We start from the raw sequence: 144,179 nt of genomic DNA on the forward strand, positions 1-144,179 counted from the left end.
ATGTTTTTCCACAGTCATGAATGTCTGGAGAAATATTAGAAATTTGTGTAGCATTTGGAAGAGCTTTTTGTCTTGTGGGACTATGCATATCAGAAAATGTCTAGTATCACTGGCTCCTACCCTCTTCGGTGTATCCAAACACTAAAAACTGCTCCCACATATTTCCACTGCCCACCCAGAACCACTCTTCTTAGCACAACCTTGGGTCAGTGGGAATTGGCTTAGGCACTAGCTCAAGACCCTCCTGACCAAATTTGCTCTCAGCCAGGTCTGATCTACTACCATTTGCCATTGAGACACCATGATTTTTTAATTTAAATTATTGTATAAGATGCCTTAGTTTGAGTTCTCCCAGGGAAGAGACGGATTTGTATATAGGCTGGGAAGAACTCCAAGGAACCATATCTTTGTGGGAGTGGAGCAAGCATGACCTAGCAAGGGAGAAGCTGAACTGAAATGCAGTTGCAGTAGAGGCCACAGTTGATTAAATAGGGAGATAAAGAGCTCCCTATTCTACTCTTCAGAATTATTCTAACATGAGGCAGGTTGGCTGCCACAGGTGGGAATGCAGAGCAACATTTGTGCAAACTAAAGGAGATGCACACTGCTAAATAAACTTTTGACTTTTTCTGGATTTAGATGTTTTGATGATATCATGACAAAGGAAGGTGGAGAAGAATACAGCATTGCAATTCAATTGTGTAGGGCTTGTGGAATAAGATGCATCAGGAAACATTTATAGGCAAAGCCCAGTGAAAAGCTTTACTGTAACTGACCAGTAACGCAACAATTTTCTCTTTCTAAAAATGAATCATTAAATATTATCATCCCCACCTTACAGATGAGACAAGAATCAGACAGGTTCAGTGAATTTTCTTCAAGTTCACACTACTTGTGCATGACTATTTCAATCCTCACCATTCTAAACAACTGTACCATACATTTTCATACTAACAAATGTGCCAACATAACTGGTGAGCATATTAATTTTTAAATATTAAATCCTCACTCTTACTTCTTGTTTTCTCTTGCGCTAAAGCCCCTCAGCACTGGCTCAAGTTCATTATCAATTGATTTCCAATGAAGATAAACAGAAAAACACGAACCTTCCAACATAATAAACAAATGTGCAGACTTCCTATCTCAAACTTAAATCTTTATCTCCAATAAAATTAGTTAATAATAGCAAGGAAAGAGAATAGTGGCAAATATGATTTACTTAAAATGCAAACTTCATCAAAGCTATTGTTTCTCATTTTCTAATCACTGATTTTGTTGTTTCTATAAAAATTTATTTTAGTACTGGCATATACGTGCATCATGAGATAGTTTATGCTCCACCCCTGCCCCCCTGCTTTTGGGGGACTAAATACCTTTAAAAAAGGTGGGGGAACTAAATATATTTTGTTTCAGACAACGAATCCCATGGTGCATTGTTCAGATAAAAAAGTTTCAACAGTAAAGAATTTCCAAAAGTAAATACTCTTCACCTCTGTGCAAGTAAAGAAAGTCAGAAAAACTAGCAGAGTGTTCTTTCAAAGAAAAATTGTTGCAAATGTAGAGATGAGGTGGAACTAGAAGAAACTCTTTTGAGTATGTTTAGGATGAGCAAATGCCTAACTGAAAAAGCCAACAGGCAGGAAAATACAATTATTTAAAAACATTAATTAAATGTAAATGGAAATGAAAAGATCTGGTTAACTATGGGAAACAATTCTCTTAGTTCTTTGAAAACAACCCTTTTTCTCATTAGCCTCATTCAGAGACTATACTTTTCCAAGAGTATGAATCCGTCTGTCTCTCTTACTCTTCCTATCTCCTCTTCCACCCAGTGCTCTCTTCTCATTTGGCTTAGTATGCCTAAAATATTTAGCTGCATCACAGAATTAAGAGAAACAATGAAGTGCCACTTAACTTGGTGGTTCAGGACTTCAAACAACACCATTTGTGTTGGTGTGCTCACTTGTGGCGTATTGGGGAGTGTCTTTGAAAGTGGTTATAACAGAACCTAACCTATAATTTGGTATGGCTACAAGTGGATAAAGTGCTGGTCAGATGAAAACATGGGGCCAACCTGCATTATTTTATTTCCTTTCACAGTGAGGAGGGAAAGGACACTCACATTACCACAAAGGACAGCTGGCACTCAGTAGCACTCAAGTATTAAATGAATCAGCTGCTGACCTTACTGCCTCATGGCTCAATAAGTCAGCTTAGTTAACAGATCTTTCAAAGTGAACATTCCCAATCAGCAACAACAAAGTAAATTTGTGTGTATCTTTCTTGCTTTCCAAAGCGCTTGTGAAAATGAAATTTTTAAAAGTTGGACCAAAAAATGTAAACTGGGTTGAGGGTAACTCACATACACAGGATAATGCAAAATGAGTTTAGATGTAAGATTTAAATCATCATAGGCCATTTCTGTAAGTCTTTTGATGAGTTTGACCATCAATTAGAATGTCAGCCACCTTCTGACACAAGTAACTTGACCAAAAGGTCACATGAATCCACTTAAAATGAAACCTGAAAACCTAACAATTACCATTTTGACAGCATTTTTTAATGGCACTCTCATACAGTTCCTAAAACAGCTAATTGGTGTCATTCACATTTACAGTTACACAAATTAACACTTTCTTCTGAAATAGTTTACCTACCATTCAATGGTTTCTAAGATCACTCCCTAAAATTATTAAAGAGTGTGATTCATTTTGACACAAAATCACATACTGTCTCCTACTTTTACTATCTGACATGTATATTCTTCAAAAGAGAAACACCATATATTGAGGCAGTTCCCCTGCTTTTCATTTGTACTTCAACACACCTAACGAAAGTGCAAGCACACAAATACTGTAAACCCACAATGATTTTCTTGGTCTAGATGCATCTCTTTCCTTCTTGGCACATGTATCTTGAGTTTGTGACAATACCATCATTAAACTCATTCTTTCCATTGAGATGTGACTGATCACTCCACTTGATTCTATCCCAAGCAGGCAATGTCCACGTAACCATTTAATGTGCTGCCTTAGATCACAACCTGTTCAGCCTTTTACCTAGGAGAGCCCTATTGGCAAAAGTACATCAAGTAATGTGAAATCTACTACTGTCCAAAGATGTAGATGGCAAAAAAAAAAAATTCTTTGAAGTCTCATGCTGTATCTTTTGAAGTACATCACTTTGCATTCTATTCTATAATTCATTCATTCAACAATACTAGCTGCTTGCTCCATGACAGGCATTACTAGAGTACACTGTAATGAATACAGAGTTTTTATTTTTAACCTAGTAAAATTTAACTTGGCTCAAGTAGAAAACCTAAACAAAGATTTGCCCAAATCCAAGAAAAAAACAGATAATCCAAGACATGCTAATTATTGCTTCATATACCATTAGTCATGCCATTGCTCATCTTGGGAGTCTGTGTGCTCTGGTTTGAGAAGCTGAATCTTGGTTTAATTCCCAAAATAATGCCAAGAGCAAACTGAATTCCTACATGAAAAGACTTAGAAATGATATTAGAACTAAACAGGTTATATTTATTTTATCACAGGTTTTGCCTATAGTCTGAAATGACAAAAGTGGAAAGCCATTTCAATACCTAGAGGAAATGTATAAAACTGATGCTTAAAAACAACATGAAGGGGAGAGAGAAATCTTTTTTATTTTTTGGCAGTACTAGGGATTGAATTCAGAACCTTACACGTACTAGGTAAGCACTTTACCATTGAGCTACATCCCAAGGCCCGGGAATCATTCTTGATACTGCGAGGTCAAGTCTTCACTGAACACAGTATCACATGGCTCCTAACTGCTGTTTTAGCCCCAGTTAGTCTGCTTCTTCCACGTTCTTATGTATCTTTTAAACAGCTTTCATCAGGAGCTTTTAGGAAAAACAAAACCTCACGTAACAATTTTTGGATCTCTCCCTGCTATTCTGTTCTATTGCTCTGGCATCAAGACTGACTACAAGTTTCCTTAAAAAAGTAATAAATTACCCAATGATAATTTGGCTTTTAATAACAAAAGTCCAAAAGTCAATGTGGGATTGATATAGTTTTGTTTGCAGGTATGTGGCATGGGTCTTTTTTGACAACAGCACAAGTGATTTCCCACTGGATTTGGATTAATCCTCCATGGCTTCAAAGACTGGAAAACTCACATGAAGCCTGGCTCTCCCATAAGGTACCCCTACGTCAATCATTTCAAATTAATACAAAGATAGTCTTACACATATATGGAGATTGATTTGTGTTCCCCTTGCACACAGTATATAACTCTTATAATTCAGACCACTTCAGACTGGCTAATTAGAAAGCAGCAGGGAAACACTAAAACATACAGATGTCACAATTGCAAGACGGTAGTTCAATCAGGAGTATGCATCAGAATCACCTGTAGAACTGGTATGCAATTTCACTGTTTAAAAATGCAGACTGGGACTTACAAAGTCTTACCTGAGAAGTGACCTAAGAATAAACATCTCTTAAAAATACCACAAAATCTGACTCCAATACTACTATTATAATGAAATCCATTTTTTTCCTGCCTATAATATGGGTTCTGGTTTATTAAGACTTAAATTTATTGTGTCAGAAGTATCTAGGATTAATTCTGTATTTGCCTCAGCCTTCTAATACAAATGATAACACTTAGAAACCAAAGAAACAACGATCACAAGCAGAGAAATTCTGAGTTATTCTGATTCTTCATGTATAAACCCTCACATGCCACAGCCTACCCTCAAGTCTTGGTATTATAGGAAGGACTTCTCTTCAATACTAAATACCATTAAATATGTAATCTTCTGCTCATCAATGAGAAGACATGAACATTCTATATTTTAAACTTTAAGGTCAGTTTATTAAGTCAGTGATGAAAGTGATCAGAAGAATATTCTCCTGAAAATTTTTTTTTTTCTTAGAAAAAAAGAAAGGAAAATCAAAACCCTCTCAGCATAGCCACAGATGCTGTGGCAGTCAAATTCTCTGCAGATGGGGACAGTCCATTAGTCTGCTGAGTCACTCCCTGGGTCAGCAGGATTGTAGTCTGGATCATCTTCATCATCCTCCAGCTCCAAGTCATCCATTTCCTGGAACAAAGACTCATCTACCTCCACATTGTTTCCAGCTGCAAAAAGCAAAACAAAATTCCCTCTCAGCTTTATACTCAAAAAATCAAACATAGAACTCACTGGAGTACCAGACAGAAACTTCTCAGTGTATATAGGAGGTGTCACTTACGAAATTCCAAACTACTAGTGAAAATCACATCTTTCTTTGTCAGTAGAGACTCTTAACACTTTAAAAGCAATTTCATTCCTCCAGGTCACAGTTCAAAAATCTCTTGTTGTTATTGTTGTTGTTAAGGGATTATCATAGAATGCATATTTATAATATGGCATGTTATATACTGAAGATATGTTACCCTGGTTATAGTAAGTTAACTATCAATGAGACTTGTACCAGGAATCTCTCTTATACTTGCTAATTAATTGACAGATGGAACTTGACCTTTTCTCTCCACCAGTTTTCCTTGTAACTAATAGTATCACTTCTCAAGATTCCACCTGTCTGAGCCCTACAGTAAGCAATAGCCAGGTTCCCCATTAAACATATCACTCTTCACTTTGTCTGAAGTAGATAAATAAAGGATAGTATAGCTCTATTGAATCCCCACACATTGTAATACCTTCCTTCCCTCTCAGATCCACTCACTGACATTCATTGTAATGAGAATATAAAGAGAACAAGTGTTGTTTCATGCCTATGAGTAGATCAAAAAGAAAAATATAAAATGCTAAGCCCTAGTCAAAGAATAACTGTCTCTGTAGGGTTTCACAGAGCAGATGAAGTCTAAAATATCTTTGTGATATATATGAATGGACCAAGAAGAAAAGATCAGGTGAAAGTAATTCTTCGTAGAAATGTATACAAAGGCAAGAATATGTCGAACTGGAAGGCAAGATTTTTTAGGAAAAATACCAACAGATAAAGCATGGATAAGAGTCAGACGGAGGACAGCATAAGTCAACCTTTTTTTCAAACTAATGGAAACCATGAAAGAATTTCAAAAGAGAGGTTTATGATTAAATATAGGTTTTAGAAATTCCATCTCAGAGGCAGCAACTATAAAACAGATAAAGACATTAGAAGGAGGAACAGATTTGGGGATACAGTTTCAGAAACTACTACAAAAGTCCAAGTGAAAATGATAAAACCTTCAAGTAAGGGAAGGAAAGTGATGAGAAGACATTTTAGAGGCAAAATCAATAGGTATGTTTTGGTAACTTACTGGATATGAAGAGGAATTTGATCCATCACAAAAGGAAAGGAATGAAGGATGAGTGACACTAAAACTTGTTCTGAGAGAATGAGATGAAGCTTTGGAGTTAGTACTTCTCAAAAAAAAAAAAAAAAATAGAGAGAAAGGAACAGGCTTGCTAGGTTTTTACTTATTTTTTTCCCAGACTACAAAAATTAGACAATTAAAAATCTGCTACAGAGAAGGTAATAAGATACATTAAAAAAAAAAAAAAAAAAGCGAGTACCAACAAAAAAGGAATGATTAGCAGTGAGCCCCTTCAAGGTTGCTTTTTAACCTCTATAAACATAACACCTTTACAATTCTAACCTTCTATATCAGAGAAAGCAGAAGCAGTTTGAAAGGACAAAAGCTAGAAGATCCCCACCTAGCAAGATGGAGCTTGCAGAAATTTCACAAAGTACAGAAATCTAGGGTCATGTTAGAGGTGCGAGTGAGTGTAGAGTCCAGTATAAAAATATAAGTAGGCCAGGATTGGGATTCTAGTTCAGTGGCGGAGCATTTGCCTTGCAAGTATGAGGCACTGAGTTCAATCCTCAGCACCACATGAAAATAAGTAAATAAAATAAAGGTATTGTGTCCATCCACAACTAAAAAAAAATTTTAAAAAAATATATAAGTAGGCCATAAGCTCCATGAGGACAGGAAATTGCTTTATACTATTCTCTGCTATAATCTCAGTGTCCAAGTTATACAATAAATATTTATAAGTGTATGGATGGATAATGGATAGATGGAAAACCAAAAGAGGTAAGGGGTAGGAGACAAAGGAGGATAAAGAAAGCAAAGGGGACAAGCTCCATGAGAAACTATGTAAGTTAGTTGTGATACGAGAAATTTGGGGGAAACAGGTCATCTGAGTCACAATGGGCCTGTTTTCTTGTCCCCATAATTGTCTATCCCAATCTTGAGATTGCTTAAATTATCATAAAACTTTTAAATAGTATATTATTGTAGGATTAAAATATTCAGTTCAAATGTATTAATTGATCAAATGTTAGAATTTTTGCTTCAAAATGAATTTTTCATCAGTCTTGGGAGGAAAAATTTACATTGAATTATCACTCTGATCTTTATGGTTAAAATTAAAGACAACATTATACATATATGGAATTCTGATATTATCTTACCATCCTCCAAGAACTGGATATCAGATGTGTCAAGATTATGATCTGTTTCAAATAGCTGTTTCCCTAAAAGACACAAGTATATTTAACTAAAATGGCATAGTATTCATTCACTTTCCCTACGAACATTGAAAAAAAAAAAATGTAACAATTAAGGAAAACAAGTCTGAAAATCCATCTTCTGATAAATTTCAATGAATTATATTAATTCATTCAGTAGCTAGCGGTATATGAAATATATTCACATTAAAATGGAACAAGTGATAAATCTAGTTTATCTAGAGTCCTAGAAAAATGAGATTGCCTCTATATAAAGTTTATTACCTTAAATATTTCTGTATTTCAAGATCTATTATTTGTAATATTTGTACCAGAAATCAGACATAAAAATTCCTCACAGCCAGGCACAGTGAAAGATGCCTGTAATCCCAATTACTTAAGAGACTGAGGCAGAAGGACGACAATCAAGACAGGCCTTGTCATCTTAGTGAGACCCATGTCAAAATAAAAAATGAAAAAGGGCTGGGGACATGGCTCAGTGATAGAAGGTCACTGGAATAAATCCTCAGTACTGGAGGAAAAATTAATTATAAACTATACTTTAAAAAAATAACATCATGTTATTTTCTTTTTTGTCCTAGATGCCTACGAATATTATTGTCTTATAAAAATCTGTTCAAATAATCCTCTTGCTGCACAAGAAAGGATACCAAAATATTTGAGGGTAACAGAAAAAAATACGGGGTAGGGGAGTATCATACCACTTAATTTATTTTTTCCTGCTTGCTCTTCTTCTTTCATCCGTTTCTTTTTAATTTCCAAAAGTTCTGCATCAAACTTGGCCTTCCAACTTAAGAAATTCTCTATTGTAACAGGAGTGCCATGGAATAGTTGCTTAGAAAATAAAAATGACATAACTTAGCAGACTGACATGACAGTTTCACAAATGAAGCCTAACAATATCTTCTAGTTAAATAAGTACAACTTAGAAGAGAAACAATTTATAAGAAAAATTAATGTTTGAAATTTTGAAACATTTAATTTGATTTCTGCCGGTCCTGGCTACTTTCATTGGTTTTGGCAACTTGCTCTGGAAAAGCCCATTTCTTTTTTATTCTTATTACAAAAAACAAAAATAATATACAATGTAGTTACTATATTTACCACTGATATTTACCATTAAGAAGAATGCTGTCAGTTTTAATATGTGTTGAATACATATAAATTTATAAGAATAAATCATAGTTAACTTCGTTTCAGAATTTGAGGTTCTCAGATCATTGTGACAGCGACTTTATCATTCTAAACTCTACATGATAAGTAAAATATTTACATTTCTTGGTTTTACTGGTATGAGCTTTACTTATCTGACTGACTAGAAATCATTACTCATGTTATTCCACCAACCAAATGAGACTTCTAAACTCTTCGAAAAATTTACAAAATGTTTGTTTTTGTAATTTCAAAACAAATAAAAATTTCCAATGTAGAAAAACCTATAGTAATTAACCATATACAACAGATTTAGAGAATAAATGTACCTTTTCTGCTTCTTCTGCTTCTCTTTCTTTTTGTTTCTTTTCTTCCTCTCTTCTAGTTTTTATCTGATCTACTATTTCATTTAATTTTTCTTGCACAGCTGTCACTAGAGTAAAGATCATCACCATACCAAGATTTTCTTCAGCCTATGCAACAAAAAGGTGGTAAAGAACACACTTCTTAGAAAAATAGAAACTAGCCTAGGATAAAATGTTTTAGTGTAATCACTGAAGACATGTTTCTAACATGATTACAATTCAGTTACACCATATATTCATACACTAGAATAAATGAACATGTTAAGAAGTGATTATATATGAGATAATGAGATCTTCCTCTAAAAGATCTATGTCATTTGTCATACCCAACATAAAGCACGTATTTCAGTAAATTGTGTTTAATAATCATATAGGTAGAATTCAGAAAACCTTTTCCTACAGTATGAGTAACAACATTTCTCAAGCATTTCTCAGTATTTTAAATTACCGTTTTGAGTATTAAAAGCTAAAACAACAGAATTTAGACACCAGCTTGAATTTTTAAACTATTACTATAATAAAGACTGTGGGTACTTTTGTGCCCTTTGTAAGGGGCTTCAAGCTAACTCCTGTAATCCTCGTCAATGTGCTGCATCTATGCTAAGCATCCTAAATTTATGAGTAATAAGAGTCTCTCGTGAGTGTGAACCCATACTGAAACTGCCCACTAGAGGGTGACTTAATATCCAACAGTCACTTCAATACTAAATGTTTTCCACAAAACCCATTCCTGGGTTCTCAATCTCAGCAAACCACACCATCCTCTACCCAGTGTGAATATCCTTACCCATTTAAAATCAGTCTCTGTCTCTGTTGTTCTGCCCATTGTTTTCAAGCAACATTGTTAATACCCTATCCCAGGATACCATCATTTTCAGTTTGGAATACAAGAAACTTTAATTGATCTTCTTAAACCTATGACCTCGCCCCCTGACATAACTTCTCTAGACCACTCTACATATACATACATACACGGCTAAACTAATTTATATACTGAAGCAACATAAAACTGATCTAGTCAGTCTCTTGCTTTCCTCAACAGCTTCCCAAACCAATCAGAACCAAGTCCATATTTTTAAACAGTTTAGAAGACCCTTCTAAAGAATGGGGTAACTTTTTAGTTTCATCTCTTGTCACCATGAGCATTGAACTTTAAATTCCACTGAGGCTGTATAAATGGAAGTTCTGGGAAGAATCTCTCACTATCTCTCTGTCTACCTCACCACTCATCCCTCATTCTCAAGCTTGTTCCTTTAACAATCTTAAAACTCTTTGTTAAAACTCTTTCTTAAAACTCTTCCATTCCCTTGATGGCCTGGAAATCTCTTCCTTTAGGTCTCAACTTCCTCTTGGAAGCTTCTCCAATGCTTCAAGTCTATGACCATCCACACAATCCTGAATTTCACCATCATTGCATTGTTCACATAAAATAATGATACCCAGCTTGTCAGACCAAATTTCTCAACAGAGTATAAAATCTATGAGACTAAGGATGGTGTCACTTAACTTAATGCTTGACACATTTCATTAACAAATCTCAGTAGGGTATCTTTTATAAAAATTAAGTATTTCAATAGAACAGCAAAAAATAAATAAATATATCAATGAACAAACATTCATGGAAACTAAACAACTCAGAAATCATACTAGTTCCACATCACTAGTATTAGAAATGCAAATTATAAAAATATACTGTTTTCATCTTATCAACATTTTATTTCTTAATGAAAATATGTAGTATTAGGAAAACTGAGAAACAGATATCTGAATGGCTATCATGAGGTAATAAACTGGTAAAATCAACTTAGCAGTATGAATGAAACTGTTAAACATGCAAACCCTTAGATCTACCAATTTGACTTCTAGAAAGCATCAGACTAGTAAGGTCATCAGTAGTTCATTATTTTCGTTTATTCAACAAACATTTGAGTACCTCCTATGCCAGGCACTAGAGATATAATGGAAGATCTGCTCTAAGGACTTAAAAATAGTTATATAAGAATGGTGAAAGAATTATATATTAAATCAAGCAAAAATGAATATGTGTCTTAAATATACATACAATGAAATTTTATGCAGTTATCAAAAATGAGCGAAGATGTCCACATACATTGTTATGTGAAAAATGAGATGTTATAAAACATTATGGATGGTGTATAAGTGTAAGAAAAAAATCTGGCACTATATCATAAATAATAGATAATTATACCCAACTGGTGGGTTTAAGAGTCATTTTTATTTTCTTCATGAATTTTTTTCCTAATATAAATTTGTTTTTTGATAACTGGATATTAATATTATTTTTTGAGAAAAAGTACAATATTCCCTCAACACATCTTATGTCAGATAAGTATAAAGAAATCAAAACTGCCTTTTTGAAAGGAGAAAATTGGAGTATAAATAATAATATACTAAACACACAAAAAAATTCACTCAGATTCAATAATGAACATTAATGTGGGACAAACTAATATAATCATCCAAGGTCTTCTACAGTGTTTTAAAATTAAATACACTAAGCCAAATTACACTAGAATTACTATAATTTCATGCTGGGAAACAGAATGAATAGGGCCCAACATCAGCAAAAAACTCCTTCCTGACAGACCTTTTTTCATGCCTCATTCTCTAATAGCTCCAGATACTTTTGTTATAAAATCAGCACTCAGAGGACAATGGATTGGTCCTTAGAATATATAAGTCACATCTAAAGTTAAGAGATGTTTTTTGGATAATTCTTAGAAATAAACAAAATTGGGACTTCGGATTTTAAAATGGTAGAGTAAAATCTTTCACTTGTGCCGCATCCCGGCTGGCTGGGCAAAATAACCGGGGGGTAACGAGCAACTTGTGTACGTTGATACAGCAGGAGTGGGAGCCATTTATTGTAGGACAGGAGGGGTATATATACATTCCACACAGCTTATCTTAATTAACATAAACTAGATACAGCAGTCAACCAATAAGGAATCTCCACACTTAATGGCTTGCTATTACTTCACAAACCACTCCCTCTGCAAAATGCCGCGCCATCTTGACTTGTTTACAGACTCTAACACACTTGCCTTCCTTACTGTATCTAAAGAACCCATGAAAACTTTCTACCAAAGCATGATAAGCCCTCACTGTGGACAGCCCATTCTGCCCTAGTCTAGTATGAACTTCCCAATATTCACTTTTTCTTCCATACAAGTTTCTCCTTTTGGAGAGGTCATAAGCCATTATTGGTATTTCTAAGAATAGTGATGAAGAGCCACCCAGGGAGGAAAAAAAAAAAATCGCAGGCCTCTTCCCAGACTGCAGGGTACTAACCTATAATATTAAGTGAGAGGGGGTAGAAGTTTTATTTTTTCCTAAGTTGAAATTCTTGCTGAGCATGGTGGCATATACCTGTAATCCCAGCTACTTGGGAGGCTGATGCAGGAAAAAGACGCAAGAGGGTTACAAGTTTGATACCAGCCTGGGCAACTTAGCAAGACTCTGTCTCAAAATAAAATGTAAAAAGAGCTGGTAGTATAGCTCAGTGGTAGACTACATGCGAAGCAAGCACTCTACCAACTGAGCTATAAAACCAGCCCCCTGGGGTTTGATCCCTAGTAACACACACCCACAGTTTCATTTTTTAGCTACACATGTGACTAGACAATCCAAGGACCAAATTAGAACTGTGTTTATAACTTAAAGAACTTGTTGGGCTTTTTTATTACTTAAAGAGAACAGATAAGTCAGGGGCTGGACTGAGCTTTAAATAGGCACACCTTTTATTACTAGAACTTTAAAGGGACAGTGAGAAACAAAAAATAAAGATGCTTTGAATGCATCTTAAATTTGGTTTGGTAAATGTACTACTTAAATATTTAATGGCATTTTTCTAACTCTTAGATTAATGTATAATATTTAGGGCCAATGAAATAATATCACTACTATAAAACAAAACTATTTCCTTACCTGCAATGCTAATAATTTTAAAATGTCTGTGACATCATTATCTTCTAGGTTTTCCTGGGAGAATATTTCATAAAGGGGAGCTTCATCTGGGTATTTTTCACTGTATGTAAACTTGAGTGTAGTCTGAACAGCTAAGACACAAGAAAGAGTTTGATGTGAATACATTAAAAGTATAGAGACTGGTATTTTTGTTGAATCAGTAATTCATTTACAATGTGTCAATGAAAAGTAGTAATAGATTTTCCCACAATGAAAACTAAGGCTATTAAGATAGAAAATCACTAGTATAAACAATATATATAACAAAAACAATTAAATACCCAAAATAACTTTTTACATATGAAACACATTTACCACCAACTGGCATTTTACTATACTATTTTTCTGAAAAAAAAAAAAAGATGAACAAAAACTACTTTTTTATTTCTTCTTAAATCTTCCCTGAGATAAACAAAAAGCAATGATCATTAGAAATAAAATAAAATTCTATCATAGGCTCATTTTCATCCTCTCTCATAGCCAGATATGGTTATAGCCCTGGAATTTACATTTATATCTGCACAACAATAGCAGGACATTGCTATCTGGTGGCTAAATGACAGTTCTGAACTAGATATTTTGAGAAATTATCTGGAAAACGTTTAACTTGATTCAGCTATACATTCTCATTTGCTCTTTTGACGTGCCATTTTACAGATCTGACTCTTGTGCAGTAATAAAATTCTTAAGGGTATATTAGTGCAAGCTGTCACTCTACAACCCAACTCAGTGAGTTCTCTATTCCACCAGGCAATGTGAAGTTAAGCAGCACTGCTATGCATTTCCTGTTCAAAGTTGTATTAATCAAAACGATCTTCTGTCTAGAATTTTAATCATTAAAAACCTGCCTTTGATGAAGTAATTTCAAATCCATATAGCTCTCCATACAAGGGGTAGGGGGAGGTACCTTAAAATTTTCAGATTTGATATTTGTTTTTAATCTTCATGTATGATGTCAATAAAGAATTTTATGAGTAAATCAACACAAAGGATTGAGTGCTAAGGGTCAGGAAGAAATAATATCAATGTCTCTTGACATTCTTCTTTCTTCCCTTTTTAACACATTTCTAATTTTACTACAAAAATAAAATTTATTTTTATTTTTCCCTAGGTTTTTTAAGGCATCCTTGACAAAATTATTTATATTTAAGATATAAAACATGATGTTTTAAAATACATATGTATTATAAAATGATTATTATGGTCAGGTCAAGTCAATTAACAAAACTATCACCTCCCACAGTTATGATTTTTATTGTATATGTAGTAAGAATATTTAAGATCATAAACTTATTCATCTTGCACTGAACCTAGATAACCTTTGACCAACATCTCTCCCTATTCCCTTAGCCCCAGCATTTAAAAAACCAATTTGTCAAAGAAAAAATTAAAATGGAAATCAAACTATCTGGAAGCCAAATGAAAATGAAAACACAAAACACCAACACTTGTGGGTGGTAGCAAAAGCAGTTTTAAGAGGGAAGTTCACGACAATAAATGCCTCCATAAAAAAGGAAAAAAGTCTCAAACAACCTAACTTTACACATCAAAAGAATCATAAGGGAGAAAAAAAAAGTAAGCTTTGGGGGGCCCGTGCTTGAGCTACTTTAATAGCCTCTACTCAGCCTTGGAGCCAAGGAGATTTTGGTCTGGCAAAGCTGGTGATGACCTCAGTCTTCAATCAGCTAGAGAGGCTGCTCTGTACCTGGGGACTTGGGCGTTACCCACTGGGCTTGGACAGCCCTCCTCCTGCCTTATTTGGTAAAAGAACATTCCACTGAAATCCTTTGAATCCCCATTATATAAATAAAGCAAATGCAGACTCTTCTCTCTCTCTCCTTCCAGTGTGGAAGCAGGATCCCTAAGGTCGCAGAGCCCTTCTACCCTCGCTTTTCAAATTATTTACGTGTCATGTGATTTTTTTTGCGGTATTTCTCAGCCCTAGAACATTTCACACAAGGGAAACCCAAATTTCATAGGCCATGTGGGACACAGGAGAGAAGTATAAGGATTGAGATTAAGAACAAAATCAGCAGAAGGAAAGAAATAATAAAAATCAGAATGGAAATAAATGAAACATGGGCCAGAAAAACATGAGAAAAGATCAATGAAACTTGACTATAAAAAAAAAGACCCAAATAAATGAAAATTGAGACTTTTACAACTGATACCAGGGTGGGTGATGTTTATTTTATGATACAAAGTTTCAGAAAGGGTGAATAAATTCTAGAGATCAAGTATACATCATAGTGACTCTAGTTAATAATGTTTTTTTGTTTTTGTGTTTGAAGTGCTAGGGATAGAACTCAGGTCCTTGCACATGGTAGGAAAGTGCTCTAACACTGAACTCTACCCCAGTCCAATAATAATATATCATATACTTAAAAATTGCAAAAAGATTAATATTAAATGGTATCACCACAAAAATATTTTAATAAATACCTAAAATTCACCATTGTTGGCATATTACTTCTTTCCTCTATAAATGTAGTTTTATATAATTTATTTGTTTCATGATCATTATATTAAGAATATTCTTTAATACATATTTTAAATAATGGTAAATTGAATTACATCCTGTAGGTATATTAAAATGCATTTAGTATTTTTAAGGATTAAATTTTTTAAAAAATAATATTTATTGATTATACTATTAGAAATACCAGACATTCATTACAGAAGACCTAGGAATACAATAAGAGAAAATAAAATCACAAGTAATCTTATCATTGGGAAGAGCTCAAGGTATAATTATTTTTAAAAAAATATCAGAAGTATTTCTAAAAATACACTTTAAAGTATGTTTCCATAGATACATTTACATTTCAAACAAAATTACATAGCCATAACATTATTATTAATTATACTCATAATGCTGTGCATGATTTACTCTTTCATAATATATGCATAAAGATCATCAGGAATCACAAATGCATCCCTCCCAATTCCTTAAATATTAAATATAAACATACTTCCATTATATAAATTGGCCACCATTTATTGGTTAAGATATAAACTACGATTATAATAACATTCTTGTATGCATTTTATTTGTGCATAAAAGTTTCCTCAGAATAAATATTCCATGAGTATCTACTTATCAAGGATACAAATATATTTAAATCTCTAATGAATCAATGAAAATGAATGAATCAGTGGAAACCCAATGGCTTTCCTAAACATGTATACAAGTTTAAACTCACTCCCAGTATCATACTGTTGTCTCCTCATCAGTATTGATAATGTGTTGGATGACATGTTATTTTCACTTTAATTTACCTTTTTAATTACTAGTGAGATTAATTTTTTGAACAATCATTTATAATGTTGCCTCTAGAAATCAGACATCCATTCCATTTGCCTGTTTTTCTACTAGTTGGTTCATTAAAATGAAGTTTTAGAACAAAAATAGTATAAACTAATAATTATTTCAAACAAATTTAAAAAGTATTTCTCAAATCAGGAATGATGAACTGTATAGAAATATTATTACAGAGCTATTATTAGCTCCTAATAAAACTATTGCTTAGAATATGGGAACGATATGCAGGAATTTTTAAATTTTATTTTTCATTTAAGTATACTCTTAAAGAAAACTATCTTTCTGGATTCTTTTATCAATGAGCACTGTCACACCAATTCTGGCACACAAAACTGCATCATATGAACCCACATAATATCACCAACTTCTTTATAAAGAAAAGTTTCAAATAGTGAAGAGCAGAGGGCACAGTATTTACTCTTACTGGGATATATTATAGGCATTTTTTATTGACCTACCTATAAGAGTACATTCGTTATCAATTTAGTAAAAAATAACTATATCCAACATCTTTTTCATTCAGATTTCAAAATATTTCAGTGCTCACCTTATTTTCAAAGGTACAAGACAGATTCAGAGTTATCAAGTGAGACCATTAACAGTTCTTACTTACCAGCCTAACAGGGAAAAAAAAAAATCTTGGGACTAATGCCAATTTATATACCACTTCTGTCAAAGCACTATTTTAACTGAACTAGACTAAAGGTAGAAATGAACTTCAGATGCCATCTCCTTGATGATCCACCAAACTTAAGTGAATTTAATTTTAACTTATTGGTTTTATAGCTGCTTTATTTTAAGAGAGAAAATACAAAGATATGTATATATCCAGTCTCATTTATAATAGCAATGTTATAAATTAACAATCTACAATGTTTAGTATGACAAATAACAATCTACATGTTTAGTATGAAAAATACTAGTCACTCAATGGAATACCATACGATCACTGAAAAACATTTGTATGCAAAGTCTCATTTTAGGCAAAAATCTCCCCCCATTTCTCCATTTGCTATATTGCTAATGTGTCTCTTTTACTTGTAAAATGAAGCATATTGTGCAAGACTATATCTCATCGACTTCCTTTTTTTCTAGGAGTTATGTGTATATAGGAAATACCAATTAGAAACACATCATTCATGTTAGATTCTTAATAGCACCTTAGCACCTTCACACCTGCAATGCCTAGCACAATGGCTGCAGAATCAGTGAAAGTTCTGAGAAAGAAGCTTACAAAAACCACAAGTACTTTTATGACACTTACTTTCATCATTTTCTCCAGCCTCAGATGTCACAGTAATGGTGAAGCTGGGTGGATTTTCTGATAATACTGCAAGAAAATACACACAGATGTTATTATTCTGCTTCCTATGGCAGATTTTCTTCCTTATTAACATTTGATCATTACCCAGGCTTCAAACTGCTTCCTAGCCTATATTTTCATTTCCAGAAATACAGACTGACCAGAATATTGAAATGATAAAACCTATATCAATTTTCTATGTAAATGAGTTTTCTTTAATTTACAAAGAAATATCTATCTTTATGTTTTACCAAATGAAGCATTAAGTAATTTAACTTTTATTACCTACACATGAAAAATTCAACTCCTAAAAACCTCAAACAGAAAGGTAAAGAGTTTGATGATGTTTGGCACCAGACACTGCCCGCTGATATTCATGATATTCACTGACTTTCATACTTCTTGTTCTTTTCCACTTTGTTAAGTGTAATCAAACTTAATCCTTTCACAGATACTTATTAAGCCTCCATCATCTTTCATGGAATTATAAAAGGAATTAGTTTTGAATCAAAACATTTAATTGCTTATAGTTTATTAAATGAGACATGTAAGTCAACATTTACATAAGAAAACTTTATAAATTATTTTACAGCTTCATACCTAACTAAAATTACATCTTTTTATCATCTTTTTCCCCATAAAAATATTATAAAAATTCTAGAGACCTCCTAGATCAATGCCTGGCAGAATTAATAAATATTGGCTTAATGAAAGACGGACTAAACTAATGGAAGAAAAGGAGAGACACAAAGGAACAGATTCAAAACCAGATGAAAACCAAGGAAACTTCAAGCTACAGGGAAGGCTGCTTACGCCTATCAGGAAAGCCTATGTCTTACTTCGTGCCTGGGAAGCACCGGCATCTGCACTGGCAGCAGATCTGCAGACTTTGTGAAATGAAAGAGCAAGGAATCACTCAAGAAATCATTACGGAAACTACTTGGCTTTATCAGAGCGGCCCAAAGCTATCATAAATATATATATATATATATATATATATATATATATATATATATATATATATATAAAATCAACACATTTTTAAGATGGATGTCTTCATATTAATTGCAATGTAAGGTACTTGAAGCAATGGTGAACATCTATAATTACCAAAAAGGTGTTTGGTCAGGAAGATGAAGGATGCATTGAATTCACATTATACTAGATTAGATCTCAATCAGTCCAGCCCATGATGAAAAAGCACTGAAAGCTCATTATAACAAAGTTTACAAAATAACCAATTTTGGCATTTTTATGTCACGAAATATAAACGATGCAACAACTTTAGAAATAAGAGTTCAACTGAATGGCTTTTACTTGTTTCTAGAATTCCATGAAGCTGTTGGTCAGGGATATCCTATACCAGGTGTAACAGCTAACATTCTAAATTTAGCATCACTTTGTGACTGTGCCATGTATTTACATAAAAATCTTTTAATTCTAACAATACAACTGTTACTGTATTTCACTAAATTTAGGATGCCATCAAGTATGAGATACACTTTACCTTATATACCACTAAGAAAGAAAAAGCTACCAATTGAGCTATGACACATAATTCAATCAGTTTGTATTTCAGTAATGTTAAAATGTAAAAAATGTGTCTCAGAAAAGATTAACTATATTATCACTCCAATTTCATAATGTAGAAACTTAGACACAGAGATTTTATATAATTGATCCAAGGCTCTACAACTAGTAAATGGCAGAACTAAACAGATATATAGAGTTTCATTTAGAAAGAAAAATATATATATATTTCTAGCTGAGAAATTCCATTTGAGTTAGGCTGAAAATCATGGGTGGCATGTAGAAATGGAGAAAGGGAACATAGCTGAAGGAACCATGGCAGCAAAATCATAATGATTAGAAAACTTAAGGATCATATAGGGAATAATTATTTTTTTCTGTTTGAAGTATATATATGTAAGCAAAAAACACTAGGGAAAAATACAATTTAAAGTTTAGGCATGATCAATAACAGTTTTTAATAGTGGTTAAAATTTTTTCTCTACACACAGGAGAAAAATCTGGCAATAGTATACAGAATGGAAGGAGGGAAACAAGACTAGATACAGATGAAACTAGGTCACTGATATAACAAATCAGGTAAAGGTAAGAAGGTTCTGAACTAGGTTGTCAGCCATGGGAATGGCAGAAAACAGGGAGGAAGTTAAGATGGTTATCAGATATTGAGTTTGCAGGATGAGGATATGATGCCACTATCATCATAAAAAACAAAACACACACACAAAAAAAACACACACACAAAAATCAAACATGGTATATTTAAAGACAGAGGTACTGTCAAAAAACAAAAAACACACACACAAGAGAACCAGGCCTTAATTCAGATTGGGATCACTTATAAAGAAGCGACAAACTAAATAAGATCATGGAGGAGAAAATGTAATAGAGAGATAAAGGCCAACATTCACTTTTAAAGGGATCCTCAATTTGAAGAACAACTAAGTGGAAGAAAAAAACTGACAAAGATTACAAGAAGCAGCCCCAAGAGGTAGTAACAAAACCAAGAGACAACAATGTTAAACAAATCAAGGGGAAAAGTTTCAGAAAGAGATGGAGGATAATTCTCCCCATCCCATTCTACCAACTGTCTCTCAAGAGTTTTCTAGCAAGCAGATTTTACCACATCATTACCCGCCTATATCAGCAGTTCTCTATCTATATGTGGTGTTGGATCAGTTGTGAAAAAGGGGTGGCATCATACAGCCAACACACTAGAAACTATGCATAACTGAAATATATTTTATTTGTGAAAATACACCAGTTATAAGGATCTGGGTTTGATATGGCAATGTCTACAATGTGTATTACATAGTTTTATAGCTATACAGGGGAAAAATGGACAATGAACTATATTGCCTTATAAGATCATATCTAAATCTCTGACAAGGCCCTCTGTGATTAGACCCTGCTTATTTGTCCAGTCTCATTTTCTATGACTCTCACTTCTCACTTTATATCCCAGAAATACCAAACCACTTGTCCTTTGTATAATCTATTGAGTCCTGGTTCTGCATACACTGTGCCCACTGCTGAAACACTCTTCCCCCAGTCTCACTCACTTGTTAATGGAACTCTTCCATTACTTTTCAGTTTTCCCAAACAATTCAGGCTATCTCTTCTTCCCTAAATTTATATTATGTCTGTTTCCCTAGTAGACTGAGTTCTTTAAAAATGTATATAAATAAATATTTGGTCAATGAGGAAGTCAAACGGCCATGGGTATATGAGCAAGAATATCACTGAACATCAGTGAACCTTGTGAGCCAGACTGAATAGGGAGGCAAGACGGACCAGAAAGAAAACTGAACTACCATTCCATAAGAAATCATGACAAGAAGTTCTAAAAGCATTACAGTGAAAGAACTATAGGGCTACAAAGGTTATGGACAGAAGGAGGAATTTCAGAAGCCAAAATTTTTAGATGGTATTGCCAAGGAATGCCCATGGCCACATGCAACCGAAGGATATAAAAATCAAAATTGTTAGTTGATGAAGGCAATGAATTATAAAGTCACACCATTAAAAGAATCAACAATTAAGATGGTAAATTTCTAGAAAAAAGTATCTTATATTTGTTTAATGGATATAAAGTATTTATACTTACATTATTTCCCATTAAAAAGATATATAGGCTTGAAGAAGTTATACGATTTGTCCAAGGACACTACATCAAGATGTCACTATACAGAAAAAATGGGAATCAGGTACAATAAAGAAAAGGAATATTGGGAAACACTGCTGATAGTCCCCTAATATTGACTCTCCCCTTATTCTCGATATGCCATTTTTAATTGAGCATATTGACCAGTCCCAGAATAAAAGCTGCATTTCCCATTTCTCATGAAATGACTCAGTTTTACTTAACAAGATAAAAACAGAAATGTCCATTGACAGTTTCCAGGAACTCCCTTAAGAAACTGCTGGCTTTCACCCCCGCTTAATTTCTTTATCTGTCCTATTACCTGAAAAGGGAATACTACCATAATTTAGGCCAAGAAGGTGAGAACACACTTTAGGGATGACAAAGAAAAGGATCAAAAGAAGCCTCGGCCCTGAGGAACTTTTGGATTAGTCCTGCCATAAGTCTTATGTGCAAGAGCAATAAACTTTTACTTTCAAAAACTAATGTTATTTAGGGTTTTCCATCACAGCTGAACCAATTTTTAAAATGGGGAAGGGGGTAATATAGTATGTGAAAGTAAGGCAGCAACTAAAAACAGAGATGGAGATCCTGAATTCTGATGAAGGAATACCCCAATCTAATACATTACTGTGAGCTGGGATAAGTATCAGATGCCAGACTTGCACCACTGTGAGTGGATCAAAATAATTTTGGAAAAAAAAAAAGTAAGATTGTTGGGCATAACGGAAGGGTAGGAGAGATGTTAGGTGACATAGAGGCAGATAATGGTGAGATGGAGAGAATTAAGGATTTTGCCAAAAACAGATAACAGGCAGTAGCTAAAAGGTATATTAGCAGAACATACAAATGACCTTAGATTTCCACAAAGAACTAGTAAGCCAATATTAAAATCAGTCCCCTTGGTTGTTAGGGAGTATTTAATCTTTCAAAAGTATGTTTAAGAAAAACTGCTTTTACAAGAGACTCCTGCTCTAAGATATACTAACTGTTAAATGCAGGATTGACAGGGCAAATACAGGATTATGTTCACCTCTTGGCAAGGCAAACAGAATTAAGGGAACCTGGTTTTTGGTTCACTTGATGTCAACCAATTTATTTCAACAAAACTCCCCACATCCAGAGATTTTGATACAGAAATGGAAATAACCAAATTCTACTACCTTAGCAGGACCTTGTCAAGTGAAGCACTACTGAAGGAGAATGTGGTATCAGGAGAGTCCATTTATAATTTTGGAAGACTAGTTGTTAGGAGGGTTGGATCAATGTGCAATCAAGCTACAGAATAGGCAAAAAGAAGAAACTGTATTATGATTTGTTATAATTCACAACAAATGCAACACTGGACCGAAAAGTCTTTGCAAATAGAAAACCTGTTAACTCTGAGGTTAGTATAGGTCTATGCACTAGAACTGTGCCTCTTCAGCATCCACATAAACTCGTGTGTACTTAACAAATGCTGCTTTCTTTAGCTCTCAGCCAGCCATTGGAAGAAAAAAAGAGGGGGTGGGTATCTACTTCCTTCATCAATAGCAAAGAGCATTTACCAAATCTAATAATAACTGTGATTCAAAATGAAGTTAGAAAACTATGAATTAGTTCTTTGACAAACTGACACAAGTAAGCTCTTTTTCTTAAATCTGGCATAAAAATACAAAAGTATGGAAACAAACAAAACAAGGCTATATAAAACAGCAAATCTTACAAGTTCTCAAAATTTCAAAAGATAAAACATGGAAACATTTTATTTCAAAGTCCTCTGCCTTTCCCCTAAGACATTTCATAAAGAACATAATCACAAGACAAAGATCCCTAAGAACTATAAATCAAGACATTTTAATTTATTTATTGCAAAACTTATAGGAATGCTATCAGGAATTAGAGATGTAGACTCAAATGATAACGGTAGAATACTTGAATGCATCAAAGAAATTCATAAATATCATGTATTACCCTGGCTCAGAATTCTCAAGCACTTGTGTATCTGACAAAATTTCTACATACTGAACTATACCAGAGCTGTCATGGCATAATACAATTTGAAATACTTACATAACTATTTTAGAGCTAAAAACATATCACTTTTCTAACTATTTATATGCACATATATAGTAAGAGATACCTTAACACCTCCCAAAAAATGAAAAGAATATCACACCTATGCTGATTTGCCTCTACCTACAGAGTTCATGTCTGTGATACGTCTAAAGTATTGGAAACCATCAAACATCACCATTAAGAATATATCCAACAACTGACCCTGGTATTCCATTTTATTTAGACATTGACATATAAGCAAGGATAGAGAAGGGAGCCAGACTCCATACACACTCACCCAGGTAATGACACTCTCAAACCCCTCTTCACTCATCCCCTTAACATCCTCACAGCACAGTTGTACTGCTGGTGAGAGACAACATGAACAGGACTGGAGCTATACTGGGGTAGCTGACACACTTCTGCCTGTTGGCAAAGCAGAACAAAATTTGCTACCATTGCAAGTAGTGATCAAAGGGTGGAACCAAGAAAAAACTAACCTAAACAATAAAAGGGAGAGGGGTTATAGTTTATGACCTCAAGTAATATATTTTACACTCTGATATCTGACAATCAATGATAGACAGCACTTAAAGGAAAGGATGGGGAATGCCTACTCATTCATAATGGCCTTACCTGGACTTCTCAAATCTGAGAGAAGCTATACTGATAGAATTACCTTATCGCACTTTCAGAATCAACTGAAGCATGACTCAATACGTAAGAATTCTCAATATAGCTAATGAACGTCTCACTAATATTTTATCTTAGCCCAACCAATAAGTAATCTGCTTTCCTTCGTATCTGTTGGAACTGGATCCCAAGCCCCAAAGCCTAGAAGAGGAAAAAGGACAGAGTACCGGACCTAATACTGAGTATCATCCCTGCCACTAACTCGCAGGCGGTACCAAAGCAAGCAAGCCACTTTCCTTTCCTGAGCCTCCGTTATCTTACTTGTAGCAAAAGTCTCAAACTAGATGATGTCTAATATCCGTACCAGCCTATAGCGGAACAGAAATTTGGGCCACATCATTCATGAGGCATTTTGCAGAATGCCAGGGAGAGGAGTTGTGTTTCTTTTTCTTTCTCTTTAAGAAAGAAAGTCGACAAACTCCAGGGATTACGCTATTCTGAACACTGATTCTAGGTTGCTCTAAGAAGAGCACTCGGAATCCCACAATTTTTCAAACACCATCCTATGAAACACACCTTCTATCGAGTTAGGGGTAAGTACGTGAAAACTCAGACCTTTGCGGCTCTGGGAAAACTAATCTCATTCGGAGTATCTTTTAGTGTATTTCACTGAATCTCGGATGGATACAGGTTACACAGAAACCAACGTGCTCCCGACCCAATTCCAGGCCTGACAGTTTCCAGGGACTTCACCAGCGTTTCCCCGCTTTTCAGATCTGAGCGAACAATCGGAGAAGGGGAAACAACCATTGAGTTACTGGCAAGTGGCTGAAAAACTTAGTTTGGCGGGCTGAGTGGCCACGTGGCCTCAAGGTCCCCTCTCCATCCTAGCCAGGGAGACCTAGGCCTGAGGCGGCTCCTGCCCATCCCACTCCACGTCGAGGCAGCTGTGGGCTCGCGGCCCCGAAAATCACCTGTGAAGGAATCGGGGTAGATGGACTCGAGAGCCTCCAGCTCATTGCGTTGCTCCTCGCCGTAATCTGTCATCGTGGCCCTCGCTGCTACCCATGGGTCGCCAGGATCCCCAGACACCACGCAGCAGCTGAAAGCGCGGCCGCGCCGGCTGCGGGGCGGGCGCAGGCGCAGAGTCCCGGGCTGGAAGGAACGCAGTCCAAAGCCAGGCCGGACCTGCAGAGCAACAGCACCGCGTCGCCCTCCGCCTGAGCCCTAGTTCCGCGTTCGACTTATTCGGCCTAGCCAGCGGGGCACTGATTTGCCGCCTGTTCCATGCCTGTACGACATTTGCTGGGATTTTGGAGGCATCTGGTCTGGCATTCACTAAGGACACCTATCGCCGCTGCTGCGCTTTGCAGGGCCTGAGCCTGAGAAGCCCTCAGCGCGGCAACCTCGCTTGATGAGTCGGGGGTGAAGGTGCACTTAACCTTTGGGTCGGGCGCTGTCTCCAGTGGCGGGAGGTGGGGACGTCTGCGAACTGGGGCATTTTACGGTTTCTGATTTACCTGCTGTTGAAGCTAGGCGGACCCCCAGCCTGCTGTTGGTGAGGTTCAGGTCATTTCTGCCCTTCTCCAAGTTCAAGTTCAAGTTACTGGGCTTCCTCAGGAGTTGAGCGAGAGGCACACTGCGGAGGCCCATAAGCGGAGTAGCAGAAGGTCTGCTAATGCGTGGGGCAGGTAGGCTCAGCGCCTTAATAAGTAGAGGTGAATCCAAGGGAGAAATCGACTGGGGTCTGGGGATCTGACCTTTAGGTTCATATGGTTAGGCCTTATTTTTGAATTTGTGGAAGAACTCGGCTTGCATATAATAAAGATGCCTATGATGATGTATTTTTGTGAATTGATGAAGAGGAATGTAGACGTCAGTAACAGTTTTGATATGCAATGTAAAATTTTGCTGTACCTTGAAAAATGTTAAGAACCTTTGACTTGGTAATGTTACTTATGAGAATAACATTGTCAACTCCAAGCGTGCGCAGCAGTCACAAAGAAATTTGTCAGAGAACCATAATGGCAAAAACTAAGAGGATGGGGAAATAAGCGTGGTGTTTTTATGAGAGAAATATTAAATAACCAGGTTTGTGTTTATGTTCCTTTATTATATGATTATGTGTAGCAAAAAATGTGGAAAATGTAAGAAAATACTCCCAACATGTTAACAGATTTTCTCCACATTTATTTTCCTATTGTTTTCTGTATTAAATCTGATTTCACTTACCTCGTAGGGGGAGCACTTTTTAAATAAGAACTCTCTAATGACGAAGGCTCTGAGATTTTCTCTTGTTAAAATGATAATGTCTCATGAACCATAAGGCATCTCGATTTTTTTTTAATTGGGAAATATTGCTTACTTATAACAGAGGAATACTTTATAACAACATACTCAAGAACAATCTCTACCGATTCCGTGTTTTAAATATTCATTTAAGCTTGGGTCAGAGGAATCTTCTGACTATACTGAGAGTTAAATAAAATGTATAAAATAACTTTCCATATATAAAATGTTTCATTTTCTGGATATCCTTAATTCAGAGGAATTACAATTGTCTCTTTTCAGGAAAGAGCTTCGGGGCAAAATCCATTGCAAAGGTCATAAGGTGGGAACCCACATAGCATGTTGGAAGCCAATGTGAAGAAAGCCCAGTGAACTTTGGAGAAGAGGAGGATTATTGCAGATTGTTATAGGATTATTGGATGTTTAAATGAAAGAGTAATGGTTTGATTAAAAATACCACAGTAGTTTCTATGGTGTAAGAGTTCTTAGGGGGGACCACATCTGAAAGTATAGAGAACAGTTATGGCAGTAACCTAAGTAGAAGACAATGGAAATCTGGACCAGAGTGACAGTAATTGAAGTGGTAAAGTAATGATGAAATTCCAAATATATTTTGAAGATAAAACTGTATGATTTGACATGAGTTATAAGAGAAGAGTCATAGTTTGTTTTTGGCTAGAACAACTTAAAAAATGATGTTCTGGTAACCAAAATGACAAGTGACTAAGACAGCATATGTTTGGAAAAAAAGATGAAAATTCATCTTTGAATCATGTATCAAAGAAAAATGCAAAGTAAATTTTTTTCTAATTGATAATGCAAACTAGCTACCAAAATAGGTGAGACGTAGCAAAACAGCCAATTTAATATTTATATTAAAAAAGAAAGTTGCTATTGCCATTTAAGTTTTAATCTAATGAATGGGATGACCATTTTACTATTTTATTAACAAATTTGGTAAGATATCCTTTTCAAACCTGTTACGTATCATTGTAAAACCTCTGTTTTTCCAAATGTTCCAGAGTGGTGTTTTTAATACTAGAGATAGTTTCCTTAGAGAGTTCCAGACCTAGCGTAATCAAAAGAACTGTTTTAGTCAGGTTTTTTGATGTGACCAAAAGACCTGACAAGAACAATTTCAGAGAAGGAAAAGTTTACTTGGGGCTCCTGGTTTCAGAGGTCTTAGTCCACAACTGACTGACTCCATTACTCTGGGCTTGAGTTGAGGCAAAACATTATGGCAGAAGTGTATGGAGAAGGAAAACAGCTTAGGACATGACAATCAGGAAAGAGAGGGAACTCCCCTTAAAAAGGACAAAAACATATATCCCAAAAGCACACCCCCAGTGACCTACTTCCTTTAGCCATTGTCTATATGACTACCACCCAGTTAATCCATTCAGCTGGATTAATGTACTTATTAGGTTAAGGCTCATAACTCAATCATTTTACGTCTAAACTTTTTTGCATTGTCTGACACATGAGCTTTTGGGGGATACCTTATACCTAAACCATAAGAAAAACATGCCCCCAAATATTTACCTTCTCATACCTACCTAGACATCATTAAATTTTTCTTAGTTGATCCCTTAGTTTCATTTGTCAATGAGAAACATTTCACAGAGCACAAGAAGCCCTTATCTGAAAATATGGCAAATTCTCAAGAGGCAAGTTGACCCTTAATTTATAATTAAAGATGGTGTGGAACAAGTATGTTTCAAGCTGTGCAGGTAAGCAAATGGTATAGTGAGAATAACCATCATGGTCTGTGAAGCCAGAAGTGAGAAGCCCATCCTTAAACATTTACAAGCTTTATAGGATCATTTGGATAGCATGAAATGTGTTTGGAAACATAATAAACTAGAAGATACAATGCAACTGTTGTTTATTAGTGATTTGAAAAATATAATATCCCTTGAAGCATTTCTGTTCTCTGTTCTTTTTTATTGCTAAAGAAAAATGTCCCTAAGAGATTAACCTTTTTTTAAAATTGATTTTTTTAAAATAAATGACAGTGGAATGTATTACAATTCTTATTACACATATGGAGCACATTTTTTCCATATCTCTGGTTATATATAAAGTATGTTCACACCAATTCGTGTCTTCATATATGTACTTTAGATAATGATGTCCAACACATTCCACCATCCTTGCTAACCCCCCGCCCCCTCCCTTCCCCTCCCATCCCTCTGCCCTATCTATAATTCATCCATTCCTCCCATGCTCCCACTCCCTACCCCACTATGAATCAGCTTCCTTATATCAGAGAAAACATTTGCCATTTGTTTTTTTGGGATTGGCTAACTTCACTTAGTGTTATCTTCTCAAACGCCATCCATTTACCTGCAAATGTCATGATACTGAGTAATATTCCATTGTGTATATAGGCCACATATTTTTAATCCATTCATCTACTGAAGGGTGTCTAGTTTAGTTCCACAGTTCAGCTGTTGTGAATTGTGCTGCTATAAACATTAATGTGGCCGTGTCCCTGTAGTATGCTGTTTTTAAGTCCTTTGAGTATAGACCAAGGAGAGGGATAGCTGGGTCAAATGGTGGTTCCATTCCCAGTTTTCCAAGGAATCTCCAAACTGCTTTCCATATTGGCTGCATCAATTTGCAGTCCTATCAGCAATGTGTGAGTGTACCTTTTTCCCCACATCCTTGTCAACACTTATTGTTTGTCTTCATAATAGCTGCCATTCTGACTAGAGAGAGATGATATCTGAGTAGTTTTGATTTGCATTTCTCTAATTGCTAGAGATGATAAACATTTTTTCATATATTTCTTGATAGATTGTATATCCTCTTCTGAGAAGTGTCTGTTCAGGTCTTGGCCCATTTAATTGATTGGGTTATTTATTTATTTATTTTGGTGCTTAGCTTCTTTTTGAGTTCTTTCATCACTATACTAGACTTTATACTACAGAGCAATAGTAACAAAAATAACATGGTATTGGCACCAAAACAGACTGGTAGACCAATGGTACAGAATAGAGAACACAGACTAACCCACAAAATTACAATTATTGTATTAGACAAAGGTGCCAAAAACATGCATTGGAGAAAAGATAGCCTCTTCAACAAATGGTGCTGGGAAAACTGGAAATGCATATGCAACAAAGTGAAATTAAACCCCTGTCTCTCACCATACACAAAAACTGAACTTAAAGTGAATCAAGGACCTAGGAATTAAACCAGAGACTCTGTCTAATAGAAGAAAAAGTAGGCCCTAATGTTTATCATCTGGGATTAGGCCCCAACTTCCTTAATAAGACTCCTATAGTGCAAGAATTAAAACCAAGAATCAATAAATGGGATGGATTCAAACTAAAAAGTATTTTTGGTTTGTTTTCTCAGCAAAAGAAACAATCTGTGAGGTGAATAGAGAGCCTACATCTTGGGAATAATTTTTCACCCCTCACACATCAGAGCACTAATTTCTAGGGTATACCTAAGAGAGTAACCTTAATCATTTGGATTCATCTTAGTTTCTTCTGTGGATAATGCAAACTCAATTATCTTTTAATATTATGTCTTTAAATTTTGTTTTGGTGTTTATTTTTGCTTTCCTATGCCTATGAGTTCTCAGTCTTACACTACTCTTAGAAGCTCAGAATTGAGAATTCCTTTTTTAATGTTTAATTTAATTTTCCTACCATTCATGTGGGTAATGTTTCATTTACCCAGGTATCTCAAAGGCTGTTCAGCAGTCATAAATACAAATAACTATGTAAAATTTTGATTGGAGGTGGGAATCTCAGTAATACTTCTAGCCTAACTGATCTCCCCACTTTCACCCTTATCTCACAGTCTACTCTGACTCAATCCAGCAGCCAGAATGATCTTGTTACAGTGTCATGAGGTGAGATTACTCCTTTGCTCATAACTGCACCTCACCCACGTCTCGGGTTAAAGGTCTATATCTTTACAAATGTAGGTCCTGTAGAATCTGGCTCCCTGATGCTCTCCTGCAACACTTCTTTCCTCTCTGACCTTAACCTGTTACTTACACTTCTGCTCCAGCCACACTAACCTATTTGCTGCACTTCAGACATGCAAGATAATCTCTCCAAAGGTCTTTGCACTCACTCTTTCCACTGTCTGGACTAATGTTCCTTCTGTGACCACATAAGCCATCCCCTCGTAGTCTTTCCTCAAAGGCAGAAATTTTATTTGGTGCTATATTTTAGCACATATACCAGTACCTAAAACAAAGTAGTCACTCAGAAAAGTATTTACACTCAGAATGAATAAGCCCAGTGGAGGGGTAATGGTATGATGTTAAGCACTGGACCAGGGATTGTAAAACCAGGTTTTGGATCTTTGCAATTACTTTAACACATGAATTTGGGTAAGGTACCACATCGCTGGGTCTCACCTTCTCCATCTATAAAATGAGGGCTTTGTGTAAGATGATTTAAAAGTTTCTTTGCAGAGGTAAGAGCCAATAATTTCTCAAGATCTTGTTCATTTTGGAGCCAATTGTATGGAATCAAACTTTAAGACCACAGTTAATTTCTTTGACTCAAAGTCTCATAGCTAAAAGGAATAATATTTTATGTGTAATATTTTATCTCCTAGTAGCCTCAGGATAATGCTCTTGAGCCATATATCAGAAGGGGATCTCAATTCTGGGCAAAAACAAAGCAAGGACCACAAGAGTTTTGTGTGAACTATGCTTTCAACATGACCTTGCATGTAAGAACAGGTGAGCAGACAAAAAATAAAATTTGTACATTTTTCTTTTCTTTCACCTAGAACACTTTGGTAATTTTATCTTTGCTATCATCATCATCACCATCATCATCGTTGTATTATTGTTAATCTCTCTCATACACACACACCCTCTTATGCTTTGGATTTAAAAGGGACTAGGTGGGAAGGAGGAAAAATCAAAGGAGCAAAAGAAAATAGGGCTACTGAAATACAAAGCAAATGCCTTAAAATGTATAGAAGAAAAATGAACTTAAGAGTTAAAACAAACATTTAAAGTAATTAATTCTTTGGCTTCCTGTGATAAAAGTGACTCAGGGTCGCCCCTAAGGTATGAAAGATCTACATGGCAAACATTTGGAGGGAAAACCTAGCTTCAGATTTAGTTGCTTTTAGTTGATTTTAAACATCACCAATTTTGGAGATCACACAGCTGAGCAATAGATCATTAGCCTTCCACTAGGTTTGCTATGGATTACATCTCTGATGAACAGGTCGTGATAATGGTTATCTAAGTTACTTTTCAGGGACTTAAAGATCATCTTTGTTGAAGCCATCAACTCTTCACTTGAGCCTGCATGTGTCCAATGGATGACCTTTTGACATCAGGGCCCCCAGAAACTTCATACTCAGATCATTCTAATGCCACTAATTTCTGAACAGACTTCCTATGAAGAGCTATGAAGGCTGATTACACATGTACACATCCCTAATTATCTCATCTCCAATCACCTGTCCACATATCTTAACTATCCTGATTCTTTATGTCATAAATATCCCCAAACCCCATCCTTTGGATGTAGATTTGAGACTTGGGTCTCCTATCTCTATACTTCGCCATCTTGAAAATAAATTATTGCAAAATTCGTTGTTTCAGCAATTGGTGTACTTTACAGTGGGCAAATGGGCCTTGTTAAAAAACCGGGCTCTCAGTCTATTTAAACACTTAGTTAATTAAATTGAAAATATTTTGAAACAATTCATAGGCCTCTGTAAGATATAATAAACTTATTGATGAAGACTTAGAATAAATTATAATAAGGCAAGGTACATAAACATTTGTTTAGTCATTCTGAGAATTCTCCATAGTGTACATTTACCATCTCTTCCTGTTGAGGTTAAAGAACCATCTCTTCATGTTCTTTTTTTATTATTATTTTTTAAGTCGTAGTTGGACACATGCCTTCATTTTATATTTATTTTTATGTGGTGCTGAGGATAGAATCCAGTGCCTCACATATGCAAGGCGAGTGCTCTACCACTGAGCCACAACCCAGCCCTCTTCATGTTCTTTATTTGCAAATGCACTGTTCCTGTCTGATTTCTTATCTCTCATTACTATTTAAAAGAAAAATAGTGGTGTTATTACACATATGCTATGACTTTGTCATTTATATTGAAACAATTATAGTTCTTGCTTCTGCATTATCCTAATATCACATCCCTAACCTAATATCCCTGATCACATCATTACTTATTAAACCCCATCAGGTTTTCTCCTGAATACTGGCTTCCAGTGAGTTTCCCCAAGAATGTTTTCCTGATGAGCACAAATTAAGATCTAACCCAAAGCTTTCTGGTCAGCTAACTTTACCACACACCTTCCAACCATATCTTTAGGCCATAATCATTGCATTCCTAGAATGGAATCTTCTTCAATGTTGACTGCACACTGCCTTCCACATATGGCCCCCAGTAGGCAAGCAGCCTATGGGCAGTGCTAAAGTAAGCAGTTCCATTCCCTTGTAAGGAATGTCCTTGATCAACTGGGGAGCTCAGTGTCAACTGCCACCATCCTGCAGGCTTGGGACATATATGTGGAGAACACCCAGGGCTTGCCTGCACTTGTGGAAGTACAGCCTAGATAGCCAGAAAGGGACTAAAGGAGCCCAAGCAATGCAGAGCCAGTCAAGATGGCTCCAGGCACCTCACCCAGGTGGTTCCCAAAACATTTCAGAGAAGGAACTCAAAGGCCCTGATGGTGAGCAATACTGAATTGCATACTAATTATTATTCTAGCTGTAATAACTTGGATATTTTTCTTGTTTTTGCTTTTTTTTTTTCTGACAACCATATGTATTTTATTTTATTTTTTTTTTAATTTTTTATTGTGGGTTGTTCAAAACATTACAAATTTCTTGACATATCATATTCCACACTTTGATTCAAGTGGGTTATGAACTCCCACCTTCACCCCATACACAGATTGCAGAATCACATCAGTTACACATCCATTGATTTACAAATTGCCATACTAGTGTCTGTTGTGCTCCGCTGCCTTTCCCATCCTCCACCCTCCCCCCTCCCCACCTCTCCCCTCCCCTCCCCTCCTCTCTCTCTACCCCCTCCACTGTATAACCCTGAGGGTCTCCTTCCATTAGGATGCAATTTCCCTTCTCTCTCCCTTTCCCTCCCACCTCTCATCCCTGTTAAATGTTAATCTTCTTCTCCTGCTCTTCGTCCCTACTCTGTTCTTAGTTACTCTCCTTATATCAAAGAAGACATTTAGCATTTGTTTTTTAGGGATTGGCTAGCTTCACTTAGCATAATCTGCTCTAATGCCATCCATTTCCCTGTAAATTCTATGATTTTGTCATTTTTTAATGCAGAGTAATACTCCATTGTGTATAAATGCCACATTTTTTTTATCCATTCGTCTATTGAAGGGCATCTAGGTTGGTTCCACAGTCTTGCTATTGTGAACTGTGCTGCTATGAACATCGATGTAGCAGTGTCCCTGTAGCATGCTCTTTTTAGGTCTTTAGGGAATAGACCAAGAAGGGGAATAGCTGGGTCAAATGGTGGCTCCATTCCCAGCTTTCCAAGAAATCTCCATACTGCTTTCCAAATTGGCTGCACCAATCTGCAGTCCCACCAGCAATGTACAAGTGTACCCTTTTCCCCACATCCTCGCCAGCACTTGTTGTTGTTTGACTTCCTAATGGCTGCCAATCTTACTGGAGTGAGATGGTATCTTAGGGTGGTTTTGATTTGCATTTCTCTGACAGCTAGAGATGTTGAGCATTTTTTCTTGTACTTGTTGATTGACTGTATGTCCTCCTCTGAGAAGTGTCTGTTCAGGTCCTTGGCCCATTTGTTGATTGGGTTGTTTGTTCTCTTATTGTCTAATTTTTTGAGTTCTTTGTATACTCTGGATATTAGGGCTCTATCTGAAGTGTGAGGAGTAAAGATTTGTTCCCAGGGTGTAGGCTCCCTATTTACCTCTCTTATTGTTTCTTTTGCTGAAAAAAAACTTTTTAGTTTGAGTAAGTCCCATTTGTTGATACTGGTTATTAACTTTTGGGCTATGGGTGTCCTATTGAGGAATTTGGAGCCCAAACCCACCGACTGTAGATCGTAGCCAACTTTTTCTTCTATCAGACGGCGCGTCTCTGATTTGATATCAAGCTCCTTGATCCATTTTGAATTCACTTTTGTGCATGGCGAGAGAAAGGGATTCAGTTTCATTTTGTTGCATATGGATTTCCAGTTTTCCCAGCACCATTTGTTGAAGATGCTATCCTTCCTCCATTGCATGCTTTTAGCCCCTTTATCAAATATAAGATAGTTGTAGTTTTGTGGATTGGTTTCTGTGTCCTCTATTCTGTACCATTGGTCCACCCACCTGTTTTGGTACCAGTACCATGCTGTTTTTGTTACTATTGCTCTGTAGTATAGTTTGAAGTCTGGTATCGCTATACCGCCTGATTCACACTTCCTGCTTAGCATTGTTTTTGCTATTCTGGGTCTTTTATTTTTCCATATGAATTTCATGATTGCTTTCTCTATTTCTACAAGAAATGCTGTTGGGATTTTGATTGGCATTGCATTAAACCTATACAGAACTTTTGGTAATATCGCCATTTTGATGATGTTAGTTCTGCCTATCCATGAACAGGGTATATTTTTCCATCTTCTAAGATCTTCTTCTATTTCTCTCTTTAGGGTTCTGTAGTTTTCATTGTATAAGTCTTTCACCTCTTTTGTTAGGTTGATTCCCAAGTATTTTATTTTTTTTGAAGATATTTTGAATGGAGTGGTTGTCCTCATTTCCATTTCAGAGGATTTGTCGCTGATATACAGGAATGCCTTTGATTTATGCGTGTTGATTTTATATCCTGCCACTTTGCTGAATTCATTTATTAGCTCTAATAGTTTCTTTGTAGAGCCTTTTGGGTCTGCTAGGTATAGAATCATATCATCTGCAAATAGTGATAATTTAAGTTCTTCTTTTCCTATTTTTATGCCTTTAATTTCTTTCGTCTGTCTAATTGCTCTGGCCAGTGTTTCGAGAACTATGTTGAACAGAAGTGGAGAGAGAGGGCATCCCTGTCTTGTTCCAGATTTTAGAGGGAATGCCTTCAGTTTTTCTCCATTCAGAATGATGCTAGCCTGAGGCTTAGCATAGATTGCTTTTACAATATTGAGGTATGTTCCTGTTATCCCTAGTTTTTCTAGAGTTTTGAACATAAAGGGATGCTGTACTTTGTCGAATGCTTTTTCCGCATCTATCGAGATGATCATATGGTTCTTATTTTTAAGTCTATTGATATGGTGAATAACATTTATTGATTTCCATATATTGAACCAGCCTTGCATCCCAGGGATGAATCCTACTTGATCATGGTGTACAATTTTTTTGATATGTTTTTGTATCCGATTCGCCAGAATTTTATTGAGGATTTTTGCATCTAGGTTCATTAGAGATATTGGTCTGTAGTTTTCTTTCTTTGAAGTGTCTTTGTCTGGTTTAGGTATCAGGGTGATGTTGGCCTCATAGAATGAATTTGGAAGTTCTCCCTCCTTTTCTATTTCCTGAAGTAGCTTGAAAAGTATTGGTATTAGTTCTTCTTTAAAGGTTTTGTAAAATTCTGCTGTATACCCATCCAGACCTGGGCTTTTCTTAGTTGGTAGTCTTTTTATGGTTTCTTCTATTTCCTCAATTGATATTGGTCTGTTTAGGTTTTCTATATCCTCCTGACTCAATCTGGGCAGATCATATGACTTAAGAAATTTATCTATGCCTTCACTATCTTCTAATTTATTGGAGTATAAGGATTCAAAATAGTTTTTGATTATCTTCTGTATTTCTGAAGTGTCTGTTGTGATATTGCCTTTTTCATCCCATATGCTGGTAATTTGAGTTCTCTCTCTTCTTCTCTTCGCTAGCATTGCTAAGGGTCTGTCGATTTTGTTTATTTTTTCAAAGAACCAACTTTTAGTTTTGTCAATTTTTTCAATTGTTTCTTTTGTTTCGATTTCATTAATTTCAGCTCTGATTTTAATTATTTCTTGCCTTCTACTTCTTTTGCTGTTGTTTTGCTCTTCTTTTTTAAGGATTTTGAGATGAAGTATGAGATCATTTATTTGTTGGTTTTTTTCTTTTTTTAAGGAATGAACTCCAAGCAATGAATTTTCCTCTTAGAACTGCTTTCAATGTGTCCCATAGATTCCGATATGTTGTGTCTGTGTTTTCATTTATCTCTAAGAATTTTTTAATTTCCTTCTTGATGTCTTCTATAACCCATTGATCATTCAGTAACCTATTGTTCATTCTCCAAGTGATGTATGCTTTTTCCTTCCTTCTTTTATCGTTGATTTTCAGTTTCATTCCATTATGATCAGATAAGATGCATGGTATTATCTCTACTCCTTTATATTGTCTAAGAGTTGCCCTGTGACATAATATATGGTCTATTTTTGAGAAGGATCCATGTGCTGCTGAGAAAAAAGTGTAACTGCTTGATGTTGGGTGGTATACTCTATATATGTCAATTAGGTCTAGGTTATTAATAGTGTTATTGAGTTCTATAGTTTCCTTATTCAACTTTTGTTTGGAAGATCTGTCTAGTGGCGAGAGAGGTGTGTTGAAGTCTCCCATGATTATGGTATGGTGGTCTATTAGACTCTTGAACTTGAGAAGAGTTTGTTTGACGAACATAGCTGCACCATTGTTTGGGGCATAAATATTTATGATTGTTATGTCTTGTTGGTGTATGGTTCCCTTAAGCAGTATGTAGTGTCCCTCTTTATCTCTTTTGATTAACTTTGGCTTGAAATCTATTTTATTTGATATGAGTATGGACACTCCTGCTTGTTTCCGAAGTCCATATGAGTGATATGATTTTTCCCAACCTTTCACCTTCAGCCTACGTATGTCTTTTCCTATCAAATGCGTCTCCTGTAGGCAGCATATTGTTGAGTCTTGTTTTGTGATCCATTCTACTAGCCTGTGTCTCTTAATTGGTGAGTTTAAGCCATTAACATTTAGGGTTATTATTGAGATATGGTTTGTTCTTCCAGCCATATTTGTTTATTTTTGTTACTAAACATGGTTTGTTTTCCTCTTTGATTATTCCCCCCCCCTTTACTGTCCTACCTCCCACTGTTGGTTTTCATTGTTATTTTCCATTTCCTCTTCCTGTAATGCTTTGGCGAGGATGTTTTGAAGAGATGGTTTTCTAGCTGCGAATTCTTTAAACTTTTGTTTATTTGGGAAGGTTTTAATTTCATCCTCCATCCTGAAGCTTAATTTCGCTGGATACACAATTCTTGGTTGGAACCCATTTTCTTTCAGTGTTTGAAATATGTTATTCTTCTAGCTTTCAGAGTCTGTGTTGAAAGATCAGCTGTTATCCTGATTGGCTTACCCCTAAATGTAATCTGCTTCCTTTCTCTTGTAGCTTTTAAAATTCTCTCCTTATTCTGTATGTTGGGCATCTTCATTATAATGTGTCTAGGTGTGGATCTCTTATGATTTTGCACATTCGGCGTCCTGTAGGCTTCTAGGATTTGGGATTCTGTCTCATTCTTCAAGTCTGGGAAGTTTTCTTGTATTATTTCATTGAATAGACTGCTCATTCCTTTGGTTTGGAGCTCTGTACCTTCCTGTATCCCAATGACTCTTAAGTTTGGTCTCTTAATGTTATCCCATATTTCTTGGATGTTCTGCTCATGGTTTCTTAACAGTCTTGCTGAGCTGTCTATGTTCTTTTCCAGTTGAAATACTTTGTCTTCATTGTCTGATGTTCTATCTTCTAAGTGTTCTACTCTGCTGGTAGTATTCTCCATTGAGTTTTTAAGTTGGTTTATTGCTTCCTGCATTTCTAGGATTTCTGATTGTTTGTTTTTTATAACCTCTATCTCCCTGTATAGTTGATCCTTTGCTTCCTGGATTTGTTTGCGTAATTCATTGTCGAAGTGATCTTTCATTGTCTGATTTTGCTGTTTAATGTCTTCCTTGATACTCCAGATCATCTGAAGCATGTATATCCTGAATTCTTTATCTGACATTCTATCTGGTGCAGCTGTTACCTCTTCTAAAGTTGCGTTGACCTGCATTGCTTGTGGTCCTTTCTTTCCTTGTCTTTTCATACTGCTTGCGTATCTTTCCTGCAGGTGCGGGCGGCGGCTCTGCTCTCTCCTTATTCCAATTGGGGTGTCGTGACTACCACGCCGGCAGGTCACTGGGCCTGTTCTGGGAGCTGGCGGCGGCTCTGTTCTGCCCCTACTCCAATTGGGGTGACGAGTGTACCACGCTGGCAGGCCACCGGGCCTGATCCGCCGGTCGGTTGCAAGTTTGCCTACCCTGCAGCTGCGGGCGGCGGCTCTACTCTGCCCCTACTCCAAATGGGGTGACGTGTCTGTCGTACCGGCAGGCCACTGGGCCTGTCCCGCTGGTCGGTCGCAGTTCTGCCCACCTTTCGGGCACGGGTGGAGGCTCTGCTCTGCCCCTACTCCAATTGGGGTGTCGTGACTACCCCGCCTGCAGGACGCTGGGCCTGTTCCTGGCACGGGCGGTGACTCTGCTCTGCCACTACTCCAATTAGGGTGGTGTTTGTACCCCGCCAGCAGGCTCCTGGGCCTGATCCGCCGGTCTGTTGTAGGTCTGCCTACCTTGGAGGCGCGGGCGGCGGATCTGCCCTGCCCCTCCTACCACGCCTGCGGACCCCTGGGCCTGATTTGCAGGTTGATCACTGGTCTGCTCACCCTGCGGGCACGGGTGGCGGTTCCGCTCCGCCCCCACTCCAATTGGGGTCACGTGACCACCACACCGGCAGGGCCTGATCCGGGCGTGGGAGAAGGATCTGCTCTGCCCCTACTCCAGTTGGGGTGACATGTGTACCACACTGGCAGGCCACTGGGCCTGACCCACCAGGCTGTCACAGGTCTGTTTACCTTGCAAGCACGAACGGCGGCTCTGCCCTGCCCCTCCTACCACGCCCATGTACCACTGGGTCGCGGGTCTGCCCACCTTGCGGGTGCGGGTGGCGGCTCCGCTCCGCCCCCTCTCCAATTGGGGTCACGCGGTCATCACGCTGGCGAGCCGCTGGGCCTGCTCCGGGCGCTGGCGGCGGCCCGGCTCCTCCCCTCTGGCTCGACGACAAATTGAGGAGACTCGGGTGACTGTGCCTCACCCCCCCTACCAGGAGACCAACTGCTTATGTCACAGCTGGTATTGATGAAGTTCTCTCCTCCGCCGCTTTCTGCAGACATCAGATCTCTGCCATGTTGGTATCCTATGCGAAGGCAGCATTTCATTCCCCTTGCTGGGCAACCAAAGCAACGGGTGAGTCCTGACCGGCCCTCAGCAGGACCTGGACCGAGAAGCAGTTTCCGCGGGCTCCTAGCCCCAGGCCAGGGAAGTTCCGGGAGCCGGAACTCGGCCGCTCCGTGCTCGGTGTAAGCTCCTATAAGTGTAAGCTCCAAGAAGCAGTCCCCGCGGGCTCAGTTCCGGGAGCCGGAATTCGGCTGCTTAGTGCTTGGTGTATGCTCTGATAGGAGCAGGGTCCAAGAAGCAGCCTCCGCAGGCTCCGCAGCCCTGGGCCAGGGCGGTTCCGGGACGGTTCCGGGAGCCGGAACTCGGCCGCCCCGCGCTCGGTGTTCGCTCCGATAAGATCAGGTTCTAAGAAGCACCCAGGTGCTGAACCCTAGCAATCTGTCTGCAAGCCGCAGGCGAATTGCAGCCTGAAATTACCTGTTCTATGGCTGAATGAGCTTGTTTTTGCTTTTATCCTCCACAAAATACAAGCCTTTCCCATAGGATTTCATGGGATCTATTAAGTCATTACTGAATTAAAGATGCTTGTTTTGTAAATGTTTTTCTCAAATTCAAGTTAATCTCAACATGAAAAAATATTAGGCAAAGATTCATCATTAATATGCCAGCTACTCTTGATTTATGAAATTTATACAATCAGTAAAGTGCCACATAGATCCCGATTCCTCTTTTTACAAAATATTGTAGGTTTGGGGAGGGGGGTTTTGTTTTGTTTTTGTTTTTTGCTTTGGCATTTGCTTTCTCACATTTCCAAATGCTGAAATATTATGGAATAACTTATAATATACAGTTTCATTATAGTGTACCACTGACTAGTAACTACAGAAGAAAACTAGATATAGGTCTTTTTATTTATAACTTAAGGTGAAACACCTATACATACAAATAAATTTTATATTCAGCTATTCTTTCTGTACTTTAGAAGACCTTAAATATTAGAACACATTGTATTTTACTTATAAAATATTAGATATATGTGAATATATACATATATTTTAGGAGCAACAGTTGTACCTAGGACAGAGCATCAGCACATATAGAATCTTAGGATGCTCATGCTAGAAATGACCTTGAAAAGGTCTTAATCCAGAGGGTATCATTTGTCCATAGGCTTGTGGATTCATAAGCTACTGTAACATATCAGTATGTGCATTAGGTTTCCTGTCACCAAATAACTACGAACTTAGTGGTTTAAAACATGCAAATTTATTATAGTTCTAGAACAGTTTATGGTTCTTACAGTTCTGACACAGGTCTCAGTAGCCTAAAATACAGGTGTCACCAGGGCTGTGTTCCTTCTGCAAGCAGTTGGAGAGAGTCAACTTCTTTGCCTCTTCATTTCTAGGCGCTACCCACATTCCTTAGCTCATGACCCATTCCATCCTCAAAGCGAGCAGTATTGATTTCTCAAACTGCTTCACTCTAACCCTTCTTAACACTCTTCTGTTGTCACTTTTCCTTCTCCCTGACTCTGATTCTTCCTATACCCTCTTATAAAGACCTTTGTGAGTACACTGGGATAATCTCATCTCAAAATTCTTAACTTGATCACATCTGCAAAGTCTCTTCTTCCATATTACTTTACAAGTTCCAGGAATTAGGATGTAGACATCTTTGAGGGGCCATTGTTTAGCTTGCACAGTGTTGTAAACTCTGAGGTATGTGAGCCTGTGTCTGTGTGTATGCAGTTTTGCTGAATATTTTGTCAAAATAATTTATCAGAATGGCTCCTCAAAGAGATATGTGACTCAAAATACTTAAATCACCCACTTTCACAATTTAATATGCTCTCTTGTTTCATACAAGGGGAAATTAAAATTCCAGGGAGACTGACTCATATAAGATCATAAGAGTAATGGAGACTATGTTTCCCTGAACCTCATTTTGACCCTTCATAACTATGACTGAAAGCATATTCACAGATTATACTGTTGCCCTGCTGAGCCCAGCATAAGAAAGAGTACATGTAAGAACCCAGGGCAGGTATATGGTTCATCTGAAGTTAGTAAAATCAGTGCTACTGACTGTTGAGTAGATAAGGTCTAAAGTTCATGGTCCAGTGAGAGTGGAAAAGTCACTATGGTAAGAAGCACAGTGACTTGAGGTTTAGGCCTTATGTATGCAAGAATACAAGTGGAAAGACAGAGTGAAATGTGCTATGACATTGACTTGTTGGGGTTCAGGGTGGTTTATTGATTGATTGGACTATAGAGAAATCCTCCCAACACTGCAAGGCCCTGGAAAGTTGATAAACCGCTACTTTTGCAACATTATAGCACAGTGCTATGTAGTACTGGGTAAGAAGTCAGCCTGCTGGGGCTAAATTCAGGCTTCATCACTTATAGGTAAATGATCTTGGGCACATTGTTTGATTTCTCTGCATCTCAATTATCTCATTAATAAAATGGAAGAAATTTCTTTATTGGAGTTATGTAAGCTTGGATTCCAATTATGACTCACCATTCACCGGTTATCTAGTAAAGTCATGTAAGTGGGAAAGTATTTCATTTGTATAGGACTTTTAAAACTTTTTCATATTATTTACATTATTTAATGTCATTTCAGCAAGTTATTTTCTGATAAGTGACTCTATTTGCTTCTTTGTTATAAATAGCTACTTTTTATAGTAGCTGGTATATAATGAGCACTCTTAATTATTTTTACTTCTGCAGGTTGAATATCCCTTATGCAAAATGCTTGACACGAAAAGTGTTTCAGACTCCAGACTTCTTTTTGGATTTTGGAATATTTGCACATATTTTACTGGCTTAATATCCCTAATCCATCATGTTGGCTCTCAAAAAATTTAGATTTTGGAGCATTTCAGATTTCTAATTTTGGGATTAAGAATGCTCAACCTGTTAATCCCCATTTACAAATGGATGTGGGTGCAGACAACACTACTAACCACTGGGTGGCAGCAGAGGAAGCCATACTTGAAATCAGTTTTCTTCCTGAAGATTTCTGGTACACTAAGACTAGAGAAGCTTAATCAAATTGGTGCTTAGTTCAAAAAAATAATCTGGCCGATAATTAATTTTGCTTTTCTGGAAATTGCTCTTAGGTTTATCTATTGCTCTTTGATCCAGGGGTCACATTTTATGGATTTTTGCCTCCCCTGCCCCAGCTCAAGCAGCCATCTATCTGCTCCCCTATTCTGCCAGTATCTGTTCTTCCTTGACTAGAGCTAAATTTTGATAGACTCTTTTAGAAGCTAAAATTATGTCTCTACACCTTATGTTTTTGAGTTAGCAAATATCTACATAATCATGAGTTCAGAAGGCCTTTGGTTAGTTGTGGTACGTCAAAGTTTATGGTTTATGTGCTTTCCCTTTGCATAGGTGGTAAAATACACTAGTATTTCTTATTACAAATATAAATGAATATTTTTTAAAGACAGAGTTGGAGATTGAGAACAGAGGGAAGAAACAAGGAGGATGATAGAATTTATAATGCTATATACAATTCAGCTTTGGAAAAGAAAAGAATCTAAATTCAACATACCTAAGCATTGGCTTTATTTAGTTCCTGGGAAAGGGGCAGTTTAGACTGCGGTGGGGAAGTGGAGGAGCTGACAAAGATGAAGTTAAGAAGTCAGCAAGTTTCTATCTGCCAAGCCACAGAATCTGATGTGGTAGCCAAAAGCACTTGGTAGCAAAATATTAGGTAGTATTAGCACATAATTGATTTTAATTATATGTTTCATAATTACACAAATCCACTAAGCTTAAAGGGGAGGAAGTACCATGTTCTAATGGAAAAAATTTACCTAACTGACTGTGGGACAAAAGAATACTCTAGATAAAAACAAAAACAGCAAAACAACTGGGAATTCAAGTCTTTCATTTGAAGTGGATAACATATAATGCACACACAAGGATGTATCCTATGCTTTAAATGTTCATATAGATTCTATGAAGTACTTTGAAGCCATTTAGAAAAAGCAAAGGAAGCCTATTGTCTTTTACCAGAAAGCTATGATGGAAGAGCATGATTAACTTGCTCAAAATATAAACTTCATATGTCATAGTCCAAAAGAGTTTATGAAGAAAGGGCTTCAGAAGCCAATAGAGACAAAGTTTCCTGTTATTAAGGTATATAAGCTACTATTAACCTTCTTTCTGATGATGTATGCTAAAACTTCATACATTGTTTGATTTTGCTCTTAATTGAATATCCTATTGGAGAGTCTTTATTGTGGTATAGTTCCTGCAAACCAATAAACTAATTCTGAGCATGGTATAAAGGGCTGATTTAACTAGCAAGTCCTACTACAGAGAAGTTTCAAAACCTCTCATATAAATAGAGCCATAGAATTTTCAAGCTTGAGGAGAATTTTGAGGATGAAATGGATGAGACTTTCCATATTTGCCATCTTATGTAGCAAAGGGAACTAGAATCCTAATTTCCTTCCATGACACACATATTTTGTTTTTAATGTCTTTCTTGCAATGTACTGAGAATATGGTTAATTGATAAGCTAGAGCAACTTTCCTAGCCCCATGCAAAAAGTACATTAACATTCTTTAAAAGTAGAATGCCCGTATCTGTCTTAGAGAAAGCTCAAAATCAAACTTGGTAATATTTTTCTTCCAGGAGAAGCAATCTGGTCCTACTCACTTCAGAAGGATGTGTACATATTGACCTGTATACCTATAAACATAAATATTAAAGTCATTCAATCTGGAAAAGACCTCGGGAATTTGTTCAGTTCCTTGCCTTCCAGAAGAGAGGGCATCATTATCCTTATTTTACAGGTGAAACAGTGAAAGGCTAAAGAGATGAACTGAGTTGCACAAGGCTAAATTACTAATAAGCAATGATAAGGCAGCACAAGTCATCAGTGCTTACAAAATATGACACTGAACAGCCTTCTGTTGGGGGGAAAGCCTGAAAACATTTTGTTTCCTTAAAAATTCATTTTTACTTGTTTTGTTAAATTGAAGGACCCAGCATTTGACACAAAATAGAATCCTCCATAATTGTATAAAAATAAATTAATAAGAAATTGGTTGAATTTTAGATAATCAAGCTATTTGTTCTCCTTGAAAGTGAATCTTCTAAGTCAAGTTGACCATTGGCAGTTTGGCCCACTGACAGTAAGAGATCATTGTTTTGGCTAAGGAAATGAATAAATGAAAGCCATCAGATTGCTCATTTTAGCCCATGAACCCGTTGCTTCAGTAAACATGAAAAAATCAGACATGAGACACTATACATAAGAAAGAATTATGAACCCCCTGTCTCACTCCTTGGTTTTTATCCAAAATAGCTAAAATTAGCATACTACAGTGATACATGCACACCAATGTTTACAACAGCACAATTCACAGTAGCCAAGTTATGGAACCAGCCCAGGTGCCCATCAACAGATAAATAAAGAAAATGTGGTATATATACACAATGGAGTTTTATTTAGCCACAAAGAAGAATGAAACTATGTCATTTGCTGGTAAAAGGAGGAGACTAGAGAACATGGTTATAAGTGAAATAAACCAGACTCATAAAATCAAAGGACAAATGTTTTCTCTCATATGTGGAAGCTAGCCAGAGAGAGAAAAAAAAGCTCAGAATTAAAAAGAATGTGTGGGGGGACATTTCTCACAAAAATAGAAGGAAAATCAATAGAGTAGATGAAGAGAATCCAGAGGAAGGGAGGTGGGGAGGGCATAGGAATAAGGAAGTACTGGGGGAACAAAATCTACTAAATTTTGTTATGTCCATACATGAACATACTAAAATGAGTCATATATATATATATATATATATATATATATATACTGACAACTATGTGTGTGTGTATATATACACATATGTGTGTATATACCCACATATATATGTACATATATACACGCAATTACAATGTACAAGCTAAAGTAATAATAAGAATAAAAATAATAGGGTGATCAGTAGAGTGAGTAGATGAGGGAGATGGAAGAAGGAAGGGAAAGGGACAGTACTGGGAAATGAGAGTGATCAAATTATCTTGTGTGCATATACAAATATGGCATAATGAATCCCACTACTACGTATAATGCACTAATAAAAATATTAAAAAAGAATCAAGATAAATTAGAAAATTGTCAAATACTAGAAATCACATAGCAAAGGCAGGCAGAGGAGGGACATATTTTCCCCTTTGGGGTTATAGTAATGGATAAACAAGAACAAACAGTAGTCCTGGTTTCCCAAACAGACTTCTAATGCAAGGTGCAATTTGATAAATAAGAGGCACAGATGAGACCCTGTAGTAGAGCACAGAGAGTAAGTTTTCTAGAATAATCCTTGTATGTAGTCTAGGCCATTAAAATGCTCCGAATATGTAGTAAGCTACAAATAACAGTATGATACTAATGATGATACCATAAGGCATCACTTCCTCCTGATTATGGAAGGATGACTGAAGACCTTCTTCACATGTTATTAGTTTAGCAAGGCATTTTATTGTTCTTCCCAATAGGTCAGATATTCAGATTTTAAGAAAGAGGAATAGACAGTAGAAACTTTCTAGATATTATATAAAGGTAGAAGTAGAGAAAGCCAGAAATTAGAGGTAAGGAAAACAATGATAGAAGACACAGAATTTAAAGGGGAAGAGAAAAATTAAAATTTATTAACACTTTATGAAAGGTGCTGCAGTAAACATATTGCTGATGTTATTACATTTAGTCTTCACAATGGCTGCATGAGGTAGCTAACATGTGGAGATGAAAAAAATGCCACTCAGAAATATAAATTTTCACAAATAGCAAATAATGGAAAAAAGAGGCAAATTTTGATGTGACTTAAAATTTCATATTTTTATTAGATCAATATGACACTGTAGGCATTACCAAACCATCAATGAATTTTAAAAAGGGAGAGATGGACACAATTGTCAAACTGATTTCTGAAATAGTATTTTTGGATGAACTTCTACCAACAAATATTAAATGGAGAGAGAAAATGATGAAGAGATTGCATTGAAACTCCATCATCATAAAGTCAAATATCTGTTAAATAACTTGAATTGTTAAAGATGCTATTATCAAGGTTTTAATTCAATGCCTTCTGGTTTGTCTTCATTATCCTCAACCACCCTGTCTCCAAGAAAGCTATAGTGCCCCTGTGAGGTGTCACCCATGCATAGAAGACCAGGTGCTGAAATATCTCTCCAGTCCTGACATGAAGGAATACGAATGTGTCTGACATCTTCACTCCCAGGACAGAAGCCAAATAGTTTCTTTATGCGCTGCCCAATGAGAAGACTGGAGTGCTCCTTTGCGGCTTGTTCAAAAAGCTCTCTCTCATTATGGAGGTGGTTGGTCCAGTAGTAAAGCTGCAGAGAGGTGAGGGGAGAGCAGCACCTTGCCAGACAGCAGGAGACCACGGTAGCAATGGTTGCCAAGGTGATCAAAATCCAGCCCAGCATCTTCATATAATTATTAGGAAGAAAAACAGAAAACATCAATACATCAAATATTCAAGAAACAGCCATGTCAAGAGGGATTCCTACAAAACTGAGAATTTAGATATGGGTAAAAACTTTGTTTTTCTAGTCTCTAATACATTAACAAGAGCTGATCATTGGATGTGGAAATGAATCTGAGAGGATAGGTCAAGTCGTTTCAACTTGGCTTTCAGATTACAAAGGAATTTGACCAGTTAATATGGAATGGATTCTAAAGTACTATTCTTTAAGTCACAGACGCCATAACCCATCAATTAACCTTACATAAGATACATAAACATTGTTCTTTGCTTATAGCTCAACCTTACTTCTCAAATCATCAGGTACAGGCCCATTCATTCCTTGGGAGCTTAATGAATATTTGGTAATGATGGTGATAAAAATAATAGTATGATAGACAATAATGGTAGCCTCCCAAAATGTCTTCAATCATGTGCCAACAAGTATTCATTGATATTTTTTCCTGTATTGCTCTTTCCTCTCTTCTTTTGCAACTAAAGAAGACAGTGAGGAAACTCAAATCTCTAAATTTATTATGGATAGTATAGTCATTGCAGCTTGTAGTACCTTATTATTTTCAAGTGGACTATTTAGTATTTAGTGCATGCTTTTAAAGACCACCATAAATGTTTTCTAGTCTTGGAATAATTTTTTTCTTTTTATTATTATTTTTAATATTTAACAATTGCTTTGTAAATAAATTAAGAAAGACAAGTTCCCCACATTTAGGGAAGCCAACAGTACAACAGTATGCAGCCAGTTTGGGCAATGAAGACCTCTTCTGTATCTTGCCATTTGACTACAAGCCTGGAGTAACTAGGATGGCACAGTGCAAGTTTTAGCCTCTATAGAGGCTAAAAACTACAGTTTTATATTTGTAACAATTTAACCGAATAGAGGCCAGCATAGTGGCAGAAATGTCATCTTAGATGCCCATTAATTCATAAACTATCACTTATTAAGCTCCAGTTTGACTTTCTACCTTTTGCAGCCTGTGGTGTTTGGTAATGGGGACTCAAATGGGGATTTATTCTCCTTACAGTCTTTAGACGCAAAAGGAGAGATTAATAAGCAAGCTGAAAGAGAGCACAATGTGATCGTTTCTGGTATGAGTAAACATGGTACCGAAGGAGCACAATAGAAGAGAATTGAATTCGTTTTAGGGAGAAGAACATCAGGAACACTTACCAGACGAGTGTATTCAGACTTAGAATAAAAGAAGTTCACAAGATGCAAGAAGTTGAGAATCCTTAAGGAAAGAAGACAGGAATATAACAGCCTGAAGAGTTGGGAGAACCACAAGAAACTTGTATTCACAGGTTCATAGGAGTCGTGGAGAAGAAGTCGTGAAGGACTTTGTATGTAATGCCAGGAATTTCGATTTCTGCTTAGGCTGGTAGAAAAAGGACTTTAGGGAGAGGGACCTCACCATCCAACTTACATTTAAAAGATACTTTTGGCATGTGTGTAGAAGATAGACTGAAATGGGTGAAACTAATGTCAGAGGTATTTTACAATGGGACATGGACAAAGAAGGAATTTTAACTTAATATGACCTTATAGTCAACTCAGAAAACTCAAACTGAAAAGCAACATATATTCTTCAAAAGACAATGAAGTTCAAGGTGGTTGCAGAAGGCAACCTGGTGAAATGGAAACAACATGACCTCTGGATATCTTAATCAACCATTTATTAGCTCTGTGAATATCTACAAGTTACATAAACTCTTTGAAATTTAGCAACTCATTTGTAAAACGGGGTTAATATCATCTACCTCTCAATATGATGAGAAAGTGGAGACATGAAATATTTATACAGTACTTTAGATGATAAATATCTAAAAATATATAAGTTTTGTTGTCACGAAAGCAAAACCTACTGGTAATGGTACTTTGAACTGTAAAATGACCTTTTTCATAGTAATCTGTGTATGCATTTTATTTTGACCTTAAGAAAATCTTACCATAATATCTGTATTATATTTTAATTTTTCTTAAGCAAGAACATTTTTTAAAAATCCTACTGATTTTTTGACTTGTCACATAGCTTCACAAGATTCCTCTCTGCCTGACTTTTAGGGCTAGTGTAAAAAAAAAACAAATTGAGACAAAGCATAACCTATTGGGATTTTTAACTTTTCTTAAACATATTGCAACACTTCAGTATTGTCTGTTTTGATTATAGTTTCTTTTTCAATTAAACTGCATTAGCATTCCTCAGTTTTAATAACTGAAAGTCTTTAGGTTAGAAATCTTATATGTCTTTGCAGTAAGAGGTTTAAAAATATGTTTTTACTGTATTACAGTGTTTTGAAAGTATGTTTTTCCCAAACCCCTTGGAGAGACTGATGGGAGGCAATGACTTTTTCCCTCCTGACAAAATGCAAAATTGTACTTCTAAAATTTAATCTATAAATGTAGTAGATGCAAGCTTTCCTCCCACTCCATCCCATACTTTGACACAAACCTGTCCATGGAGTGACCAAATTTAAAAGCATCATTGGAGATATTTAAATCATAATTAAGCTTCCTGTAATTTTAAGCAAGATCGTGAGAACATACATGCAGCAAGCTGGGATTTACAATACAGTATTAACCATATTCATAAAATTCATTATTTTTAATATAAATTCATAGGGCGGGGCATTTTAGATATGTTATTTTAGATGTATGATATATTGATCATTTATTACATGTTAGATATATAATATATTGCTCATATATTCCTCACAACAATTCTATGCAGTAAATACTATTAATACCCCAATTTTACAAATGAGGAAAGTGAAGCATGGATAACTTAATCAAATTTTTTCAGGCTAATGAATGGCAAAGCAAGACTAAATCCCAGTTTGCTGACTCCAAAGCACAATGTCCTAATTACAATCTATGCAACTGCTCAGTGGAACTCATTTTGATGAATGGAATCTAGTTTTTTTCCATAATCAGACAATACTAGAAGTAGCAGAAATGTGAGATGTTTCCAGTATTATAGTAATTATGGAATAGCGTGCCAAAAAAAATCAAAAACTTACTTGCGACTGGTACCTGTGCTGAAGAGCTACTTCATCTCTTACTAGGATCACATTAGAAGGAGTTGACCTGTCACATGGAAAGCCAGCTAGGATCTCTTCTCGTTTGCTGGCAGTGACATTTTGAAACTCCGGGTAATGGTCCACAGATGCAAATTCACTTGCTGCACACTCATAGTAATTGCCTTTCAGCAGGGTCACCGCCAGCCATGTTAATGGTGCAACAAGCGCCCCCCCTGTGATGCTGAATATCCTAAGGCAAGCCAGGCTGCGCTCCAAGGGACTGATGTTCCTGCGGCGGGGGACACAGCTGCAACAGTATTCACTGGTAATCGTCCACATTTGGTTTCTCAGAGCATAGCCAGCAATCAGAAGGATCAAAGCAGGAATGACAAGAAAGGCTGAACCATAATAGAAGTTTTTTCCAACTTGACAGGGACATCTGAAAGTGAATGAAGAGAACAGCTGTTGTCCACCAATAGTCAACACTGCAATCAAAGAGTTGATAAAGGTTCCACTTCTCTGCAGAGAAGAAACAATATTGTTGAGGGTCAGGCTCATCATGGGAAGTACATCCACAAATCAGCTTATGGCCCTTTCTGATCATTAGACTCCACAGCTATAACCATTTTATGGGCTCTTACTGGTTTAACTGGTTATGTCAAGTGACCCAACATACTTACATGTTTAAAGGATTCTAACATCTTTCCTTAGGTACTTTGTGAATCCTGACTTAATAAATACACACCAGATGATAGCTAGAAGAAATGGAAGGTATCTCAATTCTCATTTGGTATGTATAAACTGAGAAAATTTTCAATACATCTTCCTACTAAAAAGAGTAAAAAGAGCATAGCGGGGCTGGGGCTGGGGCTCAGTGGTAGAGCGCTTGCCTAGCATGTGTAAGGCACTGGGTTTGATTCTCAGCACTGCATATAAATAAAATAAAGGTCCATTGACAACTAAACAAACAACAAAAAAAATTAATCTTACTTTAAAAAAAAAGAGCATAGGTTGCTTGTGGAACAGACTGCCTCCATCTCTGTGTGCTGCTTTGTACAACACAAAATGCTGAGCATCAGGAAATAGAGTGCTGGAAGCGAAACAGAGACACTCCTGCCTTTGTACTAGATGAGGGTTCTATCATCATAAAGTTACAATATACAGAATAATGAATATTATCAAATACTAGAACAATCTGAAACTTAGGGTCCATTGGAAATTCCATAACCTAAGGATTCTACCATATCCCCAAAAATTTTCCAAAGAAGAATAAGCCTAGGTACCCCCAAAGCCAAATAACAAGAAAAACATTCTAACTTTGCATAAAGATTTAAAATCTGTTTCTGTTCCCAGAATATTGCTATGTGCTGCCTTAAAAGTTAAGTTGCAAATTTGTTTATGTGGTATCTTTTTCTTATATAAAAAGATTATATTTTATTTTTAATGAACTAGCATATCTGTAACTAATGAAATGATCAAATATGTAAGGTAATTTTATGTTAATTTGATTGGTAAATATTTATTGCGTGGCTCCTATATGAAGGGCCCTGGACTAGGCTTGGTTGGGGTTTTAAATTTTTCTTCTCAAAACTTTCAACTGTACATGGTTAAACATGTAATTAGTCACTTAAAATGCAGAACAGAGAAACTCATCCAAAGTGCAATACGACAATGAAATAAAATAATACAGCTGAGGGAAACAGAAGACAGATTAAGCAACTCACAATCTAGTAGGAATTTCAAAGAGAAAAAAGAAAGGAGAGGCAGAGAAGCAATATTTATGAAAAGAAATAACTAATAGCAAAATCAAAGTCAAGTTTTTACATCATGAGCATGTTGGTTGTTCTGAGCAGAACTAAATCAGATCAATTTACAATTAGACACAGCAAAGAAAAATGCAGAATGTGAAAACAGGAAATATTCTTAATAGCTACAAAAAAAGAAAAGACAGATATCCCACTAAAGATAGACTTCATATCAGTAACAATAGACCCTAGAAGACACTATCTTTAAGGTGCTTAGTACCAGCTAAATTGTCATTTAAGACAGAGCAAAATAAAAATACATAAAGACTAGGAAATTGATCTCCCACAGAACCTCATTGAGGGAATTATGAAAGGATATATTACAGCAAGAAGAAAAATGAACCCTGAGGAAAGACATGGGAGCAAAAATATTGATGAGCACAATAGAATACTTTTTAAAGGTCTCTTTAATTATTAACTATAGAAAACACTATTTTTATTTCTAAAGATATAACTAAGGCAATTATTACATATATTATGTATTATTATAATAAGATATCACTACATATCTACTAAGATGGCTAGAATTTAAGATTAACCATACCAAAGATCAGTAAGAATGCAAAACAACTGGAATTCTCATACACTGATTATGGAATGTCAAGTTGGACAACCTACTTTGAACTACACATTTTCTTTAAAAGTTAACTAGGCACCTATCATATAACACAGACATTTATGTCCTAGTTATTTACACCAGACAAATGAAAGCATATGTCTACATGAAAACTTATCTATGAATGACCATAGCAACTTTCTTTATAGTAGGTATAAATAAAAAATAGTCCAAATGTCCATCACCAAATGTGTGAATCAACAAATTATAATATCCATTTGAGAGAATATTACTAGCAAAATAAAAGGGAAAATTATTTAAATAAGCAAAACATTACTGAATTCAAAAATAATTTTCTGGATGAAATAATTCAGAAAAAGGGATATGTAGTATATGATTCTATTTATATAAATTCAAGGGATTATAAATTAATCTGTATTGACAGAAACCAGACTGATGCCTGCCTAGAAAGTAGGGGAGGAGGGATACGAAGGGAAAAATTACAAAGAGACTTGAGAAAACTTTTCGAGAGTTGTATCAATTTGTACCCACAGAGTTTTAATTTATGAAAGTGACTAAGTAACAACAAAGAGATGCCAACATCAGAGAAAGAAGGATCTTTCTCCCAGACAAGGGGGTATGCAGTGTCATACTAGGTCATATAAGGAAGCAACAGGTTTGGTCAGGAGGCAGAAAGAGGAAGGAAAAGGCTAAGCCAGAGCATTTATTGGGGTTTCTATGGGAAAGGCAGAGCAGGAAGGGCAAACACTTAGGACTGGCTAGTTTAGATAATTCTAGTGGGCTTTTGGCAATAAACTGTCCCTACATGTGTGTGACCTGAACATGAGTTGCTTTAGGGCAGGAAAATATTTCCTTTACTATGTGAGAGTTAGATAAGGAGGTGGTTCAGTACATGGGTTCAGGGTCACAGGGGAGATGTAAACAACTTGGCCATTATTTGACCCTGTAATTAATGGATGCCAAATAGACAACCTAAGTTGTCTATTTAGGGGTGATGGAAATGTTAATTATGCTGATTAATTTGATGAATACATATATATTATGTATATACACATATATATATTCTCATCAAAATGTACAGCAATTATATCTCAATAAAACCATAAAATTCAAGTATGATTCCAAAAAGAATAAATGTAAAATGTATAGGTCATTCAAAAATAAAGGAAATAGAAGGGGGATGTTGATATAAAAGGAGATGGTAAACAAAGGAAAAAGATGATAAAGAGAGAACAAAACAGCAGTAGAAATGAGACCTAATACATGAAAAATCATAATTAAATTTTTAAATAGCTAACACTTACTAGGTGTGCTACATGTTGGGCACTGTTCTAAGAACTTTGTCCCAATGAATTCCCACAGTCACTTAATAATGAGGTTATTATGGTATCCTCAATGTTGTTACAGACTGAGAAAATTAAGTCTGGAGAGATTAAGAAAATTGCTCAGTGTCACACAGAGATGAATGGAGGAACCAACATCAGGAACCAGGTGGTCTGGCACATACTTTTAACCCCCATGCCAGAACTGGCTTCAACTTGCCTATAAAGTGGTAAACAATCTATTCTGCTTACAAGTGACACTCTCAAAATTTTACCACATGTAAAGCTTGAAAAGAAAGGCACTGGACTGTAGATCACTGAGAACAATACTAACAGAAGGTAAAAGTGAACTAAGGCAAATAATGTCAAAAGGGCTAATTATGAATGTTCCATCATAATAAAAGCAACGATCCATTATAAAGATATACCAATGTCAACTTGTATGTCTGTGACTGCGTAACTTTGAAATATATAAAGCAAAAGCTAATTGAACTATAAAGTAACAGTTTTATCATAGAGATTTTTAACATATCTTTATCAGAAATGAATTGATCAAGTAGACACTGGAAAGTATACAAAAAATGCAAAGAATAATCTTAGCAAGTTTTGTCTAAGATATAGGTGTTCAGGTAGAGATATGTAGTATTTCATCCCCCCCCCAAAATAGAAAATAAACATTTTTATAAACTACCCACAAAATAACTAGCAAAATATATTGATTATGTAGAAAATCATAGGGGAAATTCCAGCACTAATGTCCAATAATAAGGAAATAAATTAATACACCATGGTAACAGAATGTATAGAGTGGAGTTTGGCAACTATGGCTTACGGACCAAATTGGCCCACTGTCTGATTTGTATGGTTTATAAGCTAAGAATGGATTTTATATTTTAAAATGGTATAAAAAATTGTAAACTATTTTGTGATATGTGGAACTTATATGAAATTCAAATTTCAGGGTTTATAAATTAAGTTTTATAGAACATAGTCACATGTCTGTTATTTCAGGATAAAGACCACCTTTACATTGCAGCAGCAGTGCCGAGTTCTTGTGACAAAATCTATATGACTGCAAAACTTAAGATTTTTACTCTCTAGTCCTTGACAGACAAGTTTTGCTGATCCCTGCTATAAATCTGTTAATCTACAGTAACAGGCATGGAAATCGATAAACCTTAAATAACTTTAAGAAAAATCCAAGCTGTAGGATACATGTAGTAAGATACTATTATATAAAACTCCAAATACTATTATATATTCTTTATGGATAGTTGCATATCTCAAGTTTAAAAAAATGCATAGAATGATCATCATCAAGCTCTGGATAATGTAACCACTGAAAATGAAAGGAAAATAGAATTAAAGAGGGTGTAGCTGTATCAGTCCTGCTTTATTGCTGAAAATAAAGCCTGAAATATATATAGCAATGTGTTCAGTAAAGTATTAAAAACCACATATTTCCTTAGATTTATAATTTCATATTTAAAAGCCTACCTAATTAGAGTATATGAGAAATGTGGAAGTGGGAAAGGAAATTACAGACCATTCTTTCTGGGAACTATGTAGGAAAGGATGGACCATTGATGGAGTAGATGTCACTATTGGAGTGTCAAATTATTGCTGTAAAGGAGCTCACTGACAACAAATTTGCAAGTTTTTTTATTGTTAGCTATTGAAATAATGACTTCATCTGCAGTGCCAGTGTGTGTGTAACTTGTCAATGGCTGTGATGGATTACATCTATGAGTAATCTATTATCTTTCGGGCTTTGTCTTAGTCCTTTTGTGCTGTTATAAGAAAACATATGAAACTAGATAATTTGTATAAAAACACACACACACAAATTTATATTCCACAGTTTTAGAGGCTGGGAACTCTAAGATTAAGATGACAACATTGATGTCTGATGAGGGTTGCTCAAGGCTTCCAAGATGGCACCTTATTGCTGTGTCCTCATATAGCAGGGGAGCAAAACATAAAAAGGCCTGAGCTAGTTCTGTCCAGCTTTTTTACAAGTCTTTCATTGTTCATGAGGACAAAAGCTTCATGGCTATTAATCAGTTCTCAGAAAGCCTCACCTCTTAATACTACCACAATGGGGATTAAGTTTAAGCCAAGTGCATTTTGAGGGGACATTCAGACCATAGAAATTTATAGCTAAATTGTCTCCTTGTTAAAGATAACTTGCAGCTGTTTGCAACACATAGGTATCAAATGTATATTCCTCAGCATGGACCCACCACCTCATTCACAAGGTACAAGTTGGCACATAGATATGGGATTGTCACCAAACTCTAGGGCTATCCTTAAGGGACAAGTCACACACAGATATTACTGAAATAACACAAGATAAAATAAACACTAAAACCAGCCTTAAATTGAAAGAGTTTGGGGAAAAAATGAGTAATCTATTTTCTTTTGGGCTTAAGAAATAGAAAGAGCTTGAAAAAAAAAATGAGTAATCTATTTTCTTTTGGGCTTAAGCCTCTGGACCAGATATTATGGTACCAGGAAATAGCTCTCATCCATCTTCTATTAGCTATTTCCCACCTCTCACCTGCCCAGATACCTCCCAAAGGCCCTGTGTAGAGGTATGGCCAGTTCACCATTTACTTGGATTGGTTCATTACAGTGCACATTTGATGAAACTCAAGAACACTTCTTTGTCTCAGCCCTAGGTCCAAAATCAGTCCTGGCCAGCCTAAAGAACTTCTACTGAGATAAAAAAAACTACCTGTGTATTATTTTGAAATGATTCTCCTTCGTAGTTTATTGCCAGGCTAGATATTACAGATCATTTACCTGCTTCAAATATAAACTTGGAGCTGTCTTCTATTTAAGTAGGGGGTGGCTTTAAATAAAAAGAATGAGCCAGGGACAACAAAACAAAGGTTCCCTCAGATCCTAACAAGTGCTGAAGGTCAGTGGGTTTCACAGTCTGAAAAACAGCAAACCAGTGTACCCAGTGACAATGACTACAGCTGCATTTGTGCAGCTTTGCTTGGTACAAAGTCTCTGGGCTGAAACTAAGTTCTTCTTTCTCTATCCCTGTGTCCCAGGAAGAGGGCTGTTGGGTAGAGAGTAGTCTTGTTAGTCTGGAGGAAGAGCTCGCTTTCTCTAAATTCCTCACAATGTCCTGAATTCCCACAATGGCTCTGATGCAGTCCTACCACAGCCATTAGAGTTTAGTGATTGATTCCAGTATTATCATACCCTCTCTCCGAGCACACAGATCTTTTCTGGTTTTCTCTGTTTCTACACTAAGCCCATCAATGTGTGATAGCTGCACCTTAGTGACTTTGTGAGCCTACCCCGAAAATATTTTGTCCTAACATAATTAGAATATGTGCAATAGGGGAAAAAAACAACAACGCTGTCTTAATTTATAATCAATAAAGTTAGCTCAAATCCCTTTCCCACCCACTATCTAGGCATATTTGAACAAATTTCTAGTCTTTCTACATTTAGATTCCTATTCTACAAAATGGCAATGATTACAGTAGTGACTACATCACAGATTATAGATGAATTAAAACAAGGCAAAGAGAATGAATACCATGTTGTAAATTGTATAGTTTATACAAGTTGTCATTAATCTGCTACTGAAAAGTCCTCCATGCCCCACAACTCAACAAAACTGATTTTCCTGAGATCATGGTATCTAGGCACTAATGGAAATACCATAAATATTATACAATTCCACTCAATAAATTCACCTACAGGAATAACCTATAGTTATTGACTATTAATTTTTACTTAGCGCATTACCGTGTGTTTTATAGCACATATTATCTCTTTGATACTCACAATTATTCTTTGAGGTAGGTATTATTACTGCTATTTTGCAGATGTGAAAACTGAGCCATAGAGCAATAAAGTGGCTTGCCCAAGGCCACACAGCCAGTAATTGTAGAACTGCAATTCAGCCTGAGTCTTTCCAGTCCTCCAAGGTTCTTTCAACTACCTCACACTTCTTCAAAGTATTCACTAGTCTGTTCCTTTATAGCAAGAATATGCCAGAGCTAATAGAACTAATTGTCTCAAACTGTAAAGAGGTAGGAAACTACTTTTCTAAACTGAACTTTATGCTTCTGTTTCTGGAACAGCTTTGATCCTCCACACCCCATAGTTGTCAAGATGAGATTTCTTGTTTGAACTTTAAATATCTTTATTTCTATATAAATAAAGCAAGCTTTCAATAGTTAACATCTTAGGAACTATCAAAAGAAAGCTAAGGGCTTACTTTCTCTGCCAAAATCATCACATACATTATTAAACTATAGAGCACCCATTTTGTGCAACAGTTCTGAAAGAAATTATCACTGATTCAACACTTCTTAAAATGCTGTTGCTGCTTATGAAAAGAAGAAAAAAAGATAAAGGATATATTTGACTATTTGAATATTGTAATCACACAATATGGGGGCCTACGTCCTGAGAACAATGTGATACCCATTTGAGTTGTTGATAAGGTTTGAATGAGGATTTAGTGCCTAAGTATTGCTGATCTTGTCTCTCTAATTCATAGGACAATCAATACAAGACTGAATAATGCTAACATTTAGTTCTCTCTAGATTATAAAGGTTTCTGTTTGTGATTTTAAAACAATGCCTTGGCATGAGAACAAAACACCACTCTTGAACTCCCTAGGGCTAAAGAATTTTTAGTGTCTTGGTGCTTCTGATCTGACTTCACACTATCAACTTTTATGGGTCCAGATTACAACTCATCCTGACCAGTCAAGCAGTTATTTGAGCAGTGGCAAATTACGTAGACACAAGACAGTCCTGTTGTTCATGATTTTTGTTTTCCTCTTGAGTTCAGCAAAGAGCAAAAGCAGTAGAAGGCAGAAGTAGCACTCCTGCCTCAAAGCAAGGAGGAATTTGCAAAACTCAAAACGGAGGAAGAATTATGCACCTCTAAGTTATAGACAAAAGAAAAGAAATTGAAGATCACATTCTTCCTCTACCAAGCACTATGTCTCGCCCTGCACATAGAAGACCGGAATACCAAAAAATTGTAAGATCCTTTTATAAAGGAGCATTATTCTACTTCATAGAAGATGTTTTTTCTGAGCAATTCTTGATTTATTTTGAAAGGTGATGCTACAAGTAGAATTTTTCAGTTGAGCAAAGATTGGGTTTGGTGAAGCGTATCATAAATGACACCTCTGGGAATGGTTACAAATTATCTCTCACTGTAACTGAATAATCGATTCTTTATAGAGATTTTAGGGTCTTCTTTCCTGATTAATTACATCCATAAAAGTGAGGAATTTTCCTCTTGTCTCTGTGAGGAAATACAAAAAGATTAAGCAATTCTTTGTATTTCATATTGCATGAAATAAGAAATTAAATATATATAAAATAGTTAAATTTTATGTGTAAAATCAAATATGAGTAAGATCATCAAAAAAATGTAGGTGTTAAAAGATTACCTTTAAAAATTTATTTCGTAGTCTTAAATGTGTTTATATTTGCTCCGTGTTATTATTCTTTCTATTTTAAATTCAGAGGTTTTTTTTTTAAATTTCATTTTGTACAGATTCAGTTAAGATAATATTCTTTTTTAATCCTCTCTCATAATAGCTTTAGCCATTTAGATGTTATAGATGTGAAAATCATGGTTAAGTTTAAAACTATGTTAATTACTTCAGGAGAATAATGGGCATTTGATGTAATTAAGTAATTTTAGCCTTGGGTACTTTGGGTTGTAGTGAGTAACTGGCACACCCCAATTGGAAATGCATGCAGATTCCCCCTGTCCCTGGCACTCTGGATCTTGATTTCTTTTACTATCAGGTTCTCAAATACCAAAAATTATTGTACATAGTTCATATTGTGTGTGTGTGTGTGTGTGTGTGTGTACCAGTAAAACATTTTTATCCTGATATAGCACAAACCTCTGAAAATAATTAAGTGTTCCATTTTTCACATATGAAAATTGTTGGTTGTTATGGTTTTAAAAACCATAAAAATAAATAAATTTATTTTGACATTTCTTGGGATCTGTGGTGTGGATTTGAGATCCAACTGCACATGTACTTCAAGGTACAGCCTTTGGTCTTGAAACAAGAAAGAGTGTGTGTGGTAGGGAGTTGCCATTTTCTTAGTCTGACCTTAATTATAAATGGGCACAATACTGAGGCTATGGCTTGTAGGTGGGTTATAATATTTTCTCCTTTTCAAATTCTTTTGCTTTATGTCTAGTTGCAAGAAATACATTGTCATCCATGTTCTCTCTCTCTCTCTCTCTCTCTCTCTCTGCATTCTTCATCTTTGATATTTCTATGTTGTAGCATTGGTACATAGCCATATTTTGTTTTATTCTGTGGTTTCTTATATGCTAAGTAGATATAATTGCAGTCATTATTGTAATTTGTGATTAAGTTCATGGAAGATTTAAATAAGAGAATTAAAATTGAATACATGGTGACCCTTAGTGTTATGTTTAACAATATTTTTGTTCATATCACTTGCTTATATCCCTTATATCCTGGTAAAAATATTAACATATTCACTATTTTCCTATACCTGAATTGTATATATTACTGTAATATCAGTAAATATATAACATAATATCAATTAATTATAGGTAACATATATCCTATGTAAATTTATGGTATTTTGGGGGTTTTTTGCATAAGTATGTCATATATGACAAATAATATTTAGATTCTATTTATTTAAATTTTATTTAGTGTTAATAAATATCCTACCTGACTGAAGAAACATGTTTGTCACAATATAAACCCATACGTAAGAGTCTGATGGTATTGAACCAATTTTGGAAGCTTTTGATCAAATTATGTAATATTTACAAAAGTAATTTGTTGAATAAGCAATCTTATTGATAAGTTTCTTAAAGGCATTCCTGCCCATGCTTTAAAAAAAAAAATCACACAGAGGCCTTCTCTTCTCCTATATATTAGGTTATCCAAGATACCTGGACCTAGAGGTAAGGACACCTCTTCTAATCTGGAATCTACATTTGACTTTTCACACAAATAAAAGATTATGTGCAAAATAGACTTATTTTCAGTAGTGATCCTCCTTCTTACCTCTATCTTCTACCCACCTCTACTCCAAATAGTATCCTCCATCTTTCTCTACCTCAGTGATAAATGCTGCGTCAGAATGGAGGCTTGGAGTCTGACAGGCCTTTCTGGCTCTCACAAATGCAGGCTAGTTGGGCAAGTCATTCGGTTCTTCTGAAGCCTCATTCTCTCCTCTGGAGAAATGGCAGCATTGGAATTAATTATTTCTAAGATACCCTTCCCTTTTTCGGGTAGTACTCAATATTAGAAGCGATTACCAATGGATTCATTGAGCTTTGTTTTCTGTTTCCCATATATTCAACATCTATGCTAAATGATATCTAAATTGGCTTTGGTTTTAGTTTTCACTTGTAATTCACTCTAAAAATGAGACATATTTTGGAAATCTCTAAAGAAAGCACAAGCACCCCGCCCCCCGCCAAACACACACACACACACACACACACACACACACACACACCCTTTTTTTTTTTAAGTAAAAAGAAAGAAAGAAAAAAAAAAAACTCACAAATTTGCTGCTCCAGCTGGGTTCACCCTGAATTTCTCGTTGGCAGATCTGCTGCTCATTAAAGATTGTGCAGACTCAGGAGAAATCTCACCCAATTATTTCTTCCAACTGAAAACAGGGTCAGTACAAATCAAAGTTCATTTTAGAACAGTAGGAATTTGTATTAGAAATTAGTGATTAAAAATACTTTATCCATGAAATACATTGCAAGTTATATAATGTAAGCAAAGGCATAGAAAGATATTCTCATGTTAAGAAATTGATTTCACAGGTCTTTCCACAGCACCAGCTAAGTATCCAAATGTAAGTACAGTTTGTTCTAAAAATGAAAAGGGTTGCAATAATAGAAAGATGGGAGAAAATGAACAGATGATCTCTGAGGCTGATTCTAACACCAAGATTTTGTAAAGAAAAGGAAGTAGGTAGGAAGGGGAAAGAAAAGAAAAAAAATACAGTAGTATATTGTTGTAACTTTGCCTATAACATAAAACCATCCCTTTTCCTACAGAACAAAGATCTCTTTGTCCTCACCTATGGAGCTTTGGTTGCCCAACTTTGTAAGGATTATGAAAAAGATGAAGATGTGAACAAATACTTAGATAAAATGTAAGTAGGCATCTTTTATTCTTATAGAATGTTTGTTGTCTCTTAACATCACCTACATTTTTCCTGCCTCTGATGACTTGCTCCATTTCACCAGCTCTTCTTCTGTGTCAATGAATCATATTGGAAAGCTGAATGTAATTTCTTACACTTGCCATTTGGATTGATACCAGAAATTAATGGGAAGGCATTTTTTCTCCATGAATATCAAACGTGGAATGTTTGTTGTTAGAAATTATTTCTTCATTAGCCACTGTAGTGGCAAGACTGAAGTTGCTCTTTTAATAATGTGATAAAGCATCCAATTTGATCTTTTCAGTAGTCTTTTTTTCTAACATTGACTCCTTACAATGTATATATTTACTTGCAGAAGCATAGACCATCTAAGGAAGCATATGCAAAAATGTTATTATAATTGCCTAAAAGAAGACTGGGTGATAGGGAATTATGGGTTGAAGGGAGAATTTCTTTTTCCTATATAACATTTCCATTGTTTGAATGTTTTTGCCCTTACTATAATTTACTTTAAAATATATTTTAAATATAAAAACACACTTCTTAATAAGCCCATTCTCTTTTGTCTTTATTAACAGAGATTCCTCATGCTCAAATTTCACCTTTTAATTTCCTCAGAATAATTATATGATCATCAGATTATTTCCAAACAATGAAATACCTGTCAACATCTTTTTAACCTCTTAATTGTGGGCTCTGAAAAAGGACTGGAAAATATGCACTGGTTAGAAGATTTACTTAGGCAGATTGAAGGGGAAATTTAGCCTAGCATTTTAGGGCTTTCTAAAAGGGCCCGTTGTATTTTCCATTGGAATACAGGGGGGAAAAAAAGAAGAAGAAGAAGGGAAAGCTTGAAATTTTTAAAAAAAAATTAACTCTTGTTCCTCCATATATATATTCTCATTTTTTCTTTTTGGAAAATTCCTTTTCATTTTGGTATACAAGCCTGCCCCCTCCACTCCCCATTTCCCCCCTCTAATTTTTAAAATTTTTTCTGTTTAGTTATATATGACAGTTGAATCTCTCTCTCGTTTCTTTATATTTCTTCTTAATTATTTGGAAGTGTTCAAAAAGCAGCAAACATCCCAATTACCCACAAATGGTCATTGCAGTTTCTTCCTCAGCTGAACTGTCTACAGCTGTGGGAGCTGCTAAAGCTGTTTTTGCCTGTGGTCACACTTCAACATCTGACAGTAGTAGCATTCCCAAAAGTTATCCATTTATTTGACTTACATTACATTTGCATTGTTTTGTGGAGTAGCTGAAGAAAATTAAGAAGCTGATTTAACTAAAAAATACGTTTGGTGAACTAATTGAGTGCACATTTTAACAAATGTGAATGGAATATTAATTAAAAAATAAATTTGGAGAGGCTGTAGGAAGGCTTTATGAAAAAAAAATCACACTTGAATTTCTTTAATAGCTTCTGGGAGTGTCTTATATTTTTAAATTGATTTATAAATATCTACTTTGTAGAATCATTTTCTTTGACCAAAGCAAGACATGCAGTATAATGCCCTGCTCATAACCTCTGGCTTCCCATCGCTGTTCCAGTGGCTAAGTCTATGGCTCTGCATAATGTTAAATAGAAAATACTGGAAATATCTTTTAAAACTAGTTTAACTTTCTTTTAAAGTAAATGTTCTGTTCTTCAAGTATCTTTTCAGTGTGAACACATCCTGGTTAGAATTATAAACCATTTTTTCCTCAGAAGTCTCAAGTAAGCTAAATGGACTATTTCTATCCACTCATAAATATAAATAGAACTTCTCACTAGATTTAGTGCTCACTCTGACGTCAAATCCATCTCCCCCAAGTCACCAATGATCTCATGCTTTTTTTTTTTTAGATCCTCTGAAACAATCACTACCTCTAAAAACTGTAATGTCTTTAGTTTGTTGGTCCCTCTGCTGCTCCACCCAAATCATTTTACTTGTGTATGTACTTGTGGCTATGAAATTAAAGACTTTTTTCCCCATTAGTTTGACAAAAACAGCATTCCTTTATTTTTCACCCTTAAGGTTCTATTTCTTCAATTGAATTGCAAGTTCTTATATGAAAGAGACTGATTTTTTTTTTTTTTTTGGTGTCCCTTTCAGAAATTTCACAGTTTCAAGGAGTGTGCTTAACCATCTTAGCCACATATTCAGTTGTGTTATCACATATCAATAAAGGCTTTCAGAATTGTACTTCAGGCACTGTCCAAACCACTTACTTGGGGTACCATTAACAGATAACAGTGCCTCCACCCCAAGCTCCATCATTCCAGCTTCTCTAGAAAGAGACATGAGCTTTCTTAATTGGCTATTCTCCTGGCTCACTCACTCACACATACAGTAAAATTCAGAGTCCCAACTGCTAAGACCTTCACTAGCAATGAAAAGTATTTCTCTGATCCTTGTTTTCCACCTGTCAGAGCCTGCCCTCGTAACTGTGCTAAGAGTGAGCACCCAGGGGCCACACCCAAAGCAGACAAGAGGGCTAGAATCTCAGTCTGTTTCTGTTGGTAGGTAACATTAGGCTACAGATACCATCGCTGTTCCAGTGGCTAAGTCTATGGCTCTGCATAATGATAAATAGAAAATACTGGAAATATCTTTTAATACTAGTTTAACTTTCTTTTAAAGTCTTGATATGGTGCCCTAAGCTTTTCTCAACTGCCACTGTCAAGTTTTCCAGTCTCACTCTAGTCAGGTCCTATGCTTAGAGGAGACTAGTTAATATTTCCTGGATCTGTTGCTCTTTGCTTCTGTGGGATAGATACAAAGCCCACTGTCAAAGGCCATTTGACTCATTATATTTGGTTTATTTGTTATCCACGTGTGCAGACCACACTCCTTCCTTCATCCACAGGGGCTATGGCATTGGAACACGGCTGATTGAAGACTTTTTAGCTCGATCCTGTGTGAGAAGATGCCATAGTTATTCAGAAATTACGGACATAATTGCCCAGGTAAATGCATTTTTATCTCTGTCATGTTTTGAGAATCTTTGGGGTTTTTTTCTGAGTTTTCTGCTTGGATTGGACAGGTTCCATCTGTATACATTGCTAGGTGCTGAGAAAGGGGATTCTGATTAAAAAGCATTTTATTTCAGCACAAAGATAAAGCTATTGAAAACTGAAAGAGAAATTCTTCCAGGCATTTAAGCATCTATAGATTTTCCTGACTACAGGGCGTGTGTGGAGTGTGTGTCTCAGGCTGGAAAAAAAAATGTTTTGAGAAGGTAAAGAGAAGAATGTAACAGGGAATTTTGTTATGTGCATGACCACATCTAGTTTCCTTCTGTTGTCATTTTCAGCACATGTAAGAGATAGTGTTTGGCAATGTCAGAGAAAATTGCTGTAGTCATTTCCCAAGAGAAAAATAAAACTTCCTGTAAATGCATATTTTCTAACATCTTTCACAGCCTTGATGTGTGGGAGACAACTTGGAATCATCCAATACTAGCTCAATTTAATTTTTTTTTTTAACCAGGGATTGATTGAGCTCAGGAATTCTCAACCAAGGAGCCATATCCTCAACACCTCCCCCCCTTAAATTTGTTTTAAATTTTGAGACAGGGTCTTGCTAAGTTGCTTAGCTCTCACCAAATTGTTAAGGCTGGCTTTGAACTTGCAATCCTCTTGCCTCAGCCTCCCAAGCCACTGAGATTATGGGGTATGCTACGTGCCCAGCACTAACTTAACTTTCTTAGATAAAAGACTGTGAAATGCATCTGCAGCCAGCATTTATTTAATCCACAGACCTGTGGTTAATGTTATTAATTTGTTGGAGACCCAGAAATTGTGCATGGATATGAAATATTTAAGAAGTCTTGATATGGTGCCCCAAGGTTCACACAATGTCAAATTAGCTCAAGTCTTATTTTTTTTTTCTTGACCCTTAGTATTGTTTACATGGCACACTTCCCACAAATGGTTTTAATACTACCATATAGTGCTCTGTGGTTCTAAATGCAGTTACTTAATTTCTTTCATCCTAATAGTAGTTCTGTGAAATAGACAGAATAGGAGTTATTATCCCCATTTTCCAGATAAGAAAACTGGGTCCCAGGAAGCATCTGATGAAATTGAATGATAGTGTATATGAAAAAAATTGTACATTTGAGGCACAATCCAAATGAAAGTTTTTTCTATTTATTGATATTGTTACTTATTACTTCATGATTAGTGAATCATGTGACTGAAATTGGAATCCAACTTTAGCACAGTGAATTTACTACATCATTAAGCAGATTTTTTTAAAAAGTTATTTTCCATATGTATTGGCAGAATATAAATAAACTCCTAAAACAGTGGTTTAGTTTTTCACTAAAATGATTTTATGGGCAATAACCAAGAATGCTAGCTAGCCATTTTAATGGGAAATAAATACAGTAGTTGAAATATAGACATGAAATGTCGGTGTTTGCTGTATTTCTGTTTTTCTAGTTAGTGCCCTCTCTCTTGGCCTTTTGACTAGTAAGGCACCTTCTTTATGTAATGATGATGGTCAGATTGCTTTGAGAATGACACCCCTTTAATATTTGCCTAAATTCATCCCATTGGTTGATAATTTGAAAAATCATATAATGTGGAACATAAAACCTGATTCTTACATTTAAAGTTGTTTGCCAGGCTTTGGTATCTGAAAAAGAAAATAATTTCCAAGGCTGAAATAAGACTCCATTCTAAAATTATGCTAGCATAACCAGTCCAAGTTTTAATTTTTTCCTCAGGATATGTTTATATATGTATATATTTTCCATTTAGCGGTATCTTATGTTTAAAATGAGATGATTAGAGATGAGTTTAAAAATCTGTTGAGTAAAGAACAATATCTACTGGACATGGAGGCATATACAGCCTCATTCCTGAGAACCTGGAACTATTTTCTGTCATGCAATGGAAGATCAGAACTCATCTGAAATGTGCTCAATACTGTAAATGCTCTTACCAGGAGAATCTTGGCTGCTGGTCTAACTGAGCAGCAGTTAGAGTAGTGTGCTGATGGGGGAAGGTGCTGTAGTTCCCTCTTATGGTTTTTCTTGGCTCTGACTACAGAGGCCAAGTCAGTGAAAGGCTTCTGTGGACTCTAAAGGAATAATTCCATGTATCCATTTTAATCAGAGAAACGTTAAGAAAACTAGGCTTCTCTAGCAAGTGGGGATGGGGAGTTGGGTGGGGTGGGGAGAGTCAGTATAAGAAATAACTTTTTTACCAGTATTATCTTTTTCAAAATAGCTGCTAACAAATATCCCATAAAAGTTATTCCCAGAGGTAGCTAAGAAGATGAGAAGTCTCACATGGAACTTTCTTATTACCTGTGGTCCTCTACCAACAGACCCTGATGTGTGGGAGACAACTTGGAATCATTCAATACTAGACCCTGTTCATCTCAGGAAAAGCACAAAGCTGAGAATCAAAGTAATTAAGCCAATAAGAAATATGATACCTGTTTATTTAGGGCCTTACCCAGGAATTGTTACTTGGTAATAATCAGTAGAAATTAGTTAGAGAAAAAGAAAAGAAGAAGGGCAAAAAAGATAAGAGGAAGGAAAGATGATGAGAGGTAAAAGGAAGAAGAGGGAAGAAAGAATGAAAGCTCTCTTTGGTTCAGGCCCCTTGGGAAGAGAGCTTTTCTTCAGCAGGAATGTTCCTTAGCTGCCCACCACACTTAAGGGCTCCTTGAGTCCCTTTCATGAGGAACCATGCATTTCACCTAACAACGAAGTCTTCAGTGTGCAGAAATTAAATCCCATTCTGCGTACCAAAGTAAAGGAAAAAAAAAAAAAAAAACGGCTAAAGATGAGCCTAGTGAGAAAGAGAGAAAAAGGATTCCTATCTCAGCCAAAAAGAAAAAAAAAAAATTCCCACAGAGTGCCTCCTATTTTATAAAGCATACTCTGCCTTTAAAAAAAGTAAAGCAGTTTCTAAATATATCTGACCTCCCAACAGTGGGCCTAATTTTCATCAGGTTAGAAGCGATTCTACTTGATATAAAACCAGAAACATGTGCATCTGCTTTCCAAATATCCTTTCCCTAAACTTTTCATGTCTTTCCAACCATTCTGACATCTTGCAAATTTTTGTCTGACATCTTCTGTTCTCAGTGAGCTGGGAAAATTCCCTTTGCACTCCCATGCAAGATTCTCTCTGGGCAGTAAAAAATTTCATTACCTTCATCCTTCTCGTGTGCATAGCAATTGTCTCATACTCTTTGAAGACCTGATTTTTTTCCCCTTTTGATTTTTACTTCTCCAGAAAAATGTTCTTTTATATCTGGTGATGATGTCACCCATTCCAGGAGCATTTTGACAGAGATGAAGGGTCAGACTTTAGTTATGTACTCACCCACCGGTGCTTTGCTTATAATTAGCAGCTTCCATTAAAAGATCTGGCCTTCGGCATCATTATCTCATTAATCCTTGTGAACTCTCCTCAGAGGAGGCAGGTAGCAAATATAACTTCGTCAGTTTTATAGAGAACTAGGTCAAAGTCAGAGGAAGCATAGTCACGTGTTGCCCTCACATTGTGGTGGAGTCAGGAGTAGAACCCAATGGCTGTGCCTTCTTCGTGGTTGCCTTGTTAGACCATATGTTGTAGAGTACATCAGTACTGAGCACCTAAATACCATATGCTCTCTCCTGGTTCTAGAGAAGAAAAGAGAGGAGAATACATTTGAATAGACTTGACTAGATGAAGAAACCCATGTTCTGCCTAGGGAAGCAATTCCTCTGATTTAGTTAGCGAGAGCCTGCCGGTAGGCCAGATCTTTGAACTTTCACTCCACTCTGCAACCCTCTGCCTTCCCACCAGGAGGACTGTGTAACTTCAGATACTAATAACATTACCCGCTCTCTTGTTTTTCTCACTTTGCCTTTTTCAAAAGGGATGTCTTTATCAGTAGGAATCTGGCAAAGTCTTTTAATGTTAGGCCTCAAATTTCATCATCCAGTGGTCTGAAAAGAAATTTCATGAAAGAGTCCAAACAGTTGATCAAAAAAATTAAAAAAAAAAAAAAGAAAGAAAAGAAAAAATATTTTGTAGGCCTTACAGGACTCATATTTTGCATATGAAAAGAGATGACAAACTAACTCTAAATTCTACTTTGTAAAAAATTAAAATGGATCCTTAAAACATGATTTTGTCAAATACTAGTTTGCAATTTTTGATCACATTCAAGTACACCTGAAAATATTAAATAAGATATAATAATAGCTCTCCATATCCATGGGTTCCACAAATCAAAAAAATTTTGAAAAAAGTTGCACATGTGCTGAACACATAAGGAATTTTTTCTTGTCATTATTCCTTAAACAATACAGTATCACAAATATTTATGTAGCATTGACATCATATAATGTATCAAGAGAAATCTAGATGTGATTTAAAGTATACAAGAGAACTGCACAGGTTATATGCATGTGCTATGCCGTTTTGTATAGGGAATTGAGCATACACAGATCTTGGTACCCAAGGGAGGGGAGGGAAGGCAGGGGTTCCTAGAACCAATGTCTTGCAGATACTGAAGGATGGCTATGATTTCTAAATGTTGTAGCAGCATTTAGCAACATAATATTGAAAACCTCTCATAATGCAGAGGATTTATTCATGAAAGTTCACAATAATTCCTACCTATCACCTATATTCACCTTACAAGAACCTTGTGAAGTTAAAAAAAACTATCATTAGCCCCATTTTATTGATAATAAAATTATTACTGATATCTATATCAGTAATAATTATATATTACTGACAGTGTAATAGAGACTTATGATATTACCAAAGATACATAAGAAAAGCACTCCCCAAGAATTTAATTCACCTGATCTTATTTCAGTGCTTTTTTTTCACAAATTCATTGTTCAAATATACATTTGAAATTTGCCCTGAGCAAAATTTTGTAGTTTTTCCAAATAAAATATGTAATTTGTGGCAGAATTATTGTAGCTGATTTAAGTTGTAGTCATGAAAAGTTAGAACATTTAACTGTTACTTGCAGTCCTACCTGTCTTTCAGTTTATTATAAGAAAAACTAGAAAATATAATTGTACCTGTCTCTGGTCTAAGAACTAAAAACACAAACACCTCTTTTGTTATACAAAAATACATTTCAGGATTTCCAAATACCTTTATGATAATTATTAGGGAAAATGAAATAGAGATAAGTTTCATCTTTTAAATCGGGATGATTATGCAGGCTAGCCTTGACAAGAAATATTGTAATGTTACCTTTTAAAAGTTATTCAAGCACAAGGAGCTCTGATCCTCATCATGAAGTAATCACTAACCTAACCATCTCCAATGAAGTAGAGATTGAAGGAGCCACATTCTGCTGAGCTACAATCCCACCATGTGACCTTAAGCAAATTATTTAGCCTGTCCAAAAGTGCAGCTTCCCCCATATGTCAGATAAGACTTTTTTTGGCTGTGGTTCTCCTAATTTTCAAATATTACTTTCCTTAGGTAAAGTCTGGACACTGAATTCTAATCACATAAGGCTGAGTGTGGTAGTGTCACATAAGGCTGAGTGTGGTAGTATCACTTCCAAAGCCTCCCTCAGAGCATCCATACCTTAGTTAACTGACAGTGTTTATAACTGCATGGCCTTGCATGTATTGTTAATCAAAGTTGGGTCAAATTTTTACTGTCTGGTCAATTTCAGTATTATGGTTACTCAGAAGGGTAATAGAGGGAATTTGCCATTTTTCAATGTAAACACCACAGCATTGGTGGTGTGATACTAATATGAGACTTTAAAAAACTACTGTGTAAAAAGACTTATGAATCTGAAACCCAATACACTGCAGTTGTTAGAAATTCAGGAAAGCAAAGATGAGATCATTTCCTTTTATAGTATAAATTCAAATTTTACCTTAATTAAATAATGAGAGCAATGATATTTTTGGTGAGTGATATAAAATTCAATAAAATAATTTAAAGAAAATTTTCATAGGATATAATACAAATAAGGATGCCTAAAACAGGGAAGGAATAGTAGATGTGGTAAACATAAACTCTGGGCAAAAGATTTTAGAACATAATCCAGAGAGAAAGTTAAATGGCAGAGGATTTTTTTTTTTTTACTGGCTAAATCATTTATATTCTAATAAAGTAGTCAACATTGGTGTAGAATCTAAATAGCAGGAGTCCAGTAAATCATTCCAGTTACTTTTTTAAAATCCTTCCTTGATCTGAGTGCACAAGACTGCCATGGCTGAATCTGTAAGAAGAATCCAACCCTTCTGAAGATTCAGGTTACTTTAGAATGGGCACAGCTCCATGACAATAGAAGGTCAACCCCTACTCAGAATTGTGCTCATAAATACCAACTTAACACTCAATAGGAACATCCAAATCTAATTAACTGTATTAAATATTTGTAGAGGTAAGGAAAACCAGTTGGGGTCCAGTCAGAGAACAAATACTACATATGCATTTCAACAAGGAATAATGAATATTAAAAAGTTTTAAACTATTTTCGGGGGATGTAGCTACTAGAAAGAAAATAAACATATTTTAGTCTTCTGACTCTAGGGCTGAGAGAGAAAGCATAAAGAAGAAATGCATTTTGGAGGAAGTTCCTTTTCCCAAGGGCAGGGTTCAAATCTGGTTGGAGAAGGTGAAATAAGAGTCCCTGGGATGATGGAGAAATCCACCAGGCTGATACTGGTGGGCAGGGAACAATGGGCCCAAACTAGCAAGTTAGAAACCCCTGCTGAGATCCAGGATGGCAGAGAGAGACCTATGGACTAGAATTAGCAAATTAGAAAGGAAGGGATCATGCACTGCAGGTCACCAGGCCAGGAGCAAACCAAGAAAAGGCACCCTAGAGCCAGATGAGGAGCTCCTTCCCTTCTGCATTGACCCCATAGCACCTTCTATGGGCAAAGGAGAAATGTTTGCATGATCTAGCAGAAGCACCACAGTCAGCATGACGAAGAGTAGCTTTTGGGCTGAGAGGCCATCAGACAACCAGCACAGAATGCATGAGCCACTCTGGATTCTATGACCATTTTTATGGCAAATTTTTACTTCCATGGCCTTGTGTTTGACTCTGTCCCACCTGCTTGCCACACTGGAACTCTTCTGGCCTCTCAGTGCAACTCTAGTTGAATGGGGGAGGAGCAAAGGAAACCACATTCCACTCTTGCCAGGGTGGTGTCAACCTCCTACAACTGAAAAATAGACTAAAACATACAGTTTTCAGTTTACATCTTTTCTTCTGAAATAAGGACTCTATTAAAGTTATTAAATATAGCCATTGCTTTTCTTTTCTACAAAATTTTTAAGTCCTATAACCAAATCTATGTTCTCTCCCTCAATCACTCCCATGACTATGAATTCTATTGTCTCTATTACAATAGAATAGTGCCATGTTAAGGTTTAGATTTGGAAATTCCCCTCAAATCTCATGCATGGAAAGTATGTTCCCCAGTACAGCAAAGTCCAGAGGTGGACTGTATCAATCCCTGCTCCCTTCTCTGTCTCTTTCTTCTCCGCTCTCTCCTCTCCCCTCTCCCCTCTCTTCTCCTCCTCCACCTCCTTCTCCTCTTCTTCTTTTTTCTCTCTCTCTCCCTCCCCACCTATCTCCCTCTCCCTGTCCCTCTCCCTATCTTCCTCCATCCCTCCCCACCCCTCTGCTTTCCGACTGCCATGAGCTGAGGTTTTCTCCATCAAGCTCCTCTGCCATGATTTTTCTTCTTGGAGACAGCAGAACATGGACTGATTCCTCTGAAACCATGAGCCAAAATAAATCTTTCCCTCACTAAGTTGTTCTTGTCAGGTATTTTGGTCACAGTGCCAAAAAGCTGATGAACACATGCTATTAAAATGATACGGTCAACAACCCCAGAATATTGCTAAGAATTTTACTTTCTATCTGAAAGTCCAAGGGAATGATATGCAAGGCACAACAGCAGATTGACACTTCAGATACCACCTAGTGAAAGATGTAGTGGGAGCTCAAGGCTTGAAGCCCATATGAAAAACATACAATCTCATAGACTGTAAGTCAACCAGATTCATTTTCTGAAACATCTATAGATCTTAGAGGATCAAAGTTGCTTTGCATGAGGCAGGAGTTGCAGTGTTGAGTTAAGCAAAATTGAGAGCCAACCTCAGAGAAATAAGGGAACTCATGATTAACCTTCCTTAAAACATTTCTATTAGAAGATTAGAGCAACATAGGTCTAGGTGTTATTTAACATTTTAATCAGTCTGTGATATCCAATTTTATTGGTGATTTATCACCAATTTATTGGTGATTTGTCACAGATCTTCCAAGAATTTGCCATTGAACAGTTTCTTTTGTATATATTTCCATTAATCATCTAACTAGAGCAAAGGTGTCTCACAAAGAATAGAAATAGAGCAGAGCATAGTGGCCTATGACTGTAGTACCAGCTACTCAGGAGGATCTCTTGAACCCAAGGCCAGCTTGAGCAACATAGTGAGACCCTATATCAAAAAAAAGTTTAAAAGAATGAAATAATAGTTTCCCTGAGTTATAAAACATATATTTTGTTTAATTTGATGCTTGTTTGTATTATTCAGTGAAGTTATTTCTCATTTCCGGACAATTTCATTTTCCTATCACACCTATAAGCTTATCAAAGGGAGGAATAGTTTCAAGTATTGCTAGGGTTAGCCACATGCTACACATTATAGACATTCATGAAATGTTTTAAAGTAAACTTAGAAAATATCTGAAGATCTTTATATACCTCTGTACACTATTTCTTCTCCTATTCTGCCCAGAAGAGGGCAGCAATCCACATCCTCTCTAATGAAAGATTCCTACCCTTTCCCCTTCTACCCCAATTGCCACCAAAAGCAGAAGAACCCTCTTATTTCAAGCAGTATTCACTACATTGATAATCCAGCACTCTAAATGTGGTTCACAATAACAAATCTGCAATAACAAGATTTGAACTACAAGAAGATCCTGGACAGGAAAATAGCTAATTCTCATTAAATAGGAGACAGTGAATTCATCTTGAAATTTTATTGAAATGTTTATTTTTTTTTCCTACCGTCTATATGAGTATAGAAAGTTTCAGAAGAGGGAGATTTTTTTTCCTCTACACTGAGGTCAATTGTGATTACAAAATGTAAACATTAACTAGGTAATTAAATCATTACATATTACATTTAACATTATTATGGAAAATGTTTGAAATCTATTCTAAAATTCACCATGGAGCCAAATCATACTAGAAAAACTCCCTTAGGTTGCCAGCTTTGGGGTATGTCAGGCCATGGGAGCTCATGGAGGGATATTCAGGGATACAGTAGTCAGGCCTCATGGAAGAAGACACACTGGAAAGTCCTTCAGTTTATCTTGTCACCTCAGCTGGCCTTTGTGGTTCCCTCCTTCAGTCCTCCACCATCTTGTGACTCATCTATTCTCTGCTTCATTTGCTCATGTGCTACCTAGTGTTCTTTCTATTCTTTTTTTTTTTCTGTCTCAGTGCTTCTAACACTACACAGTTTTTTGCTTCTGCTCACTCTTTTCTCCAGGTATCATTGGTCTTCTGCTCAAATCAATCCCTAAAATGTGATTTCCTCTGTGTATCTCATGTTCAAAGTCCTGAAAAGAGAGCTTCTAACCTGTCCCATCCATCACCAGGCTCCGTGGGGTAGAGTTTTCATGGTAGGTCATTTCCAGGCCCTTAGCCAAACTCTTGACTGACTGCCGGGCTCTCAAATGCCCACTGCCGCCCATTAATTGTGGCCAGAATGGCAGAGTAAATGAGACACAGGACACAGTATCATAAGGAACCCCTCAGGAAGGAGATTTGGGTCTGAAAAACATGTTGAGATTTTTTAAATGGGGCAAAATCATTGACAAATACCTTGTTCTTCCTGTCTGGGAAATGGGTAAGAGTCATGTATGCACCCTACCTCACCTATCAACCCTCTGTTCACTGAATACACATTACTGAGGCTGGTGCTTGCTTCCCTTTGTTCCAGAAGCTAGACTTTGAGGGAAATATTAGTGTGGCAGGTTCCATTTCATATGCCTACTATAAGGTATCAAAGTAGAACTGTCTTTGTTATGCATTTAGTAGATAATAATCAAGTAAGCAAACTTTAAAAAAAAAATGCTTCCCCTAGGAAGCAGTCCAAGTGAAACCACATTGTTAGTTGAAAGTAAATATTTTAGGCCATTAGCAAGAGTGGGGCAGACATTTCTCAGAACAGTAAGCTCAAAGGGACACTTTGGTAGAAGAGAAGTAAACAAATTGTCCTAAGAAAAATGATGTGCTATCATAGATGGTGTTAGGTTCTCTTCTGAGCTTATAAAGGAGTTCATCATAAAAGTTTGCTCTGGTCCTATAATCCTGTGGGACTTCTTCTTTTGTTACTCTTTTCTTCTAATCTTTCCAGTCCTTTCTCTTGGCATTCTGTGGTTTTTCAAAGAATGTTGCCACAGATGATCTGAATAAGAATAAGATAAAATGAATTTGAAGCAGTCCATTCAAGTCAGACATAAGCTTATCTTGGGTTATTTATTTCTTTAGAAAAGATTTTGTATTTTATTCTTCTGTGTATTACTTCCTCTCCTTTCTTTTTGATGGTTGTATTAGACTTCCTTAATTTCCTAAGTAATGTGCATTTTAAAACCAAAATACTTTCCTTAAAAGTTGCCTTATTTCACAATTCTGACGCAAATCTTAATGTAACATGCCCAGTAAGAAGCACAGCACTTGATCTGTGCTGCCATTGGCATGCTGTTCATGAAATGGGAAGGCTTGTGTGTCTTTTGTTCTTTCTTTTATCAGGATGAAAATTTCAGTTTCAATTTTAGAGCTGCCTCCCATTCTCTCCTGGTTTACTCACAACACAGAAACATGCACACACACGCACGCACACACACACACAGCTCCTTCTCTAACATACAACTTATTTTAAGGGAAAGGCTAAGAAACTCAGCCAGAAGGGCATAAAACAGAGGGAAACCTGCAACCTCTTTCTTTCTGTGGAATTTCTGCCATTCTCTTGTTAAAAGCTCACTGTCATGGAATACTGATGTCTGATGCTGATTCTCACAGAAGGTGGCTCATTCCTGCTGCTTTCATCTCATCAGGGCTAGGAGTACATCACTGAGGCTGCCCAGCTGTCAGTTCCACCAGATGATAATGTGACTTCTACCTTTTAGGAGTGGAGAGAGTCTCTGTGCTTCCCTCACAACTGCAGAAGGCAGATACTAAAGCAAAACAACTTCACTCAGCTCAAAGCTACTCCATCTCAAGTCACTCAGTGTTCTATCCAGGACAACCTGCCAGGAAACCTCTGGCAGTGCAGGGTGCCAAGGGCTGAAGGTGAAAGGCACCTCCCACGTATTTCACCCACAGTTGTCATTTTGTTGGTTATCAAGATCCCCAAACCCTAATCTATTTGGATATCTCACCTCTATCTCATATTACCAAATAATTTGTAAATAGGCTTTTGAGAATTTAGCTATTATTGTGTATGCCTCCCACCTCCCAGCCAAAAGATGAAGGTTGGAAACTGAGGCATTGGAATGGTACAGAGTCCTCAGGGTCTAGGTGAGATTGAAGACCCGGGCATTTCTTACTGTATACAGAGCTGAAGGGGTGGAGAAGAGTCAAGGGAACAGCTCAATTGTTAATACAGTCGGGATGATGTGGAGAATGCAGATTCTCAATCCACATGGTGGAAACTGGAGACCTGGCCAGAGAGCAGTTCTCATCACAGGGACCCTGTGGGCAGGGGAGGACTGGGGCAAAAAGCGCATTTGTGTTGAACTAGAATTGCTGCTTTCTCGAATCCTTCAACTGAAAAACTGGAAGCTCACCAGATAAAGCCTAAATACAAAATCTCTCTTTGCCATTTCTATTCTTCAAAGACTAACTCATAATGATAGAAGCCTGTTGAATTGTTTTCCTTTTTTCCACTTTTTCTAACATATATTAAAATAAGTGGGAGCCCTTGGTAAATAAGAATCGAATTCCTTGGAAGTCACAGCCCAACACAACATAGCATTCCAGAGAAGGCTGGCATCACAGTTAGCTGAATGTCAGACCATTTTCCTATTTAGTAGCATTTTTTTTTTTTAAGCAGAGAAGAAGGGCGTGAAAGTAAATTGAAAGACAAGAAAAATTCTTTGTGGTAATAAAATTTTCAATATTTAAAAAATGGTAATATTAACAGCAAAAGCAACTCATAAAATAGAGAATTTTGACCATTTGGTCTAGAAATATGGCAGATGAGTTTATTAAATAGAAGAGAATTCTTAAACAAATGTAACCATTTAGGCTTGATTCTTCCCACTGAGTAGGCAAGAACTGCCTTATGTAAACCCTCACACACTTGATCTCTTTTTCTCTGAATCTCAGGGAGGGGTAAAAGAGGGAAAATGTGGGCAATTTTCTTTTGTGGAAAAGCATGTATATACAGTCACGAGGTCTATGGATTTTGCAGGCTGATTGGATTGAACCCAGCAAACCACATTTTCTCCTCATTCCAATATGAAGACAAGGCACTGTGGGAAAACTAACCTCACTTTAACTATGACTACATTGGATTAAAGTACTTTCCCTTTAGTCACAGACAGTATTTCTTTAGGATTAACTCTCAGCAAATTCTGCAAGTTCCTAAACTAACTTAGTGCGGCCTCTCCCATTGCTTAAGAATGCCCCCTTCTGTTTATGATTAGGACTTAGACAGGAAGTCTAGCTTGACCCAAGGATCCTGTGTCCCTGGCACTGTTACCAGAGATGCTCCAGGGAGAATTTTTTTTCTCCAATATTAACTTTAATGGTTTCATATATTGCCCACAATTAAACTAAATGTATGGGCTACCTATATTTGTGCTGAGTCCCTCTGCTGGGCTCTAGAGACCAGACCAAAATGGACTTAAGCTGAAGTCTCATGTCACTAACCTACACTAAGTTGTTATCAGACATTCCAAGGAATCAAGAGAGAGAAGATAGGATGGCCATATCTCCAAAGAGGCCCATCTTAGCCAGCCCCATCAGGAAGCCCCCTCTGCTTTTACCATTACATAGAAAATAACCTGACATTTACCAATATGGTTTTCTCCCGCTCTTTTTTCTTGGTCTTTATTGTTCTTATTAAAGTACTTAATGACTTCTTTGTGGTCAAGTGATATCTAGATTGTTCCAGGATTTGAGCTCCTGGAGAGCCATGCCTATCTGTCTGTCTGTCTGTCTTCTTCTTTTTGATTTTATCTTTTTATTAAAATTGATGCATTATAATTATACATAATAGTGGAATTCATTGTTACATACAACAGGAGAGAATTTTTAAATTTTCTATCTCAGCATATGAAAATTAGGCTGTCCTAATTTTACATCAGAAATTCTTAGTTTTATTTTTATTGCTTAGTTCCTTTGGATGAAATGCATGAGATAATGATGTAAAATCGTACGGAAAGAAAGACTTTGCCTCTATCAAATTAGGTTATTTGTTTGTTTGTTCATTCATTTGTTTTGTGCTGGGCCTGAGAATAAGATTGACATAAGTCAGATCAACAGAAAAAAGTCATATGATTTATTTAACACAAATCTTATATAGCCTGGAAATCTTCTAAGGAAAAGGGAGACCCAAAGGATTGAACTATTGTATACTGAATTGGACAGATATGATGTTGCAAAAAAAAAAAGTCTCAATTATCTGGGGAGTCTAGAAGAATTATTTCAATAAATTCTGTACAGAATTCCCTCAGCCTCTCAACTTCCTGTCCTTTATGATAAGCATACTTTCTTTCTAGAGTAGGGAGGGCAGCTGTACATGAGAATTTTAAATTCTGCCTTTAAGAAACAGCATGAAGTTCAGAGAGATTGCCTTGCACATGCTGTTTTTCAAGTGCCTTGAACTCAAAACAGTCAATATGCCAGCATGGCACATTTTGGTGTGGCATACTCCTAGCTCCTTCAAAACAAACCTAAGTGTGTGGATTGAAGATAGCATTAGCTTTGGGGGTATTTCCTTGAGTTAACTACTTATGATGAAATTCCTTACTAGGAGATGAGAATCATAGAACAAATATTCTGGGAAACAAAACCCCAAAGGCTAAAGCAGGCACTGTCTGAACCTAAGCACTAGAGGACACATCCGGAAGGTTAATTGAACTCTGGGCCCTTCCTGCTTGGTGTGAATTTTAGGCCATGTCAAAGTAAGATTTGGTCCAGACTTGCCCTGACGTCTCAGTGATACTTCAAGGCAATGGTTTATCAATTTCAGCTGCTCTGTAAAATCACATGGAGGTTTCCAAGGATGGTCAGGGCTTACTTTGGGGCAGTCAAATCAGAATCTCTGGGAATAAGAAATAGTACAGGAATTAGAGCTTTTTAAGTGCTCCTCAGATATTTCTATGGGCATCCATGTTTAGAGCAAGTGTTTTCAAACTGTGTTCTGGGGGCCTTAGGGCATTGTTGTAGAAGTGAGGTAGCAGGTAAGGGCTGCCACTCTTCAAGATACTGCATCCAAATTCTTTGATTTACCTCTCATTTTATTTCCATTAAATGTTTCAAAATAAAATATAATGTCACTATAAAAAATAGTGGGAAACACTCCAAAGATATAATAAAGTTTTAAGAGTTTTGACCTTAGCCAAGCCCATCCACTAAAGGTTGAAAAACTATCTTATCTTCTGGGGAAGAGGAAGGAAGAAAAGCTGTGTTATCAACACATCGGTTCCAAAGAATATGGAAATTGATATAATATCAGTTCATAACTGCATAGTTTTAAAACTGCTATACTTTATGCAGAGGGCTAGTGAAACTTACTCATAGTTAGCCAACTGTTTAAGGAAAAACCCTGATTACTATTTCTTATGTTTCCTTCCATGACACAAATGTCAACAAAACCCCAGGGAGAAATAATCTTGTTCTGTTGAAATCATCAGCATTCATTATTATTGCAGAAGCACAACCTTTTATGTTAAAATCTAGGAATAGAATGTTATTGCAAGGGAACTAGTCAACATTTCATAGGTTGTATGCTCTGACAAAGGATGCATACATTTTGAGGTACTAGTCTTAAATAGAGTCACTTGATATCACCTGAGTTATTACTTTACTGATTTCATCCTATTCTTTAAAATGATCCAGTAGATATGATTAGGGGAGTTCATTAATTCATCTTACCCCTTTTTGATCTCAGTTTCCATTATGATTTAAAAGTTGTAATGTTTTCTTCCTAGCATTTTCCTATAGATTCAAGAAATTTGGAACTATAAAAAGATACTTGGTCAGAGAGAAAGAAAGATGGATTCTAAAATACGTAAAAATCAAAGTTTAGAGAGTATTCTAAATCTTTTGTGAACTTTACACTACTAAAAATTCCTTATTTATAAATTATAATTTTTATCTAAGGAAATAAAAATAAATAAATGGAAAGTTGACCTCATTGATATGGTAGAAGTATAATTTGAGCTTAGCTATTCAAATATCCAGAAACCAAAGGTGACAGGCTGTTCAGGATGGATGAGTCCAGGGCCCAAGAGAGAGGCCAGGAGACTTGGAGACAGACATCTATTCCCAGAACTTCACTAAGAAGCCAATGACTGGGAATTCATGTGTCACTTGACTGTAAAGCATAAGATGACAGAGTTGAAAGAAATTTTGAGATGTAATTATTCAACATCCTTTATTTTAAAAATGAAAAAACATGCTCTTAAAGGTTAAATGAATACATAAGAATAACAGCAACACGAGGCAGCATTTGTGTATTGAAAATCAGGCATCAGACAAACTTTGGGACCAGATTTACATTCTGTAATTTAATGATGGCTTCACTCCATTAGCCTTTTTGAACATTAATGTTATTTATAAAAATTGAAACAGTAATAAATCCCTCAAAGTAACTATTAGGAAAATTCTCAAACACAAACAAATATAAAAAAATGCTTTTTTTTTGTATTTCTCATCCATCTTCAAAAGTATCAATATTTGCTAATTTGTTTCATCTTTCAACTCCCTCCTTTTTTAAACTAGGGTATTTTAAGTAAAATTCTAAACATCATGGCAATTTATATATAAACATTTAATATGCAACTCTTATTAATAGGAACTTAACATTTAAAACATAAGCCAGCATGTCATTATAACCTATAACAAAATTAATAATTCTATAAAATCATCTAATACCCATATAATATTCATATTTTATAAAATATCACAAAATTATCACGGTTTTGTTTTTTATTATTATTTTTTTGTTATTTTTTATTATTTTATTTTTTTGTTATTTTCACAGTTGGTTGTTTGAAATAGGACACAAATAAAGTCTACATATTGCATTTGGTCAAGTCTCTATATCTTATATATTCTTTTTAATGCCATCAATCTGTAGGGGAAAAAAATCACCTACTGTATTGGTTAGCTTTCTGTCACCATGACAAAATACTTGAGATAAACAACTTACAAGGAGGAAAGGTTCACTTTGGCTCATGGTTTCAGAGGTTTCAATCAATGGTTGCTTGGCTTTGTCACTTTGGGCCTGGGCTGAAGCAGAATATCACGGAGAGAATATGTGGTAAAGCAAAGCTGCTCACCTCATGGCAGCAAAGAGATCAAGAAAGGGACTGGATTCTCAATATCCCCTTCAATGGCACTCCCCTCAATGATCTGACTTTCTTCCACTAGGCCCCCACCTCTCAATAGTGTCACAGGCTGGTGATCAGGTCTTCAGCACATGGGCCTTTGGGGTACATTTCAAATTCAAACTATAGCACCTGTAAAATAGCATGTTCTATGTCTAGATCTATCTGGTCTTCCTGAGGGTATTAATTACCTTTCTTTCTGCTGCTCATATTTCCTGCAAGCTAATAGTTACGTCTAAAACCTAGATTAGCTTCAGGTTTAATTTTTTTGGAAACAATATTCGGCAGGTGGTGCTGTGTACTCTAGTCTTGCATCACAAGGCACATAATACCTGGTTGCCATGTTTAGGGATGCTAATATAGATGAGTGTCTTCAAGTTGCACAAGGCCTCACCCCTTCTTGCTTTTATCTCATAGATAAGAATTTATTTTGTTATCTAGATCCATTATGTTATTAGGTGTTACAAAATGTTACTTTTCTAATTCTGAAAATCTCTACAAACAATAAAAGGACCAGCAGTGTTGTTGCATAAAGTTGATACACAAAAAACAAGGCTTTTCAGTGTACTGAGCTAACAATCACTTAGAAGATATGATGGAAAAAAGAAATTATTTACAATAGCAATGAAGAATACCTATAAAGAATGTTTACAAGAAAAATGCAGAACTTATGTATGATAAACATTAAAATATTCCTAAAAGACAAAAAGTATCCTTGAACAAACCAAAAAGCACCTCAATTTCTTGGACAGGTTGATATAGCATAACAAAGATGTCTGCCCCAGTAGACCTGGGGCAGAGCCCAAATTCTAAATTTCTTCTAGCCTTCCCTTCCCAGAATGGCCTGCTCTGTGCACTAGAGTCATCATCCTCATGATGTGGTCACTGAACCAACAGCAGCAGCATCACCTGAGAACTTGCTAAAAAGGCAGATTCTTTTGCTTCACTACAAATCTACTGAATCAGACATTTTGGAGGTGGAGTTCAGCAATCTGCATTTTAATAAGTCCTCCAGATGATGTTGATATGTGCTAAGTTTAAGAACAACTCTTCTACTCTTGCAGACACATCAGCTAAGATCTTGTTAAACTATGAACTTGATCCAGCAGGTCTGGGATTTTGCATTTCTAGCAAGATCATTCAGGTTGATGCTGCTGATGCTGATGGTCTGAAGACAACATTCTGAGGTACAACACTTAGAGACCAAACTGTTTCCAGCTTACTCAAGGCCAACCTATCCTCTCATCTCCTCCACTCCTTTTTTGTCCCAGATATTAATGACAAATAATAACTTAATGGGTTACCCCTCCCAATGATATGTTTACTTTAAATGGAATTTAACCCACAGCAGTGTTCCTTTCAAACAGAATTTAGCCAGAAATAATTAAAAGTGCATCTCAGGCTTTGGTGGAGCTATTTTGGAGAGGTACCTATTCAGCATTTACTAATCATGCCATACTGCTAAATACTGCTAAATGGAACCTAAAGGAGAAGAAAATATTAAGGAAAAGTCTATGCATAGAGAAAATCTTTGTATAAATCTGTTTATAAATATAATTTGCCTCTATTTTCTTTTTATAAATTCTGATTTTTGTTTGTGTCTGGTTTATCTAAGTTGCTTCATATTGCCCCCAAATTTGGTGTCTTAACATAATGCACATTTATTAAAGTGCATGATTTTCTGGGTCAGAGGTTTGTAGAGAACATAGTGGAGATTGCTCTACAAAACCTGCAGCTTCAGTTGTGATAGCTTAAATCTCTGAGGAATGCTGGAATGGTTTGACTAGGGCCTTAGATCTGGAGCCTTTTATTCCAGCTGTTGGTTAGACTCCCTGCTTCTTCTCCATGTCATTTAAGCTGGGGTTAGAATTTCCACAATGGTCTCTTTATTTGTATGCCTGACACCTAAGCTAGAATGACTGGAACAATGGGGGCTGTTAAGATCTCTTTATCTCTTTCTGTCTTTCTTTCTCTCTTTTTCCATGTGACTAGCTTAGGCATCTTCACATTGACATGGGCTCCAGGTAATTGGACTCTTTCCTAGTGGCTGGAATTTACCAGATTATTGAGCACTGAAAGAGACCAAGAAATAAGCTGTAACAACTTCTTACCAACCCATCTTTACTACTACCATAATAGTATTCTAAATTTTTTGTGAACTTTCCATTACTCAAAATTACTTCTTTATCAATTATAATTTTTATCTAAGAAAATAAAAATAAATAAATGGAAAGTTGACCTCACTTATATGGTAGAAGCATAGATTGAGCTTAGCTATTCCAAATATCTAGAAACTTAGGGTGAGGTGGTGGTTGGAAGAGGTAGGGCATAGTGGGAGGTCTTTAAGTTATTGGAGGCATGACCTGGAAGGGGATGGTGGGACCCCATCCCTTCTTCTTCCTCTCTTTTGTTTCCTGCTCATGAGGTAAGTGATTTTGCTCTGCCATATATTTCCCCATGTTGTGCTGCCTTGCCACAGGCCCAAAGCACAATTCATGGATAGGAACTTCTAAAACTATAAGCCAAAATAAATTTTATCCTTTTATACATTGATTTATCTCAGGTATGTGTTATAACAATAGAAACTACTAATTCCTATCTACTAATTTCAACTACTAATAACACAAATTAGTAGTTGAAATCCCTGAAATATGCCATGTGAAAACAGGTAGAAATTCTATGCTACCTAGTGACTTCTGGAGTCTTAACCAGTTCTTATAGGAAATCAGTGGATCACCAGGCCTTGAAATATGATACTGTATTTAAAATTTTCATGTTAAATATATACATTTCAGTGGTATATATGTTAAATGTATAACACTTCAAAGGTCCCGAGTAGAAAACCATATGTATATTTTCATTTTAAACATATATATATATTGGACACATATGTATTTTGCAATGTGTTACTTAAAGGTATAAGTACATTATATAGAATTATGTAATGATTTGTCTGTCAAGCCTTATTTTTTAAAAAAATCTTTACCAAATGCCTTTTTTCCATTTGTCATTGGATATGTTTATGATAATAGTATCTAAAATTACTAAGTTTATGAGTAAAGTCTGAATAAAATATGAACTTCACAGAAAAAAAAAGGAATCATATATACCTGTACACAACTTATTCATGGAATAAATTAGGAAAAGTAGGTGTTATATATCAATGATTTCTTTCTTATACATATTCCTTTCAGAGTACTCTCTAATTCTTTTCTGTTATGTACTCAAACAATAATAGCAAGAGAGTGCAAGGCACCCACATTTGTTGCTCTTTGGCTTCAAGAGAAATTAGAAGTTTTAAAATGGAGTCAGCCTCAGCTTGAGGGCTCTTGTCCAGGATGTCTTTCATATGCTTCAGTTCTAGGCCTGAAGGAGACTGTCATAGCACACATCAGTGGGAACCTTCTGGTACACTCTCCATGTATTTAATAGCATGGTGCTTATCCCTCAGTCACTGAAGTGAACCCCTTTCTGGAGGGTCACCCCTGGGCCACTGGTGGCTCTTTGCCTAGAATTGTCTGGGGAATGCTACCGCCTGCCCTGGAACAATGCTTAGCCACAGCTGAAAATCCTGAGCCCATTTTGAGGTCAAGCCAAGGCTGGTGGCCCAGAATTCCCTATGGGATTATTTGGCATGAGGCTTCACTTGAAACCACCTTCTTTCTTGTGTCTCTCCTGCTAATAGGTGATTTAATAAATCACTTACACACAGCTTCTTCTGATAGGCACTGCTTCTAAAGAACCCAACTTAAGACAACAAACTGTCTACACTTCTAAAAAGTCTCCCCTACCAAAACCAGTTTATCTGCCCATCTGTGGATACTGGTTCCCTCTGAACACCCAAGAACAGATAACAAATTGCTCTCTCTGTCTCCACCCATTCCCTTCAAGGCTGTTCATAGGACAGATAAGTTTCCTTGGACTTATTTCCCCCCTGAGCAAATTACTGTTCTAAAGGAATTAGGACTGGGAATCAAGATGAGAACCTGACTCATTGTGGGGTGACTTGTTCCACGGTAGGAGGATGAGCTCCTCTGCTACTTATTAAGCTGCCGCGAAGAGTACCCCAGGCTGCTGGCTTGTTACTAGTCAGTTTGGCTATTCTTGAACAGGGCAACCATTGTCATGAACAGGAGCTTTCTGACCTCAGAAAGCCTCTGGGTTGAGGATGACAGAAATATGTTCCAAGTTGACTCCTCAATCTTTAACGTCCTATAAGTAAGCTACTTCTGTACAACTGTTGCTTCCACAAGAGACATAGACCAGTTCCACCTGCCTTCTCCCAGCTAAGCAGACAATTAAGGGCAGACAAGTCCAAATCGAGAAGGGATATGGAGGAACATTTGTATTTGCTGAGTTTTATCTCTCTTCATTCCAAAACCTCTGCCATCTTTCATCCCTAATCTCTCTCTCTCTCTCTCTCTCTCTCTCTCTCTCTCTCTCTCTATCACACACACACACACACACACACACACACACACACACAATTGCTACTGCACCTCCAAAATCCAAAGCATATTGCATACAGAAAAAAAAAAACTTATTTTTCCTTCTCCATTCTGACCATCAAGAGTGTGGGTTTTGGGGCTGGGGTTGTGGCTCAGTGGTAGAGCGCTTGCCTAGCATGTGTGAGGCACTGGGTTCGATCCTCAGCACCACATATAAATAAATAAAAAATAAAAATTCATCAACAACTAAAAAATATTTTTTTCTCCCACACTGACCAATTTCCCAACACCAACTGCTTTTCTATAATTCAGTTCATTTCTGACACTAACTGGAGTTAAGTTCAGACCCCCCAACAGGTTAAGGGCTCATTCCCACAGTAATTCTCCCCAACTCTAGATGCCAATCACAAGCAGTAGCCCCCCAATCTACCCACAGCTTTGGTCTGACATGGCTACAAATCTCTTTCTCAGGTTCATTTGCTTGCTAGTCATTGGCTTGCTAGAGTGACTATTTTTACAAAAAGGATACAACTCAGGAACACCCAGATAAAAGTGATGCACAGAGCAAGGTGTGGGTGGGAGGGGTAAGGAGCTTCCATCTCTCTGGGCACGCTTCCTCTAGTCTGCCAGCCAACCCAGAAGCTTTGTCCTTTAGGGGTGATTTATGAAGGCTTCATTATATAAGCATGATTGATTAAATTAGTGACTGTTGGTAATAAATTCATCCTTTCAGTACCTCTTTACTTCCTAGAGGTATAAGGGTAGTTTCAACCCACTAATAATGGTTGGTTCTTCTGCCAATATCCACCCTCTACTCCAGCATGAGGTCCTCCAGGAGCCAAGAGTCATTTCATTACTATACAAGAAAACACATCCTGGAGAGCATAAGGGTTTTGGAAACTCTGTGCCAGAAACGGGCCTGAAGACAAAATGTACATTTCTTATCATAAATCACAATATCATAGACATGTTCTGGGTCTTCCATTTGCAGGGTTCTCCCCTCAGTTAGTCAGGATGTTTCATGGTAATAAGGAGCTAATATCTAGCCTTCTCAAACTCAGTGATGTAGACAGCCAGTGACACAAGGGATGAGTCACAGTGCAAAATATGGTTCCTTTTCCTTAAGCTCAATTCTACTCAGAGAATTTACATACATACACATACACATACACATGCACACACTAACTATATATATATTATATAGTAAAATTCAAATTTGAATTTTTTTTCTGATACCAGGGATTGAACCCAGAGGTGCTTTACCACTGAGGCACATCCCCAGCCCTTTTAAAAAATTTTTTATTTTTTTAAATTTTGAGATAAGGTTTCAATAAGTTGCTTAAGGCCTCTCTAACTTGCTAAGGTTGACTTTGAACTTGTGATCTTTCTTCCTTAGCCTCCCTAGCTCTTGGCATTACAGGTGTGCGCCACCATAACTGGCTAAATTTGAATTGTTTCTAATGAATGTAAAAGTGCAAAACAATTTTATACCAGTACTACTTCGGACAGTGGCCCCAGACCTCTAGTCAGGGCCAATTTGTCCTGCTATGGTCTGAATTCTTGTATCACTCCAAAATTCATATGTCAAAATCCTAATCCCCATGGTGATGACATTAGGAAGTGGGGCCTTTGGTAGGTAACTAGATCATGAGAGCAGAACCTTCAGCTACGAGATTTGTGCCCTTATAAAAGCTGCTGGAGGGAGCACATTTGCCCTTTCCGCTTGTGAGGGCACAGTGAGAAGTCAGCAGTCTGCAGTCTGGAACAGGGCCCTCACCAGAACCTGACCATGATCCTGGCACTCTGATCTCAGAAATCCCAGCCTCTAGAACTGAAAGAAATAAATTTCCATTTTTCTAAAAGCCACCCAGTCTATGGCATTTTGTTACAATATTTCAAATGAACTAAGACATACTCACAGAATAGTAGACACCATGCCCAGGGCCCCACAATACTTGTAGAAGTACATGAAAGTGTTTGTTTTTTTATTTTCTTTTGGGGGGTACCAGGGATTGAACTCAGGGGCTCTCGACCACTGAGCCACATATCCAATGCTATTTTGTATTTTGTTTAGAGACAGGGTCTCATTGAGTTGCTTAGTGCCTCACTTTGGGTGAAGCTGGCTTTGAACTCGTGATCCTCCTGTCTCAGTCTCCCAAACCACTGGGATTATAGACATGCACCACCATGCCCAACATGAAAGTGTTTTTAATTTTAAAATCAGAAAGAAATAAAACAACTTTTAGGTTGAGCAAAGTGTTCTAATACATAATATCAATATTTTTGAGTATAGAAATTGGTCTGTAAAGGCAGAGAGTGCTTAGGGCCCCTGCTCCAAGAGCATACTTTCAGTATACACAAGAGCATACTTTCAGTATACAGTAAAAACTTGCGGAAAACTCTGAATTTTCAATATCACATTCTTTCGATTAATCATTTTTGAGAACTAAAGACTTTAAATTCTGAGGTAAAGAATTCCTAATGGTAGAATCTCATACATCTTGAACAGCAGTGGGATGGATTTACGGAACAGGGGCTCCTGCTGACCACACCACAGATCCCACTGTGTAAAGCAGTCTATACTGAAGAGTACTTTGCTTTGGCACAAGCCACCAATTCAGTCCCAGATACCATGACCAATATTTACAAAGAGTGGCAGATCCTCTTGCATGAATCTGTCTACTAAGTCATAAAATCTTAGAACTTAGAACAATGTTTGGTCCTAATAAGCCCAACCCTCCACCAATGCAAAAGTGTGTATCACCACTTAGCCCCAATTTGAGCACATCCTGACACTGTCTTCATCTGAGTTTCAAAGCAGTTTCTCTTTGTGTTATTGTCTTGCAAAGAAGGTAGCTGTGAAAAAATGCAGAGACACAAGATGGTTGTGTATATAGCTGGAAGCTTTCTGAATGAACGTACCACTGGGCATTCGGAGCCAGTGATGGTGGATGAGCTACAGAGTTTATGCAGTACCCACGAGGACCATTGTGGTCTCATCATCCTGGGGGCAGGGTTCCAGACCATCATCCACCACCTTGTGGAGAGTGCTGTAATGTTGCTGGTTTTGGTGGAAAGAATGCAGCTCTGAAGCAGCTTCCCAAGCAGCAAAGGTGGGCAAGGGAAAGTCACTCGGCCTCTTGTTTTCAAAAAAGCATTTCAGGTTCCTCTCACTTAGCTTGGTGGCATAGTCCACAAATGTATTTTCCAACTGCTCCTTCTCCTTTTCCGTATACGTCTTCCAAAAACTCAGCTGCAGATAGCTAACTTGAGATCGGCAGCGTGCATAACAAGTGGTGAGCAGAGAGAAGAAAGATGCTGAACAAATCAGGCACCATCCTAGAATCTTAGGAAGAAAAAAATATGGAGGATATGTATAAGTAAAATCCATTCTCAGGGAGCTGGGATGGTGTACGGCTAAATTAACCAGGGGGAGCATATAGCTAAGTTGGTAAGTCATTACCATACCTCATTTCAAATCATTCATCTTAATTTTAAACACTTTTTAAACAGTCAACATGAAGTTAGAGTTTACCTAATATCTGTTCTCCTACCCAACATCGTTGCCATGCAAAGAAATAACCAAAAAGCCAGCAAATGGAAAAGAATAAAAAGTATGGTTTATCCCAGAATTGGATAAATCAAGTTCCCCCCAAATATTAGCTATTAGAAGGAAAAATTCTATGCATCAGTAATTGTGATCATTTGAACAATGACCAGTTCATTAGTCAGGTGTCTTAAGCATTGATAAATGTGTGTTGTATACATGGTAGAGGCCAATTTTACCATGTGACATTGTTTGCAAAGAGCAGCAGACACTCTGGAAGAAAAGTCATTACTTACTGCCTGTGGTAAATGGAAGACAGACATAAGAAGGACACTTTAAAGCCTCTCTAAGTGCCAAGAAAAAAAAATTGGGGTCATTCCAAATTTTGAGAATAATTCGTCTGAATTTTGGTAATTAGAAAAACAAAATTCATATCCTCTCTGATAAGAAGGGTCCCACTATATTTCTAGTTTTTAAAGCAAGTCTACATATCTCAATGTAAAGCCTAAATATTTTTGTTGTTCAAATTGTTTTCCATAATTGAAATTAATTTTATATTTAATTAACAACTAATAGATCTCTTTGAAATCATCTCAACATTTAATTCAAATGACCCTTAGTATCCCTTAACAGATGGGCTCATATGAAAATAGAATAAAAATCTGCAAATGAACCCATTTAGAGCAAAACAGAACCACAATAAATTCCATTTCAGTGGTTCCCAACCTCTCACTCTCAGATGAGGGATTACTGTAAAGGGTCTCAGCCTCTGCATGAACTCCAGCTCTGCATTGGCCTATTTGGTTTTAAACCCTAGCATTCCCCTTGCTATGGATGTTCCCTGTGCCTTGGTTTCCTCAACTGTAAAATGGGGGTTACCCATCTCAGAGGGTATTTGGGGGGATTCAGTGAAAAGATGTCGGACACACAAGTACATTAGGTATTATCACATGCTATTTTTCGAATGTATATACATTTATAGAAAAGTGTTACTGAACTGATAATATCTTTCTATACTTATGATTAATGAGGTAAAACAACCATCATGTGAAAGTCCTCATATTTACTTCAGTCATTTGTGGACTTGTGGCTTCCTACTTCTTTCCTCTAACTTCCTCTTTCCTTACAACTTAGGCTTCTGAGCTAATTCTAGCTCAGAAACTGTATGATCAGCTTCAGATCCTCATCTTTCTTAGGCTTGACCTTAGCATTGACCTGCTCTCACCTGAGTGCTGAGCACTGAATATTTTTGTCCTTCTCCTCAATTCACATTATCCACATTTCCAACTACAGTGTGGTAGATGCTTCCACCCCAGCCCTTATTATTGTCCTGTGTTGCATAAGTCTTCTTCCCCAAACCCTGGCAGTTTTCTCAAGAACTTGAAAACCTATGTGTTCTAGAAGCTTTGTGCTAGACCTTCCAACTACAGTCCAATGTAGTTGTTATTATCCCCCATTATGAAAAAACTGGTGCTCAGAGAAGTTGAAACACAAGTTCTATGTCACATAGCTCATGAGTGGGAGCATCAGGATTCAAACCCAAAGCCAGTTAACTCCAAGTCTTGATCCATTCCACTACTCCAGTTGACTGTCCTTAATAATAGAGTCATCCAGCTGGATTTCTTGTTGCTCTGCCCCACCCAGGGATGAATGTACTTTTCCCACTCCCACCCACATGCCCAATTATTGGTCTGAACTGTATGTTGCCTTTTGCCTATCTGAACCTCATGGTCAGCACCTGCTATTGCCACAACTCCCTGTGTCCACATCTCTGGGGCATCTTCCCATAGGAATCAGCCCCAGGTCTTTCTCATTCTGCTGAAAAGTCAACATGTCATTGTGCCCAGTCTCAGCTATGACAGGATGTGCATGATTTCCTTGTGCCTGTGTTTAGAGAAGAAAAGCTTACACAGTGATAAGTGTTTGGACCTGGCACTGACTGAATGGAGCCTGGTGCCTGAGGACATAAACCATAAATCATTCATTCTGCCATAACATTCGTAATTAATACCTTCCTTCAACAAAAGATGGAAGACATTTGGGAGCCTGACATGTTTTATCTAAGATGTACTTTATGTTCTAAACAAAAGATTTTGTTTGAGGTATTTTTTTGGCTTATCAGTTTATAAAGAAAGTATAACTTTACTGCCAACCAGCTTTGGAAAATATGATTTTAAGAACAGAGTTTGCTGTTTGTGTTGTAAAGGCAAATCTTTGTCAAAAAAGCAAAATCATACTCTTTTCAGTACATTTATTCTGAAACAAACAGTATTCCTGCCAAATTGTAGACAGTAGATAAATCTTTTTGTCTACTGTTTATTTTGGTTTGGGGAATGCATTTCCTACTACTCACATTCTTTTCCTAAAGCCAGGGAAGGGCTGTACATCTGGATTTATGTTCATATACCTGGACAGATGGTAGCTACTTCCCTGCATCAATTAGGTGAAGCTACAATTTTCTTCCACTAAATAAAACAAAATTTCACATCTTGAGCTTCTAAAGAAATGCAAGAACTTTTTTAGCTGTATGACACAAAGAGTAAAAGACATAATCTCCATTGAGAATATGGTCAGTTTTCACTATTTAAGACTTCAGAGTCCTACGTTGTATAGAAAATTCTTCTCAATCTTGACAATATCTTTACATGGAAATAGCAATCACCAGAACCACTCAAGTGAATCCCTACACTAATTATATTGCATACAACTTTAAAAAGTAGTAGCTCATTTGGTTCAGCTGTATTTTAATAGATGGATAAGCTGTGCTTATGTTTCAAGAAAGCAGAGAATGAATATTTGATAGGAGTTAGTAATTTTTAATTACTATTCTGCCATTAACACTCAGTTTGTGATTTGGTGTTATGCATTATTTACAAAGTCATCCCAGAGAGATTGCTTTAAAGTACTTAAGCATTTACATATACATAACCCAGAGGATATTTTCTTTTTGGAAATGGAAAAGATATAATCCAATCAGCGATTTTACTGAGCCATCCAACTTCTAAAAAGCTTTTCCTGAGATTGTCTTACTGCTGCATCATGTTCCAATTTCCATTTAGTTTCAAAATATTCTGGCAGAACTCAGACTCCACCCTGGCTGAAAGGAGGACAGAGAATACTTCAAGCTCATGCGGGGAGAAACAGGCGAGTTTGTTCTTACCTGAGACTGGGCTTGAAGGGACAGTTTCACTTCTTCATTCTCCACGGGTAGCATGCTAGTTTTGTCACAAGACACTTTGTATAGTTCTTCCCAGCACTCCTTGGGCTTGCCCTGGCAAATCAGTCCCAGGAGTCTTGAACTTTTCGTCCCACTCATGGCACATTCATAAAAAGTTCCATTAAGCAAAGCCACAGAGAGCCACATCACTGGAGCCACCAATGAACTCAGAGTGATCTGGCCCAGGACATAGAAGAAGCGGTAGCTGTGACCCCTAGGGAAGATTTTCCTGGGGTTCACACAGCAACCTGTGAAGAGTTTCCATGCTTTGTTGTTCACAAAGAATCCTAGGATCAGTAACACCCAGGCAGGAGCAAAAAGGAAAACCAACCCATAGACCGTATTCTCAGAGCTGCAGGGGCACTTAAAAGCCACAAGTGAAAAGAGACGCTCACCTCCCAAGGTCAGTAAAGCCATGAAGCTGTAGCCAATAGCAGTTTTCTGGTTAAGAAAGAATTTTAACATGCTCTGAAAAGCATCCATGTTGGTACACAAAGAGGGAAAATGCTTTGCCCTTGCTATTGACTCCGCAGCTGTGGCAGTGGCCGAGGGTGGAGCTCTTTCTTCATTAGAAACAACAGTCCTCCTTCTCAGGCCGAATTCAGCCAGATAAGGAAACAATGTCATTCCCTAGGAATGCATATTTCCCAACAGTGTTCAGATAATGCCTCCTACTGGTGGATATTGGGCCATGGAAGGGCAGCCTAAACAGAGGGATTTAGAATATAATTCAAAGTGCACAAGCTTCCTTTTAATATTATTTCCATGTGGCTTAGATTGAAAATCAGAAGGAAGTTCTGGCTAAGATGTACAATAGTCTAGAAACTTTCCAACAGGATGAATCAACACTAGCAGAAATGGGTTTCTGCCATTTGATGGGGAGCCAAATCCAATGTCCAAACACAGAATTTCACCATGGTCTGTCTGTCTCTCTCTTTCTTTCTTTCTTCCTTCTTTTTCTTTTTTTCCTCTTACTATATGGCTTAAGATTTGGAAGACAGGAATTCATTTTATGTCTTCTTAAAACTGCACAGTTTAGAGACTTGAGCCATATCTTAGGATTTGGAATATTTAACCTATATGGAAAAGCTTGGGGAGAGTTTGAGTTTTAAAGAAAAAACAAAACAAGAGGGGTCTTCATCATTACTTCTTTTGGGGGGAGGGGGTATTTGTTATCGAAGTCAGGGGCACTCAACCACTGAGACACATCCCCAGTCCTATTTTATATTTTATTTGGAGACAGGGTCTCATTGAGTTGCTTGGTGCCTTGTTTTTGCTGAGGCTTTCTTTGAACTTCAATCCTCCTGCCTCAGCCTCCTGAGCTGCTAGGATTACAGGCATGTGCCATTGAACCTAGCTGATCATCACTTCTTTCCTAAGTCATCATGGTAACCTCTAGATTAGTATCTCTCCTTTTGACTTTATGCCCATCCCACCCATAACCCTAAATCCATCCTACATACTGATGTGAAAGAGATCCCTCTAAAACAGAAATCCAATGCTGCATAGCTTTTTCACATCTTTAGGGATCCCACTGCCCACAGATTGAGAGATACGGACCTCCCTTGAACCTCATCATGATACCTCATGCCAGGACATATTCCTGCTACCTAGAGTATAATAGAGTGGCCCCTGTCCCCATCCCACCTCATCTGCCTGACAAAAACTCACTTATACTCCTATATTCCAGTTCTAAATATGGTGTCAAACTTAGATCAGATGCTCATCCAATAATTTATTTTGAAAATGGCTATTGAACTCCCACTGTGTGCCAGGCACTGTGCTAGACTGGCTGTGCTCAGTAAGTACCTATTGAATGAATGAATAAACTTCTTAGTACTTCAAATTAGAAATAATTTAAGAAAATAATTTGTATTTCTATCCTGTATACTGCTCTTGATTTAAAAATCAAATCAAGGGATTTGGAATATTTAGCTTATATATTTAATATTTAAATTAAATCAAGTCATTTGAAAAATGACAACACATCGAACTAATAAATTTCCATTAATAAACTTTAGAACCCAGGCCTATGTGTTTTGTGAAAAGAAATTGCCTTGGACTAGAAACCAAACAATTAAGTTATACTGAGGTCTTAGTGTGTCATTTTACTTCTCTCCAGTATACTCATTTGTGAAACTAGGGGTTTAAAGAAATAGTCTCTAAAATCTCTTCCATTTTTATATTATAAAATTCTTCATGTCCTATGAAACAATTTTATTTATTTATTTATTTGTTTGTTTTTATTAGTTACACGACAGTACAATGATCTTGACATATCATACATTTGAATCCAATGGGGTATAATTTCTCATTTTTCTGGGTGTACAGGTTACAGAATCACATTGGTTATACAGTAACATATAAACAATTTTTGAGAATAACATTGTCACTCATTTATGTTTTTCTCATCCCACCACTATCCCTTTCTCCTTCTCAGAGACTTGTTATCTACAGTAATATAATTTCCTCTCCAACCCCAAATACACCTTGGCTTTAATCTGCCCTCGGCATCTGTTGCTCTGACCATGACCTTCCTATTGTGGCAGATATGTCCTAGATACCTTCTAATTCAGGATCCTATCATTTTCTATGATCAGTGTGCCAAATACCATGTTAATATGTTTACAATGAATAATATTTTAGTTTCTTACCCTCCTAGAGGATATACATATTTTTAAAAAACATTATTGAAAATAAAGCTATGTAATTTTCACGGAAACTTGTCCCTTAGGATGTTCCATAAAACAAAAGGATTTTACATTTTCACATGGCATAGAGTCAAAAATTGCAAAACTAAGTTGAACCCAAATGTCCTATGCTTAACCCTTGTGCTATAACACCTATAATCAGGTATTTGGTTGTCCTAATACATATCTGTTCTAGACCAAGTGGCAATAATTTATTTTTCTCTTTATTAGGTCGCTTTCAAGATGTACTTGGGAATTACACCAAGTGTCACCTGTAACAATGCAAGCAGAAATGAGTTTTCCCTGATTCTAGACAAGAATCCTCTGGCGGAGTTTGTGGAAGAGCTCCCTGCTGGGCGATCTTCTTTGTGCTACTGCAATTTACTCTGTGGGGTTATCCGAGGTGCCCTGGAAATGGTAAAGCACATACTTCATGTTGCCAGGTGTATTAGTTATCTAGTGCTGTGTAACAAATTGCCTCAAAATATAGCTATAGCAACTTAAAATAACACACCTTATAATCTCACACAGTTTCTAAGCATCAGAAACCTGGAAGCAGCTGAGCTGGGGTTGTTGTGGCTCCAAATTCTTCACAGCTTAACACAATGCATTCAAGCTGTTGGCCAGGGCTACAGCCCCTGAAGACTTAGCTGAAACTGGAAATTCTATTCCCAAGCTCTCTCAGATAGCCTCAGGGCCTTACTGGCCATTGGCTCTGGGCTTCCTGAAGGCACTTGTCACATTAGACATCTCTGTAGATCTAATCACAACACGGCAGCATGTGTAGCCACCCACCACCCATGGTGCAACATGGGAGGATACCACCTGAGGGCATAAGTACCAGGAGGTGGGGATCCTTGCCGGCCATTTTGGAGGCTGATTGCCACACCTGAATTTGAATTTTTCATTGGTTTAACTGAGACACCTAGTAGCATCTATTAAGTGTCAGGCACTGAACATGCAAATAGGAATAAGATACCAATGCTGCCCTTAAATTTTTTTCTGTACAGTAGAAAAGTTGTAAGTGTATAGAAGTGTGATAAAGGGCTATAGGAGAATATGGGGCAGGAGAAACTTTCTGGACTTCTGAGCCAGCTTTTGAAGACAAAATTGGAGCCAAGTGAAGCTTCTGGGTAAGGAGAGCAGGGGAAAATAATATTCCAGGCAAAGAATCAAAATGTGCAGAGGCTCAAGAGATTGTTTCTTTCAAAGAACAAGGAGTTATCTCTGTATGACTGACATGAGGAGTCAGACAGAGATTGTCATAAGAAGCCGGATAAAAGAAAGGAATTCAAACCTTTACGTGGAAAGTATCAGAGAGCCAGCATAGGTTTACAAACAAGGAAAAGATACTTTGAAATTTTTGTTTTAGGAATTTCATTCCCTTGTCAACCACAGAGCATGCACAAGAGGGAATACTTGGGGGGAGGGAGATGAACAGGAAGCGGATGATGATGATACCATTAAGTAAACCTGGAGAAATCCTGCCAGTGGTGATGTAAATGAGAAGACCCAAGAGAACAATATTATGAAGGTAGGACAGGTAAGATGAGGTTGTCAATTGGCTGAAAGGGACAAGATTAAGAAAAATGATTTAAGAATGGCTTTTAGATTTCAGGATAACCTGCAGGGAAGATTGAAAAGAAAGCAAAACCAGGAGGAGTACTTTTGAGGTTGGAAGATACAAAGTGAGGAGATCAGTTTTGATCATGCTGGGATTGAGGTGGCTAACATACAGTGAGGACATTCGGGAAGAAGTTGTTTATGTGTGTCTGGGGCTTACAGAGAGATGTGGCCCATAAGAGGTATGGAAACTGGCAAATGATGCCCAGGGAGGGCTGTGGAGCAAGAAGAAAAGGGAGCCACAAAATAACTCTAGGAAATAGCAAAATATAATGAGTAAATTACATAGAGAACACAAGGACCCAAAGGATGTAAAGGAGTAACCAGAGGTAGGAAAATAACAGGAAAAACAGAGTAACAAAGACAAGGGGAGAAGTATCTTCCAGAAAAGAGAGAAGTGAACAAGATCAAGTTCATCACAGAGGTTAAGTAAAACAAGACCTGAAAAAAGAGTCACACCATTAAATGAAAGATCAGAGAGGCCTTGGTAAAAGCTGTTTTGGAAAAGTGTAGGGAGAAGAAGACAATCTGTTATAGACTGATAAGTCAATGAGAGCTTAGGAAGAGGGATCAGTCAACAACTTTTCCAAAAGCTTCTCTATTAAGAATGGTGGGGCCAGGTAGTGATCAAAGACTAGACATGTGTTGACCCATGAGCCATGCATGCAATTTTTAATTATTTTTGATAATTATGGAAAGGATAAAGTAAGAGGTGATCCAAAAGCATAAAATAATAGAAATAGTGTGTTCTTTTAGGCTTATCCTGTATCATCAATAGCAATGATACCAGGAAAGGGAGAAGGAAAGTTCTGGGAGTTTACAGGCAAAGGAAGAAACCACAAAACTAAATCAAAGTAAGATAAAGAAGTTTTCAGCTTTCATGGATGACAGTTAATTATTATGCTGAAAGAGAGATAAATATCAGACATCATTATGACCCCAAATACCCAAAGAGCTTCAACATAGTCTCCTTATTTTAGTTGATTTTATGTTAAAATTTGACAAAGGCATGAAAAATCTTATGGGGGAAAAAAACCTAGAAGGTAAATTTAGCTTTTGTATTTGAAAGTGCAATCTACATTCTTCTGTTACCTGGTCGGCACCACAAGGTCCATATACTCTGTAAGCCAGATTATTTATGGAGGTCTGTGGTTGAAAAATCCAGTCTGATAAGCTTAGGCATTCTTAGTGAGAGATTTGATCAGATAAGTTTCAATAAATATTAATCAATTGTCTGCTAGACCCAGGCATTTTTCACTTATTGTGTTCTTTTACTAGGTACTTTCACTTATTTATCCCAATGACTTAAAATAACTCTGGACAAATACTCTATTGAGGGTGGGTCAGCAATATCAGGCTGCTTTTATTTTGAATACAATTTAATGAATAGAGAAGTAATTCCTGAGGCTCTCTTCAGCGCCTAGAAAATGGGAAATGCTTTAGAAAGGAAAAAAAAAAGTCCTGAACATCAAATATTCATGTCTATAATTTCAATATCTTTAATTTTATATGTATAATTTATTTAGTTGATATTTTTTTCAAAGCTCTCAAAGCCATAAGTGATTGCTAAATGTTATTAGTATAAGTGATCATGTTGTTTTGCTAATGACAGAGTGATTTATGGTAAATCAGTTTGAAAGGAATCCTTTAAGAATCCATTTATCCTTGGAAGTTCTGCTTGGCCAAGCACATCGAGTCAGGGCTATATTTGAGTAGGGAATTTGAGTTCTATGTGAGATGAATCCATAGTTCAGCCCTGCTCTGTGAACATAGCTGGGCATGTCCCATGCATTTGGGCATCCTAGCCATCCAAGCTGGGCCAGGCGTGGCCTACTCCTGTCTCAGCTGATTCACACCACAGAGGTGATATGTGACCAAACTGTCTCTGGAGGACAGTCAGGGCTCTTCAAACCTAGAACATGTTCTTTTTTATATTTCCATACAGAAAGTAAAGAAAGCTGAAAAAATAGATTGAGAAAAATTTAGAGATCTTTTTTATAATTGAACAGGCCTATTTTTTTCTTCTTTTTTTCTAGGTTCATTTGTCTGCTGATGTTTCATTCTTGCAAGACAGACTAAAAGGTGACAAAGTGACAGAAATAGGAATAACATTTCTGAAAAAGCTAGACGAGAAAAAATATAGACGGAAAAAATGAAGAATAATGTGCAAAATGTGACAGAGTGGCTAGTTGAGGAGTGAATATTAGTGAAACACATACGGCTTCAGAAATTTTGAATTGCTTTATAGCATGAGCTTTGAAAGGCTTATAAATCAACCAGAAATTTAAAATGCAGAGCATGTGGATTTTCTTTTTCATATTTTCAACCTCACATTCATAGTATTTCATATACAGATAACTTTCTGCGATTAATTCTATATATTACACAATCCATCCTCAAGGAGTCTATTCATTTCATTAATAGGAGAAAAAAGGCACCACCTATAGAAACAGTGTATTATCTCTTTTTAGTAGGACAATGGATGATTTGATAGAGCATAGAGTTCATTACAGAGAGACAGTTTCTAGGTACTGTATATTGCATTCTCCAGAGAAATAGTTCCACTTGTAACACTTTTCCATATTTTCAAGAAATTATGGATTTCATATTTCTTATATATTATCATATAGCTTTAACTTCCTGAAGCTACTCTTGAATTGTAACCACCAAAACAAGTTATTGATTTGTATGCCAATTCAGAATCATTTAAAAATAGCATTTAATTTTTATTCACTTAGCTAGAATTAACAAAACCCCTTCATTTTTTTCATGTACTAATGACAACCAGTCAGGAAATCTCTAAAAATGAATGGTAAATAATGTTCTTTGAAGAACACTTTCTAACTCCAAAGTTTATTTACTTTGAATTTTTACTATCATTTTTAATCCCCTAAAAATCTTCCAAAGAATATTTTGTCTGTGGTCAGAACATATTTAAAATTCAAAATGAACCGCATTGTTAAATAGACAGTAATCTTTGCCAGACCATCAGTACACAAGAGCAGCCTTGAACACAGCCCAGAAATTAGTACTGCAGAGAACTCAGAGTACAAGTAAAAGTTATAATTAGCAGGGCTCCATGAATTAAAACTTGGGTCTGGTAGTGATAGAGGTCAACTAGGACTTGAGGAGCCTGATGATCCAATCCCAATTGTGTTTCCAGTGGCATCAGCTAATCCTGACTAGTGTGGCTAATCCTGGGCAACACACCTCTCTCCTTTCCTCCCACCCTTTAAACATGAGGGGATTGGATATGATAAATATCTAAAAAAAAATCAGTGTGTTTAAATGATAAAAATGACCTCTGAAATTCCACATTTGGAGATATTAAAAGATCATAAGAAAATTGTTTATTCCTCATCTATCAGTTGTCTCTTTGAAGGCTATTGAGGTAGACCCAAAGGACCAGAGAGGGTCCCTGAGGCAGCTGCAGCATCATGGAAAGTCCTTCAGGTCTGTGGCACAGAAGATGAGTATAATCTTTTTTTTTCTTTAATTTTTTATTGTTGGCTGTTCAAAACATTACATAGTTCTTGATATATCATATTTCACACTTTGATTCAAGTGGGTTATGAGCTCCCATTTTTGCCCCATATACAGATTGCAGAATCACATCAGTTACACATCCATTGATTTACATATTGCCATACTAGTGTCTGTTGTGTTCTGCTGCCTTTCCTATCCTCTACTATCCCCCCTCCCCTCCCCTCCCCTCCCCTCTTCTCTCTCTGCCCCCTCTACTGACATTCATTTGTCCCCCTTGTATTATTTTTCCCTTTCCCCTCACTTCCTCTTGTATGTACTTTTGTATAACTCTGAGGGTCTCCTTCCATTTCCATGCAATTTCCCTTCTCTCTCCCTTTCCCTCCCACCTCTCATCCCTGTTTAATGTTAATCTTCTCATGCTCTTCGACCCTACTCTGTTCTTAGTTACTCTCCTTATATCAAAGAAGACATTTGGCATTTGTTTTTTAGGGATTGGCTAGCTTCACTTAGCATAATCTGCTCTAATGCCATCCATTTCCCTGTAAATTCTATGATTTTGTCATTTTTTAATGCAGAGTAATACTCCGTTGTGTATAAATGCCACATTTTTTTTTTATCCATTCATCTATTGAAGGGCATCTAGGTTGGTTCCACAGTCTTGCTATTGTGAATTGTGCTGCTATGAACATCGATGTAGCAGTGTCCCTGTAGCATGCTCTTTTTAGGTCTTTAGGGAATAGACCCAGAAGGGGAATAGCTGGGTCAAATGGTGACTCCATTCCCAGCTTTCCAAGAAATCTTCATACTACTTTCCAAATTGGCTGCACCAATTTGCAGTCCCACCAGCAATGTACAAGTGTACCCTTTTCCCCACATCCTCGCCAGCACTTGTTATTGTTTGACTTCATAATGGCTGCCAATCTAACTGGAGTGAGATGGTATCTTAGGGTGGTTTTGATTTGCATTTCTCTGACTGCTAGAGATGGTGAGCATTTTTTCATGTACTTGTTGATTGATTGTATGTCCTCCTCTGAGAAGTGTCTGTTCAGGTCCTTGGCCCATTTGTTGATTGGGTTGTTTGTTCTCTTATTGTCTAATTTTTTGAGTTCTTTGTATACTCTGGATATTAGGGCTCTATCTGAAGTGTGAGGAGTAAAGATTTGTTCCCAGGATGTAGGCTCTCTATTTACCTCTCTTATTGTTTCTTTTGCTGAGAAAAAACTTTTTAGTTTGAGTAAGTCCCATTTGTTGGTAAGATGAGTATAATCTTGAAGAAGATGTCAACTATCAGAAGGATATTATTTCACGTATTTTAAGTTCATGCCTCCAACAGAATGCTCGCCTGCAATCCATCTCAAAGCTTCTTTTTAGGATTTCCCCACTTTCTGTTCCATTACTTCTTTTTTCTTTACAGTACACTTATCCCTCCAGGAACCCTTGGAGACCAATGTTTAAGAAAGTCCTTCTTAAATCAGCACTCAACTAGCTCTATGCCTGGAGTATTCTCCTATCTCTCTATACCTTCCCTCCTTTTTTCTCCCAATCCAGCTATTAAAATCCATACCCAGAAGATGACTTAATCTTTTATTCTCAGTGAAGCCGAGTATTTCAACTAGCAATGGTTTTAGGATAAAGTTTGTTTATCCTGGAATATCCTTTGTGTTTCTCACCTGGTGGGAAGGGAGTCTCTTGGCATCAAATTTATGCTACAAAAGGTAACCTAATACCCAAGAGAATGACTTGTTTGCATTTAATATGTGTTCTAACCTGAGGAAAGTGAGAAGCTAGAAAGTGCTGCCCATTTGAATTATGAGCCACTAATTTTAAATTTTCTAAAAGTCACATTAAAGAACAGATGACATTAATTTTAGTAATATATTTCATTTCTACTACTTATCCTAAATATTATTATTTCAACATGGGCATTTTACATTTTTTATACTCATCTTTGAATGTCAGTATGTATTTTATGGCTTTTAGTACATCTGAAATCAATGGTAAATTCTCAAAGATTAAAGAGAAATGTCCTTTAAAAACAATGAAGTTGTGATTAGTGGTGGTTAGTAGCTTTAGTTTTTATATCAAAATTAATTGAAATAAATTCAAAATTCAGTCACACTTGTCACATTTTAATAGCCAAATATGTCCAGCTGCTACTATGGACAGCAATGGTCTAGAATTCCCAATCAAACGATCTTTAAATCTCCTTCATCTTTGATGCAAAGAAAGAATCTGGAGGATCCAGGATTATGGAAAGGAAGAGAGGAGATGGGCAGACCTGAGAGAAGCTAAGGAAAACCAGCATAAAGAAACTGTCAGACATCCATGGAATGGTCTCTTTCCACTGAGCTGTGACCCAGAGAAACAATAAACAAAGATAGCACATCATCCCTGGGCTCTAATTGTGTTTTCATTGCTATTGTGTAAAGTTGGGTCTCTCTGATAGAGGGTTTGAGGAAATTATTCAGCATAACTATGAAGTGATGTCATATTTTCATTTCACAAAAGCCTTCAATTTCGACCTAAAATCTTGATCAAAGCAGAGATTTTTATCATCTTGGCAAAACAAAAAGAGGAAGAAATGTGTGGGGCAGAGAGAAAGAGAGAGACTAGTGCCTTCAAATGACACCCTCAGACTGCTGCCCAAGGTGTTTCTGAGAAGGCCAGCCTTGGTTGCCTGTTCACTGTTAAAGTTGCCAGGAATCAGAGATGCTTCCCTCAGCATTCCGTGCACTTATTTATTATCTTCTCAATCTTCTCAGTTTCATCCATTAGTTATTAGAAGCCTGAATCTTTTCAGCAGTTGGAATGGACTATTATGAATAAATGGAAAGTTCCCTCTTTTCCTTGATAGAGACCAAAGAAGAAATGTAGAAAACCAAATGCTTAAAGTGAAGGAAATATTTCAAAATTTTAAACCAAAGACACTATTTTAACTAAGATTTGCTAAATATTAACTGAAGTAATAAACGCTGAAAGAAGCGATGTTATCCATTGGTAAGGGACCCTCCAGTGGGGACTGTAGACCCTCTGCAGTCCTTATGTTTCACAGCTTCATCTACCAGCTAGAGCCCTTGAGGGAGGCATCCTTCCAGACCTGGAAAATTTGCATGATAAAAGGTCCCATATTCTTCTTCTTTCAAAAGAGGGCCAAAGTTTGTTTACTATGCTTAGTTGTATATTCTTTGAAAGATTTGTCCAGTTGCTACACTTCCTCATTCTGGTGAACTTTCCAGGATTTTATCTGGGTGTGAACAGCAGTCAACCAACAGTGTCTAGAGCAAACCATCAGTAGAGAGAAGAGCACCTCAGTCTGTTCTCTGGGAAGGAAACAACCAGTTCAGATCCAATCAGCAAGTATCACCCTAAAATTGAAAACAAGTAACAGTCACAATAATCAGTGAGATTTTATTTTCAAGTATTTCACTAGAGAGAAGGAACTAAACCTAACAAATCAAAAATTGTAAAGCCTTCACTTGAAACAGTTAAGAAATAGATATCCTGGGGTAGTTACTGGTTATCCCTTAAAATCAGATTCTCTCTTTCCCAATTAAATCTTTCATTGCTTTTCTTCCTCTGTTTCTTTTATCCTCCACTTTTTTTTTCTAGAAGTCCTGTTGCCAATTACATACTTTTTTCTTCCAAGGAATCTTCCTGAAGCTTAAGTTTCTCTCCCCCCCTCCGTCTTTAGTGCTGACAATCAAACCCAGGGCCTTCTGCACCCTAGGAAAATGCTATACTACTGAGCTATGTCCCCAGCCTCTTTCCTTTAAAAACTACCTTTCATGTAATATACTTTTGTTGACTTGCTATGTCTTTCCCCCTCCTAATAAAATGACATTTTTCTGTTTGGATGTTCATCATTTCAATTAGGCAACACATCTACTTCAGGAGAAATCAGCTTTATACCCACTTTGTTGCTACTACCTAAGCATAGGGTCTCATTTCCAGTTTAAAAACACTCCTGTGAAAGTCATAATCTACATATGGTATCCCCAGACCATAGTCATTGGTTCTGGCATGTTAATTTTATTTTTTTAAATACACAACAGTGGAATGCATTACAATTCTTATTACATATATAGAGTACAATTTTTCATATCTTTGTATAGAGTAGGTTCATGCCAATTCATGGCTCTATACATGTATCCTTTTTTTTTTGCATTACAATTCTTATTACACAAATATACTACAATTTTTCATATCTCTGTTTACACATAAAGTATGTTGATACCCAATTCAATTCTTCATACATGTACTTTGGATAATGATGTCCATCACATTCCACCGCCCTTGCTAATCCCCTGCCCCCTCCCTTCCCTATCTACAATTCATCTAATCGTCCCATGCTCCCCCTCCCTGCCCCATTTGAATCAGCCTCCTCATATCAGAGAAAACATTTGCCATTTGTTTTTTTGAGATTGGCTAACTTCACTTAGCATTATCTTCTCCAACACTATCCATTTACCTGCAAACGCCATGATTTTATTCTCTTTTAATGCTGAGTAAAATTCCACTGTGTATATATGCCACATTTTTTTAAATTCATTCATCCACTGAAGGACATCTAGGTTGGTTCCACAGTTTAGCTATTGTGAATTGTGCTGCTATAAACATTGATGTGGCTGTGTCCCTGTAGTATGCTGTTTTTAAGTCCTTTGGGTATAGTCCTAGGAGAGGGATAGCTGGGTCAAATGGTGGTTCCATTCCCAGATTTCCAAGAAATCTCCATACTGCTTTCCATATTTGCTGTACCAATTTGCAGTCCCACCAGCAGTGTATAAGTGTACATTTTTCCCCACATCCTCGCCAACACTTATTGTTGTTTGTCTTCATAATAGCTGCCATCTGACTGGAGTGAGATGATATCTTAGAGTAGTTTTAATTTGCATTTTTTCATATATTTGTTGATTGATTGTATATCCTCTTCTGAGAAGTGTCTATTCAGGTCTGTTTCTTATTCTAAGACTATGGACAGTGTCTCTCGTATGTGGCTCTGGTTTCTGCTGACATAGGAGGAGGATAGGACAAATGGATGAAGAGGGAAAAAGCCTGCCCTATCTCTAGAATTTCATTTACACAAGCCAATAAATTTACGGTATTCTTTACAAGAACAGGATTCATATTTTGTTACCAACTAGCCATCAACAGGATCTAAAGTAATGCATTTTCCAAATCTCCCATTCCTTTTATTAGCAATGAAATAAAGCCTGTTTCATAATATCTGATAGGTCAAAATTCTCTGATTTCAGGAGCTGCCCAATGATATAAATCTTTCAAACCAGCAGACTGCATTTAGGGACTTATTATTTTAGGGAAGTATGTGAATCACACAGATTTTGTTGACGTTGAAGGTAAAATCCTAATTCCCAGTGATACATATCAAGTAATAGAAAAACCTGGAAATGCTGGTTTCTTTTATTTGTGTCCAATTAACATTTTTAGCAGGTGCTTGGTACATGTATTATATCATTTAATTCTCACAGCAGTTTATGAGGCATTAAGTTTGTAGCAGAAAGGAGAGGGTTGGCTATGAACCTACAAAATAACTTAATTTTCCAGTGCCTTACATGTATTAAGATGTGAGGCTAGTGGGTAAAGGGAGATGGCAATGGCTCCCAAGAATTCAACCTGGAGGATTAATGAGTAGAGGGACCATCGCGGGAGCAGCCAGCATAGGAAAGATGCTAGTTAGCCCTGAGTATTTTGAGTTTACAGTGGCTTTGAAACATTCAAAAACTACCAGGAGCTCAGAAGAGGGAGTGGAACTGAAAATGGACTTCGAAGTCATCATTATACAGATCATGGATGTGGATGGCAACACTGAGGAGAGTGTAGACTTGAGAAAACACAAGGGGCAGAGATAGAATTTTGAGACTCACCATTGTTCACGAGGCAACAGGGGAGAAGAACACCAAGGAGGCCAACTTTTCAGTCAGAAACATAGAGGGGAGAAACTCGGGGCATGAAGCTAGGTTTCAAAGGAAATAGAGCAGGCAGAGGTGTTAGATGCCACAGAAAAGCCAAGAAAGTTAAGCCAGTAAAGGGGTTTGGAATTTGCATTGAGAAGGTCTTTGGTTCAGAGCAATTTAGGGCAGTGGCAGTGGCAGAGCCTTCATTATGGTGGACTAAGGAGACCATGGGAGCTGAGACACTGTGTAATGGTGATTCTTTTAAGGAACTTGACCATAAAAGGAAAGAGGATATTCAGTGCAACGGTGTGCTTATTTGCTCTTTTAATTTTATTTTTTAAGAATGCATCTGTTTTAGTCAGCTTTTTCTCTGTTGCAACTAAATGACCTGACAAGAACAATTTTAATGAGGAAAAGTTTATTTGAGGGCTCATGGTTTCAGAGGTTTCAGTCCATAGTCAGCTGGCTCCATTCCTCGGGGTTTGAGATGAAGCAGAATATCGTAGCAGAAGAGTGTGGTAGAAGAAACCAGCTCACATGATAATCAAAAAGCAGATACAAAATATATACCCCAAAGGCACACCCCCAGGGACCCACCTTCTCCAGCCACACCCCACCCACCTTCAGTTACCACTGAGGAAACCCCTGTCAGGGTTTTAATTCACTGATTGGGGTAAGGCTTGCATAACCTAATCATTTTTCCTCTAAACCTTTTTTTATTGTCTCATGTGTGAGCTTTTGGGGGACACCTCACACCCAACATAATAGTGTCCTTTGAAAACACAGGAGAGAGGGAATAACTGATGATGCAAAGTCATGAGAAGTGGATATGCGAAAGATCTGGATCACAGGGGAAGAGTCTGACTCAGAACTACTCGATTACTCCTTCCTCTGAGAAGTTGAGTGAGCAGAGAGCGGGATGGGATGAGAAGTTTTAGAAGACCTTGATCCCATTCATGACCATTGACCTCAATCTTCCCCGAGAAGCAAGATTCAAGTTCTTTGTGGAGAAGGGGGTAGGCAGAGGCTGTTATACTTCCTGCTGTGGAGCTTTGTCCATACCCTTAGCTAATAATCCTTAAAGTAGCAAATAACCTGCCTTCAGATTGAATGATCATGCTCAGGGAGAAAATGCACATTATCTTTGCTTTACTTGTGCTCATTAATTTCCATGATGGCATCCTGACTGGTCAGGCTTATCTGAGATTCCCCATGAATGATGAGAACAATGTCCAGAAGAGATGGGCCATTTGGTTGTGTGCCATCATAAGGAGTTCTTCAAGCAGCCATCAGACTGTGGCTGCAAATTTTTCCCAGGTTTTCCTGCATTTGAAACTGTTTGTGATACACACATGGTAATGCCACTGGGGAAAGCAACGTAACTGACACTACCAAGACTTGTTGGCGATTATCCCAAAGATGTCACAGAAATGGGAAAAGCTGATAAAAGCCACAAATGGGGGGAAAAAAAAAACAGGAAAAACAGCACAAAAAGCTGGAGTATCATGAGCTGTCCATGGGCTGTGTGTGGATTGTGTTGCACATAGTAGCCTCCTGAGGGGATAGGCCTGGCACTGTGAACTCTCTGTCAGGGATTGATCACATGATGCAGGTGAGCCTCCCCCTCTAGCTCTGCCCAAGATCCCACACAGCACCTGAGATGGGTGTGACTTGCCAAGATGTCAATCAATCTGCTGACCAAGAGATGTCAAGAAGCAAGACTCCACCTTTGAAACCTTATCCCTTTCTCTGATGTCCCAGCTAAAAAATAAAGGAACCATGGGCTCACACTCTCTTTGCCAGCGCTTAGCATGGAAGCTGACCCTTAAGGTCGAAGAGCCGTCCTGCCCTTGGTTTACAAACTACTCTCTGTGTCATGTGATTTTTGCTGCTTTCTTAGCTTAATGTTGCAGCCAGCTCTTTTAAACTGTGTTTGTCTCCTCTGCATGGATCATGGGGAAGACTGCCAATAAGACCACTTTTACTGCTGGAGAAATGCTTAAAAACTGACAAGAAGAAAATCTCCACTCCCACTGCCAGGAGTCCCCCCAAAACCATAACCTGTGTCTGTCTGGTGGCTGGCTGCCTCAGACATTTCACATTTCAGACAGTCTGGACGCACTCCAGGTCAAAACAATGTCCTTTTAAACCCACTAGACAGGTGAAAGATAGGCCTTTTAAGTTTCTCTGAACACCTGCTGGGTGTAGTCCCCCGGGAGGGTGTCAAATCAAAATGAATGAATTGAGGGGAAAAGTCCCAAAACTGGTTGCTCAAGTTCAGACAACTCAAGGGGTAATTCTTTACCAAGAATGTAACTTCTCCAGACTCAAAAATTGATTAAAGTTGTATTTCTATGCATGAACTCAGCCAGCTGTCTCTTGGCAAAGATTTATTCCTATAATATAAACTTAAACGTAATTGAACATAGTTGAACTAAGTCTTAATGATATCCATGGTAGCTACCTTTTAGAAGCAGAAATATTTGTCACAAATTTGGCTAAAAGACAGGGAGGCAAACTATGTAGGAAATTGATATTTCTTTCCAGTTCTGGTATATTAGACTTTATATAAAAAGCTATAAAGATAAAAGTTTAGAACAACAACAAAAAGTATTGGAGAATTTATAAAGTATCCTACTTTTTTAATTGATAAAGTTATGATAACTGAAAGTTTGATTTGATGCCATAAGGAAGATACCAAAAAAGAGAAAATTAAATTAGCAATTACTGGTATATGGAATTGCTTCCTCTTGGAGATATGCAAGAGTGCTCCAATTCCTATTACCTCATCAGCCAACTTACTTGCTCAATTACCTCCTTACCCCTCCCACTGCCTCCTCCTTAGAAGCTTAAAAATATTCTCAAGTCTCTATCATCCTAGAAAGAACACTCCCTTGACACTTCTTCCCCACCAGTGCCTTCCTTGTCCTTCCATTGCCAAACTTATCTGAAAATCATGATGTGACAGAATAAGTACCAGCTTTGAAACTGGACACTCTTGTGTTAAAATGCTTACCTTGCCAATGAAGAGCTGAGGGACCTTAGGTAAGTCTCTTTCCTTCAGGAAAAATAACACAATAACACCTTCTTTGAAAGATCATTTAATGAAGGGCACCCTTTATTCTTATGCTTATTGATTTCTCTTCTTTGTCTACCATTCATTCCTCCTTCACTGCAACCTAGTTTCTAATCTCACATTCCACTGAGTCTTTAGTACTGCTGCAATTTACCCACTTATTTGTCCAATAAAATAAACATTTTATTTCTAGTCTATCTTTACCTCTCTGCAGTGTCTTAATATTCCTCACTCCTCCTTCCCGGTCCTTTCTTCTTGTTGGGCTTCAGAAAAAAAGTCTGCATCTTGATTCTTCTGCTGTATTTCATCAAATGACACCAAGTCTCCTTCATGGCCTGTAGTTCCTCTGCCTTTCCCAGATGTTATGCACAGGGCTCATGGCTGGAGATTTCTCAAGGTCAACAATCCCCTTGGACACTATGAGCCTCACACAGAATGCCTCTCCTTTCTACCCTCCTCACCCCCTGCTTCCATTCCCTACAAGTAACTCCACCTGGATGTTCCAGAAACATATCTGGTAAGTTCAAATCTCAGCTCATTATTTCCTTTGCTCTCTGCTAACTCTCCTTTTCTCTAATTTTCCACTTCCTAGCTAATGACCTCATTTTCAAAACTAAAACCCCTTTATTCATTTATGACCCCTTTCCCTCTTAGTACTTACATCCAATCTGTCATTAATCCTTTTAATTCTACATTCTAAATTGCCCTTAATTTTTCTTTTCCACTTAGTTCAAGGACCCTCAATTGGACTTTGTTTGTTTGTAAAGAGCATCTTACCATTAAACTTACATCACCTTCCATTTTTATATTTTTATTTTGAGACAAGGTCTCCCTAAGTTGTTTCAGGCCTCAATAAGTTATTTAGGCTGGCCTCAAATTTGCAATCCTTCTGCTTTAACCTCCTGAGTCTCTGGGATTACAGGTGTACACCACCACACCTGGTTCATCTGCACTCTTGAAGTTGCTTCCTACTTGATTTTCCATCTCCAGTTACTTCCACCCATTTTTCACTCTCCACACTGGAGTCAAGTGATTTCTAAAGTAACCAGATGGTGATAACACCTATGCTTCTCCAAGGTTTACCTGTCTATAGCATTTCCAAAACATACCATCCTCCTTTTTTTTTTTCCATCCTCCTTACTCATCAAGTTAGGTCCATCTCTTTAACCTCCTGCATATACAATATACTCAGTAAAGACTATCCTAACTGGCCCATGACCCACTTCTCTGGACTGAATGATTTTCCCTCCGTTAGTACCTCACACACATTTCTACTATATATGCTGAGTGTATTCTTACTTGTCTTTCCCCCTAAATTAGTCTGTGAGTTCTGCTTTGACAAAGAGTACATCTTATTTATCTTTACATTTCCTAGCACCTAGAGTGATCCCTGACACTCAATAGTATTTTTATTATATAACAAAATTGCAGAATGAATGAATGAGATGATAATCTAAATATCCAATTGGCCCATCTTGGAAAGTTATCCTCCTTTTCTCATTATTCATTTGACCTTCTATTGCTGATGTCAAGATTTTTGTGCAAGGTTCTCCAAAACTCACCAATATGAAACAGATAGAATGTATCTTTGTAATTATAGATGCATGTGGTCATGAAGATATCCAGAGTGCTTTGACTGGTCATGCACAGAACTACATAATTTGCTCAAGACATGGGGATTAGGGGGAAGACCATAATTTTCTTGCATATTTCCTAAATTATGTGTTCTCCCTTTTAATTTTCTGGTGTGATCAATCTCCATAACAAATGGGATAAATATTCTTTATTCTACCTGTCCTTTGGTTCACTCTTTCATTTTAAGGACATAGGCTTTAAAATTAAAAGCCATGCAAACTGTAATAGAATGGATATGGGTACCTCATCAAAAAAAAGATTTTATTTACTTTCATAGGTAAATTGAAGACATCTTAAAATAAGCACAATAAAAATATCCATTATATCACCAAGTCTGGTTGAATATCAGCAACCCCACCACTACCACTAAATGTCCCTTGAATAAATTTCCTGTTTTCCCTACATAATGCCATTTCCTTAGTTTTATTCCTTACCACCACAGAAATGGCTTTCCCTTCTTGCCATTCCTGAAAACTAACTACCACTTTGTTAATTATACTTTGGATGATAATAGTAATGTTCTTTTTTAGGATATTATCATTTTTATAGGGATATATAAAATATTTTTGGAAAAATAACATATCTATTTTTCTTTAAGCTTATTCACAAAAGATTAATCAGATATGACGAAATAAATCATGGTAGATATGTAAATAAGACTTTTTATTAAAAATAAAAGAATCATATGTCTATCAATAAGGACTAATTGAGTAGACTATAATATATCCATAAAATGGAGTATGTACTGCTATTTAAAAAGTAAGGAGTAATATATCACTACATGTTATGATAACTTGTAGAATCTATTAAGTAAAAAAAGGAAGGTGGAAAAAACTGCTCGTAATAAACTAACATTTATCTAAGACAGGGGAGTTCTCAAATAAATAAATGCAATATGCACATATTGTTCCATTTAATAACATACATTTAAAGTGGAAGACTAAACCAAAAACATTTCTTAAAAGGTTACCATCTTTGGGGTAGAGACAGAATGAAAGTAATAAGGATAAAAGGTAGACTTCTCAAAATATACCTTGATTGGTTGGTTTGACATTGCAACTGTGTAATCACTTAATGAAATAATTAAACATGTTAAATTGAAAGCAATTACTAACAATTAAAAGCAACATTAAATAAATGGAGCTAACTGCATAGTGAGTTAGTGGCATAACATATAAAGAAGAAGTAATGGAAATCATTTTAAACACAGTTAATTTTATTGATTGTATGATTTTAGGGGGATATACTTTAAGGACAAGAAAGAACAGCAAAAATTTAAAAATACAAAACTGCCCTCCATAATAAAATTACTTATGGTGGTATTGGCATAATTATCAGCCTTTGAATTTACACGGTAGTATAAAGAAAAGTAGCAATTATGTTAGTGTTATTAAGACAAGGAATTTTTGGCATGAGAAAAAAGTAATTAAAAAGATAAGTCTAATAAAGTTAAGTTATATAAAAAGTATAGTGTATAAGTTGAATTGGAAACTGTCAATATGGAGTCTTTATGTATTTTTGTTTTAGAAGATCACATGGGAACCAAGGTGAATTAGCACATTGTTGGTGGGATTACAAATTAGTACAACCACTCTGGAAATCAGTGTGGAGATTCCTAGGAAAAAATAGGAATGAAACCGTGATATGACCCAGCTATCCCAAAAGAACTAAAATCAACCTACTACAGTGTTACAGTCACTTCAATGTTTATAGCAACATAATTCACAATAACCAAATTATGGAATCAATCCTGATGTCTCTCAATAGATGAATGAATCAAGAAAATGTGGCGAATACACACCCACCCACCCCCACACACATATTTATACAATGGAGTTTTATTTAGTCATGAAGAATGAGGAATGAAATAATGGCATCTGCTGGTAAATGGATGGAAATGGAGAAGATTATGCTAAATGAAATAAACCAGACTCAGGAAATCAAGAGTTGAATGTTTTCTCTATTATGTGGAAGCTAGAGCAAAATAAGGGAAAGAAGGCCGGGGGTTGGGGGGGGGTGGGCTCGGATATCATAAAAATTGGGGGAAGATCAGTGAAGTAGAAGACAGAACAAGATAGGGGGAGAAAGGAAGGAAAAGAGGAAGAAATATGGAATTAATTTAACATAATCATGTTACTACATATAAATATGTACCAAAGTGAATTTCATCTTTATGTGTATGTAGAAAGTACCAATCAAAGGTAAATAAATAAAGGAGTGAAATGAAGTTTAGTAGAGGTGGTAGGATAGGGAGGAGGGAGGAGGGAGGAGGGAAAGAAAAGGGGTGGGGCAATGGAGATTGAAATAAAATTTCTTGTATATATCATTTTGTCAAAATGAACCCAAATGCTATGTATAATTATAATGATCTTATTTTTAAAAAAAAATTAAAAATATCCCACAGAGACACTCAAAGCACATATTATAAAAGAAAAATTGATGAATTGAATCACATTAAAGTTTAAAATTCCTTGTACAACTGTGTAATATGTGACAATGAATCCTTCTAATATGTTTAATTATATGCACCAATAATTTTTTTAAACTTCTATGTATCAAAGTGCATAACCAATAGAGTCAATATGGAGTCTATGTATTTTTGTTTTATTCACAGAATGGGAGTAAATATTTGCAAATCATATATATAGTAAAGGGTCAATATGCACAATGTATATAAGAAACTGAAGCAACACTCAGCATTTAAAAATATACATGAATAAAATGAAATGAACTCAAATAGACACTTTTCCAAAGAAGATATACAAATGGCCAATAAGCACAGGAAAAGATTCTTATTTGTATAAACAAAAGTCAACCAAGTGAGATACTGCCTCACACCCATTAGGATGGCCACTGTCCCAAAACAAAATACATAGTGTAAGTCAGGATGTGAAGAAGTTGAACTCTTGTGAACTGTTGGTGGGAATGTAAAATGTTGCAGTTACTATGTCAAACATTATAGTGACTCCTCAAACATTTTTAAATAGAATTACCATATGATCCAGCAATTTCACTTCTGATTAAATGCTCCTCAGAATTGAAAGCAGAGTCTCAAAGACATATGTGTACACCTGTGCTCATAGCAGAATTGATTGTAATAGCAAAAATGTGGAAGCAACTTAACGGATAGATTAAAAAGTCTCACAAATATTGAAGTATCATTCAATCTTAAAAAAGAAGGAAATTCTAACATATGCTATAACGTAAATGAATTCTGAGGATATTAATGCTACATAAAATAATGCAGTCACAAAAAGGCAAATATTATATGATTCCACTTACATACAGTATTGAGAAGTAGTCTCATAGAGACAGAAAGCAGACTGGTAGGGTGGGTACCAGGGGTTAAGAGGAAGTAGGAAATGAGGAGTTACTGTTTAATGAGTACAGTTTCAGTTTTGCAAGTTGAAAAGAGCTCTTGAGATGGATGTTGATGATGATTGCATAACAATGCAAATGAACTTAATATTACAGAAATGTACACTTAAAATGGTTAATATGGCAAAGTTCATGTTACAGGTGTTTGATGAAAATTACAATTTTAAATGAATCAGCCAGAAGTGGTAGTACTCTCTGGGTAATCCTGGCAGCTCCAGAAGCTTAGGCAGGAGGATTACAAATTCAAAGCCAGCCCCTGGCAAAGACGAGGCACTAAGCAACTCATAGCAGAATTGATTGTAATAGCAAAAGTGTGGAAGCAACACATTTTTGCTATTACAAAATAGTGAGATCCTAAAATGCAAAATAGGTCGGAGGATATGGCTTGGTGGTTGAACCTAAGTTCAATGACCAGTACCAAAATAATAATAATAATAATAGCAACAACAACAACAAAAATAATGATAAAATATGTATAGTAAAGAAATGATTAAACACAGAAAAATTCTTAAGGGGCATTCCAAGTTTGCAATAAATGTAATTTCAATTATTTGAATCGAATTCAAACAGATAATGCCTCTAGGAAGCAAGTACGAAGTAAATGCTGACAGAATATTTTATGATGTTAAGAAACCATTTTTAGATGTGATGATGTTGATGATGGTATTGTGAGTTTTTTCTAAGTGATTTCTCTTTTGAGATATATTTTATATTTACAGATAAAATGATGACATGAGAATAGGCCTCAAAATAATCTGATAACAAAGGAAATAGTGGGAATGTAGATAAGATTGGTAAGAGTTGGTAATTATTGAAGCTGATGTGTGTGTGTACACAGGGCTGCATTTTATTATTTTTTTCTACTTTGTTCTTGAAACTTCCCTTAATAAATATTTCTTTGAAATGATAATGATTAAATATTTAACACTTGTTAAATTTATGTTTACATGATACATTATACTATTCTATTTTTCTCTATGTTTACATAACAATCATACAATAATTTTTTAAAAATCCTTCACCACGATGGTCCATCCATATCCATTTTTTTAATCACTCCTCCATTGTCTACAGGGAAGTATAAATCCTTTCTGATGACAAATGTAGCCTCTTATGACATTGCATCCAAGGACAGGACAATACTGAACTAGTTTGTTTCCTGAATATACAATGCTATTCTTGCCTCTGTGCCTTCTCATATACTGTTCCCTCTTCCTTCAATTCTCTTCCCCTTTTTTACATCTGATAAACAATTCATCTTCCAGATACATTTGTAGTGATTATGTTCTCCAAAACCTATGCCCTATCTGATGTAGCTCCCAGGCAAATTAGTACTCTATTTCTCTGACATGTACAACATTAATCTTTGCCTAAATTCCAATGCATGATAATTATTGGTGACAGGTCTTTCTTGTCCCTTTAAACCGTGTTCATGTAATGAATACTTAGTAAATATTTATTAAATCAAAATAGCTCCTGCTTTAAATATTTTTTTTGAGTGACATTGCAACTAGAAGCAAAGGTACAGTGAAAGAGATCTATTTAATAACAAGGATATTTTTTCATGCTTTGAATCAATAGAGAAAACAAACCAGAGTTGATTAAAGTGGTTATTAGGAATTTTGTTTTATATCAGAATACAAAATGATTCTTGTCAAACAGCACACTATTATGACTGTGGTCCTAAGATTAGGAAACACAGAAAGGAAAGAATTTAAGCACAGATTATTAATATCATGTAGACAGTAGATTACCAACCACATTCATGTAGATAGTAGATGCACTGACCATATTCAGAGTGCCTCTTGAAGAGAATTGGGCATTACAAAGGATATGTGAAACACTGATTAGAAACACTATCAACATTTCCAGATTCTGTCCATACTTTTCAGTGATGATTTTAGTGACAATGTTGCTTCTCCTTTTTTTCAGTTTACTTTTTAAAAAATTGATTTATACAAATACTTTTAAAACAGTAAGATAAGAATGTAAATCATCTGCCTACCACTTGTCCCCTGCCCGAACTCCACTATTTCTACCTCTTCTGGTATTTGTTGCATTTCTAGATACAATGTGCTCATATGGCCCTTTTTTTTTTTTCACTGTTCAGTGCATAACTTTTAAACTTCTTTTTACCTTCTGCATAAGGAAGAGGAAGCTTTCTCCCACACAGCCTGTACCCCAGTCACATACATAGGCATTCCTGACATGCATTCCTCTACTAGAGTAGGTTTTGAGCAACCACATCATCACTTTTACTTCTCTCTCCTCATTTTAAGTTAGTGTCTGGCACACACTCAAGGGAGGCATTAATCTTTATCTCTTGAAGGAAAGAATTTCAAAGACTTTGGGAATGAGTTTTAAAACCATCAGACACTATATGAAAGAGGTCTCAGTGGTTTTCCAGTAAAACCATAGGGACTCATAATCTTGTTAACATTTTAAATTTTTTCTTCTCTAACTCTTGTCATCTGGGGCTAACTTATTATGGAGGGGCTGGTTTTGCCATCATTTCTGTAGAATGTTTTCATTTCACCATTATCTTAGGGTTTTCTTTCTCCTCTATCTTGCATGGAGTCCCTTGGTTCCTTGATCCTATTACTTTTATTTCTTGGCCTACTCATTTTTTCTGGAAGAGTGCATGAACCAGAAACCTCCAGATAAAGAGTGAAGAGGAGATAAAGGTTGTGCAGATATGATTATCCAGCTTCTAGTTATTTTTCAGGAGTTCGGTACCACTTGATTCTTTTTCCTTGGTCTGTTCTTCTACGTGGTAAGCTGTAGGATTTTCTCTGTGGTCTCAGTGTTCTGAAATTGCACCATGATACAGTATGGGTCTGTATGCTTCCACTTTGCTGATCACCTACTGGAACTCCAGTCTAGAAATCATACCTTCCTTAACATGTGGAATTAATTCTTTAAAAGTTTCTTATCCAATTCTCTCCATTTCTCTGCTTCTTCTGGAATCTTATTGATAGGATATTAAAACTCCTCGACTAGTTCTCTAATTGCCTTTATTATTTTTGCTTTTTCAACTGTTTCTTTTTTTTAATAATTACTTTTTAGTTGTAGTTGGACACAATACCTTTATTTCACTTATTTATTATTATGTGGTGCTGAGGATCGAACCCAGGGTCTACGCACATGCGAGGTGAGCGCTCTACCACGGAGCCACAACCCCAGCCCTCAACTCTGTTTCTTAACACTACCTCCTACAAGTTTTCCCCAAGTTTATCTTCCAAGCCTTCTATTGTATTTTTAACTTCTGCTAGTGTCTTGTTAATTTACAAGGATTTTTTATCCTCCAAATATTTTTAATAGCATTCTATTCTTATTTCTTATATATAATGTCTACTCTTATGTCTCAAAAGTCATAAAAAAGTAGGTTTAAAAAAATATCTTTTTAAAAAGTGTAGCGCTTCTGTTTCCCGTAACTCTTTTTTTTTTTTCTATTTTCTTTGGCCTCTGTCTTTCATATTTTTCTCAAACTTCTGTAGCTCCTGGGCTATCCACTTACACTGAATAAAATATGAATTTTGGTTTATAGATTAAGGAAAAGTTGGAGAATGTTAAGTGTGAATCTCAAATTGTGCCAGTTTATTGAAGTCTCTTCTGGGCAGTCATATTTACTAGAAATGGCTCTCTGGACTACTTCCTGGAGAACAGAGGACCAAGGCGAGCGTTCTAGAAGCCAGATTCGGGAAGAAGGCTAGGAGGTAAAAATTCAGTATATGTTTTTAACTTAGCTTCCATTTTTTTTTAATGTAGGGCCCTTCATTTAGAAATCTTTTTTTTTAAATTTATATCTAGAGATTAAAATTCCCATCTTGTGCTAGGGTGTGGAGGTGCAGTTCTCACCTGAGTTGAATGGGAACAAAGAACTGAGAGGCAATTCCTAAACAAGTTCTCCATCCACCCTTTTAACTATATCACTAGCCTCATTTCCATAGGTTACTGTTGCTGCTGATTCCTGAGCTAGGCCTTTTGCAGATTCCATGGTACAAATCTTGTTGCTTCTTACCTTTTCCCCCTTCTTGTTTGGGTTTCAGATTTCTCAGGTCTATTAGCCTAATGATCATTCACCTTCTGCTCACCAGCATCCCAAAACTATGCTGCTCTTTCCTCCTCTCCTTTTCTCTGGTTGCCTTATGCCACTGAAAAAGAACCTTTTATTTTTATTGTGGCTAAATGTACTTTCACACCAACAGTTTTAACCAGAAGTTATATCTTTTTATTGACTTTTGCTGCCAATAATAGTGTTTACCAAGCATTATTTATAATAAGAGTAAATTGTTAGACCTCAAATTGGAGTGGCAATATAGAGGATCCAGAATAAAGTCTGAAATTTTAAGAAAATAAAACTATTATTTTAAAGAATATGCTTCATCATAATCTGCAAGGAGAATTAGGCAGCTTCTAGCTGGGATAAATGTGCTTATGATCCTGGAAACGTTGTGGAATTCTGTTGGTATGAACAGTGGCAAACAGATTTAAAAGTTTTCTTTAAAAAATGAACTCATTAAAGTTAGTCCTTTTGGGCTGGGGATGTGGCTCAAGCGGTAGCGCGCTCACCTGGCATGCGTGCGGCCCAGGTTCGATCCTCAGCACCACATACAAACAAAGATGTTGTGTCCGCCGAAAACTAAAAAATAAATATTAAAAAAAAAATTCTCTCTCTCTCTCTCTCTCTAAAAAAAAAAAAACACAAGTGTTTATTTAAAAAAATAAAAAATAAAGTTAGTCCTTTTGATTGCATATGAATTGAGTAGAAGCAGTTGTCTCATCAAGAAATCTTGAGCAGAGCTGGACGCTCAGAAAAGGGTTAGGATTGTTTTTATTTTTAAGAGGAAAAACATCTGGTTTTGATTTTTATGCCCTTCCCTCTAAGTGCTTTTAAATATCTTTAAAGATGCCTAGACATATGATAATCTCGTCTCCATGAAATAACGAGGGTTTAATGACTCCCTTAAGTATTCAGGTACCTGCTTTGCCATCGGAATAGGTTGTCCCATATTTGTACCATGTCTCAGATTCAAGTTTATTCAAATTGTTATTTTGGTATCAAACTGTGTGACTTAAGAATATGGTACAATGAATCAAACAGTTGGTGGCCATCTGCCTCTGATTATCTAATATACAGATTCATCAGAGTGACAGAAATGAACAATTGAGAATACCAAATATTGTAGAGGTTAAAAAAACTGTGGAAAAAATAGTGGAAACTCTCATAGTAATATAAATTAATAAGGGGCTGGGCATGTGGCTCAAGTGGTAGCGCGCTCGCCTGGCATGCGTGCGGCCCGGGTTCGATTCTCAGCACCACATACAAACAAAGATGTTGTGCCCGCCGATAACTAAAAAATAAATATTAAAATTCATTCTCTCTCTCTCTCTCTTAAAAAAATAAAATAAAATAAATTAATAAACCATTAAGGCAAACATTGGACATAACCTGACAAACTGAAATATGTACATACCCTTATGCTCTCATCTATTCCTTGAAACAAACCCTGAAAAAAAAACCACATGTACATAGAATACAGATCCATGAATGTTCACTTTGGCATTGCTCATAAGAGCCAGAAATGGAATAGCTTAATGTCTATCAGTAATTCAATGGATGAAGGAATTGTGATATATTCACATAATGAAATAGTATGAGGCAAATCAAAAAAAGTTGTTCTAGACATAATATGGATGAACATCACAAAATAATTCTTAGAGGATGATTCCATTCTCATAAAGTTCAAATATATGCAAAACTAAACATTAGTAGTCTGCCTAATAAGCAATAAATTCATCCTCATGTTAGTTTGGTAACATACAGGTTCTAAAACTGTAAATAAAAGTAAAGAAATTATTGTCTCCCACTTCTGGGTGAAAAGAGCCAGAATTATACAGACATGTGGGGCAGGGATTTGGGGGGTACTGAATAGGTATTATTTCTTTCCCTTTGGTAGTGATTGCATTGTATATGTTTTTAAATTTTTACATAATTTTCATATACCATTCTAGTTTTGATATCTCACCATTTTTTAAATTGCCATAATTTGCCTGATCTTAGAGACTTTTTTTCTTTTACTGTGAAACTTCTTAGTGTTCTAACAGTGTGTGGCAAAGAATTTTGACAGCATGTATACTTTTTTGATTCAGATCTTTCATTGAATAAAAATATAATATTACCAATTTCATAGTCTTCACACTGCAATTCAAAAGAGATATTCTATAGGTAGGTGATGAAAAGGAAGAGATAAAATTAGGTCAAATAGAGGCTTAGTTTTCAGGGCAGGTAAGGGTTTGGCACACAATGGGCAATAAAAGCAGAATGTGGGAGTTTGTAGTGACAAAATAGGCAGTGGTTGCTGCTACCAGGGCTGACTCAGGGAGTATTTCTCCACCTTTAATCTTAGGGAGAGTTATTTATCATAGGCCACCTGGGAGATAAAATGTGGGTATTGTCAAAGTTAGGGGTTCCAAGACGTTTTCCAGTCAGAGACATTTGGGTATGTGGTTAATTCTGTTTGAGGATGTCTCCCTTGGGAATTTCATCTTAAATCAGTTCAGAGAGCATTGGATGGAGCAAAGAGACCATGCTTAACCTTATTCCCTATAGACTGTATATCATGCCAGTACCCAGCACAATGTGAAATCATCTCTTATATGTTTATTTTTCAGCAAATATTAACAGCAGATGCTGTGTCTGAATCTCTCCCAAGAATAAGGCTTCAGGTCAGCATACAGCTGGGAATGATTCTGAAGAATTCTTTGGTAGGCCAGCAAATAAATATACACCAAGTAGAGAAAGACTTCTTGAGCCCATGGTGTGGCCTATTTGAGGCCAGGCCCAGAGGATTGGTGTGGCAAGCCAACCAGCAGTGACCAGATTCCCACCATGAAATAATCCTACTGTATCTTTGTCCCTCTATCTTTATTGAAAGCAGTCTTAGCTATCAACAGTTGCCAAGTTTCACAAAATGAAACGCAAAGTATTAGGGTTTGCTGAGAATATCTGTATCTCTTCTGCTTACAATGGCACTTGTGCGAAGAAGGGAGAAATCTGATCTAGTAATAAAAACAATAACGTAGCCATATTACACCACAAGATTTAGACAGGATCAGCTCCCTAGTTTTGGTTTTGCATTTGTTGACCACATGATCTGGAACTAGTAATGCAACCTCTCTTAACTTTTGATTCCTCGCACCTAAATGTGGGTGATCTGTTTATGGGTATCCCATTAAACTCATGAAAACAAAATGAGGTCATAGATGCAAAACTGCTTTGTTGACTGCAAGCCCTTATGGTAAGGACTATTTTTAATCTTTTCCAATTATGCAGTTGATATTTATTATTCGTTAACCAAAAAACAACAAGAAAAGAACAATCCAAAGATCAAAAGTGCCTGAGGTTCAAAAAAAAGTCTCCATACAAATCTTAAGACTCCAGGAGTGACCACATTTGACAATTTGGGGCTTATCTTTATACATTTTATGATTCGTGTGTGTTGACAAAAAAAAAGGATTATAGCCTACTAATCTGTAGAATACTATACAGAAATTTTTAATAACATAAATTGTTATATACTGACATAGAATAATATTTTATGTGAAAAGTTACAGAACAACATTTTTAGTGCAGTCTTTTTTTTTCTTTTCTTTTTTTTGCAGACAGAATAATAACTACCACAGGGAAGTGAATATTGCAATTTGCAAATGAGGTACTTTTACTTTCTATCTTACACAATTTCCACTATTATAATTTTTATATGAATATATTTTTATCTCACATATATTTTCACAATAATTTTTAAAACCTGCAAGAAAAGAGAAGCGTACACCAACAAAATAAACACAATATGATACTACTGAAGATGTAAGTATACAGGCTACACCTGGAAAAAAAAAGTTATGAAAGGAAAGAATACACACACACACACACAAAAAAAAAAATTGGAACTAGTCACAGAGGCATATACCTATAATCCCAAGTGCTTGGGAGGTTGAGGCAGGAGGATCACAAGTTCAAAGTCATCCTCAGCAATTTAGTGAAACACTCAGCAACTGTGCAAGACCCTGTCTCAAAGAAATACAAGGACTGGGGATGTCGCTCAAAAGTAAAATGGCTCTGGATTTAATCCCCAATAAGAGAAAAAATAAATAAATAAAAGGAAAAAATGGAAAATAAAATAAAAGAAGCAAAATGAAATAGGCATAATGTGACTTTTCAAAATACTTTTTTTTTAGGAAGTGGAAAAAAACTGATCATGCAGCATCACTGCCAACTTTCTTTTTAAACATGACTCCCAACCACAGGATATTCAGCCCTTCTGACTAGTTCCTTTTAAGGGCCCTGTGCAAAAAAAATGGCAAAATAGAACCCAGTACAGGGGTCTGCCAAGAGAGGAAGAGCTAAATATAACCAGTTTAAAGTTTTCATATTCCATTTCCTAAAATGCAGAAATCAGTCATAAATTTGAGGAATGGGCAGGAATGACAAGCTAATGGAAGACAAGCTTCCCTGAAAAGTGATGGCATTATCAAGTAAGAGAGTTTACAATAAAAATCACAGATGTCATAGCTCTCACTAAATTCTTACATCCTTTCCATCAACAAATCCTGTCATGACCATGTACAAAATCCATTATTTACCATTTTGATTACTGCCCATCCAATTCACGTTTGCTCCTGCCTATTTCCACTGCAGTGACCTCCTGTTAGTCTCTCCACCTCCACCCTAGCTCTTCCTCTTTTCCCTGCCATACCTTTCTCCTCAAAAAAAAAAAAAAATCTCCTTAACATGTAGAGAAAATGAAAACCCAAACCTTAATATGATTCCAAGGCTCTGTCCTATTTGTTCCTTCCTTATTTTTCCATTCGCCTTTAAGCTTTCAACTAAGATCTGTCACACCTCAGCGTCTTTGCACATCCTTTTTCTTCTGCCTGAACTGCTTTGCTCCCTACTCTATAGATTTCAGTTTCTCACGACTTTCTCCAACCTCTTCCTTCCCTACTCTAAATCAAATCACAATTTGCATTTTTTTCCAGTAATTATTTGTATGGCATGGATTTTATTTGCCTTTCCTTCTCTGCTGAAGCTGCTGTATGACTGGGTAGGGGGTTCATAATACTACCCTCTCTACTGTTGCACATATTTTAAACTTATCATAATAGCTTGAAAATGTTTCCTCGGATCTTACAAACTAAAAGCAATAGTTATTGCCTGCAGCTATCCTAAATTACTTTTCCAACTTTATGTTTTTTGAAAATTTTCCTTTTCATGGTTAATTTTTACATAGTAACCATATTAGAGCCATAAAATGCTGTTATATTTGAAAGACCACAGTAGGGTTGACTAGAAGTCCAGCATGCTGGACTTACATTACAGTATGCTGCAACCTGCACAGCTGAACTCTAGAAACCTGTGAGGGGCAACAGGGGATTAAGAAAGACACACAAACATTTACAAAGAGAAAGCTGGGACCAGGTGGGACACCGACCTCTGATGGAGGAACAGTGACCCAGACCTAGCGCAGCACGTTTATTATATAAGTTTTATCATCAAAAGGTTTTCTGTAGGAAAGTTTCTGCAAAGCAGGCAGGCTTGAAGTTCACAGGGCTTAAAAGCAATTGTAATTATCTTGTTATGCTCAGAATTCTCTATCCCTGTCAGCTGGTGTCTGAGCTCAAAGTCAAGACTGATATAATTCCATGCCTTTGCACAGAACTTCCTCAGGCAAGGCATCATATAGCAACTGAGCAATCTTGTCCTGCACCTTTGCACAGAAAGTTCCCAGAGCAAAGCACAGCCACAGCTCTGAGACAGTCAAAAACCATGACCCAGGTCACTGTTCTCCACAATGGTACAAGCAGGTTAGAATGTCACAATTTTTAGGTTCCTAATAAGCTGCTATTGGCAAGGAAGTGAATTTTCAACTAACATCAGATAACTTAACAGAAAGGTCTGAAGCTGAACTGTTTCATTTTTCTCACTACTGAAAGCAATAACTATTGCTTTTAAAAGACCAAAGTGTTTTATTTGAAAAGAACCCTAGAATAGGGATATAAGACTTCTAATGTAGTCTCTGTTCATCATTTTGGGTGAATCATTTTTTCTCAGTTGTTTGTTTAGTAATTAATATAATAAAGAGATTAATATTTCAATTCAGATCTAAAATCCTACAATTTAAAAGGGGAGAAAACAGCCATAAATAATATCAATGGTTTTTTATGAAGCAAATAATTCAATATTTCAAAAGAACTTTTTATCTATTCATTTATAAGGTCACAACCCAGGAGAGCTATTTATACCAGAAGAATCTACAAAGCCAAGAACAGGAAGCATTACATCTCCTTCAGAAGATTTGATACTGTCACTCTCCTTTCTGTTAACATATTTGTGCAACATGCTGTAGTACTGGTCCTTTGGATTGAAAGTATACAGTGTTGAAATTTGCTGCCAGTCTTTAATACTTGGGGTGTTGTATTCTTTTGGATGTGAGCACTCAAAGAAACATTTAATATTTTCTTTTGCCAATTCAGTGGCATGCTCCTTGGCTTGACTTTTAAAGATCTCCTGCTCATTCTCCAAATAAATTTTCCAAAATTTCAGCTGCAGAAAACTAACTGGAGACAGGCATCGGCAGACAGATGTAAATATCACAACGACGATAATAACAGCTGCTATGATGATCCAGCCCAGCACCTTAAAAAAACACAATAAATAGCAATTTTTAGTCACTCTTCAGAAACAAAAACAAACTTACAAATCCTCAGATAAAATTTAAATTACTCACCAGCTAGCATGGTGAACAAGCCAACAGTATTTTAAGTCTTAACTCCTTAAGATTAAGGAATGGCAGAAACTTCCCCAACTCCTCAGTACAATTGCTTACTAGGAAAGTCAGGCACAGGCCAAGTCATGTCAGGGACCCAGAAGGAGCCCATAGGTCTGTCACTCCCCCTAGAACTCAAAATGTGGATTTCCTACAAATGAACACTCTACAGAACCTCTGAGCTTTATAAGCCCAGAGGCAGCGTGGCTGGTGGCTTTAGATCAGGCAGACCCATTTTATTGTACAGACCCATTTAATTGTGATAATTCTGCTGCTTTCTCCTGCCCGGACAACTTAACATAGATTCTCAGTTTTCGCTCTACAGAGGAGATAATAATACTCCTGCAAAGTTGTGAGAATAATTAGGTGGTAAAGGACCCAGCGCAGCCGGGGCATGCCTACTGTCACCCTCCACCTTTCACCACAGCGCCAAGTACTATATGAGTGCTTTTTCTCCTTTTCGTTGGTTTTATTGAATACTTGCCTATGGGTACGTTAGAAACAGGCGCTATTCCAGCTTCTCTTTGGGTGACACCTGTCTGGAGAAAAGTCACTGAATTCTCCTTCACGAGGTCGCCCTCCTGCTCCTCCCAACCCGCGTCCAGCGCCAGCGCCTGACCTGCGACTGAGCCTTGAGTTCCTTCAGGAGGTCTTGGAGGTCGGACTTCTGGTCCTTGCTGCAGGGAACCAGCGGTAGCTGGTCGGTGCAGCCTGTGCGGTTTCTGCACAGGTACTGCTCCAAGACTTTGCTCCCGCTGGCTGCGCATTCATAGAATGAGCCCCCAAGCAGCGCCACGGCCACCCAGGTGAGGGGTGCGAGCGCTGCAGCCACGCTGATCTGCGCGAACACCTGCACGCCCCGCAGCCCAGAGCTGCACCTCACACGGGCGCCGGGCGCGCAGCAGCGGGTCAGTAGGCGCCACGTGCGAGAGCTCAACATATAGCCCAGGAGGAAGAGCACAAGCGCTGGCACCAACAGGAAGACCAAGCCGTAGGGCAGGTTCCAGGTGGCGCTGCAGGGGCACTGGAACACCACAGTGGAGAAGATGCGCTCCCCGCTTGCCGTCAACAGTGTCACCAGGCCATAACCCAGAGCGCTACTGTACTTGAGGTGCAGGTCCAGCACTGTCTTAAACTTTTCCATGGCTTCTCCTAACCTAGGGAGCCGTGGACAGGCCCAGAAGTTTCTGTCACTTCGCTGCCCTGTTTGTCAGATGAATTGGGTGAACTGGGTCTGGGGCTTTCCAAATTCTGCTGAGAAGCAGCTTTCAAAAAGGGAAGAGGGCTTCTCAGGTCTTTTGAGGTTTCACTTTCTCACTTCAACAAAACCAGCTCTGGCTGACAAAGCTATATACTACCCCTGTTAACTTTGATCTCCCCAGTACCCAACCCTTTCTAAAGGCAGAAGCACCTGTTAGCTTTCTCCTCCAACTCAGGAACTCTGTCAGAAGAACAGCCCTGTTCAATTGGTCATTATCTTTGTTTCCTTCAGTCAGACAGCAAACAAGGGCACTTTCATTGCCCTTTCTGATCAAAGCAGTCACTGAGCAAAAAAGGGGGAGAAAAACCCCAGAATTTCCTCTATATTGTAGTCATCCTAGTTTCTAAGCCAACTTTCAATTCCAAAAGTACTGATCATTTTCAGGAAACGTTTGAAGACAAGTTTTTTTCTTTCATAAACTAAATCACACCACAGCCCAGAACAAAGTCAAGTTCTAGTACTTCCATGGTATTCTGTCCCCTTCCTGAATAGAACCACTAGCTTCCTTCATATGAACTCTTCTCTCCTAATCTCCCACATGGCATTAGACTGAATATATTGAATTCATTTACTCATCAATGCAATAAGTATGAATTTTTTTTCAGATATGCCATAACACTGTCAGTTTCTGGGGGAGTGTCAAATTGTTACTCTGTGACCACCAAGTTGATCAGCACAGAGAGGATAAATGGTTGTTCAAAGATCATTAGTTGAACAACAACAACAACAAAAAATCAAACTCCAGCTACATCTAATACGTTGTTTCCTCTGCCTTCAGTTTTCTCAAGACAGCATTGCTCTGACACAAACTGTAACCACTTCCATGACACTGAGCCTTACTTTGGTTTCAAAGTGAGGTGAGTTACACTTGAAAGAACATGGGCCTGAAGTTAGGTGCATTGGGACTGTGTGTCACTTTATTTGTTCAACAAGTTAGCTTCTCTAAGACTCAGCATCCTTGTGGTGAGCCACCCATGGGCTGTGTGTGTGAGCTGTGAGCATTTAGAGCGCACAAAGAGACTGGACTGATAATGCTGCTCTGTCTGGGCTGTGCACATAATGTGTCCCCTTCGTTTGTTCTGCCTTTGATCATCACATAGCACATGAGATGGACGTGATCTTCCAAGATGTCAGACAATGTGCTGACAGCAAGAAGCTAGACTCAACCCCCTGAAACCTGACCCCTTGCCTCATTTGAATGGCTTCTTCCCAGTAAAACCTGGGTTCAAGGCATGTTCTTTCTCTTTCTTGCCTCCCTTGCCTCCCTTGTGGGAGCTGTGGCTGAGGAGAGGTCACTAAACCCAAAGAAAAGTTACTTTATGTGTACTTGTCTTTATTTATTCTGCCAAAATTCACTTGGAGTGACCCTAACCTGTTGTCGTGTGTTGTGACACATCCTCATCTGTCATAGAAGGATAATAGTGTCCATTTAAGATTGTTGAGATGAGTAATTGAGTAGCATATCTAAAGTGCTATAACATAAAGGGTTTGTCATTAATTGAATGCTCAATGTGAGGGATTAATGCTTAAACTGCACCTTTGGGAGTAGAAAAAAACTACACAATAACAAAAATACAAATGAATGCTCAGTTTCAGATGGAGGATTACTTGATGACTCTCTACTGCTTTAGAGAATTGGTGTGTCTCTAAGTTGTGTACCTAATTACAAGGAGGGTATTCAGATCCAAAGTTCATTTGGACAGTTTTCTATGAACTAGTTGCTATTGGCATCCATCTATTAAGTTTGCTTAATTCTATTAGGAAAAAATAAGTATCCTATAGAACGAAGTGATTTGCTGTAGAAGGGGCAAGAAACATAGGATTCTTTTCTTACTTCCACTTGTCATCTTATTACTTCCTCTCACCACCCTGACCAGTGCCCAGCATAGTACCTACATCAGAACTTCCATAGTGATGTGATAAATACCTATTTTTTCTGTGTATTTAGACGCTGACTCCAGATCCTGGTAGTTGGGGCCCTATTCTCTGAGATTAGACCAGGCATCGTGTAAACTTGCAGCAAGTTTGCATGTTTGAGGAGAATCACTTTTGCTACGACTTATCTCTGTGATCCTCCATCTTCAAAAACCCTTCCTTCCTTCCCTTGTGCCTTGGGTAACTCTCCTCTTACTGGTAGACACTTCTTCACCCATCTCACTCCTCTAAGATGTTCTCTCTCTCCTCCACACTTCCCATACTCCAATAGAAACAAATCCACAATTTTTGTGCAGAGAACTGTAGTTTATTCTCCTGCAAGGCTCAAGTCATTCAGCACCATCCCTCCCTCTACTTCACCCCTACCACCTGTCTTCATTTCTTCATTTATTAAGATTTGAATTAAGGTGACACACTTCTGCTATTTTTTAGTCAAGGCTTCGGTTTCATGTATGTTTAGCTACAAAAACTTCTATCTTTTAGTTCCATCCCTCAACTAAATTAATTCATTTGTTAGCCAAATGAATTAGTTAGTTCCTCTTTATCAACAGGTGTCCTGTTCTCCTTGAGCGTGTAGCACTAAGGCAGAGAGAGTTCTAAAGTATTCAGGGAATGAAAAGGATATGAAATGTTAGCGTGTCATAAGGAAAAGCTCTGTGAGGAGATGACATCTAATATTTATGACAAAGAGCTTGGTCTGAAAGGTCAGCATGGTGTGAGCATAGAGGGTAGAGAGGCAAGAGGACATGTCATGAAGACAGAGCTGCAAGCAGAAGGTCAGGTTTAGGGGCTTCACAGACCAGAATATATCATTTTTAATTCTGCTATAGAAATTCTTCACAGAATGAATTGCATCCTGACACACTGTCCTGTCATCTTATGTATCTAAACAACACCTCCTGGGTTTGCTATTTCTGTGTCTCCAGAATAACATCTGTCTCAGATGCTGGTCACCATTTTATACTCATTACAGGTTTCTTCAACTGTTGAGAGTCCAGGTTCTGCAAGTCAGGCCTGAATTTTCTCTCAGCACTGACATTGACTCTAGGACCCTGCTACCCACCTCTGACATCTCCAGATCAGTGGGTAATTCCAGTTATGGGTCTATTAAAAATTTCCCAGTCCTTCATGTCTAATTTGTGTGCTAAGAGGATGCTGCTGAGAATCTCAACACTCAGTGAAAACAGACTAACATACTAGTGGTGTTGAGAGGATTCAAGAATTCGTCTTTGAGAGTAGACTACATAATGTTTAAAATAATAATGTTTAAAAGAACTTTTTAAAAAATCTGATTCTGATGCCACTTTTCTTTAGCTTTTGAGAAGTGAGTGGGAGATTCTCATGTTAAGCACACCCGAAAACCAATGTTTATGGGGTTTGTTTCATTTTCTTTGTGGGACATTGTTTTTCAACACTATCATTTGCATTGTCAGGAATGAGTGTCAGAAACCACAATTTCTCAGAAAAAAAAATTAAAAGAAACCCTTGAAAGGAAATACATAGCACTCTGTGATTCTGTAAGTTCTTACATTTATCTTCCAGGGAGCTGGTTCCCAATCCTTATTCTCTGTAGCTCTCATGAGAACTCACAACTGTGGTATCCTCCCTGCTTGGAATATGACTGCTATGACATTCCTACTCAGAGAAGAATATCTTTCTGTATGTGTGTTGTTTTTTTTTCTTGTGGTGCTTGGAATCAAACGAGGCTTCATGCTTCCTAGGCATATGCTATGTTGGCTGAGCTACATCCCTAGCCCTGTTCCTGCATGTTGAGAATATGAATATTTTTCATGTTAAGCAAGGGATTTGAAAGTCTGGGACACGTTATTATCTTAAGTTTTTTTTTTAAACTAGCCTTATTGAGACATAATTCATGTATTATACAATTCAACCAATTAAAGTGTATAATCCAATAATTTTAGAATATTCACAAAACTGAACATACTAACCCATCACCACATGCAACCATCACCATAATCAATTTTAGTACATCTTCACCACATAAAAAAGAGACTCCATGACAGTTAGTAGTCATTTCCATTTCTCTTCCCTTCCCCACCTATCATCTTCCCCTAGCCCCCGGGGGCCCTGTAATTATATCTTTTGACCAACACCTCCCCATTCCCCCACATCCCCTAGCTACTTGTGCCTCTGACAACCACTGTTCTACTTTCTACTTCTAGGACATCAACACCAACACAATGAGCTCTTTCTTAACATTTTTTTCATATAAATCATCCTCTTCCTAGGATATTCTCTGTTAGTTCCTCTTTATCAATTAAGTGTTAGTTTAAATATCTCAAAGAAGCTTTCTCTATTAGATAGTTTAGGCTATGCTATGCTGCAATAACCACCGTCGATCTTGGTAGCTTAATACAATTAATTTAATTTCTCACTTCCAAGTCATGTTCCGGTGCACCTATTCTCTATGCTACTTTGAATAATTAGTACCTCCATTTCAACCCAATGCCTCTCTCATTCTCTGAATTAGTCAGAGATCGCTGGAAGAATAGAAGTGATATAATTCATGATGATACATTCTATTAGTATGTATGGGGGTTTATTATATTGACTTATATGATCAGAGGCTAAATAGCCCCATAATGGGAATCTGCAAGCTGGAAAGCCAGGGAAACTTGAAGCTCCTCCCTCCATGGAGCTGGAAGCCTCAGAACAAGAAAGATCAATGATGCAGCCCTAGTCAGAGGCCAAAGGCCTAAAAGCACCTTGAGAACTCTGTTGCAAGTCCTTGTGCAAAGTTTGAAGACTCTGGAATCAGATGTCCACAGGTAATAATAGCAGCAGCAAAAACATCCCAGTTGAAGAAGGGTTGAGCATGTTAGCTTACCTCCTTCCACTTTTTGGTTCCTCTGGGACCCTAGCCTAGCAGATGGTGCCTCCATGTTCAGGCAGGTCTTCCCACACACATGCCAATCTTCTCTGGAAATACACTCTCAGACACACCTGGAAGTATGTTTTACCAAAATTAAGTGTCACATTCTCCATGATTGTCACAGCAGGAAGAGTGCTAGTAGGTATCCTGGCAGTCGTTAATACTTCAGCACAGTCTATGCATGGGAGCAAGGACACATAACTTGCCCATTGGCCAGAAAGAATGGAGCCATCACTAGTGTCTATTGCAGTGTCTATCTTCTGTTTCGTTTTTCAACACCCCCGCCCCCCAACACACACACACACACACAGAGAACCCACTAACTTCCTTCCATAAAGACTAAAATCCAAACTGGTCATTGTAGGAAGTTCATTACGTGTGGTAGTCTGTACTTCAGGTCTTCTTGTGGTCCTCTTGACCACAAGTCAAGAGGTTCATATTAGAGCTATGAACTAATAATGATAGATTAATCCATTCCCTGAAGAAAATACATAGTGGAGGGTCAGGGCCAGCGCAACCATGGGAAATATCCCATTCTGAAAGGAGAAAATGGAAGGTGGTGGCAGGCACTAACCTGTTGCAATTCTGAAATGGCCCCTCAGCAAAAGCTGCAAAGATCCCTACACTTGAGGTCCAAAATGTTTCTTGATTATAAGTCTTCCAATACCTGGAGTGTCTCCTTCTGTTGTGTTCCTTGGCTGCATGTACATGCCCTTATTGGGGTCTGAGCATTTTTTTTTTTTTGGTCCAGGTCCTTTTTGTGTAATGTTCAAAGACCATAGATACACTTGGGCTTATGATTCCTTTGGTTTAAATCTCAACTGAAATTTAGTAAGGTTTCTTATCCCTTTGAATTTGGTTAAGTATACTTGCCAACATTCCACTGTCCTTTTGGAAATTTGCTTCTGAGATTGGTTTTGACCCATTCTCTGTATCTTTTGCCTTTACAGATTCCCTGAGTCTACATGAGTCCATGATTTTCTGTGGAAAAGCTACATCCTAATTGGATCTTTGCCTGAATATTTACCCAATCCAATACCTTAATGTTATCTGTCCTAACAGTTTTAATCTACAGAGAAGCATCACCAATAAATGTAGAAGCCACACTGTTAATTTGATCTTTCCACATGTTTATTTTAATGGACTTTGTCCTTCAAAGCTTTATCAATTCCTAAGTGTTTGGAGTCTAAGTTTCCAATGTCTAGACCTCCAATTTTGCAAGGCCCCAATTTCTTAAATATCTCTTTTTTGTATATGCTTACAAATCAGCTAATTCTTTTTGAGTTTATAAAATCTTGCCAAAACCTAGTCCATAGATAACACACACTTGTAGGAACACACACTAGAGACATTGTTTTCCCCCTAGAATCACATTTTCTTTACCTACATAATCTTCCTTCCAGTTTCATACAGAAAGTGGTTTTACCAACCACCACCTAAGGAGAATTCTCATCTATCTAGCCTTCATTATCAATTTCTATGCTGTCAACCACTGGTTGCCACAATCCTCACCCTCATTATGGAAGCACACTGCTTCAAATCCCAGTGTCTGGACAGAACTAGCCCCAAGACTCCAGCAGCCTGTGAGGAAAAGGGGAAGTACTGTCCTTTCTTGTGCCTTCATAGCAAAGGGCACTGGGTTGGGTGAGCACGGGGAGTCTCCAGTGCAGTCTTTGTTCATAGTCCTTACCCACTCCTTGAACTTCTTTGCCACATATTTGTATCCTTATACATGTGACAGTTTTATAATCTTTTATTTCCTGTTTACTACCTTTTGTTTATCTTCCCAATTAGATTTTAAGTGACATGAGGGCAATAATCATTCCTGACTTAATCCCCTTTTTTTCTACTCAGGTACTATCATAGCACCTAGGATATTGTAAATGTTTAATAAATATTTGTAGAAATAATGAATGAACCAATTACATGATTGAATAAGTGAATGAGTGAAAAAAAAGACTTGAATTTTCTCTTCTCTTCCTGTAGTTAGCATTATGCCTGTTTCATCCATCTCAAAACTTGAGCCCTTTTGCAGCTGTCTTGCCTGTCTGAGCATGACCCAGCTCAGAACAACAAAGGCATCTTGTGACCAACAGCAAACAGCCTATCCAGAGCAGGTCAGGACAAAACCAGGAAGAAGTCAGCTGTGGGGAAGGTTCTAGGTGCAGCTGAAGAGCCTCATGGACACCCACTGCCTCCCACTTTCATTAGAGTCAACTAGACACAATGAGGGAGGGTGGAGCTGCAGACATGGGTAAAGCAGGGAATCTCCCACAACTTCCTCCTGTCAGGTCAGGTGCTTTGGTCTTGTTTACTCAGCACAGTTGTCTTCCCTGCCATCTCCCCTATTTCTCCATCTTTCCATACCCACACATTACTGAATTACTTAACAGAGGAATATTTATTTTTACTTTAGCTGTAGGAAGCAACCAAAGAGCAATAACTATTTTTCCATATTTTATTTTTAGATTCCTTAAGAGGTTTCACTTCCTTTCTTGGAAGCACTGAATCAAACCTAAGTAAGTTTTGTTCACAGCTAGACTCAGAGCTTTACTCTCTGTGACTACTTTGGCACTCTACCTGACTTCCTGCGGTAGTGCCAGGCACCTGCAGTACTTACCTTATTAAACTAATCCAAGTTTGACAGTCTTCTGGCTCTCCGCCTAACTCTGTGACTATTCATCCAAGTCTCCTTTCCAGGTTCTCCCACCCCTTCCCAACTATTAATATTGCTGCTCACAAAAGTTTAGTCCTTTCTACATACACTCCTTGAATAATCTCCCCTTGGCTGCACCACTAACTAGATATGTGAACTTGGGTAAGTGAATTCTCTCTGTGTGTCTCAATTCTCTCATCTGTAAAATGAAAACATTGTTGGGAAGACTAAATGAGTTGATAGGTATAACATTCTTATGTTAGTGCCTGGCACATAGTGAGTGTTCAAAAGGTATTGGCAATTTATGATTATTCTCCTTTCCAATGGCTTTGATAACCAACTGGATGTTAACATTCTAAAATCTTCATCTCCAGCCCTCCCTTCCCTAAGTTGTACATGGATGTTTCTAGGTGCATCTGTAGATTGATTGGTAGATGTCTTCACTTACAAGCCAACCAGCCACCTCAAACTCAAAATAGAACTCATTTTACCCTACTATTATTTTTTTTCTCTGGAACTTTAAGGTCTTTTACGTTAGGAAACTCAGGGTCACCAGTAGGAGTCACTCCATTTCTCTGCAATGTAATTCTGCTCCAAGACTGTCCCTAAGTTTGGATCTCTCCTCTACACATGTGGACCAGCTCCTCATTACCTCACTCCACTGCAGTTTATGCCACACAGTCCGATCAGAATTAACTTCTTCAAAAATTCGAATGAGGTACTGCTATTGGGAATGCAAAGTAGTACAGCCACTTTGGAAGACAGTTTGGTAGTTCCTACAAAATTAAAACACTCTTACCTTACGACTCAGTAATCTCATCCTTTGGGTACCTACCCAAAGTAGGTACATGAAATTTGCATATGAATATTTATAGTAGCTTTATTCATTCCTACTGGAACTTGGAAGCAGTTGAGATGCTCCTCAGTAAGTAAAAGATAAACAAGTGTGCTACATCTAAACAATGGAATACTATTCAATTCTAAAAAGAAATGTGCTCTCCAGTCATGGGAATACTTGAGGCAACTTAAATGCACTTACTAGGTCAAAGAAGCCAATCTGAAAAGCCTCCATGCTATATGATTTCAACTACATGACATTCTGGAAAGCTCCAGAGGTAGTAAATGGTGGTTGCCAAAGAGGGAAGAAGGAATGAATAGGCAGAGCACAGAAAAAATTTAAGGTAGGCGAAACTAGTCTGGATGATAGGGGACTGCAGTTGTAGTTCAGTTGTAGAGTGTGAAGGAAGATTCTGGATATATTACAATGGCAGATATATATCATTATACATTTATAAAAACCCATGTCAATGCAGGTTCATCAATTGTAACAAATGTACTTATCTTGTGGGGGATGTTGCTATAAAGGAGGCTGTGCATGTAGGGCACAGGGAATATATGGGCAGTCTCTGTACCATCCTCTGAATTTTGCCACACACTTTAATGTGCTCTAAAATAAATCTCTTTTAAAAATGATTCTAAGTATACTCTAGAGACTGCTGTGCCCATGTCAATGGGACACAGAGTATAAAAGTTTGTAGTAGTATTATTCATATCTGGCAAAAAAACATGGTTAAAAAAAGACTGATAAAACATAAGAACTGGTAAATAAAAATGCAAAAACAAATATCCAACAACAGCAGACAAGATCAGTTGTAAAAGAGTCAAGGAAGAGAATATTATACAGCAATGTAAATAAACAAACAAATACTGCTATAGCAACAATCGATTGCAAGGATGAATTTTTAAAATGTAATATCAATTAATAAAAATCAAACACAAAAAATGTTTGGTATGATTTCACTTGCGAATGGTTCAGAAATAGTCCAAACTAAAGTATATTTTGAGGATGTAGAAAGAAGTGATAAAGAAAAACAAAGTGATTAAGAATCAGAACAGTTATCATCTTTAGGACTTGAATGAAATTATTACTATTGGGAAAGCAGAAAGGAGTATGAACAATGTCATATTTCTATGCCACTGTGAGTGTTACAGAGATGTTTCCTTTATAATTATGCTTTATACAGTGTCTCTTAGTATTTTTATGACTATGGGTTATTTCTCAATTTATGAGGCAGAAAAAGGAAGTAATCCAATTTCATTGTTTTCTAGTTGAAAACCTCTCTGCTCTCGGTTGTCAGGAGAACAAGTGTCATAACCATACCTTGGCAGGGAAGAAGCTCTTGCTTCAAAAACCTCTGCCCCACTTCATCCTGTGTCCTCTGGCTGTTAGCACCACAGATCCCTTTACATTTCCTGTTCTTTCTCAACACCATACCTTCCTACTTGCTTCCTTTGCTACCTTGAATGACATTACTCTGTTCTGTCCTTTAACTGGACACTATTATCTTCTTTTAATAATCACCCCTATGTCCTCTCTTCATCTTCAAAACTCCCAATGAGAACTAGCAATTCTGTTTTCTTTGCTCTCACACCATTTTAAAAATAAATAATGGTGCAGTAGTTCTTAATGTGCCCATTGCAACATTTCTTCCCAGGGTTCTGTCTCCTATGAGACTGGGAGCTCCAAGAGAGCTCATTTACCACTTTGTCCCTCCATGGGGTCAGCCATTCTCTGCTTGCAGCTCTCTCCTCACACCTGAAGTAGCCCTTACTCATTGTGTAATACTTTTATTTACTTAGACCCATTTTAACCTATGTTATACAATCTTTGTGAGAATTAAAATAAGAATCTGGAGTGGTGGCACATGCCTGTAATTCCAATTATTCAGGAGGCAGAAGGTTCCAAGTTCAAGGTCAGCCCAGGCAATTTAGTGAGACTGTGTCTTAAAATAAAAAGGAGTGGGCATGTAGCACAGTGGTATAGCACTTGCCTAGCATGTGTAAGGCCCTGAGTTCAATTCCCAACACTGTTAAAAAAATTTTTAAAAAAGCTCCTCACAGTACTAAGAACATTTTAATTCCACAGTTAAATGTTATAAAAGATTTTTTTTTTTTAAAGTGGAGATGCAGACATGTGCTAGAGGGCGCTGATTCACTGTTTTATAATAGGTTATACTTTTGAAGACTTTAATATTTGACTCAGTCATTAGGAACCAGAGAATCAGATGTTTAGTAAGCAAAATATTATCTTTTAAATTCAATGAAATAAATTAATGAAAGCATTTAAAAGTCTATAACTTATTTGAAATTATTTTGGGTTAAAATAATCCAATAGTCAGATTGATGACAATGACATTATATTACTGGTTTTAGTTCATTTTCTATATACCCCAGCCTAGGGTTAGTCCAACAAGCACTGGGAAAATCAAAGTGGGCAATGTGGATTTTGGTTATATACGTACATAACCAAAATATATCTGGTTATGTATAAACTGCCTGGAGTTACTGTAAAATGGGAAGGCTGGACTAGATCATCTTCAGGGTCCTTTTCAATTCTAACATTCTGTAATATACAATTCTAGTTCACTAAAGAAAAGAAACAATTATTCAGTCATAAAAATGCATAACTTTTCCTATGTACAATATAAATACACCAGAGTGAATCTCACCATCATGTATATCCACAAGAACAGGGTCCTAATCAGAATAAAATATATTCCATAATTATATAATTATATCAAAATGGATTCTACTGTCATGTGTAACTAAAGAAAACAATAAAAATATAAAAAATAAGCTTTAAAAAAGAATTAATTATTGTGGTGTGAACTGTTAAATACAATCAATAAGAGTAAGTTGTAGGTTATAGATTAGTAAAAAATATAGATTATAGATAGAAGATTTTGATAAGTGAGATAAGACAATTATAAAGCAAGAACTGTCATAGATAGGCCTAAGACTCCATTTTGCTGCCTTCTATAAAATACTGTTACAAGAGCTGTTTCTGAGAAACTGAAATGAAAGATGTTTTCTGATTTTAAAAAATTGTCTTTCTGTACTTTGTACCCCACAAATTGTATCCTACTCAGGATGTAGCAGTGGTTATGGTGAGCTACATCCTGGGTGTGAATGCCCTTGTGGGTCTACATGACTTTGAAGTAGATTCTTGCCCCACCCCCACCACCACCCCTGCCCAAGTTCAGGATGCGACTGTGTAGCACCTGCTTGAACCCAGGACTGTGGTCAACTGAACTGCAAAGCTAATGCTTTTTTGCTTCTGTTTATCCCTTGCTTGCTGACTGGAAAATTCCAGTCCTGCCAAGAGTCCACAGGTTCCACTTATTAATGTTTTAATTTCTATGATTGTCTAGCTTACGCGATGATAAGCAAGTCACTGAGTTGTGGGTTTTTGTCCTTATACTCTCTTTGGATGGACCAGGAAGCTGCTGTCCTCCCACAGAGCTTGAGTCTCTGTGGTGGGTGACAGTCCCTGGCTGGGTAAATGAAGCTCTTTTTTGATTTGAAATTCGGACTTAAGAGTGCTTTCTGAGGCATCTCTCCATAACATAATCTTGGGGATGAGATTGGAGGACATTATATTAAATGAAGCAGGACAGGCACAGAAAGATAAATCTGCATGTTGTCATAGGTAGAAGCTCAAGAAGTTGATTTCATACAGGTAAACAACAATCTAGCAGCAAAGGGACAAAGAGAGAGGATGGATAAACAGGTACAAAATACAGCTAGAGAGGGAATAAGTTCTCATATTCTACAGCATAATAGATGACTATAGTTAATGATGTTTTTCTATATATTTTTTAAAAGCTTGAGAAAGAGGATTTTGAATGTTCCCACAACAAAGAAATGATTATGTTTGATGTGATAGAAATGCAAATTACTGTGATCTGATCATTATACATTGTATACATATACTGTCATATCAGATCCCATATAAATGTGCAATTATTATGTGTCAGTTAAATTTTTTTTAAAAAAGATTAGAAATAGATATTACCTGTAAAAACAATTTTTAAAATCTTGACCAAAAAGTGACGAAACTCAGTAAAAAGTTATAAAGAACATTTTAATTGACAAAAATAGGAAACAATAAAAGCAAACAAAATTGCCATTCCATTTTCCCTTTCTCATAGTGCTGGGGTTTTATTTATTTATTTATTTGTAGATGAACACGATACCTTTATTTTATTTGTAGGTGGACACAATATCTTTATTTTATTTTTATGTGGTGCTGAGAATTGAACCCAGTGCCTCATACGTGCACAAGCGCTCTACCACTGAGATACAATCCCTGCCCTCAGAGTACTGTTTTTAAAAGGAATAAAACAACTGGCTGTCTGCATGATCTATTGGTTGTGAACTATTTCTTAGTCCCTTTTACATCCCCACACCCTCTGTTTAATCATTCTAGCCAAATATTGCCTTCTTGATTTACTTTAAGCAAGGCATTAGTCAGCCAATGGAAAGCATTGTAGTGTTATAGTGGCTTCATTCACTTCAAGCCGGAAAAACCACAAACATTTACATAGGGCGAAGTGGGGAATAATAAATATTAAATTAAGACACAGTTAATAACTAGAATCAACAAATGGGACTTACTCAAACTAAAAAGTTTTTTCTCAGCAAAAGATACAATAAGAGAGGTAAATAGAGAGCCTACATCCTGGGAACAAATCTTTACTCCTCACACTTCAGATAGAGCCCTAATATCCAGAGTATACAAAGAACTCAAAAAATTAGACAATAAGAGAACAAACAACCCAATCAACAAATGGGCCAAGGACCTGAACAGACACTTCTCAGAGGAGGACATACAATCAATCAACAAGTACATGAAAAAATGCTCACCATCTCTAGCAGTCAGAGAAATGCAAATCAAAACCACCCTAAGATACCATCTCACTCCAGTTAGATTGGCAGCCATTATGAAGTCAAACAACAACAAGTGCTGGCGAGGATGTGGGGAAAAGGGTACACTTGTACATTGCTGGTGGGACTGCAAATTGGTGCAGCCAATTTGGAAAGCAGTATGGAGATTTCTTGGAAAGCTGGGAATGGAGCCACCATTTGACCCAGCTATTCCCCTTCTGGGTCTATTCCCTAAAGACCTAAAAAGAGCATGCTACAGGGACACTGCTACATCGATGTTCATAGCAGCACAATTCACAATAGCAAGACTGTGGAACCAACCTAGATGCCCTTCAATGGATGAATGGATAAAAAAAATGTGGCATTTATACACAATGGAGTATTACTCTGCATTAAAAAATGACAAAATCATAGAATTTACAGGGAAATGGATGGCATTAGAGCAGATTATGCTAAGTGAAGCTAGCCAATCCCTAAAAAACAAATGCCAAATGTCTTCTTTGATATAAGGAGAGTAACTAAGAACAGAGTAGGGTCGAAGAGCATGAGAAGAAGATTAACATTAAACAGGGATGAGAGGTGGGAGGGGAAGGGAGAGAGAAGGGAAAAAGCATGGAAACGGAAGGAGACCCTCAGAGTTATACAAAAGTACATACAAGAGGAAGTGAGGGGAAGGGGAAAAATAATACAAGGGGGACAAACGAATGTCAGTAGAGGGGGCAGAGAGAGAAGAGGGGAGGGGAGGGGAGGGGAGGGGTGATAGTAGAGGATAGGAAAGGCAGCAGAATACAACAGACACTAGTATGGCAATATGTAAATCAATGGATGTGTAACTGATGTGATTCTGCAATCTGTATATGGGGTAAAAATGGGAGCTCATAACCCACTTGAATCAAATTGTGAAATATGATATATCAAGAACTATGTAATGTTTTGAACAGCCAACAATAAAAAATTAAAAAAAAAATTTCATAAATCAAAAAAAAAAAAATTAAAAAAAAAAATTTCATAAATCAAAAAAAAAAAAAAAAAGACACAGAGACTAGTATATCATTTGGGATTTTTGTTTGTTTGTTTGTTTGTTTGTTTATGAAGGTCAAAGTGGCTCACAGTTTGGAGACAAGATGAAACTAGAAACAAAAAGCAGAAGTCTGATCTCTGCACTGATCATATGCTCTCTGGAGGCTGTGCAGCAGAATTCTACACTATGGCAAATAGTCGTAGTAATTTGTAACTATGAGGATATCCTTTGGTCTATCTTTAATATGGATAATTTACTTTAATAATAATATTCGTTTGTTATTTTATTTCATAAGATTAAGGGTAAAAAATGGCAATGATTAATTTAGAGTTTTTGATATAACTGTGCTTATCACTCAATATTTTAAATGATTATAATTCGGCATTTTGCACACTTCAAATCACTAAAATTCAACTATCAGAACTTTTTTTTTCTTTTTTTAGTTTTGAGCTTTATACAGTAGTCCATAATAATTGATGGCTGTGTCTGTGATCATTTTCTTAATCTCTCTGAGCCTAGCTTCCTAGTACTGGCATTATAGTGTGGAGCTGTGGACATTCTTTGAACTCTTCTAGGCTTCAGTAAGATAGCTATTACAATCACCAACATCCAGTGTGCTTGCTCTTATGTAAGAATGGTGTAAAATGGACTGGGCAATGTTTTCATAATTTAAGGACATTGTATGAAATAAGCCTGACATGTAGGTTCTTCATATGCCATTAAAAAAAAAGCTTATCTTACAGAATTATCAAATCATCCTTCTTTCATTCCCTACTTTTTCCTCTGGCATCCCCCCGCCCCCCAAAAATGTATATATAAACAGATATTATTATAAATATATAAATATAAATATTTATATAAAAAATATATAAATATTATATATAATGTGTTTATATAATATATAATACATTATATTATATATTATATAATATATAAACATATATAAAACATGATATATAAACATATATGTATATACACACATACATATATACATATATATTTTTTATTTTTAAGAAATGACTTTTTCTCAGTAGTGAGTTCACAAAGTTCCTCTCATCATCTAAAGGACTCTTACAATATTCACAGTGCAACACAGAAATCCTATTTAGAAATTAGAAAAAACCTACAGTAACTTATATGAGACACTCTTTGTCAGAGCCTTTTCCAGGAAATCAGTGTACTCTGAGGTGCCCTGGTGTGCCAATCCATGTGCAGGTGTGGCTGAAGGGCCAGCTGAATAACCAAGCCTCCCCAACATGCAGCTACCCACATCCCGACACCCACACTGCATTGTCCTGTGTTCTCTAGGAAGTCTGAGGTGCCTGTGGTGCTTTCTGGGTTGCACAATGTTGTGAACTCAGAAGGCACTCTCTCAGGCAGTTGCTGAAGCTTAGCAACAGTCTGTTGATTACTAGTGGTTTACAACTTCCCATGCAGATGGTATGTTATTTTAAGTTGTGCTTTGGCATCTGGGCTCTCTGTCCCACTTGGGACCAGCCTATGTACAACAATCTTGTGGCAGCTGCTTTTGTGTATCTTGTTAACATCTGTCTTTCAGTATACCCTTTCCTGGAGATGGAATTTAGGACTTCCACATAGCTCAGAGGTGATAATGTTGAAAAGGCTCCAGGATCTATTTGGAGTATCTCACAGGGCCAAGGTTCACAGCTATGTGGGAGGTTAATGAGGTTAGCTCATTACAAGAGCTAGAGCTCTTAGCTTACTCAGGCTGCCATAACAAAAATATGATAGACTGGGGTGACTCACTAAACAGAAATTTACTTCTTACAGTACTGGGGGCTAGGAAGTTTAAGATCAAATTGCTGACAGATTAGGGCCAGTTTTTTGGTTTATAGATGGCTTGTATTTTCAGTGTAACCACATATGGCAGAAGAGACAAGGGACCTCTCTGGGGTCTCTTTTATAAGGCTGCTAATCCCACTAATGAGGGCCCCACCCTCATTAGCTAATTACCTTTCAGAGGCCCCTTTCGCCTAATACTATCACACCAGGATTAGGTTTCAACAGGTGAATTGTGAGGGACACAAACATTCACTCTGTAGCAAGCTCAATGTTAAGTCTTATAGGACCAGTCTTCATATTCCATTCATTCAGTCAGTCTATTCAGCATGCATTTTTTGAATACCAAGTACAATATACACTAGGCACTGTGTAAGAACCTTGTATATAAATGAGCAAGAGACAAGATCCTTTCCCTAAAGGAATATAGTCTAGTGGGGAAGATGGACTAAGCTGCTATTTTTATGACCTCTTTGGGTCTGTTAAGTGTGAGCCACCCAAGAGCAGCAGTGTTCAGTAATAACAATCTGTTTTAAATTGTTTATGCAATTGGTATTCAACAGTGATAAAATTCTATGAATTCATCTTTCAAAATAATCAAATTTTTCTTTTTTTTTTGGTGTCAAAACAGAGCTTTAAATATATACTCAGTACCCCAAGATTTCTCCTCACGACTGTAATAAAGGACAGGGATTCATTCTTCTGTCATTAAAAGAAATTCCTTAGAGAATAGGGTGAAGGAGTTAAGAAATCAAGATTATCTGCATAGAGAGGCAACAAATGGGATCTATTTTATTTTATTTCAGGCCTCTGTGGACAAAAATTGGTGAACAACAGACTAAAAGCTACAAAGTAGAGACAACTCATAATCCCTTCACACAAAAATGTATTTCTAGTGAGTTGCTATTTCCATTTGTTTGAAAGAAAAAGAAGGTGTCTCAACCATTAAAAACTCTTTTGTTCAGAAAAAAATTCCTAAATATATACTAAAAACATCCCTCATTGTTTAATCTGGAATGTGCTGGGCAGACTGGAATGTTTTTAGAAGCTCTAGCCTTAAGAAATTCTACCTTAAACCAAAGCCTCAGGAGCCCATTCCAAATCATTAGTGTTTCCACAGGGACTTGCCACTGAAATCACATGAACATTCCATGACAAAGGCTTCCCACAAACTAGTTTCTAAAGATACACAGGGACAGCACTGTGACTTTTCTGATTTAGAAGGTATTCTTCAACTTATTAAGGGATCTCCAGGGTGATTAGGGGCAGGGCCATGGCAGGCAACCATGCTCTTCTACAATAAATAGAACTCAGAGACATACACATCATTAGATACCCTGGATTCATCCTCTTTCTGATCAGTACTTCTACAAAATACACATCCCTTTGGTCATACATTTTGCCTGTGAGCTGGGCCCTAAGTATTTCCTCTCCAGACTTGATTGAAGAGCTTAAGTACCTCCTACTGGAATAATGTGGCTGCTTATTCTCGCCCCCACTGGATCCATCCACTACCCTAAAGCTAATTTCTTTCTATA

General features: G+C 36.9%; 5 protein-coding genes across 24 annotated transcripts; 1 reads left to right on the plus strand and 4 right to left on the minus strand.

Moving 5' to 3' along the window:
• Nucleotides 1-4,837: 4,837 nt before the first annotated feature.
• On the minus strand, nucleotides 4,838-25,163 carry Rwdd1 (RWD domain containing 1). 5 transcript variants are annotated; one of them, XM_071613080.1, is made up of 9 exons: nucleotides 24,958-25,035; nucleotides 23,649-23,776; nucleotides 22,477-22,591; nucleotides 21,278-21,353; nucleotides 17,605-17,670; nucleotides 8,996-9,139; nucleotides 8,216-8,348; nucleotides 7,458-7,520; nucleotides 4,838-5,133 (listed from the first exon to the last, which is right to left on the minus strand). In XM_071613080.1, the coding sequence occupies exons 5-9, from the start codon at nucleotides 17,611-17,613 to the stop codon at nucleotides 5,012-5,014; spliced, it is 471 nt and encodes a 156-aa protein (XP_071469181.1). In that variant the 5' UTR covers nucleotides 17,614-17,670; nucleotides 21,278-21,353; nucleotides 22,477-22,591; nucleotides 23,649-23,776; nucleotides 24,958-25,035; the 3' UTR covers nucleotides 4,838-5,011. The 5 variants fall into 5 exon arrangements, with proteins under 5 accessions (XP_071469181.1, XP_071469182.1, XP_071469183.1 ...); XM_071613081.1 differs by lacking the exon at nucleotides 23,649-23,776; XM_071613082.1 differs by lacking the exon at nucleotides 21,278-21,353.
• A 332-nt stretch (nucleotides 25,164-25,495) lies between these two features.
• Trappc3l (trafficking protein particle complex subunit 3L) lies at nucleotides 25,496-100,394 on the plus strand. Of its 16 annotated transcripts, none has more exons than XM_071613087.1 (8): nucleotides 25,502-25,541; nucleotides 26,555-26,594; nucleotides 30,089-30,140; nucleotides 30,860-30,986; nucleotides 61,818-61,915; nucleotides 64,781-64,880; nucleotides 95,641-95,826; nucleotides 99,069-100,394. In XM_071613087.1, coding segments are annotated over exons 5-8 (408 nt in total). In that variant the 5' UTR covers nucleotides 25,502-25,541; nucleotides 26,555-26,594; nucleotides 30,089-30,140; nucleotides 30,860-30,986; nucleotides 61,818-61,913; the 3' UTR covers nucleotides 99,189-100,394. The 16 variants fall into 16 exon arrangements, 13 of the variants coding, with proteins under 13 accessions (XP_071469198.1, XP_071469188.1, XP_071469191.1 ...); XM_071613088.1 differs by lacking the exon at nucleotides 25,502-25,541 and adding an exon at nucleotides 25,621-25,701; XM_071613089.1 differs by lacking the exon at nucleotides 25,502-25,541 and adding an exon at nucleotides 25,621-25,653.
• On the minus strand, nucleotides 46,579-50,594 carry Calhm4 (calcium homeostasis modulator family member 4). The gene is made up of 2 exons (XM_027928086.1): nucleotides 50,037-50,594; nucleotides 46,579-46,962 (listed from the first exon to the last, which is right to left on the minus strand). The coding sequence occupies exons 1-2, from the start codon at nucleotides 50,592-50,594 to the stop codon at nucleotides 46,579-46,581; spliced, it is 942 nt and encodes a 313-aa protein (XP_027783887.1).
• Calhm5 (calcium homeostasis modulator family member 5) lies at nucleotides 88,416-93,265 on the minus strand. The gene is made up of 2 exons (XM_027928243.2): nucleotides 92,663-93,265; nucleotides 88,416-89,301 (listed from the first exon to the last, which is right to left on the minus strand). Exons 1-2 carry the CDS (start codon nucleotides 93,200-93,202, stop codon nucleotides 88,921-88,923), a joined length of 921 nt encoding a protein of 306 aa, XP_027784044.2. The 5' UTR covers nucleotides 93,203-93,265; the 3' UTR covers nucleotides 88,416-88,920.
• A 23,581-nt stretch (nucleotides 100,395-123,975) lies between the features above and the next one.
• Nucleotides 123,976-126,671, minus strand: Calhm6 (calcium homeostasis modulator family member 6). The gene is made up of 2 exons (XM_027928242.3): nucleotides 125,968-126,671; nucleotides 123,976-125,218 (listed from the first exon to the last, which is right to left on the minus strand). The coding sequence occupies exons 1-2, from the start codon at nucleotides 126,490-126,492 to the stop codon at nucleotides 124,799-124,801; spliced, it is 945 nt and encodes a 314-aa protein (XP_027784043.2). The 5' UTR covers nucleotides 126,493-126,671; the 3' UTR covers nucleotides 123,976-124,798.
• Between the last annotated feature and the right edge of the window lie 17,508 nt (nucleotides 126,672-144,179).

Source organism: Marmota flaviventris, chromosome 6 (genome assembly GCF_047511675.1).
Source record: "Marmota flaviventris isolate mMarFla1 chromosome 6, mMarFla1.hap1, whole genome shotgun sequence".
In the NCBI taxonomy this organism is placed as follows: Eukaryota; Metazoa; Chordata; class Mammalia; order Rodentia; family Sciuridae; genus Marmota; species Marmota flaviventris.

Coding starts and splice junctions, on each gene's coding strand:
- Rwdd1 (XM_027928379.2), bottom strand. CDS start 25,030: ATGACAGATTACGGCGAGGAGCAACGCAATGAGCTGGAGGCTCTCGAG. Junction 17,671..24,957: donor CTACCCCGATTCCTTCACAG/GTGATTTTCGGG, acceptor ATTTTCTTGCAG/TATTATCAGAAAATCCACCC. Junction 13,111..17,604: donor GGCTGGAGAAAATGATGAAA/GTAAGTGTCATA, acceptor CTTGTGTCTTAG/CTGTTCAGACTACACTCAAG.
- Calhm4 (XM_027928086.1), bottom strand. CDS start 50,594: ATGAGCCTGACCCTCAACAATATTGTTTCTTCTCTGCAGAGAAGTGGA. Junction 46,963..50,036: donor AGCACAGGTACCAGTCGCAA/GTAAGTTTTTGA, acceptor AATTATATGAAG/ATGCTGGGCTGGATTTTGAT.
- Trappc3l (XM_071613097.1), top strand. Junction 64,881..95,640: donor TTACGGACATAATTGCCCAG/GTAAATGCATTT, acceptor TCTCTTTATTAG/GTCGCTTTCAAGATGTACTT. Junction 95,827..99,068: donor TCCGAGGTGCCCTGGAAATG/GTAAAGCACATA, acceptor CTTTTTTTCTAG/GTTCATTTGTCTGCTGATGT.
- Calhm5 (XM_027928243.2), bottom strand. CDS start 93,202: ATGGATGCTTTTCAGAGCATGTTAAAATTCTTTCTTAACCAGAAAACT. Junction 89,302..92,662: donor CCCTTCAAGCCCAGTCTCAG/GTAAGAACAAAC, acceptor TTTCTTCCTAAG/ATTCTAGGATGGTGCCTGAT.
- Calhm6 (XM_027928242.3), bottom strand. CDS start 126,492: ATGGAAAAGTTTAAGACAGTGCTGGACCTGCACCTCAAGTACAGTAGC. Junction 125,219..125,967: donor AACTCAAGGCTCAGTCGCAG/GTCAGGCGCTGG, acceptor TGTTTTTTTAAG/GTGCTGGGCTGGATCATCAT.